Source organism: Neopsephotus bourkii, unplaced genomic scaffold (assembly GCF_033783945.1).
Source record: "Neopsephotus bourkii isolate Nb327-2 ecotype Australia unplaced genomic scaffold, CSIRO-AGI_Nbou_v1 NB_659, whole genome shotgun sequence".
Classification (NCBI taxonomy): Eukaryota; Metazoa; Chordata; class Aves; order Psittaciformes; family Psittacidae; genus Neopsephotus; species Neopsephotus bourkii.
In genome coordinates this window covers 998,191-1,135,524 of record NW_026901158.1, presented here as the reverse complement: position 1 = coordinate 1,135,524, position 137,334 = coordinate 998,191, and the positions used below count along the sequence as shown (strand labels likewise).

General features: G+C 56.0%; 6 protein-coding genes, 1 long non-coding RNA gene and 2 other non-coding genes across 14 annotated transcripts; 3 read left to right on the top strand and 6 right to left on the bottom strand.

Moving 5' to 3' along the window:
• Positions 1-17,701: 17,701 nt before the first annotated feature.
• Positions 17,702-32,347, top strand: EGFL7 (EGF like domain multiple 7). 3 transcript variants are annotated; one of them, XM_061352401.1, is made up of 8 exons: positions 17,703-17,870; positions 21,898-21,966; positions 28,183-28,302; positions 28,407-28,519; positions 29,354-29,449; positions 30,637-30,801; positions 31,737-31,801; positions 32,081-32,347. In XM_061352401.1, the coding sequence occupies exons 1-8, from the start codon at positions 17,737-17,739 to the stop codon at positions 32,330-32,332; spliced, it is 1,014 nt and encodes a 337-aa protein (XP_061208385.1). In that variant the 5' UTR covers positions 17,703-17,736; the 3' UTR covers positions 32,333-32,347. The 3 variants fall into 3 exon arrangements, with proteins under 3 accessions (XP_061208386.1, XP_061208385.1, XP_061208387.1); XM_061352402.1 differs by lacking the exon at positions 29,354-29,449 and having other exon boundaries at positions 17,702-17,870; XM_061352403.1 differs by lacking the exons at positions 17,703-17,870; positions 21,898-21,966 and adding an exon at positions 26,582-26,673.
• Positions 32,348-36,421: 4,074 nt separating this feature from the next.
• On the bottom strand, positions 36,422-78,040 carry AGPAT2 (1-acylglycerol-3-phosphate O-acyltransferase 2). Of its 2 annotated transcripts, XM_061352399.1 has the most exons (7): positions 77,874-78,040; positions 43,244-43,460; positions 39,611-39,744; positions 38,917-39,092; positions 38,637-38,732; positions 37,052-37,124; positions 36,422-36,775 (listed from the first exon to the last, which is right to left on the bottom strand). In XM_061352399.1, exons 2-7 carry the CDS (start codon positions 43,429-43,431, stop codon positions 36,618-36,620), a joined length of 825 nt encoding a protein of 274 aa, XP_061208383.1. In that variant the 5' UTR covers positions 43,432-43,460; positions 77,874-78,040; the 3' UTR covers positions 36,422-36,617. The 2 variants fall into 2 exon arrangements, with proteins under 2 accessions (XP_061208383.1, XP_061208384.1); XM_061352400.1 differs by lacking the exon at positions 77,874-78,040 and having other exon boundaries at positions 38,917-39,057; positions 39,666-39,744; positions 43,244-43,481.
• Positions 52,728-58,463, top strand: DIPK1B (divergent protein kinase domain 1B). The gene is made up of 5 exons (XM_061352398.1): positions 52,728-52,898; positions 54,938-55,072; positions 56,095-56,202; positions 56,375-56,551; positions 57,228-58,463. Exons 1-5 carry the CDS (start codon positions 52,836-52,838, stop codon positions 58,038-58,040), a joined length of 1,296 nt encoding a protein of 431 aa, XP_061208382.1. The 5' UTR covers positions 52,728-52,835; the 3' UTR covers positions 58,041-58,463.
• On the bottom strand, positions 60,228-64,293 carry LOC133211787 (uncharacterized). 2 transcript variants are annotated; one of them, XR_009725284.1, is made up of 4 exons: positions 64,240-64,293; positions 63,549-63,598; positions 62,444-62,493; positions 60,228-60,632 (listed from the first exon to the last, which is right to left on the bottom strand). It is a non-coding gene; the product is annotated as an uncharacterized LOC133211787 (long non-coding RNA). The 2 variants fall into 2 exon arrangements; XR_009725285.1 differs by lacking the exons at positions 63,549-63,598; positions 64,240-64,293 and adding an exon at positions 62,702-63,183.
• On the bottom strand, positions 63,376-63,508 carry LOC133212044 (small nucleolar RNA SNORA17). Its single transcript, XR_009725364.1, has one exon. It is a non-coding gene; the product is annotated as a small nucleolar RNA SNORA17 (small nucleolar RNA).
• LOC133212043 (small nucleolar RNA SNORA17) lies at positions 63,944-64,079 on the bottom strand. The gene has a single exon (XR_009725363.1). It is a non-coding gene; the product is annotated as a small nucleolar RNA SNORA17 (small nucleolar RNA).
• On the bottom strand, positions 65,641-66,948 carry MRPS2 (mitochondrial ribosomal protein S2). 2 transcript variants are annotated; one of them, XM_061352395.1, is made up of 4 exons: positions 66,906-66,948; positions 66,739-66,810; positions 66,483-66,612; positions 65,641-66,201 (listed from the first exon to the last, which is right to left on the bottom strand). In XM_061352395.1, the coding sequence occupies exons 1-4, from the start codon at positions 66,931-66,933 to the stop codon at positions 65,658-65,660; spliced, it is 774 nt and encodes a 257-aa protein (XP_061208379.1). In that variant the 5' UTR covers positions 66,934-66,948; the 3' UTR covers positions 65,641-65,657. The 2 variants fall into 2 exon arrangements, with proteins under 2 accessions (XP_061208379.1, XP_061208380.1); XM_061352396.1 differs by lacking the exon at positions 66,739-66,810.
• PIERCE1 (piercer of microtubule wall 1) lies at positions 67,143-67,874 on the top strand. The gene is made up of 3 exons (XM_061352306.1): positions 67,143-67,246; positions 67,322-67,400; positions 67,539-67,874. Exons 1-3 carry the CDS (start codon positions 67,143-67,145, stop codon positions 67,722-67,724), a joined length of 369 nt encoding a protein of 122 aa, XP_061208290.1. The 3' UTR covers positions 67,725-67,874.
• PPP1R26 (protein phosphatase 1 regulatory subunit 26) lies at positions 69,917-76,149 on the bottom strand. Its single transcript, XM_061352394.1, has one exon. The coding sequence runs from the start codon at positions 76,086-76,088 to the stop codon at positions 72,081-72,083; it is 4,008 nt and encodes a 1,335-aa protein (XP_061208378.1). The 5' UTR covers positions 76,089-76,149; the 3' UTR covers positions 69,917-72,080.
• Positions 78,041-137,334: the final 59,294 nt, after the last annotated feature.

The following is a 137,334-nucleotide window of genomic DNA, read 5'->3' as shown; positions in this document are numbered from 1 at the left end:
GTGCAAAGGATTTCGGTGTTTTCATTGCACCCATCCTCCTTCCCCTTTCCCTGTGAAGCCGCTGCTTCAATCCGACCCTCTCAAGCCGAGAGAATCACTTCCGAGCTCTGAACCTCTTCGTAAAGCCGAGGAAAGCTCAGCTCTCGCTAGCGTGGCTCTCCCACTCCACCTTCCTGCCGCCCGCAGGTGCTGCTCCTCCTTCCTTGCTGTATTTTCTGCTCTAGTTTCCTCAGGTTTAAAACAGTGTTGAAAAGAGCCTCTGCCCCCCAGTGCGCTCCCTGCTGCCTTGTGCAGCCCCGGTGCTGCGGTGTGTGGCACCGAGGACCCCAATGTGCAGCGGTGGCAGGAGTCAAGCTGCCCCACGGCAGCTCAGGGTATTCCCTGGAGAGCCATGTCCTGCCTGCCAGGGGGGCAATGGGATATACTGAGTTTTCTGCACCAAAGCACACCCCATTTCCAGACTATCACCCTTCCAAAATCGCCCTGCCAGCAGCCATGACCTTTCCTCCCTCCTCTCCCTTTGGAAAGTGATGGCATATGAAGGGCAGCTCCCGGCCCCTATATTCCCTCACTCAGGGTTTTCCGGCTGCAATGTCCCATTGTTTCCGTGGTGGATGGCATCGAGAGTTGAGATGGGTGCTTTTCCAAAGGGGAGATACATCTTGGATGCGAACCGCCCTGCCGAGTGCGCGAGCAGCCACGGTGGGGTGTGCTTTTCCTTCCGAAGCGTGCTGGGAGAGCGCAGTGCAGGCAGACACGGGCAGCACGTACGGGCGGCTCCTGCTCCGCCCAAGGGGCTGCGTGTGGCGTTCTCCTGCCCGGCTCTTGGTCGTGCTCCCTCCTCCTCCTCCTCCTCCTCCTCCTCACATCATGGCTATATTTAGTCCCAGACGCTGCAAACCCTTTTGCACAACTCCCCCGGAGCGCCTGGCAGGATCAGGGCTGGGATTTCTTATGGTAATTCTTTGGGCTGGGAACACCCCGTCCAGTATTAATAACAAACAATGAGGGCAGTTCCCGGAGCACAGCATCATTATCCCTACCGCGCTGGGGGCTTCGTTAAAGGGCTGCCTCCACGTGAACGAGCAGGCTTTAGCTGGCACAGCCGATGGGAATGATCCAAGGGAAACCTCCCACGGACACCAGAGGAGGGCAGGAAGAGGCAGGCGGATCAGGGCCCCACCGAGCCGCTCGGTCTCCTCTGATCAGCCTGTGTGTCCCAGAGCTGTGCCGGAGCTCCTGCGTGCCCCTGGGGATGCTGCAGTCCTGGTGTGACACACAGTGTGTCCCCATGCACAGCTTGCAGAGGGATTGGGCTGCAACCACTGCTCCTCACCCTTTGGCTTTGAGGTACCAGCCCTCTGCCCCTGCCAGGGATGCCGTTTGGAAAGTGTTTTCCCACACGGCTCGTTCACACCAGGGACAGAAGAGAAGGCAGATAAGGGGTTGCATGGGATGGCTCCCATTCCCCTCCACATCAAAGCTGTGCGTTTATCACCAGCTGCTCGCTGGCTCCTTTGAGACAGGCTGGGAGGGGAAGGGGTCAGGGTCTGTCTCGCTCGGTGGCTTGGTTGAGGTCTGCGGTTTAACCACTGAGCAGTGCTGCCTGCAGCCCACTCCTAACTGCTCTGCCCCCACGTCCAGAGGAGGGTGAGGTCCAGGCACTGTTGTGTTTGTAAGCAGAGCTCTTTTGTTCTCATTTTAAGATGGGCTCATGGGGGGGCCTGGGGGACCTCCAGCTCCAGGGGCAGGAGATGGATGGATTCGGTGTAGGAAGGAGGTAGGAGGGGGCATTCAGGAGGAGGATGAAGCACAGCACGGAGGTAAAAGTCGACCTCTTTCCCCCTCCAGCTCCTCCAGGTCAGAGGGAGCTTCCCAAGGTTATCAGCTGGGGTCAGCTGCTGATACAAGAGGAAGATGACGAGAGGCAGGGGCCTGGGGTGCTGGGGCTCTCTGGGATCCTCTGTGCAGTCTGTGCTGCTGGTGAGCTCCGAGCACGGTCGGTGGGGAGCTGGCCCCGTTGTCCACGGTGCTGCACAGATGCCATCAGTGACAGCTCACACCTTGAGTCCTTTGCATCCTGCCCAAGTTCCTGCCCTGCCGCCCATCAGCCCAGCTCCAGGGGAGGCTCCACGGGTGTGAGATGGGGCCCCGACTCTGCTGCAGTTGCCCTGTGTTGATGTTGTTAATGTGACAAGTTGAATTAATGAAGTGCTTTTGGAGAAGGCTCTGGCGTTCCTTCCTTTCCGAGGCTTCTCGCTTCAAAGGAAGGCAAACAACGAGAGCAGCTCCTTCCCCGAAGGGCCTCGGTGTGTCACATCAAGGCAGCCCCTCTCTGCTGACCCCAGGCCTGGGACACATCCTCCCCTCCCATGGCCAGAGATGAGCAGCCACATCGGAGCCATGAGCTCTCCCCCAGCTCACAGCCCAGGGAAGATGCTCCAGGATTTTGAGGAGCATCAGAACTGTTTCTATGCAGACGGGTACCAAACCTGGGACCCAGCCCTCAACAGCCAGGTCAGAAACCTGCCTGGAGCTTGTCTGCTTGCTGCTGGGATGCTTCCGATGGCCCCTGGCCCTGTTGGCCCCCAACTCTGCCCTAGCTAGAGAGGATGGCAGCTGCGAGAGGAGCATTCACCTGCACTGGCAAAGAGCAAAAGGCTGTAAGAGCTGGGGGAAGCACTACTCTTTATATCAAACAGTCCATGAGAGCATTGCCCCATGGCCATGGAGAGAGCTCTGCCCCAAGAAGCCCCTGGCCAAAGGCAGATCATGGTTCAGCCAGAGACACAGAGGCACACAGCAGGGACCAGTGTCCTTGCTGGCCTCATGCAGCCTCTTGCACTGATTCCCTGGGGTGGACAATGCATATCTTATCCATGATAGTCAATAGCAACCGGTTGATGTGTGTTTTCAGGTCACTTAAACCTGCCTAAAGCAGAGCAGGTTACGGGTGGAGGCTTCCTGGGCTGCAGTGGGGTGTCTGTTCAGCAGGGGTGCACAGGGGCACCATTGCATGGAATGTTTGATGTTAAAGGTACAGAGAAGTAAAAAGCAAAAGCAGGAACAAGGAGTACACAGCTCTCCCCTCCCTTCCCCGGGGAGTTCACTCCTTATCTTAGCCCCACTCCCATTTCCTTCTGGGATAAACCAGGAACGGGTGGATTTGCTTTCCTTCTCTTTGCAATTGATGTGGCCAGCACAGACCGCCCCGCAGCGCCGCCACCATGGCCTGATGGGGAAGAGCCTACAGCCCTTTTGGGCAGGGTGGTTTGGGAAGGAGCTGTGCTCACTTCCCGGGGCCTCTTCATTGAGAGAAAAGGGATGGAACAGGGGTCCCGTTACAGCGAATTCCACATGGCTGAGCTGGGTAGTGCCATCGGCCGGCACTGCGCCCGCTATCAAACCGGCTGGAGGATGGAGTGGACTGGAACTGGAGCCCTGAGCCTGGAGTGCGCCAAGGGGGAGGCTTTCATCTGCTGTGCTTGCGGATCACAGAGAGCTCCCCCAAGCCCAGCGCTCGGCCGTGTGTGCCCGTTGGGCTGTCCTCACACCGCTGCTTTGGGGAGCTGAGCCCTTCCACGGCTGCGGGTGCTGCTGGGCCTCTGCCCCAGCTCTGTGCTTGCAAAGCCCCAGAATAAAGGTTGTCACAGTCCCCCCTTGCAAGAAGCGTTGGGTCTGCCTGAAGGCTGGTGCCCACGGCCCTTGTGCTCCCCCCTTGCAGAGCCCCGCTCATGTTTCTTGCTCTCCAGCTTGTTGTCATTGCACTGATGTGTGGGGGGAGCTTCCTGTTGTGAAGGCGGCTGGGGCAGACCTGGGCTTGAATTGTCTGTGGAGGGATTTCTGACTCCTGAGACTCCCGTAACAGATGGAAAATGAAACAAAACGAGAGCTCAAATGTATGTCAACCCGAGAAAAAGAGAGTGGAACCCCCATCGGTTTGGGCTGATCAGCAGTTAACTTTACACTTTGAAACCCTGGAAAGTTAGAGCAGCATCACTTCCTAGCAGGGACAGGAGGTGGTGCCTCTCCAGAGGAGGTGAAAGGCAGCGACCTGCCCTGCCTGGGACGTTTCCTCGAGCCTGTGCATCCATGAGGGTCTGCACAGGAGCCGGGGCAGAGCTGCCTTCCTCTGCTGGCACAGAAATCTCACCTTCCTCTGCTCAGCATTTTGGGAAGCCTGTGTCTGAGCAACGGGGGGATAGGAGCTAGGAAGGGAGTCTGGAGCCAGTAGTGGAGAAAGCCCCTCCATGTGTGCAGGGAAAGCAACAAGCCCTGAGCTTTGGTCAGCCTGGTGCGTTAGAGCCAAGCAGGAGATGTAGCTGCAGCCATGGGGAAGCGCAGGGGAGCAGACAGCGCTCTTGTCTTGCTCAGAGAGGGCCTGAATCAAAGGCTCAGCTTTGCTTTCCTCTGCTGGGCTTTGCTTTGTTGTGTGGCTCTGCTGTCCCTGCTGGGCTATCAGATCCTCTCCCCAGAGGAAGCCGGCAGCTGCGTGCTCTGGAGGCACGGGGCAGCTATTGTGTCTGCACGGATGGACAGAACCAGGGGTGTGCGGGGCACCCCGGCCCGGCCCTGCCCTGCGCGCCGCGGGATGAGGGGATGCTGCATCCTTTCGAGCATGGTCCCCGGGTCAAGGACTGAGGGAAGTGTGAGCCTTTGGAGCAGGAAAACAGGAAACAGCGCTGGTGGCAGGAATTTGTTTCATTTAGTGTTTCACGTCCCGGGAGGTGTGGGGCTGGGTCATCGCATCAAGCTGCTGGAGGCTGGATCTCGAGCAGCCACACATGGGGCTTCCATACATAAGGTATGGGACTGGGTACCACAGGGTCTGCCATCACCCTCAGCATACCCGTGTCCAACTGCACTGGGGTTGGGGCGCCAGGAATGGGTTAGGATGTATCCAAGTGGAGAGTGATGCCCATTGAACATGGTGCTCCTCCAGCTCCTATATAAATGTGTCCTGCTGGTGCTGACTCCAGGGTGGGAGCACAGTGTGGGCCCTTGCCCCGTGCTGTGCCCCCATCTGCCTTATCACAGGGGTGAGGGGCTGCAAACCAGACCTTTGCTGGCGCAGCCCCCCTGCCCAGTGCGGAGTGGCTCCCTGTGGTGTGTGCCAGAGGAGAAAGGGACAGGGATCGGGATCATTCATGTGGCCACTGTGTCATGATGGGGAGCAGTGTGGTGGTGGTCCAGTGGGACACCCCATGTTATCAGAGCTCAAGCGTCTGCTCTGCACCGTTACACCAGTGCTTACTCTGCAAAGATGCTGCAGCAGCCACAGGGCTTGCTCCAGGGTGCCTTCAAATCCCCACTGCTGCTGGGACACTGCGGTGGGAAGGGCCAGGGCTGGAGTCTGGATCCTGGCTCTACCTGCGGATGAATGAGCCTGTCCAGTGGCTGCTCGGGTCCTAATCTGGGATCATGGTGCCCACTGCGGAACTGCCCAGGCCCTTGGGCAGGGTGTAGGGCAGCCACCGCCCTCACCCGCTGATAACCTGCCAAGTGGCCCTTGTGTAAACTGCGCTTGTGCTCCTGGGGAAACAATGCTACTCGCATTGTTTAGGGATGAAGTCGTGTCCTGGAGAGCCCTTGGAAAGCTCTGCCTTGCTCTAAATATAGAGAGGCAGCTGGGAAGGGGGAACGGAGCTTGCGACACTTGGTAGGAGGAAGGTATCTGCCCATCTCCAGCTTGTGTCACACGTGCTTGTGGCCCTGAGTCATGGAGCCACGGCCATGGGGCTGGCTTAGCATCCTCTGGACGTGACCAGGCAGACCTGGGTGAGCTGAGCAAGGGCTCTGCCTGCCCAGGACCCTTGTGGGGCTCCTGGTGCTGACCCGCACCCTCCCCATGCACACAGAGCGCGGGCACACGCGCCCCGCTCCCGGCCCCGCTCGCACCAGCTCCCGTTTCCTGCCGGGGCGGCCGCAGCAGGCGGGACCAGTGATTTATTAAGGAGCGGAGGGCCGGGGCCGCTGGGCCGTGCCAGCGGATGTGTCTGCTGGGGCAGATTGGATAACCCCCGGGCCTGCTTCCTTCGCAGCCTTCAAACGGCCGCGGCGCCCAGCAGCACCATATCCTCTTCCTCCTGCTGCCAGCGCCCTCCCTCCCTGGGGCACAGGGGGGATGCAGGGACATCCTCGCTCGGCGCAGAGGGGTTATCCTGCACCAGGAGGAAGGGGCACTCACTTAGGTCTCCACTGAAGCAAAACGGAGGTGGTTGTAGGCTGAGCTACATCCAAAGAGCCAAACCCAGGAGCCTGTGGGAAAGTAGAGCCTCATGTAAGGGGTGGAAGTGCTCCCTGCTTTCAGATCAGAGAGGTCCCTCCTGGGTTTATGCAGGGGATGTGTCCCCTGACAAGGACAGCAGTCCCTGGGCTGGTGAAACACCCTGTGAGCACCCTGCAGCCATGGGCTGGGGCATTGGCTGAGGCTGGCAGAGCCCCTGGATGGGTAAGGCACCTGTAGGACAGTACTCAGCACCGGGGCTGCTTCCTGGGGCTCTGGGACTGCTCTGGGTTGCTGAGTGGTGCTCTCTATGTGAGCCCCGACTGCCTTTCATCTCCTGCACTGAGGAGGTCAGGAAGCAGGGGACATGGCCCGTTCCCATCACATCAGGATGCCTCGCGTGGCCTCTTCAGGCTCCACGGCAGGTTCCAGCACAGGGAATGTTGGCTGCTCCCCACCGCAGGGTGCCCGTGGTACCCATGGTCCGGCTGAGCCCGCAGCGAGCCCCTCGGTGTGTCGTGGGCGGCCGGTGGCAATGACATTCCTTCGGAGATGGGACGTTTCTGCTCAGGAAGGCCTGACAAAAGCCCGGGACAAAGGGGGGAAGTGCTGGCGGCTGTGCCTGCAGTTATCTCGCCGCTGCACTTGCAGGGGCCGCCGAGTGACAGCGCTTTGCTGTTTCGCTCCCGAGAGCCAGGAAACACTCATCTCCGCCGGCTCCCTTCCTGCCCTGCCTCGCCCCGCACTGCGGTTCAGCAGCCCCGGGCAGCGACAGAGCCTGCTGTTGGGGGGCACTGCTGAGGGAGCCCCGGGGGTCCCTAAATCCGGGCTTCTCATACAGGAGGCACCTCATCAGGCAGGGTGGGAATGGTAAGAACACCTTTTACCCAGGCTGGCTTGCTCCAGCAAGAGAGAAAGGGGTCAAACAGCTCCAGGCAGCTTGAAGAGCTCCAAACCAGCTGCTTTCCCCTGTTTCCTCACTGTTTAGTTCATTTAAATCAGATCATGTCTCTGACTTGGCTTCTCAACAGAGCCCAAGTAAAGCCGGTAGCAGCACTGCTGGCAGCTCACAGAGCAGGGTAGAAAAGGGCAGGCATTGCCCCAGAGCCAGGACCCCAGCCTGGGATCGGGAATGAACCAACCCGGCCGTGCCACTGAGCTCAGGAAGCTGGCACATGGCAGGGATGTGGGAGAGGAATGCAGCTGAGCCAGCCCTGGGGACCAGGGATGACTGCACAGGGAAGGGATCCCCCTTAGCGCAGGGTGCAGGACCATTGTATCATCGTCCCTCAAATGGGAAGTGAAAGAGCAGCAGTAAAAGGATGTTTGGCTTAACCCTGTCTGCTTTGGAGTATCCAGTGCTGAAGCGCTGCATTGCAGCCTCTTCCAGAGCCCTGGATGCCAGCGATGCACCTGGGAGCTCCACAGGAATCTGTTTTCTCTCCCATTAGGAGTGGAAGAATCACAATAATATTTTCAATTGGAAGGGCTGTTTTTCCACCGAGGGAAAAAAAAAAGTGTTTTCATTTTGCTAATAATATTTAGCACTTCTCGAGCCAAAACCAGGCCCAGAGCTGCTGGACCGAGCTCTGCCTTCCCCTGCTCTTGTGTGCTGCTGTTTCAGTGGAGCACAACCTGCCTGGCCTGGTATCGTGGGGCCCTCAGTGCCAGTGGTGGGATGGGAAGGGAGGATTTCTCCTGCCCGTGTGCTCAGAGCCAGCACACAACCCCCAGGTCCTGCGTGAGACCCGAGGGAAGGAATTGACACAGTACAACAAGATGGGGTGGGAATCAGGTTTATCACTAGCAGGGGTTGAAACAGGCACCCAGGCTGTCCTGGTGGTGAAGGTGCATTTCAGCATCTCCTGACCCTGGTTGCTCATAGCTCACTTGTCAGCCAGGGTCTTTGCCCCGGCCCAGAGCTGTGTTTTCATCCCACTTCGAGTTCTTTTTCAACCCTCCTTGGTCTTGTTTCTGCTGCAAGCAGCAGGTTTGACAAAGCACCATCCATAGCAGCTTCTCCAGCACATGGGATTGATGGGGAGCCCTGTGAGAGCTGAGCTGAAGAGCCTGAGCCGAGGGGAAGGGCGGCGGTTAGGAAGCCAGCAGGAAAGCAAGGGATTTCTGTCCCTGCTGCTCTGTGTCCCAGCATGAAATACAGCAGCCACAGAGGCCAGGGAGCCGCAGGAAGCTGTGGCAGTGCCCCTGGATGGGGGACTTCAGATCCAGAATGGAGGTGTTTTCTTGTGCATGGGATGGGGTGCACAGCCTATGGCTAATCCCACCACATCTAGAGATGGGGTTCGGTCTCCTCCACTGCTCCTGCATCCTGGATGGAGCCACCTCACTCTGAGCTGCTGTTGCTCCCTGTGATGGAAACACCACAGCGACCGGCTGCAGACTTGCTGCAGTCTCCGGGCTGAGCAGCTCTCCACTAATAACAGATCCTTCCAGGGCCAAGCTCCTAAAGTCCCGCAAAAACAGGGCTTTGTCATGGAAATGCTGAGACGACATTAATGGCAGTGTCCTGATCGCAGCTCTAATTAAAGAGAGGAAGGAGAACTGAAGCAGGATGTCCTGTTTGGCTGCCCAGGATGGAAAGCTTGTCACAAATAAAGTGCATTCTCGTACTTTGTCTCCGTCCCTCTGCACAAGGCTTTCCCAGATCGGCAAACATTCCCTTTCTTATCTCTCCTGGATTCTTCCTTCTTTTCTTTTGACAGAGCTCCTCAGCAGAATGGTTTCTCCCCGCTGTATTCCCCACCGAGCTCTCAAACACACCAATCAAACAAGTGTCACCTCCCTGCACACAAAGTGGATGTGCTTTTCATCCCTTGAACGAAACCACTTGGGCACAATAACTGGTTGGCTCCATGCAAAGAAACTTTCCCATTAAAGTGTCCGAGTAAGCTCTGGCAAGTGAATGGGGACGGGCAAATCAAAGCTGGGAGCAAGATGGGAAATATTTCCTTTTGAAAACAGGCTTTCCATGGAACTAGCCCAGGGGATGGCACAACCAATCTCGGGGCCGCTTCCTACGATCGCAGAGAAATCCATCAAAATCAAGACAAAGCCAAAGAAAAGGAACTGGGAAGCAACAGAGCAGTAATTTCGTTCACTGTGTGCCACAGGAATCCTGAGCCAGCCAATTTGTGTGCTGAGTGTGGGTGGCTTTGTATCTAGGACTGGTTTCAGCAAAGCTCGTGTTTGGGGCTGATGCTTGAGCTCAAAGCTCCGTCCAGCACCAGCAGCGCTCTCCTGCAAAGCCAGGATGCAAAATCTGGTATGTTTGTGGAAAACAAGATGCTTGATCCAAGTGTTCATTTGTGCAGCAGGAGGCACGGGGCACGTGACGGTTCCTGCTCCAATGACTTGATTTCCCTGCTACCAACTGGCTGCTGTGGATGCTATCGCTCCCGCTGTGACATCGGCCACGGTGCCTTTGCTGGAGCACCCACCCTCTCCTTGCTGGTGCCGGGGAGGCAGCAGCTCCAGGGCTGGTCTGCAGGGTGGGTTTGTATGAATAAAGCAGCTGAGGGCTCCCTGCAGTGTGTGGGGCTGGCACGGCCCCACTGAGCCCCAGGAGCAGAGGGGAGTGCCCTTGGGCTGCTCAGTGCCCAGCATCTCTGCTGGACAAGGTGTGACAATGTGTGTCCTCTCTGCTGGGGCACTTGGGTCACACTCATGGGGAGAAATCCTGACGTCTGCTGGTGGGATGGGCAAAGCAAGGGCTGGAGGAATGAGCTTTGCTTCACAGGAGACTTGGAAGCCCTGTGGGTGATGTGGAGCTCACGGGTCCTCTTATTGCACTTCCATCTCTGCTCTTCAAATACCCCCTTCCAAACAGTGGTGCCTCCATGTCATCACCCTGAGTGCTGCACAGCACCTTCTCTTGGGTGATGGGGATTGCCCCACAGGGGAAGCCAGCAGGAATGAGGAGGATGAACTGAGATTTGCATTGTCCTTTCCCTGACCATGCCCTGGGGATGCCCTCTGGGACTTCACATTCCTGTGGAGCTGAGCACAGCTCCCCTGCAGCTCTGGCGCTGCTCCGGTCCCTGATGGGTCCCCATGGTTGAGCTGCTGCCGTCCCAGTGACTGGGGGAAAGTTGAGGCCTCCTCGTTGTGGCAGGTTAATGAGTTACCTTCATGCACCACGGAGCTGGCTGGGTCTTCAAGGGGGACAGGGTGAGAATAGAAAACCATGGGGCTGGCGCATTCCTGTGTGCGTGCTGTGCCATAACCCTTGCAGGGCTCAAGCACCACTCACCCCGCTCTTGACATCCCGGCTGGACAAGGGGGTCACCCAGCTCGGCTCCCTTGGTGTCAACAGACCCATAAGTAGAACCTGAAGTTACACTCAGGCTGGGGGGAGCTGGTCCAACACTTTTGGTAGTAAATTGAAACGTGTGTTGGAGATGACAGACGTGCTCAGAGCGGGAGGTGACACCATTTCCTCCCAGTGAGTCATCACGGCCACAGCGCTTCCAGATGCACCTTCACCCGGCAGCAGGCTCTGCACACAGATGACCTTAGCAGAGATGATGCCCGACCCACTCCAAGCCATTGTGTTTGTCCCCTGGCTCTCTATGGGCTGCAGGTTTCCCCCTGCGCGCTGCTGGGGCATCCCTCCAGCTGCACACACTGAGGATGCACAGCTTTGGAGAAGCCCAGTGGAAACCTGCCAGAATACATCTGCAGAACCTCAGCTTTGCTATCAAGGGGTGATTTAACTCCAGCTCAGCTGTGAGGTGTCCGTGATGGGCTGTCAGGGGCTCCCTGCTCAGGATGCTTTGCCCTGGGTTAAGTCACCAGAGGTAGGTGGGGCTGCCTGCCTGGATAAAGCCAGGATAGAGGCAAGGAGCGAGCACAGACTGATGTGTTTAACCATGAGGCCACGTTCACCCTTCCTGCAGCGGTCGCAGAGCAGCTCCCCCCGGAGCAGTTTAGCCCATTTGATCAGTAGTTCCTCTCCCGCTGACATTTGCTGCTGACATTGCCCAGCCACGGCTTCACCTTCTGAGCAAATATTTTGCTTGGATGGGAAGAAGACTGCTCTGAGGATGTGGGAACCCAGACTGGAGCTGGATCCCCTGTGCTCCCTCCGGCCCCTCTTTATTACCTGCGGCCCTGGAGGAAAGCAGGCCTGGGAAAGCGATGCTCTCACTGCAGCGTGCATGAGATGAGCTGTTAGCCTGAGCAATGCTTTGAGGGCAGAAACCCCTTGTGCAGCCTGTGCTGGGGCTCAGCACAGCTCTGACTGATGCTGTGAAAGGAGGGAAGGATGATGAGTCCCTCAGCTGCAGCAGGTTATAAGATAATTCTTCGCCCACTTTGCTCTGGTAAAGCACTGGGTACCATGGGAGGTCCCAGGCTGCTGCACTCGCCTCTGAGGCTGATGGCCTCAAGAGTCCTAAAGTACTTACTGCCTTTGAGATAGGATGCTTAAGCACCCTCTTAAGGTCCCGATTGCTGTATTCCCCAGCTTTGGAGCTTTCCTGGGAATCTGGCTTGCATGGGGGTAGAAAGAAACACAGAGAAAAACACTCTGCGGATATTCAGGGCCACTAAAATGGAGATGAGTGGCGAGGACTCACAGAGGAGACCACACAGATGATGCTGCTTTGATTTACTCAAGCCTCTGAGGCCTCAGTTCATATCCTCATCCCAGGGAAGCCTGGAGAGAGGATTTTGTGGTTGACTGAAAAGGGACCTCAGACGGTGTGGTCAGGGTGAAGTCCTGGCCCCAGCTTGAGCTGATGCCCTGCCTGCTCGTAGGACCTCTGGGCAGAAACCACTGAAGCCCATGCACCCAATCTCATCCACCCTGCTATCCTGGCAGCACTGAGGAGGGACAAAGAGAAGAAGGGTGCCCAGTTTGCACCCCCCAGGACTGTCCCTGGTAGCCAGGCACTGCTGGCAGCATTGGTGACGTCCTTCACCCAGGACAAGTAAGAGGGGAGCACACGGGGCAGTGCCTGCAGTCGGGCCCCGGTGCTGACGGATGGCGCGCGCGGCTGCGGGAGCCCTTGGTCAGACAAAGCCTTTATGAGTGTGTTTGTGCAGGCACCCTGAACGCGCACCTTTATTCTTTCAGGATTTAAACTAAAGGTCATTTTCTGTTCCCGTCCAGAAAGAAAAAAAAAAAGAGAGAGCAAAAAAAAAAAAGTGAATTCCTCTTGACGCAGATCCCCTTCCCCTCTGGATGGGAGCTCAATTGTTCTCGCAAGCAAGCTCCAAATCTGCCCCTCGCATTCACTTCCTTTTTCCTGCCCGAAAGGAAACAGAGATTTCTGACTGTGTGAACTGCTCCTTTATTTAAGGATACAAGCAAATAGCTAACTGCTAATTCAGAGCCGGGCTCTCTGCGCTTCGGCATGCTGCATGCAAAACAAAGCAAGAGAAACACCTCCCCGCCCTTCCCCGCTCCATGGCAAACGGCACACTGCCGGCAGGATAATGGGTATTTATGAAAGCTGGGCTCAAACGTTCACTCAAGTCCAAGGCAAACCCAAACCCTTCAGCCAGGAAGTTTTCAGCTACCAAAAATAATCACCAGGCCCTGGCTAATATTTGTGGGGATCGTGTGTTCTTGGGAATTTCCTCTTCCCTGCGTGGAGATAAGTGATAAACGCAATGAAGGCAGGGGCCGCTCTGATGCCCTGCGACGTGTCGGAGGAGAGACACAGCAACACTTCCTTTTTGGTAGCTTTTTCCTAAGCCCTGACTTCTGCATTCACTGTCTGGCTTTCAGGCTCAATCCCACTTCTCTATTACGCTGCTGAAACCCAGTGAAGTCAGCAGAAAAGCCGAGGAAGTTTCCTGGGTAGGACTTTGAAGCCAGGGTATCAGATCCACGAATGGGGAGGCAGATTGCTACTCCATGCCGCCTTAGCTTTGTTACACATGCACCGAGCTCGGGTCAGCTGCATATTATTTGTCTGAATCATTTCTGTAGAGCACCATTAGTGTAACATCCTGCCCATTCTTCTGGTCTTCTCCACGGAGACCTCCTCTGGAGCTAGTCCCATGCAGTGGGATCAGAACTGGCCCTTTGAGTGCGTTTTCCAGAACACCAAGTACTGCAGAAGGATTTCATGGAAATAAACAGTCAGTGAAGGTTTTCCAAACCCCTTGCAGGGGAGGGCAGAGAACAAAGAGAGGAGCTGAACTCTCAGATAGTGATAAATCATCCCGGAGAAATCCAGCTCATCCATTTCAAACACTCACGTATGCCAGGGATATTAAAGTATGTGGCTTGTTGCAGTAGGAGACGGTTCTCACCGACTAAAACAAACGTTAGCCTTGATTAGCTCTCAAGATGCTCCTGTAGCACCAAAGCAGCACCCATTAAGCTTTGAAGCAGGGAGAAGCTGTTTTCGCATCCTCAGCATGAAGGCAGGTCTGTGGTGGTCCATACTCAATCATTCAGTGCTACTTTGCGGGGAGGACTCAAAATGCCTACCTTGGATCTTTGCTGGAAGGAAAGTTCTGCATTTAGGGTTTGACCTCTGCTTGAAGGATAGTAAACAGAGCAGAATGATTGTAAATGTGTCCATCTGTATTGATGCTCCCAGTGCAGGAGAGAGGCAGCTGGATTGACTGGGTGACATTTTGGCAGTGGAAGATGTTTTCCCATCTCTCTGTGCTGGAAGGGAGGAACCAGGGATGTGCTGGGACCCCATCTCCTCACACCTTGCAATGGGGGGACCATAAGGAGCCCAGGCACTCAGGTCCCTGTTCAGCCTGTGATAATGCATTGCAATGAGAGAGGCCCTCACAGCTCAGTCCTGCAAGCAGAGGAGATGTGCTTTGTCCTTGCATGGCCAAGGAGGCCCCGAGCCCCCCGCAGTGTGGCTCTGGCCCTCTCTGTGTCTCTTTCCATTGCACACAGCTTTCAGAAAGATATGGTCTTGCTCAAATATTTTCTGAGTGCCTGATACCTTTCTGCAGCAGGAGGTATCTGTGAGGGAAACAAAGCTGCTCCGACAGGACAACACTGGAGCCTTATCTCACCGCACAGGGGAGATAAAGCAGCCCTTTACCAAGCTGGCTTAGCAGAAGAGAGGCTCTGGGCTTTCTCCCATCCCTGTCCCCGATGCTATCACATCAGCCTTGGCTGCACAGGGTCCCAGTGGTACCCCAGGCTGCAGAGCAGGGCAGCTCGTCCGCCAGCCCAGGTTTGCTGCCTGTGTGCAAGGCTCCAGCCTGCACAATGGTTAGTGCCTGCTCCCTGTCTCCCTCACGTTCTCCCCCTTTCTTATCAGCTTTGCTTGAACCCTTGGTCAAGAGCAAGAGTGAGAGGTTCCCTGCACCACGGCCACAGCACAGGAGCACGCGCCGGGCTTCGAGCACGCACTCAGGCATTGCCCACAATAGAAGCACTTCCCCGGTTGGGCTGTGTCCCGCACGTAGCCTTTGCTTTGGCCTATTTCCATGTTAAAGACGGCCTGGAAGAACCTGCCAACCTTCTGTAGGAAGCACTACTCAAAGTCAGCACTATAGAGGTCAGCCTCCAGCCGTCGGTCATCACAACCCCAGCTCCTTGTGCAACAGGATGATGAGCATCTCATTAACTGGTAGCAACCAGCCTTTGGTGCTAATGAGCAGCTTCTTGTACCAATGGGAGGGAGGAGAGGCCCTGTGGGGTCAGGACACCCTGAAAGGAGGGTTTATTGCAAAAGTGGAGACACCTGAGAAACAAGAGACCTGAGCAAAGAGGAGGTCTTTGCCCAAAGTGGGCCCAAGCTGACTTCTCTCCAGTGGTGTTGGCAGCCTCCACTCCTGGCAGTGTCAATGGCACATCCAGCCATCCCTGGATGCCGTTCATGGTGCCTCCCAAGTGTTGAAAGTCAGGAGTCTCTCTGACTCTTACTGTCAGAGATAAAACAAGCACTTAACCATGAGATAAATCTGGAGACACAAAACTCCTTGGGCAAGCTGAAACACAGGGAAAGACCTTGGAAGAGGCAGCTATCCCAAAGCCCCTTCCCAAACTAGCCATCGTGTGCCACAGGTACTTCAGTGGTGAGGGTTTGTTTTAACAATAATGCTTTTTTGAATCCTCATGGAAATCAGGGGGAAAAAGGATCATAAAATAGACCTGGCCTCAAAGGGACCCGTGTGGGCAGGGGGGATACAGCAGCAGCCACATCAGCTGACAGGAGGGCAGGATGCCACACTAATTGGCTGGTGCTAATGAGGTGCTAAAGCCCCCTGGCTGCCATCCCCCTCCTCAATTCACGCCTGACCGGCCTGGAATGCTGCAGTGATGGAGCAGGGGGTTGGGGACCACAGGGAGGTGCAGGCAGAGGCAGGGCTGTGTGGCCTGCATGGCGAGGTGTGTGGCACCAAGCCTGGGGTCCCTCCCTCGCACACACCATAACTGAGCCTTGGCTGGTACCCAAGTGCTCCCAACACCGAGGATCATGCAGCGGCTCTGCAGGATGAAGTGTCATGATTTCAGATGTAAAACTATCCATTCATCCAGACCGCTTCCCGCTCGGCAGCCACTGCTGAAGGTACTAAACACTGGGTAAACAGGAAGCATTGTCCACACATCCCATTTCACTCCTGCGGCTCCGCTGCTGAGGCCACAGCAGTCCTGCTCTGTGCTCAGCATCACGTTGCTGGTGGCCGATGTCCCAGTCATTCACCATGACCTGTGCTCATCCTGGGCAGAGGACGTGGGAGAGATAGCAAAAGGGCCAAGTGGTGGTTGCTGCAACTGATAAACTGGGTCTGGAGTCTTCCTCAAAGTCCCCAGGCTCCAGGCTTGGGGGTGGATGTTAGGAGCCTTCGTGCAGGCTCTGTGCATTGCAGGACTGAGCCTGTGTGTCTGCTGATGATGGTGCAAGCTCCCAGCTCTGCACCTCAGTTTCCAGTGTCCAGCACCTCTGATCTGAAAGGAGCACCCATTGCTGCCTCTTCGCCGCGTGCAAGCCCTGTAACTTTCCATAGGGAGCTGCTGCTTCCAACAAGCTGAAAACCAGATAGAGATGGATAGGCTCTCCCTAGAGGTTAACGTAGCCTGTGCCCACAGACACCCAGTGTTTCACGCACAGCGGAGCACAAACACACCCTTGCCTGGAAGAGCCTCCCCTGGACAGTCCCACTCCCAGGGAGCCCATCCGCCAGCAGCGCTCACAGTACACGGTCACCTATTGCTGGGAAGAGCCATGGGCAGCAGAAAGCAGCCGTTAAACCCCGTCTGCCAAGGAAAACACGGGGGGGCTTGCTTTAGCCATGCATTTATATAAATAAACACAGGAATATTCTGCAGCTCCCAGGGGATGGCCCCGTGTGATATTTTGCTGAATAAGGGTGGGAGTAATCCTCTGCTCACCGTAAGCCTGCGCACAACCGCCCGGGAGCGCGTGCTATGGGGTGGGGATGCAGCTGTGCTGCAGGGGAGCCCTGCATGACGTGTCCCAGCCCCACACCATGCACACTGCCTGGGCAGGGATGCTGTGGGGTCTCAATGCCCGCAGCAGCAGGCGGTGACAGCCTGGCAGCCATAGGGCTGCTTGTTTGTCAGCCTGAGGACATGGGTTAGTGCTGGTCTTGGCAGTGCTGGGAAATGGCTGCACTTGATCCTAAAGGTCTTTTCCAACTTAGATGATTCCATGATTCTGTGATTGCATCCTCTGAGAGAACAGAGAATTAATTGTGGGCGCCGCAGCCCTCCTGTTCCAAAATGTCCCCTTTCCTAGCATGGTTGGATCAAAGTTTCACGTTCCCATTCAGAAGTGTACCATTCCCCCTCTGGCCAACCAGAACCAAGGGCACACATGCACATGTATTAACTCTGGAATCACCACCAGCTTTGCAGCAGAACAGCCTTCAAAATCAGGGCACTGGGGCAGTTGTCTCCCCATCTCCCTGCTGCCCAGTGCTGGGTGATGTCCTGCCACCTCTGCTCGGTGATGTTCTGCAGGTTTAGTGGCCCAAACTTCATGTTCCTTGTTCTTTCCCAATGCAGGGACAGAGATGGGGGTGAGAAGCCACCCAGCAAGCTGTGGGTGTGACCCAAACTTCAGGGGGTCACAAATACCCCAGATCTGGTGCCTAACATCAACACGGCCCCTCTTGAGAAGATACCTGCAGCCCTACCATGCTTGGCCCTGGCACACTGGGGGTCCCCAATGGCCCCCATCCACCCCTTGATATGGAAGGAGAAGCCCCTGGGGTGGGGCTGTGGAATGTGCCCCATGGCAGTGGGGCAGGCGGGCAGGGGGCCTGCAGGGAGATGTCCCCATGTCCCAGGGCCACGCGGCTGCCTCCTCTCCATGCCGTGGCCGTCCCCATGGGCACGGTGCGGGGGAGCCGCCCCGCGGCCCCTCTCCCCCTCCGGCCGTGTTTGTTCTCCTCGCGGCGCCCGTTATCAGAGCACAACACACACAGGAAGTCCTGTCTGGGATTGTCCATCCCCGGCCTGATTTATACAGGAAGAAAAGCATAAAAAGCCGCCCTTTCCCACCTCGGCAGCCACCTCCTGCCTGTGCGGGGCCATGGCACGAAGCGGCTGCTCAGGCCCGCCGGACCGGGGGCAGCCGGGCAGGGATAGGCGCCGGGAGGCACCGGGAAGCGCAGCGCTGGCAGCGGGGCTCATCCCGGCACCGCGGGCGATGGCGGCGCCCCGCAGGTACCCAGCGAGCTGCGGCCATCACCGCAGCGGGGACGGGGTGGATGGGATGGGATGGGGTGGGATGGGAAGGGATGGGGGCAGTGGGAGGGTGTCCTCTAGGGCTCTGGGTGGGATTTTGCCCCTGCTCAGGCAGATACAACTTTAGGAGCACACAGCACTGGCAAAGGGCTGCTGAAGCAAAAGGGGTTTTCAAGCATCCTTCAGCTGAGGCTGTGTGAGCCGCGCACGTGCTGAGCCGAGGAGCGTCTCCAGGGGTGGTTTGCTCACAGCAGAGCCCAACCTGCGGCACTGTTGGGTCTAATTCAGGCCCCTGGCACTCAGGCTGCTTTCCAGGGGTGGACAACCTGGAGGGTCGATTTCACCTCTGTGCATGTAGAGGAAAGCAGCAAACACTTGCAGAATACCTGTGAGATAGCTGGAAATCCTGAGCAAATCCCTTTTCTTTCCATAACTCATTCTCTTTTTCCATCTGTCTGCTCTCTGAACATCTCTGGTGCAACACCACGTTCTTCATCCTCCTGCCTGCACTCCCCTGCCTGTGCTCTCCCCTCCGCACAGCAGGACCCCAAGCCGCGATGCTGCTGATTTCAGGTTGCTCTGCAACAGAGCTCAGCTCCTGGATGCGGGCAGGATGCGGGCAGGATGCGGTGCTGCGGGCAGGGACCATCCCTGCCGTCACATAGACCTGTGCTCACCCTGGCTAACGGCCAAGCTCAGAGCGTGCAGGTGCGTGCCAGGAGTTGGGCAAAGCCTCTCAGGTTTACAGCCATGGCGCTGGGTGTTTGCCTGCTCTCTGCTTTCAGCTGCCTGTGGGTCCTGCCCTCCTGGTCTGTGTCACTGCACAGTGCAGGCAGGAGGATTTCAGTCCAGGATCTGGGGTTTTGAGGGATAAAAGGCTGGCCATGGGTAGCAGCAGCTGGGATGCCCAGGCACTGTCAGGCTGCACAGAGTAGGACACAGCGGTGTATGGCTCTCGGTAGAAATAACCCAGCCTAATTCCCAGGGTCTAACATCCACCGAATCAATTCCCTGGGCAGAGAATCAAACATAAGAAATAACACGGCTTTGTCAGTGGTAAAAGTGATTTATGAACAGATTGGGAAGCTCTGACACCGCCTGGGAAGCTGGGAGAGACAGATGCCCCCATGCAGTGGCTGGACCCTGCTCTGGGTAACAGCAGCAATCACAGAGCCTGCCCTGGCACGTTCTGAGTGCTGTTCCCTGTGACCCAGCATCCATTCTGCCCATGGAGTCAGTCCCCTCCGTGCTGTGAGGCCACCAGCTCAGCACAGGCTTCCCGAGAGGTAAGGAAGAGAAATGGAATCCGGGCCGCAGGCTCGCCTGAGCCCTTTCCCAGGCTCTGCTGCTGCAGATGGGGCTGCTCAGGGGAGACAGATTTACAGACTGCAGCAAATGGGAGCACACGACCCCGACTCGGGCCCAGCGGCAGCAGAAGGGAGGAACGCAGGGGGAGGTTGAGCTTTTAACTAAGGAAAGGGTCTCTGCAGCAGGAGAGGGAGTCACAAGTGTTGTTTCACTCTGTCCTCGCTTGGGTTCCTCTCCTGGCCATAGCCAGGGAGGTGGCTGCAGAGCAGCTCCAGTTAGTGCAGGTTCCAGGAGCTTTCTCCTGATAGAGAAGGAAAATCAGAGCAAAACCCAGCCCTGTGTGGAACGCTCTCCTGAGCTGCTCGCTGCGATGGCTGCGCTGAAGGGATGGAGCCGTGCATGCAGCCCACTGCAATCCCCACCACGCTCCTCAGGGAGGGACACAGGGAGCAGCAGTGGGGACCGTTCCCTGGGACTAACACCACTTTTGCCAGGGAGATTTCACAGAAAGCACCAAAATTCAGTTTATTCCTGGGTGGGATGAATCATTTCCCAGCTTTCACTCCCAGCCATCGCTGCCTCCTCTACATGCAGATAAGAACTCATCTGTGTGCACAGGAGGGAGAATAAACGTGGCTACAGGACATTGCCCTGTTCACACATTCCGTGTTGCACAGCTGCAGCTCTGTGTCTCCGTGTCTCTAAGTCATGATGTCCCCAAGACACTTAATGCTTGCAAAGTTCTTACTCAGGCAAAAAGAGTCCCTTTGTGGGAATCGAATCTCGGTCACAATATGCATATCTCTGGGCAAGTGGTGACGACAGAGCGAGCCCTATGGGCCAAGTACTCCTCTTGGTTTGACCTGCTTTGATCCCACTGCATCAATGGGCTCCTCTAGATTTCCACTGAGATGACTGGTCTGCAGCTGACGCAACCCAGAACAATATGGGGCATAATGGAGTAGTGGGAGGTCATTTTCCTCATGGAGCTCTGCAGAGCGGGCTGCTCCAAAGCCTACGCTTAAGCATCAAGTTTACAAAGAGCCTTATGAAGAGCAGGAGTTTGTCCTAGCCCAGGAAAAGCCGTTCCCCCTCTCTTCAGAAGCACCACAGATTCCTATTGCTTTAGCAAGTGCTTCCAGCTCTGTGCAAGCCTCCTGCGGAGGCCAGCGAGAGCCCATTGTACACAGCAGGGATGGGGGCAGCCGTGGCTGGGAGCAGCGGCACAGCTTTGCATCTGTATGTGTGTCACTCTTCTGTCTGTCCCCATCCGTCTGTCTCCATGTGCCACCGCTGCAGACACGGCCCCAGCTTGGGGAAGCGCTCGTGTGCTCGGGCACGTCCCGTTTGCTGCCATGGGCTGTGAGCTCTCCTCCCTGAAGAGAGGGCTCCTGAGGCGGGACCTGAGCGCTCATCTCCCATTAATTCTCCTCTGTTAATCATTCCTTTCTCATGCCTACAGAACCAGAGCAAAGTTGAGTTCCAGCCCCCCATGGGCTCTAGGGAATGGGGAGGTGGGTGAAACCCTCACCCAGAGCCAGCCCCGTGCTTTGGCCAGCTCACACTGGTGGCAAAAGCAGTGGGACACAAGGAGCTTTTGAGCTTGCTAAATCAAAGAGGGAGGATGGGCAGAAATATTTCCCTCTTGGCTTGGAGACAAGCATTAATATGAGATACCGTGGGAGCACGCTGCTGGTGTGCAAGGGGGAGCGCTGCAGGAAGCAGGGGAAGGCTCCAGCCCAGCCAGGACTTCGCATTCAGACACTGGCTGGCAGGAGCCAAAGCCTGTGACTGACAGCGCTGTCAGACACTCATCACACCGGTACTGACAGAGCCAACAGGCCTGAGCCTGCCCCCTGCACTGCTGCAACCCCTCTGCTTCCAGGGGAGCTGTGTCCTGTGGGACCTCCTCCCACCACCATGAATATTAGCATATAGGACACTGAACCCTCCTTAAGAGAGGAGGAGTAAATGCTCTTTTAACAGGCTATATGCCGTCCTTAAGCAGCTGGCACGGGCACTTGCTTGAGCAAAGGCTTCACCCAGTAAATGGAACTGAAAAGCAAACATTTAGTGATTAAAGTACTTGCAGAATGTGCAGATGCTGCAGGGCACTTGGGAACGATTGCCTGATGGCTGAGGAGGCTCTCATGGGGACCTCAAAGGCGATGTGCTTAGGCCTGTGATGGGTGTCAGTGTCCTGCAAGGAGCTGAAAGATGAGCGCATGAGGGTGCTGGGTGTCAGTGAATCCATCCCCTTCTCACCATTGAACTGACACTCGTGCAAGGGAACTTGTATACACCCAGGACAGTGCCAGCAGGAATGGGGCATCCTGTTTCCTTGGGCTCCTGGAAAATCCCAGCCTTGGTGTAACCTCCATTGCAAGCTCGTGCGAGCGAGGGGAGGATGCTCCTATACACCCGCTGTGCATCCTGCCCTGTGCAGCAGGGAAGGGACGGGCATCCCCGGGCCCTACCACCAGCACCACGGTGCCTCTGCATGCACCAGTGAGCGTTCGTGGAGTGGGCTCAGTGCCAAACACAAGTACCCTGTGGCCATGATCCTGCTTTCGTCCTCCACCCCACCCCACAAGGACATTGGGGAGCATCCAGGGAACCCCTCATTGTGGGCAGGGGTTGGTCACTGATCTCTGCCTGCATGAGCAGGGGAGTGTAACAGCATTTTCTGTTCTCACAGCAAGAAACCAAGATGTTCCGTAAGGAAAGGACCCGTGCCCAGGACAAATGATGGAGCACGGCGGATAAGGTGAGTGCCTTGGCTGTGAGATCTAATCCTGTGCTTTCAGTGGGTCAAAGCTTTCCATTGGTTTCCAAGTGCACTTTGCAGTTATTAGGCGAGTTGAGCATCATCCCCCCGTACAGCACAGAACACAATCACACTCTGTGCAATGAGGTAATTACCAACCTCTCAAGGCTCTCGGGAAAAGGTGCCTGGGCTTTGTGCTCGTGAGATTGAGCTGAAAACACTCCCCAGAGGTGGGCTGGATCCAGAGAGGGAGCAATCCCGCTTGTGCCCTCTGAGATGCTGTGGGACGTGGAGCTGCACTTCCACCCGCACCAGAAGCCTTTCCTGTGCTGCTGGGGATCCCATCTCCATGTGCTGCTGGAGCTCCACCTTCCCCAGCACACCCCAGAGCTGATCCCGCTCCCTTCCCCAGGGAAGCAGTTTATGCTCTGTGTACACGGGTCCATCCAGGACCCCACAGCACATCGAGCACCCATCAGCTTCCCTGGAGGGTGCAGCTCCAGCTCAATCAACAGCCTCATCGTATCCATGAGGAAATAGGAGGGACGGGCCACATCTCAGTTGCTCTTTTGGAGCCATTATTGTGTAACCGGTAAATATTTCCTTTACGTGCCTACATGCTTTCAAAATGTAATTGCAAAGCTTAATGGGAACAAATATTCCCCTGGGCTGTATCTTGCCATTCATCTGCTCAGCAGCCCCCTGCCATCCCCGAGGCTGGGTCTGTGCATGGGCAGGCGCCTGAGCCACTTGCAGAAACAATAACCCTCGGGCTCCCATTTCCCAGCGCAAACTGCAGACAAAACAAGTGGCAGCTTGGCACAGCCCGAGCTGCACAGTTTGCTTTGATAAATAACGCCCAAGGAATCCTTTCAGCATCCTTGGGGGCTTGCTGGGAACCAGCCTCCCCGTCCTGGTGCTTCATCGCCTGCTCCCGGAGGACTTTGCTGGTGTAATGAGCTCAGGGGGATTAACGGGGCACAGGGGGCTGTGTGTGGACCAGGGCGGTGTTAGGTCTCTAACCTAGGGAAGGGTGATGCCTCCTCTTGGAATTATCTGTCCCCCTTGGGGTGCAGAAGCAGCTATAGGGGTTTTTAGCAAAGAGAAATGAATTCACTCTGGCCACTGGTGAGGGACCACTTCCCCCTGGGCCAGGGGCTGTGCTGGCATCTCCCTCTCTTGCCATTAATCCCCAGCCCACCCAAGCGAGCTGCTCTGGGGGGGAGGAACCTCGGTGTCCCCACAGTGTGGGGCAGGCAGAGGCTGTGGGGCTCAGCCTGCTCTAAGGACACCGCAGGTGAGGCTCCGGATCAGTGCAGGGACCGGGATCGCCCATAAACCCCGTTTCCACCGGGCTCCGCTCCGCAGCGGCAGCACACGGGGCACAGCACCAGGATGTCCCCACCAGTGCCAGGCTCCCCCGGGGGATCCCGCTTTGTCCCTGCATGTTCCCCCCCTCCCCAAGGACCAAGCTTCCCGGGGGTCCCCGGGGCCGGGTCCCCCGCCGGGGGCAGGTGGCGGCTGTCGGGGCCGGCGGGGCGGGGGCAGGCGGAGGCTCCCCGGGCCCCGGCGCTTCCCCCCGGCTGGAGGCTCCGTTTTCCTCCCGCCTGAGCTCATTGGGCCGGGGCGGAGGGACCGGCTCGGGCCGGGGGAGGAAACGCGCGGGGGCCGCGGCGCGGCGGCGACTCCGGCTCTGGTACCGGTACCGGTGAGTCCCGGCGGCCGCATCCTCGGCGGGGAGGGACGGGACGGGACTGGCGCGGGGCGGCGTTTGGCGGAGCGGGACCGGGACCGGGACTCGCTGCGGCAGCGCGGGAGGGGAGGGGTGGCTGCGGCGGGGCTGCGGGAAGAGCCCGGCGGGGGGGGGGGTGGTGGCAGCGCCCGGAGACCGAGCTCGGGCCGGGGGGAGCAGCCCCGAGACGGGGCCGCGGTATCCGGGGTAACCCCATCCCTGCATCCACCCCCGGGCACCCGCGTCCTGCACTCTCCACCCCCCGGCGTACCCTGATCCCTGCAGCCCCCCCCGGGGTACCCTGATCCCTGCAGCCCCCCCCCGGGGTACCCTGATCCCTGCAGCCCCCCCAGGGTACCCGTGTCCTGCGCCCCGCTGCAGCGTCCCCGTCCTCGCTCCATCCTGCCCCCGCATCCCAGCCAGCACAGAGAGCTGCGGGAGGCGTGCAGCAGGGAAAATCCCTCTCCAGGAGGGTTTGGCTCCCAGGGCAGGTCCCCACGCAGTTGGTTTCACCTGCAGAACCAGGCTGGGAGGCTTGGAAAGGTGCAGCTGTGGCGTTCCCATAGGGATGATTCCATCCTCCTGAGGGACTGGGCTCTCTTGCTCCACTCTGCAGGCAGACCCTGACTCCTGCTGCTGCATCAGCTGGGGTTTAGCCTTGGTTTCATGGGCAGAGCTGGACAAACCCACTCTCTGGGCTGGATTTTCCCGTGCTTGCTGTGGCAAGAGCAGGCTTGGGAGAGTTATGGGAATGTTTCTGGCTGTGAGGGACTCCGGACTCACGGGGGGAGCGCCCCTGAAACAGCAGAAGCTCAGATGCACCCACACTGCTTCACTTGCACGGGGCTTCAGCTCTTCATTCGAGAGACTTAGAAAGGCAGTGACAAAACGACAAAACCCTCTCTTACTTTTATCCTTCTTGAGCATGAAAAGCTTTTCCTTTTGTGCTTTGAAAGAGGAGGATTAGAATAGGGGTGGCAAGAGGCTGGAGCCTCCCCAGCCGCTTTAAAGAGGCTGATTTTCATCAGCTCGTTACAAATCAAGTGGAGAGGATCAGACTTTCCGCTTTTGGAACAAGTTCTGCTATGAGGCAGCCCTCGCCGTGGGACCTGGAGGGATGCTCTGACCGCTTCAGGGAAACAACAAACTCTGTTTTAGGCTGGGGATGTGGGGCTGTGAGGGACAGCCCTGGGAGCAGAGGCTGAGCGAGCGGTGAGGAGCACACCGGTGCCCTGGGGTCTCTTGGGGAAGACTGGGGAGAAAGGAGCTTTCTCCACCGTGTTCCCTGCAGGTCAGCCAAGGTTTGATCTCCCGATGGAGGGGGTACCATAGATCAGCCACTACAGACTGAATTTATTGCTGTGTTTGGAGGGGAATGGAGGCTTTGGATCACCAAAATCCTGCTCACAGCCTCAGAGCTGGGCTTGAGGTTAAGATGGTTACTGTGGGTCTGGGCATCAGCAGTTCCCTGCTGGGCTGTGCTCCATGGGAATAGCTCACAGGGCTGTAGGATGGGGTGGGGATGTGGTTGAGCCTCCTGTCCTGGAGCCAGAGCCTCGGCTTCTGCAGTGCTGCTGAATTCAGGGTGTGGATAAGGGGGCCCAATGGTGTTTTCCAGCAAACCAGTGGAGCTGCTGTGACACGAAGCCTGTTGCTCAGGCAGGCAGAGCCGTGTGCTCCCCTCAGGGATGGAGCAGGGAGAGGAGGGGCAGCTCAGGCAGTGTCCCCCTTGCTCAGCACCATCATCATGGACACGTGCTCAAAGCATGTGGTGTTAGGGGGCAGGCAGGCTGCTTTCTCTCCATGCCTCAGTTTCTCCACCTGCATGAAGGAAAAGGTGATTCTGAGCACCCTGGAGAAGGGCTTTGGGAACTTCTGGGTCAGCGGGTTTGGGAAGGTTATCCCTAACAACATGCTTTGGAGATAGGAATTGTCCAGATGAGTTTGGGAATGAGCCTGCAGCTCTCCAGTCTAATCCCCCTCATATCATCGAGGGATTTCATACAGCTTATGTGCAGCTCTCTGCATTTCCAGTTGCAGAGGATGCGTCTTGTGTGGCCTCCCTGTAAAGCTGCTCCTTCCTCAAGGGTTAATCAGAAAGATTGATTCTGTCTTTAACTGGGGTATATTTAAGGTGGGTTCTTCCGTTCTTCCTCCTGTAGCTGCTGCCATCCGGAGGCCAAGTGGTTTGTTTAAGTTAGATACTGTTTAAATTGGGTATTGTTTAAACTGGGTACTGTTTAAATTGGATATTGTCTGGGACCTTCTTCAGCCTTGTTTCGTGTGTCCTCTGCTAGAGAATCAAAGCCTCTCTATGTGTGACTCCCTCAGTACTGGCTCTGCAGACAGCACATTCGCCCCTCACAGCACTTTTCTTTGGCCAGAGCTTGTATTTTAAAGAGAAGATCAGATTTCAGCGTTATGTGGTGGGAAAATGCAGCTCTACAATGCTCTATGGATTAAGAAATTAAGGGCCATTGTTTTGCCCTCACTGCCTGGAGTTGGCAGCGTGGTTTATGTGGCACAGGTCCCCTCCCTGCCACCCGACAAGCAGCAGTGTGGCCTCTGGTGCTGTGAGAGCATCCCCTGTGTGCTGAGCCTGGTGTGCCCAAGGGTGAAGCACCGCCATGGCTTAAACGCGTGGGGCAAAGCGGGTTTGTCCTGGGGGAGCACTGGGGTTCAACTCAGCAATGGCCCTGTGCTTGGGCACATGACACCAGCTTCTGCCCCAGCCCTCCTGTGTCCGCCCAGCGCCACCCCTCTGACCCCGAGGCTCCCGTCGGATGTCCCCAGTGGGACGGATGCTGCGCGCTCACCTTGCTCTTGTCTCCCCGCAGGGATCCCCGCTGAAGGATGCGGTAGGAGCCAGCGCTTCCCCCGGAGCCGGCCTGGGACATGCCCCGCGGCGCCTGCCTCCTCCTCGGACTCCTGCTGGCCCTCGGCGTGAGCGGCGCGGCCGGGCTGGCCCGGGCAGGGTAAGCCCCACGCTGCCGGCGCCTCCCGTGTGTGCCCATCTCCGTGTCCTCGGGGACTGGAGCCCCGCTGAGCCCGCGGCAGCTCCGGCCTGGAGTGGGGCTGGGAGAGGGCTCTGAGGTTCCTCCCGGGGCAGCCGCGGCTCCGCAGCCCCTCTCTCCTTGTCTGCTTTGTGCTGGAGGGGAAAAGCCTCTCAGAGGAAATGCTCTGACTCTGGCTGCTCGCAGCAGGCACAGACGCTAGGGTTCATCAGGCCCCGAGCTGCCCATGAGCTGTTATTGCCTCTTTCAAGCACATCTTGCACAAATACCCCTGCAATCTCGTTGTCACACCAGTCGCCTTGCAAACAGACCATCAGAGGAGGATGCAGCATCCAAGCCATCAGAGGAGGATGCAGCATCCAAGCCATCAGAGGAGGATGCAGCATCCAAGCCATCAGAGGAGGATGCAGCATCCAAGCCATCAGAGGAGGATGCAGCATCCCAGCTCTCAGGGGATGCCCGGTCCAGGCACAGAAAGCCCCCGTGGGTTGTTGCTGACTGTGGTCCATGGTTCTGGGAGCCTGGTGCTGGCAGCTCCGGTGATTCCCCTTCGTGGGCCAGTTCAGTGCTCTGGATCCCAGCACAGTCTGCGCAGGCCCAGCTCCATTCCCACCGAGTCAGAAGGAGCCCAGAGCTTGGTTTCATCCCAGGCCAAAAGGAGCAGGAGCTCAACACCCACCCCAGACAGAGCTCATTGTCTGCAGAGCTTGGGTTTGCACTGAAACCCTCTCCTCGTGTTAAACCTTTTCCATTCTGGTGGTGGCTGAAGCACAGCCTGAGCTGGAGCTTTATCCTCCATCTGCAAACAAACAATTGCCATTTAAAACCTGCATCTTCTACAGCATCAACAGCGAGGCTGAGGGGAGCTTCTGGAGTTAATAGAAGCCATCTGATGGCCATGCTAATTCCCAGGCTTTTATTTCAGTCTCTAATTGGGCTGGGAGGCTGGGGTGAGCTCATCAGGGCTGAGTTGTTGGGGCTGGAAAATGCTGGAAAACAGGGATCTATAACCGAGACCCCTTTGGCTGTGAACCTGGGGGCAGTTTTGGGCAGATCACCGTTACCTCAGGGAGGCTGCAGGGAGACTTCCCCCTGGCCTCCACTTTTCCTCGTTGGGCCTGACCCTCCCTGTGAAATCTTCACCTCCTGGTGAGCACATTTGTGGAATGCAGAAGTCTCAGAAAGGAAAAGCCCTCCCCTGAAGTGAGTGATTTCAGGGGCAGGGAGGCGATGGATGGAAGAACTGCTCTGGGTAAATCCCCCCTAGGTCCCGGCTCCAGCGGCTCCCCTGGGATGGGTCCGAGGGGAGGAAGAGCCTGAGCATCCCCAAGGGTTGAAGCTTGAGGTCCCCTCCCTGTCCCTGGGGGATTGGGCCCTGCCATGCCCATGGTGCTCAGAGGGGAGGGGATGCTGTGAGCGCAGGAGGGGTGCGCTGGGCCCAGCAGGGCCTGACCCATCCGCTCTGCTCAGCCGCAGGGTCTGTGCCACGGGGCCGCGGAGCCGCGCCGTTGCCTCCAGCGAGTCCCATGTGCAGCCCGTGTACCAGCCCTACCTCACCACCTGCCAGGGCCACCTCTGCAGCACGTACAGGTGAGGATGCTGCCCGCACCACGGACCCCATCCTGCCTCGGTCCATGGGCTCCCATGGGAATGGGTGCCTGGGGGAGATGCTCAGCCCCATCCTTGCCTTGCAGGACCATCTACAGGGTTGCCTACCGGCAGGTGTACAGAGAGCTACCCCAGCCCGTGGCCTCGTGCTGTCCCGGCTGGAGCAGGGCTGATGGACACCCACTCAGCTGCAATAGAGGTAAGATGCTGCTGTGCCACCCTGGGGCCTGTGCTCATCCTTACCCCAGGCCCCATGGACCAGGCAGCTCATGGCCCTGGATGCAGCCCTCACCCCGTTACCAGCACTGCCCCGCAGGCAGAGCCTCCCTGTAGGGAAGCATTTACATTTCTGGCATCACAACCAGGTGCTGTTCAATGTCTGATTAACTCCCAGCCTTCCCCTGCTGCCTCGCAGGCAGTTTTCCTTTGGGATCACTTATTACCTTTCTAGTTACCAGAGGATAAATAAAATGAGTAAGTCCTTTCAATAGAAATCAGCAGTAATGGAACAGAAATGCTTTCAGGAGGCACAAAACAGATGCAGAACGCACCAGCAGATAGTCCATCCCCAGCCCATGCCCATCAGCCATCCTCCCTCCTGCTGTGCTGCCTGCAGGGGCTTTGGCCCCTCTCCAGGCTCCATCCCAAGGTCCTGTTCATTCTGTTCTGTTTATTCTGCTCTGCTCCGGAGCCAGGCTGAGAGAGCTGGGCTGGGGCAGCCTGGAGAAGAGAAGGCTCCTGAAGGGGAGACCTGAGAGCAGCTCCAGTGCCTAAAGGGGCTGCAGGAAACCTGGAGAGGGGCTTGGGACAAGGGCCTGTAGGGACAGGCCAAGGGGAATGGCTTGAACCTGCCCGAGGGGAGACTGAGCTGAGCTCTTAGGCAGAAGCTCTTCCCTGTGAGGGTGCTGAGGCGCTGGCACAGGGTGCCCAGAGAAGCTGTGGCTGCCCCATCCCTGGCAGTGCTCAAGGCCAGGTTGGACACAGGGGCTGGTGGGCGCTGTCAGTGATGCTGTGGTTGTTTTCTGTCCCTCAGCTCTGTGCTCGGGGCCCTGCCAGCACGGTGGCACCTGCGCCCTGCCCAACAGATGCCTCTGCCCCCCCGGCTGGACCGGACGAGCCTGCCAGACAGGTACGGACTGGGCTGGGCTGGGCTGGGGGCACCAGGGTGGCCGCGGGGCTCCAGAGCTCCTCAGCCCCCAGCCCTTGGTGCGGGACAGGGACCAGCACGTGCCTGGTGCTCAGAGCACAGTGGAACCAGGGAGCTGCCCTCCGCACACCACATCCTGTCCTGGGCAGTGGTGCCGGGTGCTCTGGACAGGAAAGGATGGGAAGCTGAGCCCCCAGGGGAGCTCCCAGCCCTCCTGTGTCCCCCCGGCACCCAGCGCTGCTCTGTGCGGGGTCAGTGCAAGCACAGGCTCTGCCGTGGTTCTGCAGGGCAGCCCTCGCATTGCGGGGAGGCTGAGATCGAGTGTTTGTCACGATCCATCTCCCAGCCTTTGTAACCTCTCACTTCAGTGCAGAGACCAAACCCGTGAACTGAAAACCCCCCGGGAGGGAGGGGAAGGGAGGCTGATGGGCGGCAGGCACCCAGCTCCAGAGCACCCCTGCTCCCCGCCAGCAGACAGGGAAAGGGGCAGCGCGGTGCGAACTGCACCACGGCCTCCCTAAGGCAGAGCAGGGGCGGGTGGCATCGACCCCGCTGGGCTGAGCTCTGCGCTGACAGCCCCGGCTCCAGCGCAGGGGGGGGAGCGATTCCCCAGTGCCTAAAACAGCTTCTCCGGGCGTGGGAAGCGGCTCCGCTCCTCTGGCGCTGTGGGAACAGCTTCAGGAACTGCCCCGTGCAAGGAGCGGTGATGGGCTCTGTGTGCACAGCTCCAGGAGCGGTGATGGGCTCTGTGTGCACAGCTCCAGGAGCGGTGATGGGCTCTGTGTGCACAGCTCCAGGAGCGGTGATGGGCTCTGTGTGCACAGCAGCTGGAGCCAAAACCCCATCCGTAAATCTGGATGGGAGCCGAGCGCTGCCAGTGCAGGGCTGGGACCTCGGGTACAGCTCCTTGGTTGGGCTCTTTTGAGGCCAGAGGACAGGGTCCCACTGGGATTAGTGCAGGTTTACCCCAGCCTGGGGCAGGGGCAAAGGCTGCCCCCGGTGCTGGGGGGGGTCTTGTGCTCAGACCCTACAGTGCTGAGAGCACCCAGAGCTGCACCCAGCACCAGCACCAGCTCAGTCCGGTCCCACTGCGTACCCAGCCCTGTGCATGGCTGAGCCATGGCACCCCTCGCACCCAGCAGCACCCTGAGCTGCACCTCTGGTTTCAGACGTGGATGAATGCGCCGGGCAGAGCCATGGGTGCAGCCAGCTCTGCCTCAACACAGCCGGGAGCTTCCAGTGCGCCTGCCGGGACGGCTTCAGCCTCGCTGCCGACCGCAGGAGCTGCCAGCCCCTGGTGCCGGCGCCGGAGCCAGGAGCCTTCAGCCACGCAGGTAACGTCCCCCTTCATTGGGAGCTGGGGTTAGCAGCCAGCACCCCAGGGCGGCTGGAGCAGGAGAGGGGATGGCGGCCAGAGCCCCTCAGCTTTATTCTTGGTGACCTCTGCCACCCACCCAACCTCCCTGCACACCCATCCAGCCTCTGCCTCTCTGCACGGCTGAGGGAGCCTGGCCGTGGTGGCCCGGATGTGGCCGTTCCTTCATCACCATCACCATCACCATCACCATCACCATCACCATCACCATCATCATCACCATCACCATCATCATCATCATCACCATCATCATCACCATCACCATCACCATCACCATCACCATCATCATCACCATCACCATCACCATCATCATCATCACCATCATCATCATCATTATCGTCACCATCCCTCCCGCAGGGTGCCTGCAGCGCGAGGAGCAGCGGCGCCGCTGGTCACGGCCCATTATTACTTTTGGTACGCGCTGTGACACTTCAAACTCGTACCGTGAGTAATAATGCGCCGGGGCCAGCCCAGGCAGCGCACGCCGGGAGAGCAGGGCACGACTGCACGGGTACCACGAGCCGCCCGCCCGCATCCCCTGCCCAGGGGCAGACCCTGGTGCTCACCGCTCTGACACGGGCACGGGGGGCCGGGCTTCACCACGTCCCGTCCCATAAGCATCACCCCATTGCCTGGAAACTTCCTGCTCTGTTGCAGGTACCCAGCAGCAAGCAGAGGCTTGTGCCTGGGAGCAGCAGGCCTGGATCAGTGCTTGGAGCAGGCGTTGGATCCAAATGATGCTCCAGGGACTGATGCCAGGGGCTCATTATGGGGGGGAGTGGAAGGCACCAGATCCTGGCCTGAGCCCTGCAGCACGCTCTCTGCCCAGCACCTTCCCCTTCACTGCAGGCAATGGGCATTCACTCACTGAGTTTCTCCTGGTCCCTTCCTCAGGTCCCCCCAGTGAAGTGAAGGAAGAAGTGGAAGAGCTGAGGAGCAGAGTGGAAGCACTGGAGCAGGTAAAACCTGCAGCACAAACCCTCCCTGCCGCATCCTCCCCACCCCAGAGCAGCTCGAGGCCGCACTCATCCTGCTCCCTCCTGTGCTGCTGCAGCCGGGGTTTCCTCCATCCTGGCTGTATTTATAACTTCCCCCTGGGCTCAGATGCTGCAGGATCCCCCCTGGGCTCCAGGGGTTCCAGCCCCACAGCCCTTTGAACACAACCGAAGCCCCTGAGTGGGTCAGTGTGGGTGCTGCACCCCACGGGGACACGCTCAGGGCTCCCCTTGTCCCTGCAGAAGCTGGAGTTGGTGCTGGCCCCCTTCCACAACCTCATGCCCTCCGTGCCCGAGGACGTCGGCGCAGACCCCATCAGCCGCTTGTCCCACTCCCTGCAGCAGCTGGACAGGATCGAGTCCCTGAGCGAGCAGATCTCCTTCCTTGAGGAGCGCCTGGAGACCTGTGAGTGCCTGGAGCATCTCCCTGCTCCCACCCTGGCCCCGGGGAGCAGATGTGGGCCAGCGCCATCAGGAACACATGTGCCACCTTAATCCCTGTCTCCCTAAACTCAGCAGCCTGTAATTAACAGCAGATGAACACAAGCAGCCCATTAGCTCCATTGCAGAGCTGGTTCTGTGCCTGCACCATCTGACTGCCCCCAGAGCAGGCAGCAGCCCCAAGGCTGGCACATGGGAACGCACCTCTGGGGCAGAGGCAGTGATTGCATCCTGCATGGGGTGGCCATCCCCTTCCTGTGCTGCTCTAACTCAGCCCTTAGGAGAGGAGCCCCAGCCCCCCAGGTCCATCAGGAAGGGGCAGGGAGCGCAGATGGAGGCAGATTTACGAGCCTGGGAAGGTTCAGATGTTTCCCTTTGAAGCCCATGGAGCAGGGAGGGTCCCCAGGTCGCAGCCTCTGACGATGACCCTGGTGAGAGCTGTTATGGGTGAAGGGGCTGAGGACAGGGGTCCTGCCCATCCCCGCTTGGCCCCGAGGTGTGTGCAGAGCTCCCTGCAGCTTTGCTCTGGCCACTGTTTCAACAGGCAGCTCCTTGCAGCTCCTCTGCACATTCACTGCAGTCAAACAAGCCCAGAAACCAGGCCCCGTGCTCCAAAGACTTGAGGGGAACCTGAGGGCAGAGCCGTCCCAGGTCACTGCCTGCGGTAATGCCTTAGCTAGAAAAGCCTTCAAAGAACCTGTTTGAAGAGCAAGTGGCAGCAAACAGCCACTTAACAACCACCGCAGCAAGGGGCAAGCATCGGAACCAGTGAGTGCTCCAGCACACCCAGCTTCCCGGTACTGCCCGGTACATACCATTGGTGACAGCCAGGGAATGCGAGCACTGTCACAGGGTGACAGGGATTTATTCCAAGGGATGACTCCCAGGTCCTGGAATTAACTTCTGCCGAGCCTGACCCAGCAGGCAAAACTTGGTTTTGTCCCTCTCCTGGTCTTGGCAGTCCCTGGAGGACACAGGACTGTCCTTTAGTGCTCCACTGGGGCCTGCAGGGCATCCCATGGAGCTCAGGACCACGCTCTCTGTGCCTTGTGAAGCTGAGGCACCACTGCACACTCCCATTATGTGCCCAGTGGGGATGCGTGTAAGGAATAAAACCCATTTCCTCCTTTAAACTAGCAGCAAAGGCACGAGGTCAGGCCTCCTCCGAGGCTGAATGACCCCCGCGCAGCAGTGGGGAAGGGACCAACCCGGCCCAGCTGACACCAGTGCTGCTTGTCTTCCCTCTTCCCAGGTTCCTGCAAGAACGAGCTCTAGCGAGCAGCCAGGAACTGGAGGGAGCCGAGTGCAGCCCCAGGCTGGGGCGAAGCCGCATCACCTGCGGGAAGGCACAGGGTGGCAGGAGAGGGCTGGTTCCCCATTGCCATCTCCAGTCTCTCTCCCAGCTCACCTTAGCAGAGGTCATGAAGTTACTTCCAAACCGGACTCTGCACCCTCAGCATCTCACCCCTTCCTGTGCAAGAGCGGAAAATAAACCCCTTCCCGTGTGCCACGAGCCAGAGGCTGCACCGTGCCCTGCTTCACCCTTCACTCAGCACCACGCTGGGCACAGAGCTGCTCCTGCCTGCACACCTGGGGACAGGTCCTGTGGTTGGGGGACAGTGGCCACAAAGGGTTGTGCAGAGGGGCAGCCCCAAGCCAGGCACCACGGCAGGGGATGAGTGCAGCCAATCACTGGTGGGGTACAGGGAGTAGGAGCCCATCCCCGTGGCCTCTGTTCTGCTCTCTGGGACCAGCCTCAAGCACTGGAGGTGGCCTGGTCACTGCTTCTTGGTGCAGTATCTGCAGCAGCTTGCCCTCAGCTTACCTGCTCCTGCTCGCTGTCCTCTGCACCTTCCCTTGTGCCCTAAAGGGACACAAGGGCAATGCTCCTACCTGGGCCTGAAGGCACAGGGGCTGGTTTTACCCGTTTTAATAGGAAGCCTTTCCCTGTGTCACTCCCACTGCCAGCACAGAGCAGACAGGGCCAAGGCTGTGCCACTGCTGGTGAGGACAGGCAGGGAGGGACAGATCCCTGCAGGCCTGGGCAGGGAGGGAGGTGTTTACACTGGCACAAGCACAGGCTGCTGATGGAGCCGGCCTCTCCCAGACCCAACAGCGGCTGTCAGCCCCACGGCACACACAAACACACACACACACAGCTCCCCAGCACTGTTTGCTCAAGCCCAGGCACACTGGTACAGCAGAGCAGACGTCACCGACCTGGTACCACCCTCCCCTACCTGCCTGGAGCAGAGCTGCAGGGATTGCACCCAAACACAGGCTCCTGTGCCTGCACGGAGGCTGCGGGATCCTGGCTGGCAGGGAAGGTGCCTGCAGCAGGGCCTGGGTGGGAGGAGAGCTCCATCCACACAGCCCCACCTTCCTCTTCCTCAGGAGAGGTCGCTCCTGGTCCATGGCTTGGTGTGGGGCTGGGGCGCAGCAGCTCAGCCCTTCTGCCCACTGGGACAGGGCCCTGCCACCACCCCTCGGTCACCGAACCCCCCCTGCCCAAAGCAGCAGGTCAGCACCCTGCCACCCCACAGCAGCCCTCCTCCCGCAGCTCCCACACACGACCAGGACTCTCCTTTATTTAAATAACCAAAGGTGTACTTTGTTATGTTTTTCTCTTTAAAGCACAGAACATCTTTGTCACCCCAATTAAAAGTGAACAGCAGAAACTGCACACAGAGGCACTGCTCCCTCCTGCTGGGGACGAGGCCGCAGGTCCCTCGCTGGACACCGTTCCCCTCAGGACCCTCCGTGACAGCCCCTTATCTGCCACTTACAAAGTGCTGGTTCAGTTCCCATCCTCCCACCCCGACCCGGCTGCAGCGGGTCTCACCCCTGAGTCCGTACTTGTTAAGGCCCCTCTGATAAAGCCCCCCCAGTCCCAGTTCCCTGTTACAGGAATTCCCTGCCTTTCCCAGTGGAGGCTTTAGCCCCCAGATGCCGCATGGCACCAATTCCACCAGTGCAGGCTGCAGAAGGCATCTGCACTGGTTACCTGAGCAGCCCCAGGCACCTTGTCTCAAAGTTCTACACCCTGCACCACGAACAGGAGAGCGAAAGCCTCCCTGAACCCAAGTTAGAGGTGAAGGTACCCCAGAACCACAGGCCTGACCCAGCATTGCTCTTTGCAGAGGGCATCACCACTTGTGCCGCTCCCAGCAAGGGATGCGGCCTCCATCACCCCAAAGCACAGGGAAAACCCCTTTATGTGAACTGGAAAGGATCCGTTTCCCCCAGAGGGAGAGCTGAAGCCTTCAGCACCCGCTCACAGCTCCAGCTCCCCCTCCCCGTGGCCCTGCAGGAGCGTTGCAAGCCTCGCAGAGCCGCAGCTCCACTGAGATCAGCACAGACATGGGACAGGCACCATCTTTCGGCCAGTGCTGACCATGACAAGTGGCAAAGCGAGCAGAACAGAGCCCTTTGCATCTGCAGCAGGTCCCACAGCCCCAGGACACCCGCTGGGAGCAGGCCGAGCCACCAGCACGGCACAAACAAGTCACCATGAGGACAGGTTTGCCCAGGGCTGACACAGTTGTAGGTTTTAAATACAAGCTGGTGGCTCTGCATGGTAGAAACAAGCATAGGGCTTTGCTCAGAAGAGGCCTAAACCAGCAAGGCTGTACCACACCATACATGTGGCTTGGTCAGGTCCCCAACTGGTGCACAAGGGCACTTGGTTCAGACAAGGCAATCAAGCCTGAAGACACACTGTGAGACCGAGCAGCCCCACACGTTCCCCTCTGCAGCCCCAGCTGAGGATATCAGCCCTGGTGCTTCCTTTGGAAACAAAGGACTCTGCTCAGGAGTAGCACAGAGCCCCAGCACTAAACACTGCTGTGGCACAAGGACAGCCCTCAGGGAGACAGGCCCTGTCCCAGGGACACCCTGTGAGCTCCCCCGTGCTGGCTGCCCAGGGAGGACACCCACTCCCTGCGCTGCTGAGAGCCAAAGTCTGCATCTTCACCCGATTCCCAGCCTTGGTTGAGCAGCATCAAGGTCGTGCAGATACAAACTGCTGCCTGTGGGACAGCCAGGCTCTCCTTGCCAGCCCACAGGAGCTGGGGAACTCACCTCTCCGGTCACTGAGCCCTTTGGTAGCACAGGTTTGATGCCTGAGAAATTCAGAGAAAGAAGTTTCATTGGGAGACAAGGAACTCGTAAGAGAAATCCACTCAACGGGGACCTCAGCGCCCGCTGGACACCCGTGTGTGCTGGTCCATGGTGCTCCCAGCGTGACAAGTCACTGCAGAGGAAGAGAAGTCCCTTTGGGATTTGGCAACGGACAGGTCCCTTCAGCCACCACCACACGGTGACGCCACTGGAGAAGCAGCTAAGATGAGTCCTTTGCCTCGCTTGGACTTGGACGGCCCGACAGCAGGAAGAAGGTCTCCCTCATGGTGTGGTAACATCTGTCAGTGAGGTCAGAGACATCATCTGATGTCAGGCCTTTGGTCTCGATTGGAGGCAGAACCTCAACCTTGATTTTGCCTGGGAACAAGAGAAGAGCCTATGAGAAGACACACCAGTTACGAGGAGAGGTGGTGCCCCATTTGAAATCAAACCACCCCCCCAGTGGTTAATTACAGTTGGAGTTAGCCCAGCCCAGGTTCTGGTGCCAAGAGCTTTGAACTGGCTCCACACATGTCCCACAGGGACTCCTCCTGCTCACCCCAGCTCTGCTTCCCTCCCACACCCAGAGGTCTCCTCTGGGCATGGCTTCACCCCTGTCTCCGAGTGACTGTAGAGACCCTCAGGCTCTGGTACCTGATGTAAATAGTTTCTTCTTTGGGTTATAGAAGCTGGTGAAGGAGGAATAAACCACAGGGATCACTGGGACCTTGGGGAAGAGGAAAAACAGGAGTTACTTGCACTGCAGCAGCCCAGAGATTAGCAGCAGAGCTGACCTGGCCCAGCTCCCAGACACTGAGGGCACCACACAGTCCCACAGGCAAGACTCGCTTCCAAAGGCTGGGACAGTCAGGAATCAAATGGGATTCAAACCACTCCCAGCAACCCAAGGCACGGGGATATCTGGGCACTAGGACCAAGTTACACTTCAGCCCCATCAGCACTGGCTCTCTAGGCAAACAGTCCCAAGCCAGGCTTCAAAGCCAGGTATTTTCTGACCCACAGACTTTGGAAGGTGCCCGTTCTGACCAGCACATGAGTGGGGCCGGCAGCTTGTGTGCCTTCAGCTTTTGAGCAAAGAGTTCTCTCAGGGAAGGTTCAGAGAGCCAGAGACACAGCAGGAAGGCACAGTCACTGAGTGCTGATAACAGACACAATCCACAGCCCATGACTCAGGGGGAGTGTCAGAGGTGGGTGCTTTTTCCACTGTCTCTTTCATGCCAGCCCCTGCCCCGGTTGCATCACCCCAGCAGGAATGGCACGATGCAGGCTACACCCTGGGCTGGGCCAACCGAACCCAGCACATCTGGCACCTACTCCCCTTCTCCAGGATCCTGCCATAACCCCTCTTAGAGAAAGCACTTTCCCCTCAGGCCTGGGGTCATCCCAGCCCCAAGAAACGAGGCCATGGGAAGGTAAAGCATCCATCCCCTCCATCTCCCCGCTGGGAACTGAGCAGGGTGGCCCAGGCAGCACTGCCAGGCCTTCTGCATCCCTGGCACAGTGCCCCGGAGCTCTGCCCAGGCAAGCACCACCTCGAGGAGCACCCACAGCTCCAGCAGCCAAGGAGCAATTTGCCTACTCCCAGATCTTGTCATCGTAGAGAAGGCATTTAAAACATAACAAAGAAGTACCATCAGGCTGTCTGGAAGGGAGCAGCTATTTGCACACAGAACAAGCCCAGGTGTTGCTCTAAACCACCAGCATTAACAATCCTGGATCAACAAACACCACACCATTGCATCCTGGGGGATTGGGAAATGCATCAACAGCCCTGGGGTTCCCCAAGAGCTCGCTGGGCTCCTGCCCAGAAGGGAGCTCTGTGCTGTGCTCCCAGGAGCAGGGCATGGACACTGCACCCCACGCTGCCAGGCAGCTGCGTGTAAAGCCTACAGCTAGGGAGACAAGTGTGCCTGTCCCCACCTCTGCCCTCCACATGGGACACCAGGGCTGCAGTGCTCAGTGGTCCCCAGAGCGGACAAGGCACCTTCTCCTCTGTCTGCAGCCACCCATCCACAGGGGCCAAGTCACTCCTGCAGGAGATGGAAAAGGCTCCCAGCTTCTGCTGGGCAGTGCTTATGACACCTAAAGGTGGTTTAAGTAAAGAGCTCAGCTGTGAAACAACTCACTAGAGAGCAAACGAACCACATCACTGCACGCCCAGTGTGCAACACCCACTGTGGAAGAACTGGGGTCCCCAGCAGGGGCACAGCACCGTTACCTGTGCCTGGATAGCGAGGTGAAACGCTCCTTTCTTGAAGGGCAGGAAGTCCCCGGTGCAGTTCCTCGTGCCCTCTGGGTACACCCACACCTTCACCTGCACATGGAGAGATAAGGCTCTGCTCCAGCAATCCGCTTGCAGAGCTCCCTCCTGCCGGCCCAGCCACCAGCCAGCCCTGCCAAGAGCTGCAGCTGAGCCAGCCCCAGGAGCACCACATCCCCCCATGCCGCCTGGGATGCCCAGTACATGCCACCCCTCCCAGCACCACGGTCACACTCACGTTCTCAGCCACCATAGTCTTGGCCACCTCTGACATCACCATCTTGGCACTGGTGGTGCTCTTCCTGTTGATGAAGATGACGCCACCGAGGTACATGATGAGCCCCACGATGCCCGTGTACAACAGCTCCTTCTTGCCCACCTGGACACAGTTGTCAGGCAGCACCTCCATCAGCCCTAACATGATGGCAGAGGATGAGACCCAGCAGTCACCCCTCTGCCTGCATCCAGACGGAACGAGAGACACGATCTGAGGTGTGGAAGGGAGCAAGAGGGACAGGGCAGTGCCTTGTTTCTCTACTTGCTTCTTTCTGCTGCCATCAACAGAGCAGAAGGAGACTCAGCACGCAGCAGAATCACAGGGGCAGGGTGGCTGCAGGTCATAGCAAGACCCTCAAGAGGCAGGGTTCCTCCAGCACACTGACACACATGCCTGGCTAGCCAGGCTGTCATGGGGCAGGGGTGTAAGAGGGAGCTGAGAAGCACCCAAAGCTGAGGAGTACCTGGGGTGCTGCACGGGGTGTGACAGCTCAGGGTGAGGAGAGACCCTTCCTGCATCAGCACTGATGGGGAGAGCTGGACCAGTGGGCTCAGAAGCCCAGAGTGGCTGGTCAGGGGCTGCTTGGCCAGGGTATGTGAATAGGATTTCCAATGGTGAGCAAGACATCTGCTCCCTCCCTCCCACCACTCCTCACCCATCATGTCGAGGATGCTCTGGTGGTTGGACACAACGATAGCAGGGCCCTCTACCTCGAAGTTTTCCAGTCCCTTCACCTCAAACCTCAGGCCGAAGAAATACTTGAAGGTCTTGACCACATTTTTGATGATTCTGCAGAAGAGAAGAGCAGTCAGCAGCAGGGCAGGGGCGACAGGGTGTGCTACACACAGGGTGGCTGGAAGGAGACAAGAGTACCTCCAGTCCTGTCTGCCCTGTGGTCCACCCAGGTGTGTCCTGCACTACTCCGTGTGCTCACGGTGCTTCAGCTGCATTTTAAGCCCTGTCCCCTCTCAGTGCAGGAATTTTACTGGAAGCCTGGGGGAAGCCGATTGTAACTGAGGCTGGTACAGCCAAGCCCACATCTCCTTCAAGCTGACAGCATCAGCTCACAACCAGGCTCACTGTGGGCTCTTTGGTACAGGCAAGTCCAGCCCAGCGCAGCTGCAAGAGCCCTACACACAGGGCAAGCTGGAAGCCCTCCAAAGTCCAGGAGGGAGGGATGCTGGTTTCCACACTGCATCACAGACAGCTCCTCCTGCTGCCAGTCCTACCCATTTGTGCTGTTTGTTTCCCCTGGGCCATGACTGGTGCCTGCTCTGATGCCACCCGTGTTTTCCTCCTGCCATCAGCAGAGCCCCACACACTGTCCCAGCAGTTCCCCTCGGAGCTGCCACTCCCAGCACATGGCCATTAACCTGCACACCCATCACCCAAGGAAGGCTCTGCCAGTTCTGCTCCTCACAGTGCTGGAAGATGCTGCTTAATCACACAAACATGAGGTACCCTCGTGCCATGGAAGCCCAAGAAGGGAAGAGAGTGAAAGTAAGAACTGCTTGCCTGTACAACACAAGGATGAAAGCAACAAAGCTCCCACACAGCTTGGCACAGGCAAGGTGCCCCCGGCAAACCCATCTGCAAGCAAACACCTTCTGCCTGTCAGTTCACCTCCCCAGTGGATCTACAGGTCTGCCCACAGAGCTCCCAGCTTTCTTCTGTGCCCAAGGGCTGGCAGGAGGCACCAGCCATGCCCTTGCTGAGCACACCCAGCACTGGTCACCAGCGCATGGAGCAGGGCCCATCCACACCACCCGGACAGGTGGGAGCTGGAGAGCATCCAAGTCGGCCAAAGGACACAGCCAGGCGCTGGCAGCACACAGGGGCTATTTTGGGCAGGGAACAGCCATTTGCCAGGGCTGGAAGCAGAGGAGCTTGCACGTGAACCCCCTGCCACCACCTTGCTTCAGCTCTCCCCTAGGGCAGACTCAGGTGCTGACCCTGCCCTCCAGCAAGCATCTGGATGCCCTGCCTTAGGGCCCTCCTTCCCCCTGGCAAACAGGGGGGGAAGCTCTCCTCCTTGCAGGACAAGGCAGAGGGACCAGTGCCAGCTTCTCCACCACCACAGGGCCCAGCCTGGGAAGCATCCCTGTCAGCCAGCGCCTCCCCATGGCCTGGCAGCAGCTCCCAGCATCTGCTCTCCACAAGTACCCCCACCTGAGAGTCTCCACATCTTCAACCGCACACCTCTGCCAGCACGACCTTCCCCCAGCTTGCTCCTACCCTCACTGGGGTCCACATCCCCATGGGGCACCCTGCCCATAGACCATGCCTGTGCCAGCTTTGACACAGGAGTTCAGGCCAGGCCAGCACCTGCAGGTGACACAGCTCAGTAACAGCACTGTCACTCCCTGTCATTAAGAGGTGCCCAAAGCTTAGAGCCACACCAAGGGAAGGGACAGAGGAGGTGGCCAGGACCTGCAGCGAGGTTACACAGTGCAGCCCAGGTGAGGAGAGGCAGGGTGACAGGGATGCTGTGACACCAGACTGACCTAAATCCCACTTCTCCTGGTTCCTGCCTGCCAACCCAAAACGAGGTCACTGCTCTGGAAGTCACAGAGCTCAGGAGCTGCCGGCAGAGGCTGGTTACACATTACTCAAGAGCAAGCATCCAACTTCCTCCTGGCAGTGCAGAGCCGGCCTTGCCTTCCTTGCACAAGATGTGGCGTGAGCTGAAAGAGGGAAAGGGGCAGAGCTCAGGGCAAGCAGAGATCCACCAGCGGCCCTGCTGCGGGGCCACGTCACCCACGGGTTAAGCAGATGGGCTCCACTCCCCTCCAACACTGCAAGCAGCTTCTCTGCTGGTATGAACCATCCTGGCTTGGGGCAGTCACAGCTGCAGAGAGCTCTAAGGCTGATGCACTTAAGAGTAGAAGAGCAGGAGGGAATGTGCCTTTTCAGTGCATCCAAACCACCTGAGTCCATGTGCTTTGCTTCACAGCCTGCGACAGAGGCCTGGTCAGGATCCTCTGATTTTCCAGGACTAGTGAAGTGTGCCTACCAGATAGGAAGCTCTTACAAGAGGTTTCACCTCTAGATAAACGCTCTATCTCTGTCAGACATGTGGGCAACCTCTTCCAAGTCACAACAGCTTGGCACTGGAGCCAGGAGCACAGCAAGGACGGGGTGTTCTGCACCTGGCAGCCATGCTGTGATCACTGCCCACCCACCAGCACATGCTCTGCTCCAACCCCTTCCCTGACCTGGGATAAACAGACTGGGATGCTGCAGGAATGAAGATCACCGCTGCCACAGACCTCCCGGCAGCTGGCATACCCAGCCAGCATCATCAGCCTGTGCCAGCACATGGAAATGACAGGCTTAAGTTACAGGAAAAGGGCGGTTCTGGCCTAAATTCAGCCCCAAGTTTCAACACGAGGAGCTGCTCAGTGCAAAGAGCTCTTGTTTCCAAAGAGTTCCTTTAAGTTGACACAAATTTTACAAGCTTTAAGGGCGGGGAAGGAGGGGGGGTGCCTCTAACTGCCATCACAGAACCTCGCAAAGCTGGGGGTGCACTGGAAAGCTGCTCCTGAGCAAGCCAAGGCAACCAAGGCTGCAGATGCACCTAGGCTGGAGCTCCTAGGGCACATTGTTGCTGCCAGCACCTGGGCAGATCAGAGCCCATAGAGCAGCACATCATGCACTGCCATGCTCACCCCACCCCGAGCCCTGCCTGCCGGAGCCACACTGCGAAGCAAAGTCCACCTGCACCAGCTGAAACGCTGCCCAACCTTTGGTCCAAAGGATGTATTAAGGCAATGGGGCTCCCCTTCCCTCAGCACTCGTAGAACTGGAGCTGGGCTTGGACGGTCAGAGCAGGTACCAACCTGCCTGGGGAGAGCAGAGCAAGGAGCCCAAGGTCTCCGGTGCCAGCTCTGCCCTTACAGCGCTGCCGCGAGCAGCCCATAGAGGACACGCACAGAGCGGGGCCTGCCAGCAGCCAGCGCAGCCTCCACGTCCCCGGGCCGAGGGCAGCGCAGTGACCACCACCTGCGGCCGGCACAGCTCTGCCCGGGAGCAGGCAGGGAACCAGCCCCCCACACACACAGAGCGCCCCATGGAGCTCACCACGGCGCTGGCCCCCATCCTCACAGCCCCCGATCACACCCAGCCCCGACGGGGCTCTCCGCACAGCCCAGAGGGCACCGCCGAGGCCTCCATCCTCACACCGAGGGGCCGGAGGCCACCACCGCCGCCCTCCGCGTCCCCGCACATAGCGGCCGGGCCTGAAGCCGGGCCGGGCTCCACCGCCGCCGGTACGGCCGCGCTCACCCACCTCATGTTGCGGACGGTGCGGCCGCCGTTGAGCAGCAGGCAGGCGGGCGCGGCCAGCAGCGAGCCCAGCACACACAGCACGCAGTACCAGCCCAGCCGCAGCGCGAAGCCCACGGCGGGGCTCAGCTCGGCCAGGACATGGAGCAGCAGCAGCACCGCGGCTCCCCACAGCAGCCACCCCAGCTCCATGCCGCCGCTCCCCGCCCCAGCAGCCGCCGCTGCCGCCTCCGCCGCCGAGACGAGCGTTGGGCGTTGACCCCGCCTTATGTGGGCGGCCCGGGCCCGGCTGCTCCGCCCCGCCCCGCCCCGCCCCGGCCCGGCCCGCCCCGGCCCTCCCCGCCGCTCCCCTCAGCCGGGGCCCGCCCCGTTGCGGGTTGGGGTCCGCTCCCGGTGCGGGGTGGGTCCGGCTGCCCCCGTGGCTCGGTGAGGGGCGGGTTTGGTTCCCTCATGGAGCCCGGGGGGGGGCTTTGGGTTCCCTCATGTCGCCATGTCAGGGCTTGCACTCCCTCTGTGGTGCCATGGAAGGTCTTTGGGACCGCCTCACACTGCCATGAGGGGGAGTCAGTCCATGGTGCCATGGAAGGTGTTTGGGATCCCCTCATGGCGCCATGACGGGGTTTTCAGTCCCTTCATGGTGCTGTGGAAGATTTTTGGGATCCCCTCGTGGTGCCATGAGGGGGTTTTCAGTCCATGGTGCCGTGGAAGGTGTTTGGGACCGCCTCACAATGACATGAGGTGGATTCAGTCCATGGTGTTACGGAAGGTGTTTAGGATCCCCTCATGGTGCCATGATGGGGTTTCCAGTCCCTCCATGGTGCCGTGGAAGGTCTTTGGGGTCCCCTCACGGTGCCATGAGGGCGTTCTGGGTCCCTCCTGTGCAGTACCCAGGTCTCCCATGACGGTTCTCCCTAGCAGAGCTCAGCGTGGCCCCGCTGTGGCACATCACCATCACCCCATCTCCCTGCCCGCGCCTCGCCCGGCCTCTCCATGGCGCCCGATGCTGGCACCAACAGCGCTGAGTGGGCCGGGGCCGCCGCGCTGGCGCTGGGGTTAGGGCAGGATCAGGCCCAGCAGCTCTGTGGGCAGATCAAGCACATGAGCTGGCACTCACACGGGGTTTGCAACACCGCTTGGAGCCAAACCCCGCTCCCATCGGCGGCGGTGACCCCCTCGGGGTACGGCTGCAGCCCCAGCACCCAGAAAACTCAAGGCAAAGGGGTTGTCCTGTTCCAAAGGACACTTGTTCCCTCGGCTTCCCTTAGAGGCAGCGGGCTGCTCCCAACCGAGCTGTCACCGCAGCAGAGGGCACCTCACTGCGTTTCCCTGCTCCCCGGCAGCTTGAAGGCTTGAAGCAGAGGACAGGCTCCTTCCCTGCGCTGTGCTGCCAGGCAATGACATCTCAGCGCTGGTCTCATGACTCCTGCTCATGCCACAGAGAGCCCTGATTGTATTAGCATCTCCACGCAGCATTAGGTTAATCCTCCGGCCTGCGTGCTGCAGGCTGCTCCGAGCACCGCACCAGCCACCATATGCCTGGGGAGTCACCCAGAGCTGGGCCCGGAGCGATCCTGCGGGGTCCTCGTGCCTTTCCCCTCTGCTGACAGCACAAGAAAGGGTGCTGTGTCCCCGCTGTGTCCGCCCCGCTCGCAGCTGCCGGCTGTCATTGGGAGCCTGAAATGGGACCGGCAGCGTGGCCATGGCACCCGTGGCAAACAGGGGCAGATACGGCTCCACACGTGGGCTCCGAAAGGAGCTTGGCTGCAGTTCCCTTCTCCCCAGCAGCTTATCTGGAGTGATGCAAATGAAACCTTTAATATCAGCCTGCAGCCCAAGGAAAGGTGGGGATTTCTGATGCCAGATTAGAAGGCAGACATGGGCCTGCCTGCTTGCAGCACTGCTGTCACGCTGCCTGGTTTCATAAGGCAGAGCGGTTCTGCTGCCAGATGACGGCAGCCATCGATGTGCATCAACAAATAGGCTGATGGGAGCAGGCCGTGAGCCTCTGCGGGCTGTGTAACACAACAGGGACCGTGGCAACCCTGAAATGGGGCTGGGTTTGGGCCGAGGCAAAGGCAACCGCCTCCTGCCCTCCCAAGCTCCAGCAGCCAGAAGGAAGCAGTTCCAAATCCCTTTGACCCCCCCATCCCACCAGGTTGCAGGGTGTGGTTTGTGTATTTACCCCAGTGACTGAGTTACCTCGATGCAGGGCAAGGCAGTCTGTGTGAGCGGGGTCCAGGGACACAGGCAGGAGCTGAGCAGTCAATTCTCCATGTCAGGCGCTGCCTGTTGAGGGTGTTTGTGGCACCCAGGGCCCCCCAGCACCCATAGAGACCTCAGGAAGCTACACCAGGCACGAGCACTAATAGCAAAGCATGGAGAGCTGGAGGGCCCATGGAGCATTGCTGAGGCCAGGCCCATGAAAAGTCAATAAAGCTTTACCACCCTTGGCCCTAGCTTTATGGTGTCTTATAACAATCCATCTCTGGGTTTTATCTTTTATTTGTCTTAATGTATTGTTTCCCTTGGAAACACTGTGTGACCTCCCTTTGGGTGACTGGCTTCTGACTGGAACAAAAAGGGAGCCAGGGAGAGCATCTTCTACAAAGGGAGAAGGTGTGTGGGGAAGGGAAAGCACTCTGGGGTGGGCAGAAGGAGGGATGTGCCCATCACCCAGCACCACCACTCAGGGCTGTGAAGCAGTCGGAGGCTTGGCGCTGAAGTGCTCAGCCTCTGTCTGCAGAGCGGTCTCTTGCTCCCCGCTGCCTCCCCGTGTCTCTGCCCTTGACGTCCAGCAGTGTCTTTGGCATCTCCACCCGGCAGCCTGCTTCCCTCTGCCTCCTGCCAAGGGACGTGTGTTGAAAGCAGCAGCTGGCTTTGGTGACATTAAAAACGGGGGGAGGAGGAAACACCAGCCAAGCCTCCTCACTCTTGGCCATGTCAAGGCATGTGGGTGGCTGTGAGCCCTCCCAGGGAGGGCAGCACAAAGCCATGGCTTGCTCAAGCTCCTAGACAGCAACCCCTGCTGCTGGGTGCTGCAAAGCAGCCTCCACGTCAGGGACTTGGGGACACTAAGACCTACGCACCTCACTTATTGCAGACCTCTGTCAGTCCGCCCATCCATCCATCCATCCATCCACCCACCCATCCATCCATCCATCCATCCATCCATCCATCCATCCATCCACCCATCCTCTTCCCTCTTTACCTGTCTCCACCAGCAGCTGGCTTTGGGAGACATCTCAGAGCCTGGAGTCACTGAGTCCACCTCTGTGTAGCTCGGGGTACATACAACAGCCCAGCATCATGACACAGATGCAGTTACGCTGCTGCAGCTTGCTCCAGGTTGGCAGATTGGTAACCTGGGCCAGCGTTCCATCAGTGAGCAAGGCTGTGCTAAGGGCTGGCACCACTAGGATGGCATCACTGGAACCTCCTGGAAGTGTTGCCCTGGCAAACACAGCTGGACTGTGCTGTATCTACAGCTGCAGGCTGCTTGGTGAGGCAAGGATGGGGGCCAAGAGCAGTTTGGATAAAGGCTGTGGGTGAATCCCATTGCTTCAGCCTAAAAGGGCACCAGTGCATGGAGGTGAAGTCCTGCTGCTGCTCCTCGTGTTGGTGCTGTGGAAGCCCAGGGCTGAGCCATCACACGCACAGGCAGAGCCCAGCTGCTGTGTTGGCTCCAGGGGCCCGTGGTCACACTTCCTTTCGTGGCTGCGCTTGTCATTACTGGCACGTCAGTGCTCTTGGGACAGCAGAGTACACACTTGGGGAGGAACTGGGCTCTTGACTGAGTGTGGTTTGAAGTGAGCGCTGCAGTTACCCACAGGGCTGGGTAGCAACAGGGCTCTGCAATAACAGCATGAGATTGCTAAACTGCTGTGGTGAGGATGCTGCGAGGGCTGGATCATCCCTGCTCTGGAGCCAGGCTGAGAGAGCCGGGCTGGGGCAGCCTGGAGAAGAGAAGGCTCCGGAAGGGGAGACCTGAGAGCAGCTCCAGTGCCTAAAGGGGCTGCAGGAAACCTGGAGAGGGGCTTGGGACAAGGGCCTGTAGGGACAGGCCAAGGGGAATGGCTTGAACCTGCCAGAGGGGAGACTGAGCTGAGCTCTGAGGCAGAAGCTCTTCCCTGTGAGGGTGCTGAGGCGCTGGCACAGGGTGCCCAGAGAAGCTGTGGCTGCCCCATCCCTGGCAGTGCTCAAGGCCAGGTTGGACACAGGGGCTTGGAGCAAGCTGCTCCAGTGGAAGGGGTCCCTGCCTGTGGCAGGGGTTGGAGCTGGAGGAGCTTTAAGGTCCCTTCAACCCAAACCAGGGTGGGATTCTCTGATGTGGTTCTGCAGACATGGCCTCCGGTGGTCACTGGAAAGAGAAAGAGCCTGAGGGAGTCTGACTCTGCAAACACACTGTTAGAGAATTGCAAAAGCTATATTGCAAAAGTGTATTAGATAGTCAGAGCCTTCCTTCCTGTAACCTTTGCTCACCTACAGAGAGCTCTATTGAGAAGGAAACGGTGTTATCTGCTCAGATGTTTGCTCCAGCCAGCTGGGGGTTATGGTCCTGTTTGCCAGAGCACTTGGTGGCTCTCAGGCCCCACAAAACCTGTGCTGTGTCTTACTTCTGCCTTAAACAACAACTGATTTAAACCCATGGAAGACACGAGGCTGATTTGGCACCATGTGTGGTTGCATGAGGAACCCCACACAAGCTGGCTGTCAGGGGGGCTGGAGATGCGTTTGCACCATCAGGCGTGGATCCTGCTCAGATCCCTACACCCCCAGCACCGGGTTTAGCTTCTCCTGGCAGACGTTGCCAGAACGGGGAGGCAGCAGGATCTCACTGCTGCTTCCCATTCACACGCCCAGGGTGGAGATCCCCCTGCACCCGCGCTCTGTGCAAGGCATCACCCCACCCGCACAGGCAAGGCTGGGGTGAAAGGGAGTGAGCCCAGCACAGGACACAGCCTTGGATGTGACATCTGGATGTGCTGTGACAGCAGTGTCCCCGTCGCTCCTCTCCTGCTGCCTCACATCCCTTTGCTGCCGACTCGTAGCTGTAATTACAGGGAAGAGGAAGATCCCATTTCCCCCCAGGAGCTGCTGTAATTACCACAGTGCAGTGGCCCATGAGAGTAGCAGGAGCCTGGGCTTTGGGAGTTGAGTGTGATGTGCCCCAGGGAGGAAAGGGAAGCTCAGATCCACTGGGATCCCTGTCCCTGCCTCCAAACAGGCATTTCCTTACTCAAGCATCACTTGGTACCTGCTGGGTTCAGGCCCTGTTCGCTCTCCCCATGCTCCCTCCAGCACACAGCAGTGTGATGGTCCTGGTTTACCAGCAGAGCTAGAGGGCCTTTGGGCTAAGTCTGCAAGTGCAACTAAACATGAGCTCAGCTCCTGTGTGCTGGGGCTGTTCCTCGAGCTGAGCTCATCCGTGGTCCCACTGCCTGCAGCAGCATATGGGGCTCACATTGTCCCATCACCTCCCTTCGCAGTCACCTTCGAAGGCGATCCCATCCTCCTGCTCCTGAGCACGTCTCCAGCCTCCCGCTCCAGCTCCCCAGGGGAAATGGGCTCCAGCACCTCACGGACACTCCCTGGGGCTCAGCACAGGAGCTGCTCGGGGAAGTGACCTGGGTGTTGCTGCGGTGGAGCGATGAGAATGTACTGACACCGCTGGGCAGGGTGGGAGGGAGTGGGGCAGCCTCGGGGGCTCCCAGCACAGGGACGGTTTCTCTTGCAAACAGCTCCAGTCTTGCCACAGGAATGAGCTCCCGGTCTTGCCGATGGCAGCAGCACTGCAGGCTGAGCTGTGGGACAGGGCTGCACCCCTGAGGGAGCTGCTGGCACCCATCACACCGCTGCCAGGCAGCAACTGTGTACGGCAGAGGCAGGGCATGAAACCGGTACCGAGCATACCGAGGGCATATTGGCTCCTCCTGGGGTCCTTGTGTGAGAACAGAGGGTCAGGGCGGTTTGGGGTGCTGGGATACCTGGAATCAGGTGCCACGTGCTCCCTGGGTGATCCCTTCTCTTTGCCAGCTTGTTGCTGGCTCAGGATCTACTCGAGGTGCCAGAGTCCAGCACGAGGTGGATTCGTTCCTGGCAGGCCTCCCTGGCTGCTGGAAGCCAACCACACTGGCGAGCATCCACAACAGGAATATGTCTCCATGGAACAGTTTCTCTCTCTGTTTCCCTGTTATTGATTAATGCCTCTTAATGACTCCAGCTAAAAAAACCTCTTGTAGTTGCCGCCTGTCACAGATCAATGGAGCAGCATTAGCAAGAGATACAGAGGCAAAGGGTCCTGGGCAGCTCGTGCACAGCCAGCCCTGGGAGCAGCGCTGCTGCTGCTCCATCAATAGTTCAGCATGACCTCTCCCTCTGCTTGCTTTCCCCCCTGAGCTCGCTGGGCAGCAAAGCCCGCTCCGAGCTTTCACAAGGACTTGATTACAACTATCCCGATTGATCTGGGATGTAAAGAATAGAGGGGCCTCCTAAGCCAGCTGTCTGCATTGGGAAAGCTCAAGTGGCTGCACAGACAGGGTCAGACCCTCATTAACTCCTGGGTGCTCAGGACCCTGCTCATGTCGTTGTGGAGCCTACACCGGGCGTTGGAAGGAGTCAGTTCCTCATGACAAATGCAGTCCTGCTTGTCCCCAGGCTTCCCCTGTGCTGCTGGGGCCTTTTGGGAGTCCATCACCACTGGAACCACCAAGCTCAGTCCCTCCCAGCTCCCTTTCTGTGATATCCCAATGGAGAAATCCATGTCCTGGATCATGGAGCAACAGGAGGGGGTCCTGTGGAGGGGCTGGGGGCTACAAGGGCTGTCTGCAGGCACCGCCGAGGGAGGATTCCCCTGGGTTGCAGCTCCTAATGCAATCCCTGGGGTGAATAACTCCATAACCAGCTAGGCCAGTGCAGGGATCTGCTTGCTCAGCCTCCTTGTCCATGCTCCTTTGCAAATTCCTTTTCTCCCTCGGCTGGGAAGAGCCCATGGCTGGCACATGACAGAAATCCTAATGAGTACGGTTCCCCTTGCAGAGCCACCACGTTCTGCCTTGACCCCCGGTGCTGCCCCTCTTCTACCCTGTGGTCTGGTGCTGGGCTCTTAGCAAGGGGCAAGGACATCCCTGGGGTGTTCGCAGCCCAGGGGAATGAATGGTGATGAACAGAGGGTGAGACGCCCAGAGCATCCCCAGCAAGCTCTGCAGTGCTGCATCCCTGGCCCGAAGCACACGAGGAGCCTCAGCAGACCCCCCTGAATTCCATAGTGCTGAATCCCAAGGAGCAGGGCTCTGGAGAGGAAGCGGAGGGGGCGAGCGCAGGCCAGATTGGAGGGAAGCTGGTGCTGGGGGTGGCTGTGCTGTCAAGCCAGAAGCACAGGAGCTGATTAGCATTTCTAATTATAACTGCAGCGCTCAGCCCCATCCGGGCCTGGCGGGCAGAGCCAGCTGTGGTGCTGTGCAGGAAGCGCAGCCCGTCAGCCTCAGATCCTTAAAGGATGCACAGGAAAGAGCACTGGAGCCCGGATCCATCAGCTCCTCATGGAACATCGGGTGCCATCACAGCCCCTGGGGCAGAAATCCCACTGGTTCCTGGCCTTGGGGCTGATCCCAATGGCATCACTTGGGCAGGAGTAAGCAGAGCCCCTGTTTTGGTTCTGGGTCCTGCACCCCCAGCCAGGCAGCAGCAATGGGCACTGTGGGCGATGGCATCGGGCTGGTGTCACCCACCACTGACATCCCACCTGGGGGAAGGCAAAGAGTGCTCCGGAGGGGATGAGGGGACAGTGGAGGTCCTTGCTCAGTGCTCAGCACTGCTCTGTACTTTGCTGTTAGCACTAGAGCTGGCAAGATAAATTATTCACTATTGAATAACATTATCATGTAACTGGGTAAATATTACAGGTCAGCAAGTGACTGTTCCAGGGCAGTGGGTGACCCATGAGGTCCCGTGTCCTCAGGGCACAGTGCTCTTGGCACAGCTGGGATGTGATCAGAGGAGAGTGTGACAGTGGAGATCAGTGTGGGGCTCTCGTGGGCTGAGTGACCCAGGAGAAACTGAAGTGACTTAATCCAGGTAAAGATTCCCAGCTTGGGGATCAGCATCGACTGCTTCCAGCATCTCCTGGATGGTGACAGCTCCTGCGGGACCACATTCCCCACCTCCGTGCAACCTGGAGGTGCTCAGGATGCTGGGATCCCATCAAGCAGTGCTGGGGATTTTGGGGAGGGGAGAGACCCCTGTCACAGCCCAGGCTGTGGGGTGGCAACACCAACATCTCTGGTTCCAGGCTCCCCCCGTGTCTGGAATACAAAGCACCGTGGGGAGAGGTCTGCCTGTCCCTGCACATGGGATGCGATAATCCCACCTGCAGAATTTGTATTAGTTCTGTCTGGATTGATTAATCATTCAGTGATAAGTGCTCATTAGGCATTCCAGCGATCAATACTGATCACTTCATTACTTGGCATATTACAGCTGGGGAAGGTCTGCTCAGTCCTAATTAGATTCCCTGGACAATCCACCCCGGAATGTGGCAGAGCCCCGCAGACAGCTCCGTGGCACTTCCAGCCTCTCTCTGCTCTCATATCCAGTGAGGGCTTCATTCTGTGCCCTGTGCTCAGCCCCCAGGCACAGGAGGGTGAGCTGGGGAGCCTGGGATGCTGCTGAGCCCCAGGGCCACGGGCACGGAGAGGGCACCCCAAAAGGCACATTTTTGTCTCTTTTCCACCTTTCTCTCCCTTCCCTGGATGCTGCACTCCCCTGGGATGAGAGGCTGCTCCTGCCTGTCTGCTCCGTGCTGACACAAAGCAGCCGCTGTCTTGCCTTGAGGTTTCCCTGCCCAGACACAACGCAAACGGGGAGGAGGGCCCGGGCTGGTGCTGCTGCTGCTGCTGGGCTTTAACGCTGCGAGGGGGACAGCGAGGAGGTGATGGAGCGGGGGATGCCCGGCTCGGCCCTGCAGGGTGCTGGGGCTGGCTCAGCACCTCCAGGGTCATCAACCGGCCTTGAGGAGGCTGGGTGAGACCCAGGCTGATGGCGTGAGCCTGGGATGGGACCCGGAGCAGAGCCGAGCTGAGCCCAGCTCAGCCGAGCCAAGCCGGGCCAAACTGAGCTGAGCCCGTGCCAAGCCGGGCCGAGCCTGGCCGGGCCGAGCCTGGCCGGGCCGAGCCGAGCCGGGCCGGGCCGAGCCGACCTGAGCCGAGCCGTGCCGAGCCGTGCCGTGCCGTGCCGAGCCGTGCCGAGCCGAGCCGTGCCGTGCCGTGCCGAGCCGTGCCGAGCCGTGCCAAGCCGTGCCGTGCCGAGCCGTGCCGAGCCGTGCCGTGCCGAGCCGTGCCGAGCCGTGCCGAGCCGGGCCGAGCCGGGCCGGGCCGGGCCGGGCCGCGCCGCGCCGAGCCCGCAGCAGCCCCCCCGCCTCCCGCGCTGCGTGCACCGCCCCTCGCCGCGCCGAGCCGGGCGGAGCCGCGCTGAGCCGCGCCGGGCCGGGCTGCGGCGGTCGGTGCGAGCCCCCCCGGCTCCCCGGCGGCGAGGCGGGGGCTGCGGCCGCCCCGGCCATGCCCCCCGGAGCCTGAGGCCCGCGGCCGCGGCGCGCCCGCAGCATGCGGAGGATCCGGCGGCTGGTGCATCTGGTGCTGTTCTGCCCCAGCTCCAACGGCCTGCAGGTACCGCGGGGGATGCGCAGGGCCGGGGCGGGGGACGCGGTGCCCGTCTCCGCATCCTGGCAGCGGCCGCGCACAAAGGGAGGCTCCGCCGCGGGCTGGTGCGAGGGGCTACGGGGACCGGCACCGGGGGCCGCGGGCGTTGCACAGCCGGGGCCAGCCGCAGCCCCGCCGCGCTGGGGGAGCCGCACCGGCCGTGGAGCACCGGCCAGCCCATCCGGCCGGCAGCCTGCAGCGCTGGATGGAGGAGCCGGGGCAGCCGCCACTCCTGCCCTCTCCTTCATCCCAGCCCCGAGCTGCCGGGCGATGGGACCCGGTTCAGCGCCGCCGGGGATGCGGGGATGGGGCTTGGGGATGCGGGGCCGGGGATGCAGGGCCGGGATGCTGGCTTGGGCGTTTTCCCCTGCAGCCATGGGATGAGAAATCCTGGCTCTGGCGAGCGCGCTGGACCAGAGCGGTTTTCCCGGTGGATGGGAGGTTATCCCGGTGGTGGGGAAAAGCAGGGGTGGGGTAGCGGGTAGGTGGTGAGCAGATGGGGCAGAGCCCTGGGCTCACCAGGTGCAGGGAGGGCTGCATGGGGAGGGCAGTGTTTAGAGGAGGCTCTGCGGGTCCCCAGCACAGTGGATTGCTGGATGAGTGCTGCAGCTCTGCTCCCAGGGCCCTGGGGTGCTCATCAACCCCTGCACCCTGTGCTCTTCCCAGCCAAAAGGGCTGTGGAGCAGTTGTGTGGGGCCACTTTCATGGGCAGGGGCTGGGTTTGGCTGTGGCTGGGAGGGCAGAGCCGGGTGCAGAGTGAGGGTGCTGGGACCTGGGGACAGCCTTTGTGCCGGGGTCACCCGTGTGGGTCCCCATGGGAGGGGGTGGCAGCCCCACCGTGGGACCCACCATGAAGCAGCCCCCAGTTCCCAGAGCAGGGGGTCACGTACCCACCACTGGGCAGGTTTAGGGGGGCTGCTGTGCTGGGGGGTCTCGTGGGTCACAGTGGTCTATGTCCGACTTCAAGGACTTCTGGAAAACCGCATGGGCTGGGAGCAGCACCCATCCTTTGCCAAGTCCTCGCCATCGTCAGCTTCTCTTTACCAGGCTTTGTTACCAGTGCAGTGGCTCGATGGCAAACTGGGCATCGGGGCCTGCTTCACACTAACATGCAACTAACATGTATAATGTCAGCACCCCGAGCAGACCTGCCTGCTTTCACCCCCAGCTGGTGTGGCAGGAGAGCAGGAGGCTCCACCACCACCGGGTACTGCTGCTGCAGAGCCCTTCAGCACTTGGCAAGAGACAGGGATGAGGCATTTTGGAGGTGGGAGCAGTTTTGGGCTGCAAGACCAAGCAGGGATCCCTGGCACGTTGTAACCGCATTGGATCCAGCCTTATCCCAGCAGCAGGTCGTGGTCTCACCACTGATGCAGTGCAAGAAGAGCGGAGATTTGGAGGTGGTCGCAGGCCAAGGGCTCTGTTGAAGCAGCAATTAGCCATGGAAACCAGAGGGAATGGGGTGCTTGATGCAAGGATTCATTCCCTGCCTTTAGGAAGTGCCAGGGCTCTGTGCCGTGCTGCACAGGTCAGGTGAACACCCTGTGCTGCAGGAGGGCAGACGGCAGCACCCGGACCCCGCTGGGAGCCTCACATTGGTGGCACACCAGGGGCTGGATGTTCCTCACCCCTCGCACCCACACTGCTGGTGGCTGCCTCCTGTGTCCATGGGAAGGGTCCCTGGGCAGAAGCAGAGCCCCCATACCCGAGGATGCAGAGGCAGCAGGCTCTGCTGTCACACCAGCAGCGGAGCAGCAGCACACGGCCACAGCTCCCTGCCATGGGGATGCAGAGCATCCAGCTCCCCGCAGCCCACCGCTGTAATCTCCCTGCTTTCAGGGAACTGTAAGTGACCTACTTGCAGCAGGAGTTGCATAAGAGACTGGTGCATCTGTACAAAACGGGCTGCAGGTTTCACCGGAGCTCAGGTCGGGTTGTGCAGCAGTTGCTGTCCTTGTCTGGCTGACAACGACCCGGCCTTCACCAGCGTCTCCTTGTCCTTGCAGAGCCGCCTCCCGGGCATCAAGGTGAAGTACCTGCTGGTGCTGTGGCTGGGCATCTTCGTGGGCAGCTGGGTGGCCTACATGCACTACGCGTCCTACTCGGAGCTGTGCCGCGGGCACGTCTGCCGCGTGATCATCGTGAGTGATGGGGCAGTGCCCGTGGGTACCGGGGCCGGTGCGGGCTGTGCGGTGCTCCGGGAGCCTGTATCCTGCCCCCTCCAAGCCCCATGTGGTGCCTTGCAGCATCCATCAGGAATGCCGTGCCAAGGAGCTGCTTCCCTGGCATCCCACATTGCTCAGAGTGGGAAGGTGACCTTATCCTGCCAGGCCGACGGGGAGAGCATCTAATGCGCTGTCGGAGGGAAGCCGGCCAAGCAGCATGGGCAGATTAATGCCTGTGGAGATGAAGCTGCAACGTGAGGGCAGCGAGTAGATCCCCATTCAGGGAGAGCATCGTGCTGCACCCCCGAGCAGAGCCAGGAGGAAAGGGAGCAGCCAGTCTGTGGGTACCCCTGGCACTGTTGTGCCCTAAGGAAAGCAGGAGCTGCACAAAGAGCAGAGAGCTTGGCTTGGTGCTTTTTGCCCCTGCCTGGGGTATGTTGTGGGGTGCAGGAGCGGGGTGCTGAGTGTGCCCCATGGCAGGGAGGTCACACAGCCAGCCAGGCCCATGGCTCTGTGTGAAAATGCCTGGCTCATCCATCCTTCCGCAGGGGAGGGAGGCAGGAATTGCCATAACAACAGCCACGATCGTTTGATTTGATTTCCTGCATGACTCTGACCACGGGGTCTCCAGCACTAATTCCTGCTCTGGGCTCGGGGTTGCAGACGCCGCGTCCCCTGTGAGCAGGTCCGAGGGTTAATTCCCATCATGTCAGGGATACACGGAAGGGGAAGATGCAGCTTCCAGCCCTGAGGCTGTTGGAAAGCTGCAGAGCTGCAGCCTCTCCTGCCCAGGGCTGCCTCCAGCACCCCTCCAGAGCCACTGAGGGGTGTGGGCACAGCAGGCAATGGGCACGGGGCTGGTAACAGGATGGGGGGGTTCATGTGCCCCCGGTTCATATGCTTGGGGTGCTGCACATCACCAGCTGTGCGGATGGGCCTGGATCCATCAGGTGAACAGGGATCTGCCCCTGCTGAGCTCTTTGCCTTCCTCTCCACAGTGTGACCAGTACAAGAAAGGAATCATTTCTGGCTCCACGTGCAAGGACCTGTGTGAGGAGCGCAGCCTCCTCTTCCAGCATTGCCTCTCCTCCTCTCCCACCCAGCAGGTAGGTGCCTGCCCTGCCTAGAAACCCACCACAGGGCTGGGGATGGAAGCAAGCTTCAGACTGGGGAATGCCCTCACCCAGTCCCTGGACCAGTCCCAGACTGGACCAGAACCAAGTTCTCTGCGCTCGCTGTTTCCTCCCATCTCAGTGTGTCCCTTTGCCATTGCTGCAGGTTTACAGCGGGCTCTGGAGGGAGACGGAGGTGATCATCAAATGCGGCATCGAGGAAGCCTTGAAGGCAGACGGGCACCCGGACTCTGTGCCCAGGAGGGACGTGGTCCTCTTCGACAAGCCGACACGAGGGACGTCGATGGATGAGTTCAAGGAAATGCTGCTCAACTTCCTAAAGGTCAGTGCCCGTGTCCCTCCGGATGCCACTGGGAAAGGCTCATAGTGTCTTGTTCCTACTGAATGAGAGCTCCTCGGGCCCATGCTTCCCCACTGGTGCTGGGAGCCAGGCAGGGCTCCTCTTTGTGTCCTGCAGCTATGGGGCTCCCTGAGGAATGGGCTGGCCCCAGTGCAGGCAGTGGTGGGGACAGGGATAGACAGTGCTTCTGATTCACAGCTTCTCTGGGCACCCTGTGCCAGCGCCTCAGCACCCTCACAGGGAAGAGCTTCTGCCTAAGAGCTCAGCTCAGTCTCCCCTCGGGCAGGTTCAAGCCATTCCCCTTGGCCTGTCCCTACAGGCCCTTGTCCCAAGCCCCTCTCCAGGTTTCCTGCAGCCCCTTTAGGCACTGGAGCTGCTCTGAGGGCTCCCCTTCAGGAGCCTTCTCCAGGCAGAACCAGCCCAGCTCTCAGCCTGGAAGCTTCTTCCCACCTGGGTCTAGTGCAGCCCTGATGCTGGAGGCGAATTGGTCCAACCCTACCCAGGGGTGCGGTACTGAGGCTGTATGAGCATGGTGGCTGTTCCTTCCTCTCCCAAGCTCGGTTCTTTGCCTCCCCAGTTCAGTTTAGTGAGGTGAAGCCTGAACATGCAGAGCTGCAGGGGTCTGATGCCACTTGTTCTGTTCTGGTTCTGTTCACAGTCCAAGCTGGGAGACCAGCCTTCTCTTGCAGCCCTGGTGAGCCGCATCATTGGCATGGCAGACGTGAACCGGGACGGGAAAGTGTCTTTAGCAGAGGCCAAATCCATCTGGGCTCTACTTCAGCTCAATGAGTTCCTGCTCATGTTCTCCTTGCATGAGAAAGAGCACACTTCCAAACTGCTGGGGCACTGCGGGGACCTCTACGTCACCGAGAAGATCCCCCACACCTCCCTCTATGGGGTGGACGTTCCCCCCTTCCTCCAGCCGCTGCTGCCTTCGGTCGTGCACCAGCTCATCCACCAGTGGTTCGCGCCAGCATGGCCCCGGCGGGCCAAGATCTCCATCGGCCTCCTGGAGTTCGTGGAGGAGATCTTCCACGGCACCTACGGGAGCTTCTACATCTGCGAGGCCAGCGCCAGGAACGTGGGCTACAACGACAAGTACGACTTCAAGATGGTCAACCTGCGGAAGGTGGCGACGGAGACGACGATCCGAGGCTTCCTCAAGGGCCGGCACTGCGAGCACAACGTGGACTGCACCTACGGGGAGGACTGCACGGCCACGTGCGACAAGCTCATGAAGCAGTGCAAGAGCGACGTGGTGCAGCCCAACCTGGCCAAGGTGTGCGGGCTGCTGCAGGACTATTTGCTGTATGGGGCACCGCTGGAGCTGAAGGAGGAGCTGCAGAAGCAGCTCCGAACGTGCATGACCCTCAGCGGGCTGGCCAGCCAGATGGAGGTGCACCACTCCCTCGTGCTCAACAACCTCAAGACCTTGCTCTGGAAGAGGATTTCCAACACCAAATACTCCTAACGGGGGGAGCACGGCCCTGGAGTTTAGAACCCATGATCTCAGAGCTGAGTGCAAGGGCTGAAGGCCTGGTTCTCCATCCTCTCTCCCACAGGCAAATACCCCCTGCGCAGGGAGTTCAGCATAGCTGCAGCCCCTTCTCCCTCATGGAAAACCAAGCGTCATGACTTCCACCGCCAGCAGGACCATCGGGATCATCCATCGAGCCGGCAGGAGCGTCCTGTGAGCCGGGACAGCGGGGCCGGGCTGAGCCTGGGGGAAGATGAGGCGGAAAGCGAGGAGGAAGCGGAGCCCAGCTGGAGGCATCAAACTGGTCCTTGATTAACAGGAAAGCAGCGCCGAGATGAGAGTGAATCATTCGTGCTGTTCTTGTCACATCATCTTTTGATGAATGTCTCTGATGTAAATAAATGGCTTTTACGTGAACCGCACCAGCACATCAGTAGCGACGCAGCAGCCTCAGCACCGGCCTGCCCGCGAGCTGGAAGGGAGGGGAAGGTAGGTTTCCCCATCCAAAAGCATCTCCTAGAGTGTCTGAGTCATCTGCCTCCAGATCCAGCTGTGGCTTAGGGAACAGATCAGCAGAGGGGCCTGACCCCAGCCAGGGATGGGGTGGCTTGTGCCAGGCTCCCACCAGCTCCTGCCCACAGCCTGGACCTGGCAGCACGGCCCATTCCCTCTCACATGGTCTGGCTTTGGAAGCATCTAAAGCCACGAATAGCTTACAGCATTAGAATGAATCTGCAGGCAAGGCTGCAGCAGGCTCCCAGGCACTTGGGTTGCCTGTGCAGGTGCTACCAGGGCTCTCTAGTCTGTTCCTTTAAACACTCAATTACAGCAACCTTTGAAACCGGGTAGAGAGGAGGAATTTGTGTGACCTACCCCAAGCTCACTCAGTCATATTCCTGCTGACAGGGATATGCCATATACCACATGGCAGTGCTCTCACCAACTGCTTAGTGAAGTAGGGAGAGTATCTGAAGTACAGTCCCAAAGGAAGTGCATCTGACAGCACCTCCCCTGTGCAGGCAAGTGCTGGTGTCACAGCTGCAGATTCATGGGCCCTTTGGAGGAGATACACCAGTTTTCCCTTCCATGTGTTCCATAGGGTGATCCTTCCCTCTCACTGTTACTTATGGAGGCAATGTTTCAGTGTCAGCCACACTCAGTGCTGGGGCAGCTTCCCAGAGGGGCTGCCTGGGCAGCATCACTCACCTGTGGTCAGGATGAGCTCTTGTGGGGCTTGTCTGAAGGGTGGCGAGTTCCTCACCTCCTCAGTTAATTCAGCACTGACACAAACATGAGCAAGGCCCCTCCTCCAGGCATTAGGGCACCCAGTGCCACCTGTGGAGTGGGAGCACTGGGTGGAAAGTGGAGGGAACTAGAATTGGGTGATGCAGCTCTATGGAGCCACCCCAGCTCCTCATTTCTGGTCCTGCACTCCCATAGCAACCAGCTCTGGAGAAATCATTTCCTTCTATTAGAAAAGGAACCTAACACCCACTCCAAATCCTCTCCTCAGGTGTTCAGGAAAGCAATTGCTCTGTTTGCACTTTACCACTGCCTGCCCCAAAAGCAGGGGTAGATAAAGCACGAGCACCTAGAAAAGTAGAGGCAAACCACCCTGATCCTCATTTACCTACATGACCCTAGGTTCCAGAATGAAGTTTGAGGAGAAAGGCAGCCCCTGTGCTTGGAGAACTCACCAAGGCAGCTTACTCAGACACGTCCAATGGGAGCTGCCACATTCCTGTGTGATTAATCCATACAGCAGTGGACACGCTCCCAGGAATCCCTCATAACTCACACCCCAGAACAGAGGGTTTAGTTCATCACTAATACAAAGCAGGAGTGTTTTCACACATGTGCTCATAGTTTACAAGCTACACCACAATATGGGTGAGAAATGACTAAAGGCAAAGCTATTTCACACTCAGGCCTGCTCCAGCTTTCCCACATTAGCTGGAAAAAGAGGAAAAGCAGAACACTGGAAGAGTGGCAATCCCATCTCAGCTGCTTTAGCAGCATAGATTTGAGCCACAAGGGGCTGGAGGTCAGCAGCAAGGCTTCCATCTATCACTGTTTAAAGAAGCCATCCCAGTTCTCACAGCCACAAGTAAGTCTTCTATCCTAGAATGGTTAAAAAGAAGGTATTACTTGAGGTGCTACAAACACAAACACATTCCAGGCTCACTGGAGGTGGCATCTTTATTTAGTTGTTTGGGGTTTTTTATAACCCTTCTTAGCATGCAGGGAAAACACCGACTGAAAGCAGAGTGCTTCAGAATGTGAAAACAGCTCAGGAGGGAGATGAGTGGGAGAAGGGCAAGGTTACAGCTCTGGGAGGTATTCAGCAGCAGCACAGCAAAGGCAAGAAAGGGCACTGGGAACAGAACAATCATTTCTCTTCAACATCCAAGCACACAGGTTGCAGGAAGCACTCGGAACCAGCAGCATCACCACACACTTTGGCTACTGTGAGCTTGAACCCACGTTGAGAAGATGAAGTTTCAGCACCCTACAGACCCTCACTGCAGACACCACAGCCTGTTTCTCCTGCTGGGTCTGCTGGAGCTCCAAACCTCAAGGCATGATCTGCAAACAAGAGAAGGTGCAGGGTGTGAGACAGCTCCAACTGCAACAGAAGTCAACAGCAAGCAGTTAATGCATCCAGGCTCCTGCTGGTCACTGCAGCTCCTCAGGACACAGAACTGCTTTAATGCAGCTGACTGAAGCATTACATCAGGTTTGTCTTGACACTACCCAAAGACCTGCACATCCCAGAGGAAACAATAAAAGCTTCATGAAATGAAACCAAGTCTGAGGGCAGTCATCAGCTGGCCTGGGTTGTCACGATTCACAGGGAAGCTTTAGCAAGCACCAAACACCCTAACACTGCAGTCAGTGGAAGCCAAGTGCCCGCAAACCTGAGTGCATCAGGACCTGAAGCAGTGACAGGCGGCAGATAATAAACTGGGCTCATTTAGGACAGGTTCTTTGCCACTAGGAACAAAGGACTGGAAAAGCATCTCCTGGCTTGGCAGTGCACTCTGGTGAGTCCAGGAAGGGGGGAATCAGCACAGCCAGAGCCTGCTCATGGTTCTTCTTTCCCTTATGGACTCTCTAAAACTCAAAGGGGAGTTTGCCAACCTCACTGCAGAGGCAACATTCATAGTGCAGAGAGAGAAAAGCTGGGCTTATTCCAGCCTTCAAAGCCAGGGCATAAACCAGTTCTAATGATGCAGGGCTAAGTTAATGTGTGCAAAGACTTTTCATTCCTCTCAATACCACTTTAATACAAAATACTCATCTTTTCCACAGCTGAGAGCCAGATAGCTCTTTCAGTACAGCAATATTCATAGCCTGGGATTGCTGCTCAGGCTGGGGAAGATATTCACAGCAAATGCTGTTAGGAGCATTTTAACAGCTCTTCTATGCCTCACACAGTAAAGCTCTGGAGAGACACTCATTAGGCACTCACTACTGCTACAGGACCCTTGATGCAAGCAAAGCCTGAGCAGAAATAACCCAAATGTGTGTTTCAGGGTTAGAAGCCAGGGTATTTAAATAGAAGAGCCCCATCCTGGGGCATGGCTCCTTGCAGAACATATCCCCAACTACCCTATTAGCCCTCTTCCCAAAGCCATTGCTGGTAGGCACTGCCTTGTCCCAATTAAATGGCTCATTTTGCAGCCAGCAGCAGCCCACTTGGTTAATGGCACCTCTGGCCCTCTAATGCCCATTTAATGAGGACATTTTCCACCACCCAGCACTGCCAGGTTTTGTCAAGCCATTAGTCACTGCAAAGCCTCAGTCTTACAGCACCGCACGTGGCCAGAGCTGTTCTCACCACTTAAAGGGCTTCAGGTGTTGACAATTTGTTGCTTTATTACTAAAATCAAGCTTTTCCTTTCATTATGCCTAAGACACAATCTCTCATTACCTTGCATACAAGAGATGAGCATGTTTTCAGCAGCGTTTCGTGTCAGACTACAATAGCACCAGAGCCCATCTTCATTATCTCAGGCGCTTCAACAGCACAAAACAGGAAGCTTTTAACAGAAGTGTCTTGCTCCACTGACAGCTGCCTTTAAAAGGATGATCCTGGGGAGCTGAGGAAGCAGTTTAAGTGAAATGAAAAGGTGAAGAATATTAAAGATTGCTTACAAAAACTGCTGCATTAGCAAAGCAGAGGAACCTGAGCGCGCTCCACCTCAAGCAGAAGTTTTCCAACAGAAAAAGATGCAAAACTACTGAATTGAAGCTCTTTCTCCAAGTCTACACTGGGAGTGTTATTTTACTTGGTTTCATTTGTCCCTGTCCCGTTCAGGACAGGAGGTATCAACCCAAGGATCCTACCAGACACCCACTGAGGCCCAGTGTGTTCCAAGTGATGCCACACCTACCGGCAGCAGTTGAAGCAAGCTCCAGAACTCAGCCCTGCTCTCAGCCGTAACTGTGAGGAGGAAAAACACCTTTAGTTTGGGTTTTGGGGAAGGAGTGAGGAGCTGGTGGGTTAACATTAGGAGCAGGGCACCGTTTCCAGCACCCGCTAAATCCACACCAAACTGGTTTTCCATCTACCTCAATACTTTGAAAACAACAACCTCAAAAGCCTGTTTCTCCCATTCCCTCCATGCCCAGGTGTGATTCTTGGTAGCTACATAACACTGAACCCTGCAGAACTCCAGGTGTCATTTCACCATCAGAACAGGCAGCAAGCACAGGCATCCTGCAGGCCATAAGGGATGCTGAAGGCAAAAACAGAATTCAAGACAAGAGCTGTCACTTCTGCTTGTCCTTGCAAAACCTAAAAGGACCTTCCCCTGGTGCAGTTAAAATTGGCATCATTTTAAGTGCTTTTCTAAGGAGTTTTGTTCCATATTCTGCTGGTTCTCTGGAGAAAGAGGTAAATGCAGCAGCAGTGTCAAGCTGCTGAGCTCTAAGTAGTTACAAGCTTCTGGCACAGGAAAGCTCTTCACCTCTGACTCCCAGTGATGCCAACACATCAGGAAAGCAAATCTCCAAGGACTCAGGGCTATCAGAATAGAGAATACTGGAGTCTGCTATTCCTCTGTAACAGTAAATGATATACAACAAACCTGAATTAGATTTTAACACAGCATGTTAGTAAAACGGGCTCACTTCTAAAGCATAGAATATGACAGCATAAAAAGGTACCCTTATCTGTCATGTAAAATTATGTGACATTAAGTCATGAAGAGAATTACTGTCACAGTGGAGGGCAGGGCTTCTGCACCCTGTCCCTCCAGAGCTCTCCATTATTCACCATTTAAACTTAACATTCATGGAAAAGCCCCAGGAAAGGCAGGAACCGAGTGTCAGGCTGCTCATCATTCCCGAGTGCTCACATTGCCAGAGCACCAGCACAGACACAGCCTTTTCCTCTCTGCCACCTAATGACACAAACAGGGCACTACAGCCGCGTCTGCAACACGAGCTGGGGCATGGGGCTGCTCAACAGCGTTAACTGCACCCACTGCTGCTCACCTCGGGTCCTGCAGGAGACCTCCTCCATCGGCCAGCTCCTGCAGCTTCCTCTGGAAAAGGAAATGCACATTGCTCACTGTGGACCCAGACACGGCTCAGAGCCTGGTTCCATGGGCTCTGCTGCACCGATAGCACAAGCTTGAAAGGTACAGCAGGAAGGGAAGCTAAAGAAACAACGCACAGCACAGGCAGGGTTTAGGCACATTACATCGACTCGTTATTTCATAACACAACGGGATTCTACCCATTTTCAGGCTAAACAAAAGCCACATGCAGTGTGCCTTCTGCCGCAGACCCACTACAGGTCACACAAAGCAGCTTTCTATCCTGTTGACCCAGCTCTCACATTTAAGGCAATTACTCGCATTTCAGGTAACTAAACCCCGTTTCTAAAGCATGTCAGGCCATCAATCACTCTGAATGCCCACGGGTCTGGGAGCAAACGAGCGTAGAACACAGCCTGTCGCTCTCTGCCACCTCCTGACACAAAGGTGCCACCGCAGCCACCTTCGCAACGCCTCTGGTGGCAGGTCGGAAAGCCACAGGGACTGACAGGGGATAAATACACGTTTATAACAGCATCACCTACTCGGTAGCGTTACAGCGGGATTTGGTGCACGTGGGGACACTAAATGCAATAGATCAGAGCATTAACAGATAGGTGCAGGTCTTCGCGATAAGTACCACTTACCTTTGGCTTTTCAGGACGTCCAGATCGTTCTCACTTCACCCTTTGTCTTCTGCCAGGCTGAGGAAAGACAAGAGAAGGGAAGTTAAAAATGGCTCAATTTATACCAGCTCATCACAGTCTAGCAGTTAATAACACCTTAGCTGAGTGCGTAACAACCTCGCGACCTGCCCCCCTAACACAAGGCAGGATCAAACCGCAGCACCAACAGCCTCGCTTCCTGCGGAGGCTCCCTCCATCCCCCAGCTCCGAGAGCCGCGGACAGCGGCAGCGCCGGTGCTCGCCTCCCTCCATGGGAGCCCGGCTGCACCCAGCCCCGGCCCAGCGCTGCCCGCGCAGCCGCGGCTCTCCCCGGCCACGTTGTGTCCCCTCCGATCCCTGCACCCCGGGCGGGCAGGGACCAAGCCCCGGCTCCCCGCGGGCAGCCCCGGGGGCACACAGGAACCCCCCGGTACCTCCGGCGCGCCTTCCTTACCATCACCATCATCATCATCATCCCCTGCGCCGCAGCCTCCCGCTGCCCTCCGGCCGGGAGCGGCTCCCGGGCGGGCAGCGCGGAACGGAACGGGCCCGGAGGGGCCCAGCCCTGCCGAACGGAAGCGCAGCCCCCGCGGCCGCTCCGCTCTACCCCCGCCGCCATCGCGGTCCCACGGCGAAAAGGCCGCAGCGCTCCCGCCTTCCGCTTATATAGGGCGAGGGCGGAAGGGCCGCGGGAACAGCCCGCCCACCGAGCGGGCTCCCGTGAGCGCCCTCTGCTGGCCGGGATGACGCGGAGCAGGGAGCGGCCGATCCGAGGACCCGGATGAAGAAACGGGACCGGGATGGGGACCCGGGGCTGCGATGGGGGTACGGGACCGGGACCCCCGGCCCATTGCTCGCCCCCAGGGCTGCCCTAGGACCTCCCACCGGTGTGTCAGGGGCTGGAGCTCCCTTTCCCAGCCGCACTCTGGAGCCCCTCCATTCCCCATGGCTGTGGTGAAGGTTGGACCCCGAGATGCCCTGGGATAAAGCAGGGATCCTCCAGCCCTGCGATGTGCCACCTCCCTCCCTGCTCCCCCTGTGTGCTCCCAGGGTGGGAACAACCTTCACCCCCCTTCCTTGGCCATAAACACTGGCCAGAGTTCCCCATTTCACAAGAAGAGAGAAGAAAGATCGTGGAGCCCTTTATTCACCAGGATGGAGCATGAAATCCGAGTGATCACAAGCTCAGGGATGGGGAGGCCACAGCACAGAGGTGCCTCCGTGCAATGGGGACACACACAAGGACAGGAGCTGGCTCTGGTCTGGCTCCCATCCCCTCACATTGCTCTGGACCATTTCTGTTTGAGCCAGGACCACTGTGCGTCCTCTGCACAGCACCAGAGCCCTGCCAAAAGCCAGTGCTCTGGGTGCAGGACGCCCCTCACCACCCCCCACGGGCTCTAATTGCCCTCTGCTTTGCTCCGCAGCTCACGCACGGCCTCGTTGTGCCGCCTCTTGTCCTTGGCGCGGATGATGGTCATCCTGAAGAGCTTGCAGTACAGCTCCATGGCGCTGGGGCTGTCGTCATTGCCCGGGATGGGGTACGTGATCAAGCAGGGGTTGCAGTTCGTGTCCACCACCCCCACCGTGGGGATGTTCATCTTGGCCGCGTCCCGGATGGCCACGTGCGGCTCGAAGACGTTGTTGAGGCTGCTGAGGAAGATGATGAGGTCGGGCAGGCGCACGCCGGTGCCGAACTGGATGTGCGCGTTGGTGAGCAGCCCGCCCTGCCAGTACCGCGTGTGCGCGTACTCCCCGCAGCCCCGCGCCGTGCTCTCCACCAAGTGGCAGAACTGGCGCTTGCGGCTGACGAAGAGGATGATGCCCTTGCGGTAGGCGATGTGCGCGGTGAAGTTGAGGGCGAGCTGCAGGTGCTCCATCGTCTGGTCCAGGTCGATGATGTCCTGGTCCAGGCGGCAGCCGAAGATGTAGGGCTCCATGAACCTGGGGGGCAGAGGGAGGGCACAAGGGGGTGCGGGGATGGGGCGATGCAGGCACTGAGCAGCCTGGATGTGGTGCGGCCTCACCGTGGAACCCTTCCCACCCTCCAACCCCAGTGACACCCCCCAGAGGAGCCCTCTGCAGAGGTGCACACAGCATGTCCCTGCAGGGCTCACACTGGGCAGGGTCCCTGTACATGCCCATGTGGATATGAGGGTCTCCATGGGCAGTTCCAGACCCCTCCAGTGCAGACACAGCCAGGGGCAGCCTCCTGCTTCACTCACCGATGCCGACATCCCTTTTTGTGCCCCAGGTGCACCCGCGCATCGAAGAGGTCTTTCAGGGAGAAGAGCTCCTTCACGTTGAAGTAGTCGGGGTGTGCGAGGGGCTCGGAGAGCAGCTTCTCATCCGCGGCTGAGAGAGAGGGAACCGCGGTAAGGACCCGGTCCCGCGTTGTGCTTGCAGGGGATGCGAAGGGCGCTGATGCACCCCGAGCCCCAGGGGCCTGGCGGTACCGGCGAGGGGCGCGGCATCACTCACCGAGGGGCTGGGCCGGGCTGGGCGCCGGGGCCAGGGCCGGGGCCGCGATGCTGCTGTAGAGGCGCGGGGCTGCTGCGGGGAGAGAACGCGGGGTGAGGCGGGCGGGCGGGGCGGGGCGGGAGCGCGGCGGGAGGGGGCGGGGGGGGAGCCGGGCGGGAGCCGCTCACCTGCCCGCAGGAGCCGCGGCACCGCCATGCTCCGAGCCCGCAGCGCCGGGAGCGGCGGCAGCGGCAGGAGCAGGAGGAGGAGCGAGGATGATGAAGGTCAAGCGGCGCCTTCCGCTTCCCGGGCCGCGCCGGGGCGGGGCGATCCCTGGGGCGGGGGGCGGAGCGATCGCGGCCCCGCCCACAGCGTCCCGTCTCCTGGCAACGCTCGGCTCCGCGGCCCTGCGCCGTCCCTGCGCCATGTCCGTGCCGGCGGGCGCCGAGCCCCGCACCAGCGGCTGTTCCCGCAGCAGCGCCAGCCCCCCCGGCCCCCTCCAGCAGCCGGACCGCTTCTGCGGCTACGGGTGAGCCCCCGCGCCCGGCCCCGCGCGGCCCCGGCCCCGCTCCAACCCCGCTCCAACCCCGCTCTGTGCCCGCAGGAAGCCGGAGCCTCACCCGCGGTACCGCACCACGAACCAGACGTACGGCAGCAGGGCCCCCACGGTGCACGAGGTGCCGGTAGGTTGGGGACCGCCGGGGGTTGGGGCAGCCCCGAGGAGGAGGCCGTGGGGGTCAGCAGGACCCGTCAGTGTGCGCTTGAGCCCAGGCGCTGCTGATGGTGGCATCGAGCACATCTCCCCTCTGTTTGCTCCCCAGACCTCCTTCCACGTCACCTCCCACAGCTTTACGAGGATCCAAGGCATGGGGGGCCCATACAGGAACAGCGGGCTCAACACGGCCCTGGAGAAGAGCCACGTCACAGGCCCGGGCAACTTCATCACCACCCATGAGCACCTCGACTTCCACCCCAGCTACAAGCCCAATGGCCCATCCCACTGTTAGAGCTGCAGTGGGAGCAACAGGGTCACTGCTGGCTAAATACCCCCCCCAAAGCCCCCTGAGCAAACAGCACTGACCTGCCCCTCAACCTCTTGCTAAGCCTCTTTGCAAGCCTGACAAGAAGCGCTGCACTGCAGAGTAATTCACATGCTCACTACTGGGTCCTACAAGACAGTGACCACCTCGGTCAGGCCTGGTTAAGGCCTGCATAGGCTTTGGGGAAACCAGTTTAAAAGTGTTATTAAAACAGAGTCCAGGAATTTGTTGGGAGAAACACGAGTCTCTTTGGTACCAGAGGGAAATCACCACAGAATGACTGTTATTAGGAACAACAATTGAAGATTTAAGGTTACTAAATGCTAAATAGCGCATGTGAACCATTTACTTAGTTTATAGGCAGCATAAATACTAGAACAATATACATTACATACCTATATTCCCCTAACCTTTTCTCTGCTACTAATGATGCTTTAAGCTCTTGGCTCATGTACCATGCATCATTAAAATTTAAGACCTTAAATCAGTTTTTGTACTATTTAATGAATAACCAAAGGGCAGGTTTTCCAAGAGCCTTTGGGTCTCTTGTAGAGAGCTCCTTCACCTTCCTCACCTCTCAAAGCTACAGGGGTTTCAGGAACGACTCAAGTAACAACACCTAATCCAAGGGAACACGTCTTCCTCAAGGTTTATTGTAACAACGGGGGTTACACAGCGAGTGGAACCCCATCATCTGCACAGGAACTGCACTGGAACGGACAACCTGGCACGTGTGGCTTATGAACTGGTCTTGAACAGAAAGTGTGCGGCCTGTGTCTGATGAGGAACGGTCCTGCCTCACAGGGGGAACAGCAGACATTAAACATAACACTGTTCTTGCTGCTTGCTAAAGAACTAAAAAGGAAACAAGGGGTGTAATAGGGTGTCCAAGCACCACTGCGAATGATACTCTTCATGGGAGGGATATTCCCTGTTTGGGTTATTTTTATGTAGCCTTGCAAACGGTGCAGGATGCATTTAAGCATCTTTGGAAGGCAGAGGAATCCTCTTTAATTATTGCCACTAAGCACAAATCTGAGGTCCAAAACTGAACAGAAAACCAGGCCCTTACTTGTCCCTTTTCAACCACCGAAACCCCAGTGTGGGCCCATGCTCCCATCACCAAGGTTTCAACGCCACCTCCCAAATGATTCCAGTTTTCACTGCAGTTTATATGGTTACCTCAAACAGAAGGGCTGCTAAAGAACCTCTGCTGAGAACAAGATAACACACTGGAACCAGCACATGGACTGAGCAGAAACACTTCTCAAAACACTTAACTTCTTAAAACCTTTAACTTCTGGAAATGAATAAGCAGCCCTCAGCCATTCACTGCTATTCTATCAGAGCCGACAATGCCTTGAGCTTCTTACTTTCCCTTTCTTCTCCTGAAATGAAAAACAACACAAAGTGCTGAATTAATACAGATGGTTGTGACAGTTTACACGTATCTTTAGCCACAGATTCTTCTGCAGCCTGAACAGTTTAGGGATGAGACCGCCTCTTGCAAAGGGATTCGGTGGCTTTTGTCACCTATTTCCCCCCTAGTCTTCATCTCATCCAGAACCCCCCATCTCCTCCCTCCCTTGTCTCAACTCTCACTCTCTTCTATTCTGGAGCGAGCCGGGTGCAGCTCACCTCACCTCACATTAACTGTCCCCAGGGATACGCTGCGTTAAGGTTACCCAGCTCTCTTCCACTGAGGTTTGCTGGGAAGGGAGCAACACACAAGGTGCAGCCAGCCCCAAGAGATGTGCCTGTATGCATCAGTTTGCTCAAGGCTTCACTTACCACGTGCCAAACACTGGTTTAAGTTTACTTTCCTCCATTCCCCTGCTTTAGTGGCCTCAGACACAGTGACCTGTTTGTTCAGATGTTACACACTTCTTTCGTAAGGAATACCTGCACCAATCCAAACTGCCACCCTCAAGAGGACACATTTCACTGCAGGGGATTTCCCAAAACAGCCTCTTGCTACTCTGCATTTTGAAAGCAAAATCTTCATGTTTACAGATAAAATAAGGTGAGGCTTTACCATCAAACCAAGATGAACTGCAGCTCCGGGCACCAGTCAATCACACCTTCAGACTGCAGGCAGGGGGGAAAGGTAACGCAAACCCACTGCTCACTCGAGACGATGACACAAACCATAGGAGCACTCTGGTTTCTCGGGCCATGGTCAGAACCCCATTTATTCACCATTATAAACGTATCCATGTACACCATTTCCTATATACAAATCAAGTTTCTCGATTTAAAAAAGTGCTGCTTGAAATCAGGTTTTATTTAAAGCACAAGCTCACGGGAACTGCTTCTGACCCGGATCTGGTAGTGAGGAGTACCGAGAACACAGACACATCAGTGGGGCACCAGACACCACCTTGTGAGGCTCAGTGATTTACTGACAGCTCTGAGGAGGAGCATTCAGCTCAATTCACACAAACAGTACAGAATGTGTCCACCCCCCCGTTAATGCAGTTTAACCCTTTGAAAGCAAGGTACTCTGAAAACTTCTATTTTAAAATACCTATTTACCTATTGCAAACAAAGGCCCAAATCCTGCAACTGCACCAAGGCAGCCAAACCACGCCTGTGCAGAGGGGCTGCAGGCACAGGAGCCGAGGGAGAAACCACTTTTCCAAGGTATCCTACCCCAAAATGAGATCCTGGTGCTTTAAACAAACGGGTCACCAAGGCAAAGGCTACAAAAGGGTGGCCGGACAGTAGGAAATGTCAAATGACCACTAGAAACAGGTTTAAAACACGACTGCACAACAGGATAAACACACAAAGGCTGCTGTTCACTTCTCCACATGCCACGGTTACTTGTTCTACTCTACGCTACGCTGCAGTCTGCCACTGTTGTGCAAACGTGACCACACCAGGGGGGATCCTGGGTGGCTCTGGATCCCTTCCCGGCTGCTTTCGCTCCATTTTCCAACACCAAGGCCAGCCTCCAGGAAGACACAGACAGCAAGGGACAGTACGTTTGGCTGAGAGAACACCGGACAAAGAGAGCATCGGATCAGTTCACAGGGACAAGATGTGAGAACAAACTACTCAAAGGACTCCATGACACGCAAATGAGAAGAACCAGCCAAAGGCTCGAATTCCCACTTCTGGGATCTTTCAGTGAAGGCAGAGTGGGGGCACTTTTGTTTGGTGATGTGAACGTGCTACTTTAGTCCCGTATCAAGTCAGTACAAATAGAGAGTAGTGAAAAATTGCTTTATTCCTGCTGCTGGAAACGGAGGCAGAGAAAGAGCTACTGGTATGAAGGAACAGTGCTGGAAATATCCTTGGCGCTTACATCAGGGATGTCCTAGAGCAAACCCAGCTTTGTTCTATTGCACAAAAACTGTAAGTGAAAATCAGAGTCCACGGAGATGTAACAGTTCAGAAACCCCTTTGAACAAGGCAAGTAAGGGCACTCGATTCCAGAAGTTCACACAGGAAACCAAAATCCATCCCTGGGTAACTGCAGGGCAGCAAAGTGAGACTTGAGAACAAGGAGGAATTGTTTCAGCCTCACAGGCCCCACAGGGCATCAATGTAGTGAAATGCACTGAGATCCTGGTGTCAGCACAGACATGCTCCTCAGGCTGCATGGAATCATCCCCCGCTGACGGGAGACTGGGGGGGTTCAGAAGGTTCCTGCCTTCACCCAGGATGTGCAGACAGACCCATCCCCATCATTTACCTGAATCTGCGTTTGGATCTTCAAGGCTGGAGCCCCACACCTACATCTGCACTGGCTCTGCTGGAGCTGGGCTGAGGGAACTCACCCAACAGCCCCCGGGGCAGGGGAGAACCGGGACCCCGGCACAGGCCCGTGGCATGGGGGTGTCCTAAGGCAGCTCAAACGGGAATGGTGTCAGACAATGGGCTTCAGAGGCAGAGCACCAGGATCAAATGCTGTGTCCTCCTCCTCTGAGCAGATTGCCAAATGGAATCCGTGCACAGACAGGTTTCCTATTTATACATATGATTAGAGGCCTCATCATTTAAAGCGTGATGAGCCAATATCTTATCTACAGTGACTACAGCATCCTGCAGCAACGGCAGCCCTAAAAATCCTTATAAAAAATATTTCCTTAGAGCACTTTAAATAATTTACAAAATTCTACAAAAACGATGGATGTCTGTCCATGAGATCCCTGTTAACAGAAGCACTTTCACATTAGTGTGTGTAGGATATACAGGTGATACAGGTGTCTGTGATATACAGGTACCAGCCTCCCCCACTGTTTGCCAAGTCTCAAGTTTGAGCAAGGTAATTACCTCTGTTCTCTAGAAAGACTGTTACTGTAAAAAGAAGTGTACTTACAGATGTGAAACCTTTCCTTTAGTGAGGGAATCGGGCTGGATCCCTGCAGGGAGCTCAGGACCTTTTGCACCGGGTTTGTCTACACCTTCCTGCCCTTGGTCTGCTTCACAAGTGGTTTCCCTATTCTCCAGGACAGGTATTTTTCCTTCCAAACTGGAGCTGGATACCTGCATTTCTTCCTGCCTGTCGCTGTCCTGGCAGACAGCTTTTCCCTTCTCACTGCACATCTGTGTGCTGTTATTTGTACATGCTCCTCCACCGGTTTTATCCACTGCTACCACTGTCACATTTAGCTCCTGTGGTGGGCAACCTAAGCTTGGAGCTGGGCTCTTGTCCTGCTGGTTGTTCCCTCCCTTGCTGCACACATGTATACCCTGCTGAGATGCATCTCTACTGACTTTATCCGCTTGTACCACTGCCACGCTGTGCTCAGGGCATGGAGCATCTACATTTGGATCAGCCCAGCTGTCTTTGTGCATATCTCCTGCCTTGATCCACATCTGTGCGCTCCCAGCTTTGGATGCTCCTCTGCAACCCTTATCTACCTTCACTGCTGCCACGTTCTGCTCCTGCAAAGGGAGATTGGAATGTGAATCTGACTGCTCTGCTGAAGCACCAGCCCGCTCCGAGCCCCCTGCTTCCTCCCTGACAGGCACAGGAGCTGCCTCCAGTCTTCCACAGGTTTCTGCTACATGGGGACTTGACCCTTCCCCAGCGAGCTTCTGAGAACTGGATTCTTTCATTGCTGTTGGACTCTCCCCATTAAGCTCATCTTTGGGCGAGGGGGCTCCTCTTCCCTGGTTAAGCACATCTGCATCCTGGGAAGCTGCCTCTGTTCCTAATGCACTGCTCTGGGCGAGCAAGCTCTCTGCTTTCTGCCTTTTGCTCAGAAGCATGGATTTCTTCCTGTCCCGAGCACCCTTTAGCCCTGCAATAAATTTACTTGAGATTTTGAGGTGAAAGGTATTCTTTCTCTTGGACCTGGGCTTTGCAGTAACTACTTTTTGTACTTTACCACCTCTGTTTTTGCTGGTTTTAGGTGGAAGCGTTTTCTGCACGGGCTCTGGATTAGGGACATCCTTTTTACCTGCTGTGCTTCCAGATACCTCACCAGCAGCAGCACCTTTAACCCCCCCCAGTCCTTGCTTAGCTTTTGACTGACCAGTAGTATGAACATTCTGTGCTGAGGAAGCACATTTCCCACTGCCATGTAACATTGCACCTTTCCCTTCTGTCCCAAGAGAGTTCTTCAACTCCTCAGGGTGCTGAGACACCTCAGGCTTGTCACTCCGACCCAGCACAAGGTCAAGCTCACTTTCCACCAGCTGTGGCTTTGCTTTTCCTTTAGGAGCAGTTTGTTTGGTCACTCTCAATAGGTCCAGAGCTGCATCATCCTTCTGGAGCTCCGAGCTGCTTGCAGAGTCTTTAGCCTTTTCTGCCAAAAACTTCCTAATTTCTTGCTCAATGCTGTCATCGCTGTCCACTGAACTGCTGTCGTCAGCGCCCGACGGGGCTGTGAAAGTACACTGCCTATTTTTAGCTGCCTGCAGGTTATTCTGGCTTGTGACTGGTCTGGGCTTGGATCCTTTTCTAAGCTGTAGGTTAAAGTCCGAGTTCTTCCCGGTCTCTGGTTTTTCACTGGGAGGTTTGACACCTGTGTTGTCTTTCGTGGCTTTCCTGGGTTTGGAGAGGCAGCTCTTCAGCAGCACGGGATTTCTGCCCTGCTGGAGGCTGCTGAATCCATCGAGCAGCTGAGCTTCTGTCTCGCTGAACCTCACCCTCTTCTTGCACTGAGACTTCTGCTCCTTGGACTTCTTCTTTAACTTTCTTTTAGAGCGCAGAAGGTCCTTGATGGCACTGTCCAGGTCCTCATCACTATCCAGAGAACTGCTCTCATCATCCGAACCGTCCCTCTCGGGAGTCTGGATGGAGTTTTTCACAGGCTTTCTTGTGCTGCTCTGAACCTGCAGAAAAGGGTTTACAGAGTCCAAGGCCACACATTTGCCATCTGATCCAGACAGTTTGGGAGCCATCAGCTGCTGCTGCCTCGGCTCTTTGCTGCCAAGCCTTTGAGCATCACAGAGCTCTGTGGGGCTGCTCGGGGCACGTTCCTCTTGCAGCACAGCAAGTCTTGGATAGTTGCCTGGCTGGAAAAGTCCTGTCTCCACCTGCTCAGGTGGTTTTGATGCACCTTGTTTTGCTATTCTGCTTTCCCTTTTGAGTCTCTTTTTACGATTCAGCGATAGCTTCAGCGATTTGGGAAGAGGAGGCTCTAGGGTGCTGGCGAGGCTGTTCTGATCCGAAGGCAAAGGCATCTGGAGTGAGTGTGACAGGCTGGGAGGCTTCGTTCCAAGGTTTTCTGACTGTGCTTTCAGAGCCAAAAAAGCCCTGATCTCTTGCTCGATGCTATCATCACTGTCCACCAGGCTGCTGTCGCTGTCACAGCGCGAGGATGAGAGGAGCTGGGGAGAGAAGAAGGAGTCTGCAGCGAGTGATTTGCTGTCACTTCCCATTTGGGATGGCATGATTGTTTTGGAAATATCGAGGATAGCTTCCGCACACATGAGCTCTGCAGATGTGTCTGCTCTGCAAGAGGCCTGCAGCGTGAGCTCACAAGCAGCAATCTTGTTTTCTGGGAGTGCAAAATGTCTGGCTTTTTTCAGTGGTTTAAACAGCTTGTTAAAGTCATTGCTGGTGCTTTCGAGTTCTGCTGACTTGGAATCAGTTTCTTTTCTCTTCTTGCTTATAGGGCTTTTATGGATTTCTGGTGAGGCACTTGTTGTTGAGCTAATTGTTAGGCTTGCAGAGATGTCTGCCAGACCCTTTGTAGGAAGTTCCTCCCTCTGCAAAGGGACACAGTCTGTTGTGTGACCTGCCTCTCTCCTGATTTTCTCCAGCTGATAAAGCTGAATGGCTTCTTCGATGCCATCATCGCTGCTCGAGTCAGATGTGTGCACGCTCTCGCTGACAAGTGCTCCCCTGGTGTCCCAGTAATTAGCTCCACTCTCATCTTGCTCCACTGCCCAGGGCTGGCTGGCAGTGGCCATTTCCAGACAGGCTGGGTTCACCTGGCTGAAGTCACTTGGCTCTGGTTGGGTTTTAGACTGCAAACCCTTGGCCTGCATGCTGGGTGTCTGCAGCTTGGCACGGTGTCTCAAGAGCAGCGCGCTACAACCTTGCTTTATAGCACCACAGTTCGGTTTGTTTGTCGCTTCTTTGCTGCATTTTAGGGTAGATCTCACGTGGGAATCTTTCTTCTCCTCCCCAGGTACACATTTACTTATTTCTTGCTGCTTCTTCTCATTCAAGAACTGCACTATTTCAGCTTGTATGCTCTGTTCAAAGGAGTCGTCGCTACTGATGCTCTGAGGGGAAGCAGGCTGCAGCCTTTTCCCAATGCCCAGGTGGTCAGACAGGTACTCTTCAGAGAGCATCTCAGCTTTGAATTTCACAGGGAGAAGGTTACTCGCCACCTTGTTCTGTGAGAACTCTCTCTTAAACCTTTTGTCTCTGCTTATGTTTTCAGAACACTCTGCACCCCTCTGCAAGGACTGGTCACTCTGGCTTTTTGCTTTCAAGTACTCCTGAATGGCTTCCTCTATACCTCGGTCCACTGAGTCGTCGCTATCAGACTCAAGCAGGAGTCTTCCAAACCCCACACAGTCTTCCTCCTCGGTGTCATCAGAGTCAGCCGGGCTCCCCCACTGGGTGCACTGAGGATGCTTCTGCAGCAACACAGGGCTAGACGTGACTCTGTTACTGCTGCCCTTTTCTCCCTGTTGTTTCTTCTGCATAACACAATCATACTCATTGTTCATACCCAGGGCAGACTCTTGACTTTGCAGGTTGTTTATGATCATCTGAACTTTTGCACTTACAGAGGTTCTACTGACGTCTTCTTCAGGTTCAGGGTAGCAAACAGGGTATCTACAATTCCTCGCTGGGCCAAAGGACTCCCATTTTGTCTGAAGAGCTACCAAAGGAGAAGCATTCATCAGGAACATTCTAGCAGACAACAGCAGGTCCACGACAGAACAGTTTTTCAGACTTTCTCTTCCATCCTACAAAAAAAAAAAAAGAGGAAAATGGCTTTTATTACACATTTACCTTCTAAAAGTTCCATGTCATAATACTGGTAACATAAATCACCAGTTATTACCACTGCGGCTTATTGTGCCAGGTAATCATGGCATTTACTCAGCATCACTTCAGTGGGTAAATCAGTCACTGCTGCCATTGAAGGTAAGACAGAGCCCTCATCCTTTGTGGTTCTCAGTATCTTCTGGTGCAAGCAGGTGATTATCTTCACCTCCAGAAGCCTCCCTGTGCTTCCATGGAAGGTTGTGCTCTCTTTTCTGTACGTTCCTAAACAATCATCTGTTGCCAAGCTCCACACAGAACTGCTCTGATGGCACCTCAGTGTGATCCCCTCCTTCACTCACGGTTGTCTGAGTATTTTTGCAGTAAACTCCATGCAAGAAAGCACAAATTTAAGGGGATCTTTCCTTTGGAAGTGGGATTGGTGTGCGCGGAGTACCCTGCAAAACATTCCGCTCCTGTTTCCTTCGGCAAAACTGCCCTTCCCAAAGCACTCCCTCTGTGCAGAGCTCAGTGTTTCAGCTCTAAAGCAAAAGCAATGCTGCCCATACAGCTCAACAGGTTGGTATGAGGTGGGCTCGCTGGCAATCCAAGGTGGTGGGACACAAACCAGCTCTCACTCAAAGAGCAGAGCAACCACGTTAGCATCACGCCTGGACTCACACACAAGCCCCACGCAGCTTTTACCAGTTCTGGTGTGGCATCAAACACACACAGCTCAGGAACCTGGGGCAGTGCAAAGAGAAGGGAGCTCGTTTCCTCCTGAAACCCACTATACAGCAATGACTCTAAGCCACCAACCACTCCAGCCTCACTGCAGGATGAAAGCTTTTGGTAAGCACAAAGCTTTAGGAGTTTTTAAGAGCAGGATGAGGATCATGAGCACCTGTAAGCATCATGATCACAAACACCCCTCCTCACTGGCGGGTACCTGCAGCAACCCAGCACTGTCCTAACTTCCACCTTTCAGGCAGCTGAAGGTAGCTCAGACCGACTTCTGCTCTAGGATCCAGCACAGTGCTCCTGGTATCCATCCCTGGGTGAACCGGGAGGCACCTCCCGACACAGTGTGGCTCAGGCCTTACAAACACACACCGTTTTTAAAGGCCCCTCCAACACACTCACTGGGGCACGCATAAATTAGGGACATTTTTCATTGTAATAAGCACTGAGGATCAAAACGGCAGGAATGAGAACTGTGATGATACCGTACGTGAGCTCTCAGCTCCACTGAAAACCTCAAGACCCCTGCTCCTATTAACCTATTTGCACAGGGAAGGGGCAGGCGCCTTCGCTCCCCTGCACATGGGCTGCGGCTGCCCGGGGAGGATCACACGGAGCTGGGATGAGATCCCCCCCCCCCAAGCACCGCTTCAGGCCGGGGCCGAGGGGCACCCACCGCGGGGACCCGGAGGCACAGGCACGGGGGGGGCACCCACGGGGAGCGCACCCACAGCGGGGGCGCGGGGACACGCGGGGACGCGCACCCGGGGGTGTCCGAGGGGGCTCCCGGTCGCGGTGTACGCGAGGCCGCTGCCCGCGGCCAGCCGGGCCCTGCCCGCGCCGCCATGGCTGCCCCTTCCCGCCTTCCACCGCCCTCGGCCGGCCTCGCCGGGCCCGGACCTGGGCCTCGGCCTCACCGGAGCCCCTCCGTGCGGCTCCGCTCCGCTCCGCCCGCCCCCGGCGCTCACCTGCTGCTGCCGCTGCCGCCGCGGGGGGAGGCCGAGGGGCGGATCGCGGTGGTGGTGGCGGTGCCCGGGCCGGGCTCCCCGCTCCACCGAGCTCCGGCTCCGGCGCGGCCGCTGCCCGCCGCTCTGGTGCAGGGGCGGGCGGCGCTTCCTTCCCTGCCCCCGGGGAGCGGGAGGCATGCGCCGCAGGGCGCCGCCGGGGAGGCGGGAGCGACCGCCCGGGCCTCGGCGGCCGCCGGCTCTGCCCGCGGGAGCGGCGGGGCGGGGAGGGGCCGGGCCGGGGCACAAAGGCAGGCGCGGCCGCAGCGCCGCAGGCCGGGAGCCGGCGCGGAGGGGAGGGAGGCCGGGCCCCGGTTAACGGCGGACAGTGGGAGGTCCGGCGGGGGCAAGGAGCGGCTGCGGCCATTGGCAGCCCTGGGGCCGGGGTTGGGGCCCAAAGGCGGCTTTGTCCGGGCAGCGGCTGGGCCAGCTCCCAACCGAGCGCTCGCACCGCTTGCTTCGGAGACAGGAGCCGAGTACAGGACGCGGGAGGAGCGGAGTGGATGCAGTGGGGCTGCCAGAGAGGAAAGCACCGCAGAACGCAGCACAAACTGCTCCAAACTCAGAGTGTGGGGATGCAAAACTAGAAGTGAGGTTGAGAGTGCCGGTTCCTCTGGTTTGGTGCTTTGGCTGCTGGAGTTAACGGTGTTTGAGCTTTCGTGTGCAGAAGCAGCACGGTTTTAGCGCTCTGTTTCTAAGCTGTGTTGCTGGTGAGCAGGCTTTCCCCACGGATGCCCTGCCCGCCCTGTCCTGTGCTCCCAGCGCTGAGCCAAGCTCCGGAATCCTTCCAGGACACCCGTTCCAAGCTGCTTGTTCATGAAAACAGAGCGAGCCCAGCTCCCCCTTTGGGAATCCGCACAAGCTTTGCCATCCCGAACCGAGGAGGTGTCTCCCAAGGAACAAGGGATGGGATGGGAGGAACCGGCCTCAAACTGCACCAGGGCAGGTTTAGATGGAGCTGAGGAACAATTCCTGCCCCAGAGGGTGCTCAGGCATTGGAACAGGCTGCCCAGGGCTGGGCTGCAGGCACCGGCCCTGCAAGGGTTCACACAGCGTGGGGACGAGACCTCAGTGCCATGGGTAGTGGTGGCCGTGGCAGTGCTGGGAACGGTTGGACTGGATGAGCTTAAAGGGCTTTTCCAACCCGGCTGATTCTGTTATACCAGTGTCCAGCAAACACGAACCTGATGCTTTAACCCGAAGTGCTGCCTGTTTCCCCTTTCCCAGTGCATTTTTCCCCCCATTGTGCTTAAACACCTGTGATGCTGCAGAGGAAACCACATCTTTTGGCTGTTTGTTTCCAAAATCACAGGGGAAATGCTTGGGCTAGGAGATACCACGAGAACAGCAGTTGGGAACAGTGAGTTTAATGGGTTCCAGGCTGAAAACAGGGTGACAGCTCGTGGCAGTGCAGACATGGGACAGTGCACGAGAATGCTGGGGATGTCAGAATCAGGCCCATTTGCCTTAATAGCCGTTCTCACATCCAATTACTCATCCTTGCTGTCACTTTGCATTCACAGCTCCAGACACTTGACCGATGCTGCTGGTTCCGCCGCAGCTTTGGCAGCGCATCCCAGCACCACAGACACTGGGGTTAACTCAGGACTCGGAGGGCAGTGTCCTGGTGCAGGGTTGGACGCTGGTGAGAATTTAGCCAGGCTCTGGGGTGGATCTGTTCTGTCCTTACGCAAAGGGAAGGTGCTGCTGGAAGGGCTGGACTGAACCTGCCCTGTCCCTGCTGTTGATGCCAGACGCCAAGGGCTGAGGTTTTGTGCTCATGCTGTGGCAGCGCATTGCACAATGTGGGGCTGACACATGCTGAGTGCTGCAGAACGGATTTCATAGAATCATAGAATCATAGAATAGTTAGGGTTGGACAGGACCTTAAGATCATCCAGTTCCAACCCCCCTGCCATGGGCAGGGACACCTCGCTCTAAACCATGCCACCCAAGGCCTCGTCCAACCTGGCCTTGAACACTGCCAGGGATGGAGCACTCACAACCTCCCTGGGCAACCCATTCCACTGCCTCACCACCCTAACAGCAAAGATTTTCCTCCTTATATTTCCACTTGATTTTACCCCGGAGATGCTTGTTTTGGGGAGCACCTGTATTTTCATACCCTTTGTGCCCTTTCCCTGTTTCCAGCCTCATCTTCTAAAGTGTTCTTCCCCCTCAGGAGTCCTTCACCTACCAAACCAGGTCTGGTCCTGGGAATGGGCCAGGACCATGTCTCAAACCACCAGACACAGTTACAGACTCATATTTATCTCCTGCTCTTACAATAGATAAAACGGAGCCGATAAGACACTGGCCTGTGTGTTCTTGTGCCTGGGATATGTAACAGGCGTTTATGTTCTGAAGTGGCTCCCTTGAACAAGGCTGCTGAAAACAGCACAGCCAGCACCCGTGTGCAGAAGGAAACAATGAACTTGCTTTTCCTTAGCTGCAGAGCTGCAGCCCTGAGGTGAGGCAACTTTGCTCCTGTCACCCTATTGCTCCTCTGCCATGCCAGAGGAAAGAAAGGGCTCTTGTGTTCATGTATCCTCTTGGGCCAAGTCGATTTCCATGTGAAAGTGCTTGTAAAATCGAAGTCAAAGCTGTGGCCAGAAGCCTGATAAATGCTTTTGTGCCCATGGAATTGCTTGGGAGGAGGGGCTGGCTGCTGCTGGGTTGCTCTGTGCTTGCCCAGGGCATTGCTTGGCATGTTCTGGCTCTGCAGAGCAAGTTACCTCCCTGCGCACCCTTTAGCTTGAAAGAAGAGCAGAGCCTCTCCTCGAGGTCCCATTAGGGAGGATTTGTCTTCCTGATCCATGATCTTTGTGGAAATGAGAGCAGTGGTCCCTGTGTCCCCGCTGGATGGATGACACAGTCAGGAGCACTAATTGGACCCCTTGTTAGGATGACCGGAATGGCAGGGAGACATTCATGTGCTTGGGATGAAACATCTTCCTCGACCTCAGGATCTGCTCATCCTATTTGCAGCTTATTGCAGGGGGTAGGAGCAGGCGCTCATTAGAGGTGGCTCTGGGTACATCAGAGGCAGAAGCTGCTCTGGGTTATCAGAGGCTGGAAGCAGAGCTCAGGTGATGGCTCTTTTATTGGACAAGATTAAAACCAAATAGTAAGAACAAAAAGGCTCACCTCTCAGATCTTGTTGTCAGGTAACCTGCGGCTTCGTGACCAATTAGTTCCTACATGGAGCTGTGTTACAGCACCAGGCATCCCTGCTGCACTGCCGTTCCATTGGGAATATGAATCATACCTGGCACTGGGTGAGGGTGCAGATGGGTCTAGAACACAAGGGAAGTTAATAGCCCCAGGTCCTGCAAGCCCTTTCCTCTGCTGGTGGCAGTTCTGCATTCCCCAAGCACATCTTTGAGTTTTGGGGCAAAACCAGTCCACAGAAGTGAAATCCTGCTGTGGCCATTGAGGTTTTGAGGAAAAAGCAGTGGAGAAAGGGGGTGGATGGGATCCAGTCTGAACCTGGAGCTCAGTCAGTATCTGGCGTCCATATAAAGAAGTGGTGTCAGCATTGGCTTTGAAAGAAACAAAGTGCATTTCTTAGCTCTGGTTCAGAACAGGGCTTAGGGGAGGCTTGAGCACTTGGTTCCCTCTTGCTCGTGCTATGAGCTGCAGCAGGGCTCTGTGAGCTCCAGGTCACAGCAGTGGCCCTGCTCCATGTCCTCCTGCCCCTTCGGCTCCTCCAGCCTGTTCGCAGGCGGCAGTTAGATGGAGTACAAGTGGATCGTGCAGTAACATGGTAAATTGAAGAGCTTAGTTGTTATTTAATAAATGCCAAGGAGACTCATGAGGCCTCGAAGTTGTAATAGAAAAATCTAATTTAGAAAACTAGAAAGAGGGATGGCTGTGAAAGCTGCCAGCAAACAGGGCTGGGCGCTGAATGGTTCTGTTATCCCTCGGCGTGGAGCAGAGATGGTGTGAGCTTCCCTGCAGTGCATGGATGCTCCCTGGGGAAGCAGCATCTGGGGCAGGGAGCCCCAAGGGCAGCTCTTAGTGGAGCTCGGTGCTGGGAAGCTCTGCTGTGTCTTGCCTTAGAAGACTCTGTTGTAAATCACCTTTGGAAGCTGGATTTGCTTAAGAAAAGAGACCCACCGGCTCCGTGAAGCACATCAAGTGAAAGGTACAGCCCAGAGCATGGATACAGAACACATTTGACTGCTTTGACTCAAATCTGACGCACTTCCCATTCCTTATTGACCGTTAAGCAAAACTGAAGGTCTCTGGGGCACAACGGATGGCTTTTGGATGCCCCTTTTCGGTAGGAAATCCCATTGTATCTGGCATAAGAATACAACTGGAGAAATACAATTTAGAGCCAGCAGGTTTCATTGCAGCCCCGACCTTTCCTTGCTACATATGGCAGAGACCTCCAAAATTTCCAAGGAAATGATGGCACCTCTCCCATATTCTGTACCTAGAACCTCGTTAAAATGTACATAAATTGTATGAAAACTTCAGTCGTTTCATACAGCTCATTCCTTTCTGTGCTCAATTAGATTTGTTTTTCATGTTTTCATGTGCTGTATGGGATCTTAAAGGTTTCCTTCCCTCAACTCTCCCTTCCCGTCCACCTCCATGGGCTCTGCTTCGAAGCAATTCCCACCAGGACATTTCCAGCTGGATTCCGTTCTTGTCACAATTCTGCTTGTGCCCATTAGGTGTCAGGCTCTTATCGGCACAGTCTGCAGTGTCTGGGGCTTCGAAGAGAAGCGAGGAGTACGAGAAGGCAGGAGCTGGTGTGGCTTGTCAAGGATGCTCACCTATGGGCAGGCTATGACTACCCAGGAAGGGAGACTGGGTGATGTGATGTCCACTCGGCCACCCAATGGGGACTTTCTGGTGGCCTTGGGCAGGCTTTTCCAGCTGTGGTTCCTGAAGAGACATTGCCAGCTCGTCCTGGGGATGCAGCACTCACAGGCTCCTTCATTGCTGCTCCCCCGGCTCCTCTGCTGAGCAGTCCCAGCACAGCCATGGGCTTGTCCATCTGCAGCCATCACATCCTGCATTTACAGAGAACCTTTCCTGACCGGCTCCTTGCTCAGGAGCATCCATCCCTGCAGTCACCCATGAGGCAGAGGACCACTGGGTGACTTCTATGGAGCAGTTCCTGACTCCCAGCAGGCCCTTCCCGAGCGCTGTCCCAGCCCCTGTTAGCTGTAAGCTCGTGTTTCAAAAGGCATCTTCAGATGGAGGAGGGCTTTCCAGATCCCCTTCATGGAGTTCTCTGTTTTTAGCATCCCGTCGAGTCTGTTGGCTGCAAAGAAGTGAAACCTCTGTGGGAAGCTCACAGCAGGGCAGCTGGCGATGCTCAGGGTCTGACTGGAGCGTGGCATGAAGGGAACCACTTGTCCACAAGAGGGTTGAGTCCCCATTGCCACCCCAGGGCACTGCCTGCCCGGTCACCCTGGTGGGCAATGGGGAGGGCAGGGACCAGAGCGCACAGCAAGGATCAGTCATCGGTGCCTTTGCAATTGCAGGGTGCACTCTGCATAAACAGGCTCAGATTAAGGATCTGTAACAACCGTAGTTTGGTTCCGTGGTCAAAATGCTCCCTGAAATGAGTTCTGGATCAAACCAAAGATCGCCACTGTTCTGAATTTCACCAGGCTGAAAGGAGATGCTGGGCCAGAGCCCCTTTGACTTGGGTTCTCCAGCAGATCACCATCAGCAGGGCAGCCATTGAGAACAATAGCCTCCCTGGGTGCAGGGACCTGCCAGGGGGGTTCCAGGCTGATTGAAGCTGCATTTGGCAAACATGCTGATTGTTACTTGGAGCATTTCCTTACCCTCATCCTCATCTCACTCTCCCTGCATCCCAAAGCCACCTCCCTGTGCTCCAGCCAAGAGATGGAGGGCAGGAGCCCCAACCACCTTTGCTTTGTGCTGGCTGCACACACTCCATGGTCACTCTTAGCTTTACCTGGGGCTTTTAAAGCCATGGCATATGTCCAGTGGTGGTAATTCTGGACTAGGTGCAATGTCAGATTCACCCTCCTGTGGTGCAGAGCTGTCACGGATGGAGGAGCATTGACTGGGCTCCACAAATGTCTTCAGTGCAACAGATCCATAAATCAGCTTTGGAAACAGAGGAGGAGATCAAATCCCATCCTTCTGTTAAGCGAGCAGGAAAACATGGCATTTAGAGAGGCACTTTCTCCTGGATGCAGCTTGTGCTGCTGGCATTAATGGAAAGCCCTTCTGAAGTGTTTCCTCATCCTGATCTTGAGGATTTGACCCTCGGCCAGGCATCCCTGCCTGCATCCAGCTTGGCTGTGGCTCAGGAGCCCCATGGGCATGGAAGGGAAGGAGCGGAGGCAGCATGGGGCTGTGCATGCAGCGTGGGATGGGGAAGCCGGAGCAGCTTGCAGACTACATGCTGCAGACCAGGAGGAAGGAACGGGCTGCGAGGAGCTCGTGGGAGGAGGAGGAGAAAACTGGGATGTCAGCAAAGGAAGCAGATTGGGAGCTGGGATGTGTTAGTGGTTGTGTTTGGGATGTGACCAACGTTGCCTTGTGACTTGCACCATCTGCAGGGGCCCGAGGGGTACAAAAAACCCCAACAAATCCATGGGAATGGGGCTCCTACACCCCCCTGTGCTGTAGGCAAAGCCCTCCCTGTGTGCAAGGTCCTGGGAGGGTGCACGTGTGTCTTGTGGGGTGTTTCCAGCACAGCCAGCCCCATGGCATGCAGCCCCCTTCCCTCCGGATACCTGTGGGTATGGTTCTGATGGCTTGGTCCCTGAATCCCTCCAGCACAAGGGAAGAGCTGTTGTCAGCAGGAACCTGCTGCACTTGGAGCCCTGGGCAGCAGCTTGGCCTCAGTGCCCTGCGGGAATGGAGCTGGGAGCACAGCAGGGAGCCGGGCTGGAGGAAGGGGGGCTCTTCATCACCTTCCTCACCCCCTCACATCTCCACCGTGCTCATTCGGGAGTGTCACTGGCACATCTGTTCAGAGACACAAGTAATCCGGGTCCAGCTGAGCAGCGAAATTGCTGTCAGAGCTGTTGATTCCGGGCTCGGGGATGTGCGGTCAGCCTGGCTGCAGGCCGGGCAGTTCGTATTTCTGCCCTCCCCTCTCCCTTGCCCTGGTCCTTGCAGCCAGCAGCGATCATTCACATGTAAAGCAGGCAGGGCCGGCATCTTTGAATTCCATTCCCCCTGTTCCCATTCTGTGGGAAAGATGGGCCATTTGGGCTTCTTCCTGAGGCCCTGGTACCGCTCACAGGTGTCTCAGTGAAGGATTTGCATCTCGCTCATGACCAGGCTCCTCATCCTTTTTTCTACAGCCCCTCTGCCTGCCTGCATTTGGGCTCTGCTCGTTTCTCCTCTAGATGGTGCAGCTGCCATTGGACACTAACGAGGCACCAAGATGCCACCAGACCCCGGCCCCTGCAGCAGAACGTGGGGTGCAGCCACCCCTGGGGCTGCCCCAGCTCCCCACAACCCCTTCCAGGTCTGTCTCACCGTCAGGACGGGTGCTGTGGGGAGCAGCCCTGCACACATCACCCACCTGAAGGGCTGTGCCAGGTACCTGTGGAGCATCATCACCCTGCCAGGCACGGGGCTGCGTGGAACCGAGGGGATGACACATCCATCTCCTGCTATTCCTGGCATCCCTTCCTTGGCAGAGCACAGCGGAAGGTGGAGGAGAGGGAACAGATCATGGGGGTGATCCCGTGCCTTGTGGCAACGGGGGTGTTTCCGTTCATGCTGGGTACGGAGGAGCTGCAATTCCATCATAGCCTTTTGTTGGAAACCCTGCTCTGGTGCCATCCCCTGACTCACCTCCGGGCCGGGAGGGATGCGGCTGCCAGACCCGCAGGGCTGGGCAGGAGAATGGCTCCTGTGAGGGCAGCTCCAGCCTGGTACAGGTGGAACAGCACCGGCCCAACAGCAGCTTCAGCCTCTGCACCCATCCGATGGCAGCAAGAGGGACACACACACACACACAGATGCTCTTCTCCTCCAGGGCCACCACTGCATCACCTGGCTGCAGCAGGGCATTTATGGCTTAGGGGTGGCATCAGGGCAGCAGGAGCTCAGCTGGGTTGGCTGGTCCTGCAGAGCAGGTTGGGTTTGGGACAGTTCTCCCCGCGAACCTCCCCGTTTGTTTAGGCTAAACCCAACTAAACCCAAATGATTCAAGTGCAACAACAGGAGAGTTTTCAGCATAAAGGAAGATTCCTGCTATTGAGCTCTGCTGGCAAGCTTTAGAGCCTGTATTTTAAATAAATGTTATGGGTGCATTTAAAACCACACCATATGTTCTCCTGTGGATCTCTCTGCAGCGTGGCTCCTGGCTCAATCCCCTCATCCCTATGCCGGGAGTGCTTCGCCATGCTGCCCATGCTGCTGGAGCAGAGCCCCAGCTCCTCACACACGTGAGGGACCCCCAGTGCCTGCAGCATGGGCACCGGTGTGCTGTGCTATGAACACGGGCTTCAAGTTAACCTCTCTTTAAAGGCCGGGAGTGTTCTTTGACGAGGAGCTGGTGAACTTGCCATGGACCTGCCCTGCATCCCTGCCACCATTCCCGCTGCTCTGCCAGCTGCAGCATCCCCTTGGCCTTGCATTTGCTGCCTGCAGCGCGGTCAGGGCTCGTGCTTCCAGCGGGAGGGATGAGCAGAGGGAATGCAAAGCCTGGAGCTGCAGCAGGATTTGGGATCTCTTAGTTCCCCCCGGCCGCTGTAGGTGGCACTCGGGCCCCGCCGCCCGCCCGGCTGCCAGCGAGCTGTGCTGTGTGTGGTTAGAGGAGGGGATGAGCGCTGGCTTTACAGCTCCTTCTCCCTTCCTAGACCCCGCTCGGGCTGAAAGGGAACTTCTCATTACGAACATTTCTGACACCTTGTTGAGGAGGGGCAGGAATAAACCCCTCGGGATGCTGAGGCCGGAGCGGGGCTCAGTCCTCGCTGGCGGCTGGGCTTGGGGCTTGGTTTTCTGGTTCACTTTGGCACCAAGGTCCCTTCTCATAACTATTCATCTCCAAGCACAACTGCTGCGGGTGGGAGGCTTGGTTGCACTGGAGCCAGCTGCAAAGCCGGGGGCTTTGGGGCGGAGGAGCGGCAGCTCCCTGCTCCGGCAGCGCTGGGGTTTCGGTGCTAATCCGATCACGTTTGATTAAAGTGTGTTTTCAGGGCAAATTCAAATCTACCGGCTGTCATCATCGCTGTGTCAGGCTTTGGCTGTGCTCAGGGTTGGCCATCACAAGGCATGAAGTCCGTCTGGCTCTGCCGGAGACCAGTGGGTGCATGTTGGGGACCTGGGACTTCCCCTCTGGGGACCCCGTTTCCCTTGTGCGAAGCTTCCTTTGCAAACTATCCAGATTGTTAGGCCAGAGCAAAGACTCCTTGTAGTGTTAATGGTGCGGATCAGCCTTGGGGGAAGCTCTGGAGGGGGGTTATTGCGGCTTCTTTCCAGGGTGGGGAATAGCCCTTTTGGAAAACCCTTCCTCTTACACAACCACGATCCTCCCTTCCCCTCGGGTTTGTTTCAGGTGGGAAAAGTGCTGAGCAAGGCTGTTACCATAAGCTCCTAGGACGTTTTCATTGATCCAGATCATACTTTCAGAGAAAGCACCTATCAAAAGCACCGGGTGATGCCGTGGATGTGTTTTAATTACGACAAGTGTTGGAGGCAGCTTCAAGAAAGCGGGAGCTTCACCAGGAAAGCCCATTTCACTTCTTACCTCTCACAAACACCTTTTCTCATTGCGGAAGCTGCTGAAGCCGTCAGCTCCTCAGGGGCAGGGGCTGTGCTGGCCTTTCCCAGCTCACAGCACCAGCACCAACAGCAAAATTGCATTGAAGTGCCCTGAGATTTTCCTCTCCTTTGCAGCACGGCCTCTTCCCCCCTGCCCCCGTGCAAACACAGGTACAAATCACCCTGCTGGTGATGCTCTGTGCAGCCCAAGTGAAAGGAGCCTGCCCTGGGGTGCCCAGTGCTCCCTGCCCGCACTTCCCAGCTGGGACAAGCCCTCAGCCGGGGACGGTTCAAACCCATCCTCAGTGGTGGCAGGGGCTGGCAGGGGTTGCAGAGCAGCCTGATGTGGTGATGGGCTCCGGGCTCAGCTCGCCTCCAGTCTGGTGCTGCCAGGTTTAGGGCTCCCCTTGTGCAGAGGCTGCTCAGCAAAGCTGATCCCATCTTTCTGCCCTGGTGAATGATATGCTTCTGCCCAAGAAAATCACATTCCAGTGATTTTATCTGCAACAGCTTGAAGTGCTGCTGCTTACTTGTGTTAGGGAAGGAGTCTGGCAGATGGAGACCATCCTGCTGGTATTTTACCCTGGAAAACATTACGTTAGAGCTGAGTGCTAAGGACACGTGTGAGAAGGTGCTGTAAGCCACAGACCCCATCACCTCCTCACCCACAGGACCACCACTGCAGCCCCAAAGGGCATCTGCAAGGGGGACCCAAAGGAACCGCTTATCCCCATGGGGCTGGAGTGCAGCTCAGTTACACCCCGAGACAGGCTGAGTGGGCTTGGGAAGGGATGCAGGGCTCCTGCAGCGAGGGAGGAAGCGGCTCCGCAGATGGTTCTCCCGTCCCCCTGCGCTCCGTGGGGTGGTGGGAGAAGGTATTATGAAAGCCTGCCGTGACATTCACAGCACAGATCTGCCAACTGGTGTCTGAGATGGAGGGAGCACGTTGCGATGCTGCACAAACTGGTGCAGAGATGGATCGGAGGCTGTGTTTCATAGCGAGGTGGGAAGGAGCCTTTGGTTGACGGTGGACACGGTGTGTTCAGGCAGTGCCCTGCTCAAGGCTGGCACCGAGCCCTCAGGAGCAGAGCATTTGTGCTCCTCTTGATGCCATTTGCATTCAGGACGTTCATAGTTGCTAAAAGCTGGTCCTTCTGTGACAGTGCCCAACCTGCTCAGGTGAATGTGAATGGAGTGTCCCTATCAGTGTTCCCCTCAGTGTCCCACTCAGTGTCCCTATCAGTGTCCCCCTCAGTGTCCCACTCAGTATCCTCCTAAGTGTCCCCATCAGTGTCCCACTCAGTGTCCCCTCCAGTGTCCCCCTCAGTGTCCCCTCCAGTGTCACCCCAGCTTCAGCTGCACAGACCCTCACCGATGCCCTGTCACAGCCACAGCTGAAGGCCCCATGGAGACTCTCTCCATCCCATGGGCCCATCCAGGGGAATCAAGGGCTGCCCATCTGGGCCATCATCCCTCACTCCATGCACTGAAAGCCTGGGTGGGAAGAGGGCCATGCTGTTGTTTTCTCTATTGTGTGAAGACAATTTCTCCCGTAGTTCTCATTTCTGCTTTTTTGGCCAGAAATCAGGATTCAGAACATCCCATCCCCAGCGAGAAGATGTTCCCACTCAGATTTAGGTGGGATTCACATCCCTGCTTTTTCCATTGCTTTGCCTTGATGGTCAGTTCCCTTTCCCAGCTTGCCCACCCTGAGCAGTGGAGCAGAAGCACCACATCCATCCCCCTCTTTCAGTTTTGCTCCTTGTTAATTATTCCATCAGTTTCCTCTGAGGGGTTTTATTTTGCCATGGCAACTGCATCCCACCACAGCCCCACGCTGAGCAGGACCATGCTGTGCCCAGCTCAGCTCCAAGCAGGACCCACTCCCTGCTGTGGCCCCTGCGCTGCCAATGCGAGTGGTTGAGCATCAGGGGGGGACTCCTGCAGGAGGGCCCATCCCTGGGATGTGGAGCTGAGACGTTCCCAGCTGGATGCGTGCCTTCGCTGTGGTGTCTCGGCAGCTGGGAAGCATCACCCCGGGAGTGGAAACTCCCCCGTTCCCATAATGAGTGGATGAAAGTGAACACCCCCGAGGCTGCCGTTCCTACCTGCAAATGGAGCTGCGATGAAAGGAGCCTCCTGCAGCAGCGGTGCGATGAGAGCCCTGCACAGCTCCCACCCTGCGCTGCCCCTCTTGTCCCTGTCCCAGCTCCCCCTGCCCTCATTCCCTGCTCCTCCTTGCCCGGGGCAGGATGGGTGCTGCTGACCCCTCTGAGCATTGCCAGGGCTTGCACAGGGGCTGGACCTGCTTCATAGCGCTGCGTGGGGTGATTTTGATTCCCATGGGGGTTTTCCAAGGGTGATTGGGAAGGAATCCCTCTTGCAGGTTGCGATTCCCTGGATCTACAGCTACAAAAGTAAGATGTAAAAGGGCCTGATCCTGCCCTGACAGCACGAGGGGAGGGAGACAGGGAAAACATCCCTGCACGTGGGGCTGGGGCTGGTTTTTAACCCATTTTGTCCATCCCAGCGGGAAATTCCCCATTTCTGATCATTTGCTGTCACCCAGCAAACACCTACGGACACCTCCCAAGCTGTAGCACCCACTGTGCCAGCCCAGGGTACCCAGAATGGCTCTACATGGAAACCACAGAGGGTGAGACGGGGATGCGGGTCTCAGCAGAGCACATGGCAGTAGGGGGCTGCGGGAGATCCAGGGAACCTGGGGTGCCATGGAGTGGGATTTGAGCCTGGATCCTTTTCTCCCCTCTCAGATCGCTGGTGGTGGTGGGGGACCCAAAGCCAGCTTGGTCGGATGCTGCAGTGGGGATGAGCCCTCCTGGGGCACGGAGGAGAAGGGGGATTTTGGTCCAAAATCCAACATTTGCTCATTGCAGGCTTTTTGGGAATGATAATTAGCTCTCTGTTTTCCAGCAGGAGCCTCTCCCCCTCCATGCCCTCTTGTGCTAGAATGCGGTGGCATCACAGGAAGCAGTGGGATCATTTCCATAAGATAGAAAAGTGAAATAGCTCCTGTTCATCCGCAGGCTCTGTGCTATCAGCCCCTGCTCTTTAAAGAGGGAGCATGGCCAGGGCTGTTCCTGCTTCCATCTTGCGGGATAAAGGGTCTCTTTGCACTCCTGTAATAACCTCTTTCATCTGGTGCCCTCAAAGTGCTTTTGGACATAAATTAATTAAGCCTCACAACACCCCGTTGAGTTCAAGCTCACTCGAGGGTTTTCATCCTGTGTTCAAACCATTCACTCCATCTCTGTGCTGCCAGTTCTCGGCAGCCCCAGGGTCAGGTCCAGCCGGGGGCGGGGAATGGGGCCCTGCAATCAGTGCTGTCAAGTGTCCCCTGCTCCTGCTGCCCTCGGGGTCAACGCTCAGCCCTTAGAGCCTCATCAAAAGGCATCTCAAAGCCACAAGGGCTGAACCCACAGCAGCTCCCTGAGGCTGTGCAGCATCACGGGAACTTCTCAGCCAGCTCCCAGGGAGCCCCACATCACAGAATCGCAGCATGGTTTGGGTTGGAGAGTACCTTAAAGCAGTTCCAACCCCTGCCACGGGCAGGGACACCTTCCTCTGGACCAGCTTGCTCCAAGCCCCATCCGACCATGTCTGTCCTTTCCATCTGCAGCACTTTGGGACTTAGGAGCCACACGGTGCCCCACTGGCATCACCCAGGCTGGCTCCAGAGGTCTCTTATCCCATGGGATCACACCCTGCCCATGGAGTTGAGCTGGGCCCTGCTCTGCTGCAGCTGAGTGTGGGTTGGTAGCAAACACATCAAGGAAGAGCTCCTGCTGCCTGTGCCTGCCCTGGCTGAGACATCCCCGTGCCTGCTGGTGGCATCGCATTGCACAAAGCAAAGCGCTGATGGGGCAGTGCCCCCCGGTGCTGGCTGCCTGCTGACCATTCAGGTTTGCTCCTCATTTCTTATCACCTCCGATGAGGCTTGTGCAGGATCCTGTGGCTGGGTCTGCCCTGTGCCTCATTCCCACAGAGAGAAGGGTCCTGGGAGAGGGAAGTGAGGAGCGGGAGCTGCCTGCGCAGAGACTGCGGTGCTGGGCTGTGGGGTGCCTCATCATTGGCTTCAGAATCCTAATTACATCCCTTTAATGAGCACCCACTCTGTTATCCGGGGCTCCTCTGGGGCTAAGCTCTGATCCAGGCTCTTCTAATTACTTCTGACTCTTCATTTTCATGTCTGTGCTAACCCTTTGTCGTTCCCCTTGCTCGCTCGATGCAAAGGACTCATTACCACAAATGCATCCTCCTCCTCTCCACTTCTTGCACAAGCTCTTTTCCACTCCTCAGATCTTACAGGAGACAGAGCAGGTGGAAGCTGCCCATCTGCAGGGCACAAAGACAGGGAGACAGGTTGGAGGGGTTTGGCTCCCTGGAGGAAGCACAGGGAGGTGGTCAGGATGGAGAATCCATCTTCCACTGCTGCAGAGACTGGAGCTGAGAATGAGCCGAGCCCCAAGCTGGGAACCGCAGTGGTTTGGGGTCCCGGTGGTCTCCAAGCCCTGGCTTTGCTGCAGCACCCCCTGATGCTGGAACATCTGGGTACCCACCACTGGGGAGCAGAAGGGCTCCCCCAGATGTGCCATGGGGCTGCTTTCCCCATCCCTCCCCATGTCTTGAGGGCCAGGCAGCCTTTGGGCAGCTCTGGCCGGGGCCAGGGCTTGGCTCAGGAGCTCAAGGACTCTCAGGGGAGCTGAGACCCCTCAGAGAGGTTTCAGCTCCGATTTCGGCTTTTTGCGGCCAGCTCCGGCGGCGCAGGGAGGGGGCACTGCAGGGGCTTGAAAGCCGGGGGTGATTCGGGAGGATGGAGAAGAGGAGGGCGCTTGCTGGGAGAGAAAGCCCAGGCTCTTAGCGCTGCCCGGCCGCCTTCGAGAGCAGATCGGGAGGCGTTTGACCTCCAGCCAAGCCCTCGATGTTTCCGTGATCGTGGTGAGACCTCTCCTGCCTGGGGCGCTTGTGAAGCTGAAACTGAGCTCCAGGAGGAACCCGTCACTGCTGGCTTTAAAGTCCCCTCTGGCAGAGCTGCCCTTGACTGCGGGCTCCTGGGGAGCACCCGGAGGGGGAAAAGAAGCCTTTGGGGATGTGTCTGCTGCTGGCACTGGGGCGGGAGGGCAGTGATGGCTGCCACTGCCTTCAGTGCTGCTGGGGGCAGGAGGGTCCAGCGAGGGCTCTGTGGTCAGGGGAGCTGAGGCACGGAGATGCTCTGAGCCTTGCACAGCACTCCAGTGCCTAAGCACATGCTTAAGTTAAGCTGGTGCCCGGGGGATTCGGAGCCATTCTGGCCTTTCCTGGCCTTCTGATGCTTGCCACGGTTTTTCCCTTGTCTGAAGCAAAAGTGGGACTTGGGCCTTGCAGTGACAAATGGTTGAAGGCAGTAAATAAGGGCAGACCCCAGCTCTGAGGGAAAGAATGGACAATAAAGGGAAAGCGCCAGTTGCAATTTTACCGTGCAATTGGGTTTGGTTCCTCTCATAGGGGAGCATGGGGTGACCCAACCAGGGGGAGGTGTCCCGGTGCTCTCCCAGGGTAACCACACGCCTCTGCCACACGTTCAAAGGCAGGGGTTAGCAAAAGGCCCTTTTGGATAAGTAAAAACACCAACTGTCAGTGTGGAAATGCCCTGTGCTGAAGTCCTACACTGAGATAGCTCTGGCTGGCAATAGCTGATACTTGTCTAATGAGGGAGCTCTGGTCGGTGGCTTTGGCAGCACTGGGAGATGGAAACTGGAAACCACCAACATGAGGGCAGGGCAGCAGGGACCGTGTGCAGGGTCCTGGGTCAGAGCTGGGGTTGATGCCAACCTCTCCAAGGGACCCTGGGCTGACGGCTTGGCTTCTGTGGGTCCTGGGGGCAAGCAGAGCACCTCCGATGGCCGCAGCTTGGCACTGGAGAATCGTCCCTTGTGTAAATGATATAAATCATGTCCCCGGACAAGGAGCGTGCACATCAACATGCAGATTCGGGCTCCAGCCCTCATGACTTATTCACCAGCAGCATCAGATTGTTTCTAACTTTGGAGCCGTTCCTGGAAGCTGCTCCTTCTTCAAATTAGAACAAGACAGATGGGTGCTGCTGGAGCGGGTGCTGTGAGGGCAATGGGAGCGTGGGGAAGGGCTCAGCACCAGGGCCCCTCCTGCCCAGGGGCCTGCACAGATACCAGGGGTGAGAAGGGAAGGGAAGAGAGAAAGGAAAGGGGAAAGGGAGAGAGGAAGCAAAAGGGAAGGGGAAAAGGAAGGAAAGGCAAGGGAAGAGGGAAGGGAAAAGGGAAGGGAAAGGGGGAACTGGTTGGCTGCAGAGCAGAGGTTTGCAGGATCCTTCCCTAGCTCCATTCCCCACTTTCACACAGCAGCAGCTCTCCTGCTGTGCAGTCAAACCCTGTCCTAAATAAATGGGTGGAAAGCTTCACTTTTGCAGCAGCCTCGGTTCTCCTCCACCTGGAGCACCCTTGGTGGTGGGCCCAGGGTGACCCATGGGCTTTTTCCACATCATCCTGCCTGCCCAATGCTCGTGGTGCTGTGAGGTCCCAGCCATGCTCATTGCACCTCCTCCCTCGCCAGCTCCCATCCGCTGCTCAGCACTGAATTGAGCTCCCACTGTTTTATATCCTGAGGTCAGGACAGGAGGATGCAGCGGGAGCAGCATCCAGCTGGCAAGAGAGGTGGTTTCACCTGAGATGGATGGTGACATCCTCTCCTCCCAGTGTGCGGGGCCGCTGCCCGGGAAATGAGCAGCCCCGAGAAGGTTTAATGCCAGCAATGGTTGTACATCCCAGAATATCCCACTTAATAGACTCCATCAAGTAAGTATTGTCCTAAATGGTTCGGAGCAAGGAGCGGTGGAGGTAGTAACAATGCGGACATGCCATTTGCAGGGAAATTATGCCTTGCTGAGATTTATGGGAGAGCTCCAATTGCTGTTAATAAAACCCGCTTTTGCTGGCACAAGGGAAATTGGTTTTCACAGAGGCTGAAGGGATCCAAGTAGAATATTCCAGGTACCATCTCGAGGGCAGCAGGAAAATGAGCTCTCCGCTTTCCTCACCTAATGTGGGCACAAGGCCGGATCCTTCCCCCCCTTTGCCCTCCCTGGGCAATATATAGGGGTTTCTCCTGGCCTCCTGCTCGTTCCCAGACACCTCTTAACTCCTTCATGCTCCATTTTCCCAGCCCTTAGAGCTTGAATTGTGTGTTTCCAATGTATTTTAAGTTTCTCTTCATTCCTAAAAGCTCCCTGAGAAGATTCCCCATCTGCAGCCTCTCCAATCCCGCCTGCTTTCCCCCCACATTTCTTTCCCTCATAGCACTGTGTGCGGGGAGAGCCCAGCCCCTTGGTTTCCAGCAGAGATGAAGGAGCCATCCTGCAGTTCCTCCTCTGTGACTGTGCTGTTTTCCTCCCCTAACCCTGTGCCTTGTGCATTCAGGGGAGCGGGTGCTGTAGAAAATGCCGCAATTTGATTTGGGAATTGCTCTGCTCAGAGAAACCGCAGAGGAGGAGAGTGGAGATCTCTGGCATCAATAAATCATGGCAAGATGGGAATTTCACAGCTCTGCTAGCACTCTATGGCATGGGATGGATGCGGGCATCCCTCGCCCCCGGCCTGTCCACAGCGGGACCCTTGCACAGAGAGGCGTGAAATGAGGGATTAATGTTGATTTAGCTTGTTTACTTAAGAGGGAAATGTTTGCTGATGTGTTCCTGGCAGATACAGGACATCAGTGATGGGGAACCCGAGCGCTGGAGTGCCTGTAATCCACTCCACACCTCCTCAAGTCCCTGCTCTCGTATCAGCTAATCCAGTACTTGGAGGCCAGCCCGCACAGAGAGCATCACAAGTGGAGACAGAGGTTGAGTTTCAGGACAGGCTGTAGGGAAGCCTCATGGGCTCCACCACCATCTCCAGCCCTTCACCAGGGCCTTCTGCTGCCCCAGACCCCTGTGGTGCTTTGGGAAACCCTTTGTGGGCTTTTCTGCTCCTCTGCAAAGTGGGATCTTTCCCTGGGGAGGGACAGGGGTGGGCTCAGTCCTGGGAACAGGCACTGAATAGGGGCTGGGGACCCGCAGGATCTGTTGCCACGTCCCCTCATGGGGGTGCCGGAGGCACTGAGCAGCCAGCAGCAGTGACTGGGAGATGCTGGAGAATTTAAAGCAGAGGAAAAGCCACTTTTAGAAGCCTTTGCCCTCCTCGTAGAGATGAAAACTGAGATTGAGCTGCGCTGGTGAGCTGAGCCCCCCCACGCCTGCGGAATAGCGATGGCTGGAGAGGGGAGCAGCTGAGCTCCTGCAGCCCTGGTAATGAATGGAGCCCATCCTATCCCCATCATTAACTGAGCCCTTCCAACCCTGCTCATGGCTGGCTGCCCCTGCAGCTCCTTCTCAGGGGGGATGCTGGGGGGCACAGAGGGTCCCAGAGGGCCACTGGTCAGTTCCCCTGGCTCTGCCACCCCAAACCCCCTGCAGCATCTGGGGCTGAGCCCCTTCCTGATGGTCCTCAGTACCATGAGGAGCTGCAGCTTCCTCCCTGTGCTGGCTCCTCGGCCGGAGGAGAGGTAACGAAGTGCTCAGGGGATGGGGGGATGTTGCTCCCTGATTATTCCTGTCTAACACGAACTGGCAGATCTTTACTTTCTGCTTTTCCAGCCACCAGTCCCCCCTGTGCCCTGTGAGAGCTTTCAGCAGGTTCCTGAAGTTTTATTGCTTTGATCCCATAATGTGCCATTACGCAATGAGACAAGCTCTTTCCCGTCACTTCCCGCGCTTCAGCCAGGTCTTCTGCTGGAACGGGCACAGCACTGGCTTGAAATATTAACGAGTTTTACCTTAATTACCTCCCAGGCTTCTCAGGGCTTTCTTCATTTCCTTTCTCACTTGCTCTTAATATCAGCCGAGAGCAGAGCCAGCTGATGGGTGATGTCGGGATTTATCCCTCTCCTGTCCTCACCCTGTGCAGTTGCTGCACCCTGGGTACCACACTGGTGAGGTGATGGGGGTACTTTTATCTTACAGTAAAACATCTCCCCTTTGACATTCGGTTGATAAATGAAGAGAGCACTTTACTTTTTCCCTGCAATTCATATAAATCACCCTCTTAACAAACCAGGAGCATGGGATGCTCTGATCCGCACTACCCATCGCAGCCCCTCCATCCCCGTTTCACAGGAGATCTTTTCCCTTTCCCCGCAGCCCCGTGCCCATCCCGTGGTGATGACAGTGCAAGCCTTGGCTCAGCATCCCCGGGGCTCTGGACGTGTCTGTGCTGAAGGAGCCCTGAGCCAACAGGAGCTGGATGGTTTCCTCCTCCGCGTTTTAAGGCTCCATCCAGGACATCCCAGCCTGTGGCGGCTGCCAGGAGGTGTCACCAGCCCGGCTCCCTGGTGCTGCCCGGGCAGCCAGCCCAGGGCTGTGCCGCGTCCCTGCCTGCCAAGGCTGAGCTGGCCCCGCACCCCACTGTGGTCCCTGCTGCTGGGAGCTCCAATGAGCTGAGGCTCCGCTCCCAGCCCCAGTGCAGGCACCAGGTGCCCTGCAGAGGAGGAAAGGTTTTCATATCCTGAGCTCAGATCCTCTCCATCGGTCACAACTCAGTATTATTCCTCACAGATGCTCCTGCCCCAGATGTGGCTGCGCCAAGCTGGGAAAAGCAAACTTTTCCTGCTCATCCAAGGATGAGGGGAATGGCTTGAACCTGCCCGAGGGGAGACTGAGCTGAGCTCTTAGGCAGAAGCTCTTCCCTGTGAGGGTGCTGAGGCGCTGGCACAGGGTGCCCAGAGAAGCTGTGGCTGCCCCATCCCTGGCAGTGCTCAAGGCCAGGTTGGACACAGGGGCTTGGAGCAAGCTGCTCCAGTGGAAGGGGTCCCTGCCTGTGGCAGGGGTTGGAGCTGGAGGAGCTTTAAGCTCTCTTCAGCCCAAACCAGGCTGTGGTTCCTTGATGTGACCCACCCAGTGCAGCCAGGCAGCGGGAGCCGCGCTGCGATGATGTTGTTAACGCCACCGGCAGCTGTGAACCGAAAGCAGCCACTTCTAAAACGCTTTATTTTCTCCCCAATACAGCTTGATCTGCTCAAATCTGCTCAGATCTGCGCCTGCTTTAATGAGCTGTCTCACACGGCTGGGCGGGCAGGGGAGGAACTGGGGGAGCACATAACCAGTGTGTAGTACTGCAGAGAGCATCACACCGGCAGCTCCAGCCCCACAGCCAATCCCTGCCCCACAGCGGGAGCCCTCTGAGCCGCCCCCCCCAGACCTTTCCCTTTTGGGCCTTTCTTGCTCTAATAGATGTTATTCTAAGCAGCAAAGTGATGGGTGAAATCCCTTGTCTCTGTCATCGCACGGGACTGCCACATCAGTACAAAATAAGGGGTAAATCCCCCTGTGAGGAGTCAGTTTCTAATGGACTATCCACCTTTCCTGATGCCATATTTCCTTGACCCTTCATTTTTGGAGTGATGGGGGTGTGTGTGTGAAGGTGACCTCAGGTTATCATTGAAGCCACTGGGCTAAGGGGCTGCCCAGGGTGCGATGGACCCATTGGACCCTCTGGGATGCTTTGTAGATCATGGATGGGGAAGAGGACAGGGATGGGAACACAGAGCCCCACTGCTCCAGGGATTGCTGCCTCAGGGCTCTGTGCAGGATTCTGGCAGATGGGGCTCCTGTGCTGCATTCCTGCATTCCGGCCCCCATTGCAGGCTGGAGCCTCTCTCCCTCCTGCTCCTGGCCGCATCACCTCACGTCCCCTCAACAGAAGGCACAGATCAATACGTTCAGCAATAGATTTCCCTTCGCTCTGTTCCTTACATGATTTCCTGGGTAAGAGCTTCTGCTGGGGCAATGTAAACCAGCTCGGGAACAAGCGGCATCGAGAGCAGCAAACAGCAGCAGTCGCAGTGGCTGAGGCTGGAGAAGGAGAGGCCGGAACAGAACCTCAAGTTTCCCCCCAAATCTCAGCCTGTACCAACCGTGATGCAACCAGAAACTGGGACATGGGCATGAATTAAACATCCCATGATAATTCCCTGAAGTCCAGATCCATGGGTTTTAAAACCAGGAGGGACGACTGTCATCATTTAATGCCACCTCGGTCACTTGTGTGGGGCTCACAGCCAGGGATGCTCCAGCATGAGGTGTGGGGACATGGAGCTGCTGGGGCAGCAGCATGAAGGGCAACAGGATGGAGTGTGGAGTGAGACCCCCCAAGGTGAAATGGGGCCACCCCTGGGCCAGTAAGTAGTGGGGAGAGGGGTTAACACCCCCATTTGCAGCTGGAGCATCACCTGCAGGGGTGCTGTCTGGCACCCAGCTCTGCTCCTCCAAGGGGTGGGATAGCAACAGCCCCTGCTGGATCTTTCCTGGACCTCTCCTGGTTTGGAGCATCCTTTCCAGCACCAAGTTCTGCTGTGAATGAATGGGCAGCGCCTGCATTGCTCATTAATTACCAACTTACAGACTACATTTACAGCCAAGAAATTGCATTATTAAAAAGAAATCTTTGCAGACGCTTCACATGCGTCAACCGATTCAACAGCTGACACCGGGTCATCATTAAACGTAAAAAGTATGGGCCAGAAGGGGACAAAAATGGCAGATTTCCTGACTCTGGCTAATGGAAACATTATTAACATTAGGAAATTGCATATGAGAAATCACTGGCTCCTGGCCCAGCTTAAATATGCATGAGGCCCCTGACGTGTGCTGGGGTGATTAATAGCATTAACAGACAAAATTAAATACATCGAGCTGCTCTTAATGGCTGTGTCTGCCTGTGACTGCTTTGTTCCCCTCACTGCAGCAGGCAGGCAGTGAGCGGACCGGTCCCTCCTCTGATCCTGGGATGCTCATGGCCAGGGATGCTCGTGCCCGGGGATGCTCATGCCCAGGGATGCTCATGCCTGGCAGTGCAGGTGCCCAGCAGGCTTCTTGCTCCTTGGCATCTTTTGAAGCCGAACCAAGGAGAACCCCAAGGCCAGGACTGGTCCTATGGAAGAAGACTGGGGCTGCCCCTTGTAGAAAGGATGAGGATGGTGGAAAACCCCTGATTTGCTCCCAGCCAGGCTTTGCTGCTGCCTGTTTCTGTCCCTGGGGATCTGAAGCTCCTCCATGTGAACACAAGCCTCTGCTCAGGTCCCTTTTGTGCCTCACAACAGTTCAGGGGAGGATCTTGCTCCTTTTCCTTGGCTCAGAACTTCTGGTCCGGTTGGTGCTTTGCTTCCCTCTCAGGTGTTTGCTTTGTGTTACAGTTCCCTGTGCCTGTCAATGTGGATCAACCCAGTGCTGGGCCTATTCGCTGCCTAATAGCTCAATAATGTATTACCAGTGGGTTAGACCTCCCGGGAGCTGCCTCCCCTCTACAGCCTGTTACTCAGTCAGCTCATGCCCCGCACTGCAGCCCTCTGATTTGTTTGTGCTCTGTGTTTTTGTTGGGAGAGCACTGAATGATACAAATCCCCCCCCCCTCCAGGTTAATTTATCATCTCTCTTGCTTCCTTCATTCTCTCCAATTGAACCCCAGCCTTCGGGGTGCTCCCATCTCCCTCGCCAGCAGCCCTGCTCCATACGGATGCTTTGGGTTGCAGAGGGATGTAAACACAGAGCAGAAAGCAGCCCCATGGTGCTGTGGCATCCTCACGCCCCTGCATGTCCTGCTCCCCCTTACAGTCCATGGGAGAGCAGCGGGTTGTTGAACCTCCTGGGCTGGTTTGCTTGGGTGAAGCTGGTTGAAACCCTCACTGCTTCCAACCAAACCCCAAATCTGGGCTCAGAAAGCAAAACAAAGGGGTGAGGAGCCCAGAGGCTGCCTGAGCAGGGGTTGGGGGTGAGGGTCTCCATCCCGCTTCTCCTCCTGCAGTTTGATGGGAGTCAGGGCAGCTCATCACCCACCGGTAATGAGTTACACGGGGCCGCTGCCAAGTGTGTCTGCGAGGGCTGATTAAAACCATTCATGGAGAATAATATTCATCAACACTATTACCCTCTCCCTAGGAGAAATCAGGTTGCACAGGCTCCTCTGGCTTGTTCATGGAACACGTTTAATCCCACATTCAAATCAGTGCACGGATGCTCCTGTGGCTGTGGGCAGGGGGAATGTCAGTGCTGGCATGGTGCAGGCAGTGGGGCTGCAGCCCCTGTGAGCCCCACAGATGCCACTATTTCAGCATCCCCCAATCCAGCACCAATCCCAGGTGTGTTTTCCATACAAAGCAAATCCTTGCAGGTGTTTCAGTGCAGAAAAAGACAAAACCTGTCCTCCACTCCCTGCACTCACACTGAGGGGAGGGGGTTTAGATGAGCTCTGAGGCAGAAGCTCTTCCCTGTGAGGGTGCTGAGGCGCTGGCACAGGGTGCCCAGAGAAGCTGTGGCTGCCCCATCCCTGGCAGTGCTCAAGGCCAGGTTGGACACAGGGGCTTGGAGCAAGCTGCTCCAGTGGAAGGGGTCCCTGCCTGTGGCAGGGGTTGGAGCTGGAGGAGCTTTAAGGTCCCTTAACCCAAACCAGTCTGGGATTTCGTCAGCTCCAGAAGGAGTTTCTTCATCCAAAATCCAAAGCACAGGGGGGTTGCTGCCAGGTAAAACCTGGTTAACTCCAGGCTTGGCTGCCTGCAGCCATTGTGGCTGTCACAGGGGCAGTGGCTCATGGATGAGCTGCAGCACAGGACGGGGATGGTGGCACTGGCAGGGGACCTGGCTCCATCCCGGCTTCGGGACACGCTCTGTCACACTGCTGACGGGCCGGGCTGCTGGAGGCACCGAGGGGAGGGAGGGAGAGACCCCAAAGCATCTGGAAACCTCAGGAAGCTGCCTTGGAGCACAGAGGAGCTGCAGCTGCTGTGTCCTAGCGCAGAGCAAGCGGCTGGGAGCAGAAACAGGGGCAGAGAGCTGGAGATTGCCACATAAAATATTGAGATCCCCAGCCCATCCGAGCAGAAGGCAGGGCCGAGGTGGCTGCTGAATAAATCATGGGAGCTAACACGTGTGCTCCTCGCAGGGACGCCTCGGAGCGAAGAGCATGGGGCTGGGAAAAGGGGAGACTAAAAGGCAATAAGCCAAAATACAGGGCACTTTTCCCCATAGGAGCTTTTGTTAGCAAGCAGGGGTCTGCTGGGGGAAACACTGTGGTCCAGGGACCACGGTGCCTCCCTGGAGCTGGCAGGGGCTGTGGGCACAGGCAATGCCCAGGGAACACCTCATGCTGAAAACATGGTCCAAGAGATGCTCTAAACCACAAAGAGCTGCCAAGTGAACCTCAAACCCCCTCCCATTAAGTGTTTGGTTGCTTTCCAGTGCATCTGAGGGGTAGAAGTGAATATTTAATTGCAAATTAAACCACACTGCTTGGTTTGCTAACGTGCATCGACATTTTGCATGAGTGAAAACCAGTAACACACCAGCCTGGAGGGATCTGGTTTTATTTCCCTCCTGATTGGCATGACCAATGCACTCCCCATGGGCTTCAGGTAGAGCAATTGCAGGGGATTTAGGAACAACTCTCATCACCACAGGTTGTCCCTGAGCCTCATATTCAGAAACAGGGAGGGGAGGAAGCAGACCTGTGAAGCTCAGGTGATGCTAATCCCAGTGAGCTGGAGATGTGCCCTTGTTAGGAATCAGATCTTTCCCAGGGTGTTAATTGTTGCCTAATTAAAAGCCTCAGAGACCCACAGAGGATGGTTCAGCAGCTCTCAGCCCTCCCTGGGAATGATGTTTCCCAGCATCTCCAGCAGCAGCATCCTCCGAAGATGTCTCTGGAGTTAAAGCCTTCAGACAGACGTGGGGGTTTTAAAAAATGCATTGGGAGAGCATCACCAGCAGCACCATCACATGAGCAGGAAAGTAGGACAGGCGTGATGCGTGCCATGTGTGTTCCTGCCCCCATGCGTGCCGGGTACCTGCTGCGGCGTGGGGAGCCTGAGCCGTCCCGTGCCATCAATGCCACCCCTCAAATCCAGCCCCAGCAAGGCTCCAGGGCTGTTTCTCCTGCAGAAGGCCTGGGAGCCATCACAGTGAGTTCATTTCTCTTCTAATGTGAAAAGTGGGAGCAAAGGAAACCCTGTGGCTGGTCCAGGCCCCCAGCAAACGCACCATCAACACCATGCCTGGGTGGAGAGTGCTGGGGCTGGGCACACGGTGAGGGCTTGAGCTGGGCCATGCAATTTAATGTGATTATTGAGAAGTTTTGTTGTGCTGTTGAAGTTAAATGATGCGGGTTTGCATGCTAAATAGGGGAAAAAAACACTGCAGAATTGATGCTGGGAACGCAGCTTTCCCCCTGCTCCATCCTTTTGCTGTGCTCCTTTCTGTGATGAGCCCCCACTGCTATGTCCATGAGGGCCCCTGCTCTGCCATAGGATGTGGACTTGGGTAGAGCTCCTCCAGCCCCCGAGAACACGTCTGCTGCACCCTGCTGCTGCTGGGGCTGATTGCTGTAATTAAGGTGGCGCTGGGTGATGGTGTTGTGATAGGAAGCAATTATATGCAAATAAGAGACTGTGTAAGTGTGAGTAAACATTGGGGGTTGTTTTCTTCCTGTTGAACCTCTGTGATTTAAGAGCCATTAAAAGCCCAGCGCTGCTCCGGTGTCAGCAGTTTCCCAGGGCTGCTACTGGCTCTGAAAGCCGCTTCCTCCCGGCTGTATGGATCCAGTAGCGGGGGATCCATCCCCTCCCGCAGCCCTGCAGGGCAGGGTGGGCATCGGCTGCCTCTTACCCCATCAGCGCTGCCTCTGGTCTGTTCAGAAGAGGCAGCCATGCAGGGGACAGCCTGATCCTCTGCATCCTGGGGCAGGCTCATCCCCAGCCTTGCTGCTGATGCTGGGGCAGCCGGGGCTTGGCTCTCGCAACAGGAGCAGGTACTTTTCCACTTCCACTCCTGGGGAGAGCATGAATAAGGCTTGTGAAGAGCTTTACAGAACCAAATGAAGACTCTGCCCCTCGGTTTCTCTGCTAATCAAGTGGCAATAAACCCAGCAGCTGCTCTTACTGGCAGGATGGATGTGTGGGGGCCGATTATGGCCTGTGTCTGTCTGGAGCTTCCTGCTGATGCTGCAGACCTGGAGCCCTGCTCCCTCCTGTGAGGACTGGGCATGGCAAACCCGCTCCATGGCCAAGGTAGCTCAAACGGGAGCAGCGCTGGTGCAGCGCCTGCGGCTGCAATCCCTGAAATTGCTGCCGGGAAGGGATTTTCCAATGGGTTTTTTTGGGATGAGGCGCAGCGGGTCCTGTGGGTGGTCTGGGGGAGCAGCTCTGTTCAGGGCACGGGAACGGGCCCTGCTCCCCAGGGCAGCTCAGCCCCACTGGAGAGCATGTCCTCGGGTACCGAGAGCTGGTCCTTGTCCATGGGGCCTTTTGCTGGTGCCTGCATGGGTGTTTCCCCTTGGTGTTATTAGGGATGGTTTCAATTTCATCTCCCCACAATTTCATCACCCAGAGGTGATGCAAGATTGATCCTCGTGTCCTGTCCTAAGCTGTTGGTCAAACATTTATCTCTCCGGTAACTGGGGACGTGTGTTAGTAAAACTGCAATTTAGACCAGAGAAAACAAATACAGAGCCTCCATCCAGCCATTTGTAACCCATCACCTCCTGCCAGTCCCAGCAAATAGAGAGAAAAGCTTCAGCCTTGGAATTCCTCTCGTGTGAAGATAAATGAAGGAGATCCACGTCTCTGTTGGTGCTACACTGTTTTGCTCAGGTGGCTGCAGAGCAAATGCGCTGCGGTGCCGCATTGATTTGTAGTCTGAGAGCTGTCCTGGCAAATAGATGGGCTCAGAGAAAGCTTCATTTGTGACTTGGAATGGAGAATGCAGGGAGTGTGGGGAGGGGATCCCCTTGCCCTGCTGCTCCTCCTCCCTGGGGACACACGGCACAAAGCTGTGCCCTCTCTCGTATGGGATGTTTTTCCCTATGGTTCCACTGGGTCTTCCTCTGTGCCCTGCTCTGCACTCGCTGTCCTGTGGCTTGGACTCAATGCCCAGAGCAATAGAAACAAACCAGCTATTTCATAGCATCACAGCTTGGTTTGGGGAAATGAAATCTCCTCCAGCTCCAACCCCTGTCCTGGGCAGGGACCCCTTCCACTGGAGCAGCTTGCTCCAAGCCCCTGTGTCCAACCTGGCCTTGAGCACTGCCAGTGATGGGGCAGCCACAGCTCCTCTGGGCACCCTGTGCCAGTGTCTGCTCCAGTGGGACTGGCAAGGGAACCAGCACAGCCCTTTCTCTCCGTGTGCCTCATCAGCCCTGGGCTCACCCAAGGAAGGGGGTGCCAAGAGAGGGGCTGACCCCACACAGAACCGGGCTGCGAGTGCATCACCAGGGGCTGTGCCTGGGGCGGCTGAAGGGAGCAGGAAGAAGGAGGAAGCTGCTCCCATCCCTTCCCCATCAGCCCTGGTGCATCTGATGCAACCATTGCTTAAGAACCTCCCCCAGTGCTCTCATGAGACAGGAGGCAGTTTTAAAGCCCAAATGGAAGCGGTGCTGGCTGTGTCCTGATGGAGAGACAGGCAGCTTTATAGCAGCATGCAAATGAAAAGGTATAAATAAACAATCACAAATAAGTGCTCGCCTTTGATGAATATTTCATATACATAAGAAGTCATTGACATTTTGCTGGATTGCTTCAATTAGCTCTTGAGCCTCGTGTTCATGCAAATAATAAGCTTGCTTTTCATAATGCTTTGTTAATCTGCTCCATAGTGTGAATTTATACAGTAATGTATCACGCAGACCTCCTGCTGCAGCCTTTATTGGATATAAATGACTTAGTAATTGCTATTGATCATTAAAGAAGTGTGATGTTATTTTGGAATTGCAATGGGGGGGATCTTTGCAAGGCGGAGGGAGCTGGGTGCTTTGCTCAGTGCAGCCTGGTTGATATTCAGAGTGACTAATGGGTCCTTGGCAGGAAAAGCCAAAGCGTGCCAAGATTGAGGCTGGGGAAAAACACTGCTAACAGTCGCTGCTGGCTTCCCATCACGAAATGCTCCCGGCTGTGTATTCGGAATGCATCACTTCGCACATCGATCCTGCTCCAGCGCCGGCTTTGCTGGGATCAGCCAGGAAGGTGCTGGGGATCCGGGGTGGGTGCAGCAGTGGGACAGGTCCCTGTGCCTGGTGCTCCCGTTGGGGTGGCAAAGTCACTGTGGCCCTGCCCAGGGCTCCCAGCAGCAGGGAGCCTTCATCCATGGTGGCTCTTCACCTGTGCCATGACAGCATCGAAAGCCAGTGCTTGATGATCACCTGCTCGCAGTGCTGGGGGTATTGATCACAGCCCCTGGAGTCCATGAGGAGCACGAAGGTCTCCGCATTCCCAACAGGGATATTCAGGCTGAACCTCCTCTCCATCACTTGCTGGTTCTCTTCCAGCTTCCAACATTAAAACCTCATTGCTTTGAAATGGAAAAAGCCAGGGTTTTAAATTTAAATGTTTCATTTAGAACACATTTCCCCCCTCTTTTTGGTCTGTGTTTTTGCTTTCCTTCCCAACTGTTTTCCCTCTGATGCTGTTTCCTTCCCCTGGATAAGCCACGCTCCTGTGAGAGCTGCATTCAGCGCTGGTGCTTGGCTTGCTCCGAGCGGAATCTCTGCTTCTGCAGCACCCCAGGAGGGCACCCAAATGCTCCCCCCTTCCCGGGGGTGCTTCAGCAGGCTTTGCCTGCACATCCACCTGGAAAATGGCTGGGGCATTAACTCTTCCCCGCTCCCAAGGGCTGCGGTGGGACTCGGTTCATTGACATCCTGAAAGCAATGGGACATTCCTCCACCACGCGGTTTTCATTAAAAGCCGATGTGCACGTTCTCCCCCTTCCAATTTACCACCTTTCTCCCCCCTGGAATGCGCTTTGATTTTTAAGCAATTTATAAGTCCTCAGGCTTTGCCTGGAAGGTAATTTATATTAGTTCGTGGGGTTTTATGCGTGTGTACACGTGCTGCAGCGCGTTGGGAAGGAGCACAAAAAGCAATTGACTGCACTGAGGCTGGTGTTGATGGAACAGTGGTGCAGGAGTGATTTCCAGGAGCTGGAACCTGCCCAGGCGGATGATGTGATGCTGAAATGCGAATCAGACCCAGCCTGGGGGGACCTGAGGGATGTTTCCTAGGAAAGGGCTGTCCCTACTCCATGCAGGGTCTGAGATGCTGCTTGGAGGGGTCACCAAAGCCAAGGGGGGTCCTCCTGCAGCCTCACAAGTCCTAAAGCAGGCATCCAGCCATTGCCCTGCATCCCTTTCCTCCCCACTGTGAGCATGCTGTGAGGTTATTCTCAGTCCCATCAGCATGACTCTGCTCCTGCCTCATCACCAGGAAAACCAGAGCGTGATGCTGACGGCATTAAGTGATGCTGAAGCGTTCCCAAAGTCACCCCAGTGCCCCATGAGCTGTTCCCAGGTGAACTTTTGCACCATGAATGTCATTTGCTTCAGGGAGTTTTATTTATGCAGATCCCTGGCAGTGTTTCATGGCATTCACCTCTCCCCAGGCAGGGCTCTAATAGAGGCTGGGAGGTGAGAGCATGGCCAGGAGGCAAGCGGGTCAGTGCTGCGGGAGGGCGGGTTTAATGGCACCACATCGGCTGCTGTCTGCTGGGGCTGTGACCCTCCAGCCACCACTGGAGCCGGCTGCACTTGTAAGGATGCTCTTCAGAGCAACCTTGCTCTTTCTGTTAGTGTTTCAGATCAGGACCGCTGCCGGACCCCTTCCTGTTCATGTATATACATATACATGTGTATGTATAACACCCATATCCTTGCCTGGCTTTTCTCTCACCTATTGATGGGAAGCAAACTTCCAGGCACTTTCACACCCAAAGTGGCCCTTTTCCCCCTCTGGGAACCCACTGTCTCTCTCTCACCTTGCTCCAGATCTTGGCATGTCTCATACATCATCATCAGCTCAGATACCTGGACCAAAGCACAGGGATGTTGCAATGCCCTGCTATGGGAAAAGCATGGGCAGAAGGAAGGACCCTCTGCTCCCCAATAACAGATTGAATTGGGAAAGTGCATTTGCCACCTTCCCAAAACAGGGAGAGGGTGAAGGAGGAGTGCAGGGGCTGATCTGCATTTAAAAGAGGGGAGTCAGTAGAAGGAAGAGGAGAGGAGAGGAGAGAGGGAGATAAAAGGGAGAGGGGCCTGGATTTGCATGTTGTTTTTCCTTATGGCAAAAATCATTTCAAAGTTGATGTACTGCCAAGAGGAACAAAAAGAGACCCCTTGGCATTGCCCCAGGCTCCTCATTTACTCCTTTACAGCAAGGAATACTTACAAAAACTGAATAAAACATGTAATAAGGCTGTTTAGGATTCCTTGAAAGATGTCTTCATCAAAGCACCTGGGGTCAGCCCTGCTGCCCCTGCCTTCCCTTGCTGATGCTCCTGAGCCCCTGGTACCAGCACGTCCCTTTCCAGTGTCAGGGCAGCACACGGTCCCAATGGGACACTCTGGGGGGAACTGAGCCCTTCCTGGCTGCCTCCTGCCTGTGCTGGGGGAACACGGGGTTTGCAGAGGCCACGCAGGACAGACCTGTAGGGTGAGTGAAGCTCTTGTTGAGCCAGGCTGAGAGCTGGGCTGGGGCAGCCTGGAGAAGAGAAGGCTCCTGAAGGGGAGACCTTAGAGCAGCTCCAGTGCCTAAAGGGGCTGCAGGGAACCTGGAAACATCCTCCAGAAGCAATAACCCGGCTGTTAATGGCTTCACTGCTCGTGAAGGATCCCGCACAAACAGCACTGTCCTGCTCCAGGGCATCGCAGGCACCTCGGGGGCTGCCGGCAGGGATCGCGGCAGCAGAAAGTGAGCGCATCGTTATCATTTCCTTTGTGCTTCCCCAAATGAACCTGTCAAATCCCATTCCACACCTCCCAGAGGAACCCAACCCGTGGCAGTTTGCAACCTCCAGGAATTCTTTTCCTGCCTAAATGAAAAGGGAAAGAAACCTATTTCAGGTCAAAAGGGGATGGGGTAGGATTGCTCACCAGGAGCTATCTGTGACCCTCTGGCATAAGCCGATGGTTTCAGTTTCCTGCTGGACCAGCCTGCCTCAGCAGCACAGGGCACCTGAATGCCTGACTCCACATCCCAGTAATCAAGTGGTGCCTCTGGAGAGAAGATTAAGTGGATAGAATCGGCCAGGGTTGACCTCAGTGGATCTCTCTCGATTTACAGGGGCTGGGGAGCTGGTCCGGAGTGCTGGGGCTGGCATTACACAATCCCTTGTCCTCAGAAACCTGAGGCATTGCTTCCATGGACAGCTTTCCCATACGGAGCAGAGCAGTAGGCAGCCCCATACCAGGCACATGGTGTCAATGCAGATCATGATAAGGCAAAAATTCAGCCTAGAAATGATTCACACCCCTTGCTTCCCTGAGGCCAGAGGGGAAGCGTGTCTGTCAGACTCATCTCTGCAACCAGCTCAGCTTCACCCTGCGGCTTCCTCATGGGAAAAGCACACCCAAAGCTCCTGATCATTCCTGGCTTTCCAGGCTCAGCTCAGGGCTGGTGGTTCAATGTCATCCATGTGGGCAGCAAGGGGGGAAAGAGGAGGGTGAGCAGAGCCGAGCTCACTGCTGGCAGCCTGGTGCTAGGGGAGTTAACACCAACACTGGGGGGGCCCATTTGCTCAGTGGGGTGAGGATTGAAAACTGTGTTTAATCCAAACCCAGGTGTTTCAGTGTCAGAAAGCAAAGACACGGTGGGACAAAGATGGGCCCAGCTGGACCGGTGGGTACCGCAGGAGCATCTGCATCTTCTCTAAGAAGATGTGTCACCTCCAGCATGGAGCTGGTGTCTGGAGCAGAGCAGGGCACCAGCAGGGAGCAGATGAGCCTGTGCCATCATGTGGTGGTTATAATTAGACTGTTTGGCAGCCCAATGTACATTACTGGCCTCTTTGCTAATAGACTTCTCTAATAAAAGTGCCCTTAAGTGACTTTGGTGAACATTCATCTGCTTCTAACTGGATTTATGATGCTGATTGAGCTGCAAGGTGCTGAAGCGTTGCTTGGCTTGCTCCATGTCTGTTCAGTCACAGGTAACTTGTTTCCTTCGACCCAGGCTTCAGGGCTAGTATTTCCTTTGAACAGCTCCCAGCAACGCATCTCTTGCTTGCAGGCAAGACCCTTGAACCTGGAGCTGATGGTGGTTCCTCATGTCTGTCCAGGACACAGCATGGCTCTTCAGTTTGGCCGATAACCAGGCACATCCTCCTGGAGCACAAATCAGCCCTGCACGGATGAGACCTGGGAAAGCTTTAGGTGCTGCTTTGACCTGGTCTTTTCTGCACAGCTCAGGTTGGTGGTTGCCCTCCCAAAGCTCGACAGCGATGAGCCAAAGCTTGTCAGAGAATCATGGTTTGGGTTGGAAGGGATCTTAAAGCTCAGTGCAGCCCCTTTGCAGGCAGCAGCATCCAGAGCAGGCAACTGGGTGTGATAGAACTCTCCCTGCTCCCATGGCAGTGATCCAGAAGGAAAACTGTGGCCTTTCCTCACAAAAAGAGCAGGTTGATTCATCCCAAAGTTGTCTCCTCCACTGTGGAGCAACGGCAGCAAGGGCTGAGCCATTGGGCCCAGCATTGCTGAGGAGCATCTGCATCCCCCCTGAGCCGAGGTGCTGATGGATCCCAGACCTTCAGAGGCCTTTTATCCTTCCCAAGCTGATTGAGTGCCATTTGCCACTGGTGATCCCTTCTCTGCCTCCCTCTCCTGTCGTGATAAAAGAGTAAATCCAAGGAGGATTTTGGGTCCGCTCCTGCCCCATTCCCTGCCTCTGTAACTGCATGTTTAAAAGGGCTGGGGTTTGCTTCTGGGATTTTTAATTTTATGCCAAAACCAAGCCCGGAGGAGTATTTGTATTTTTGGAGCATTGGCTATTTGGTCAATACCCTTCTCGGCTGAGAAGTCAGTGCAGCCTCACTGCTTAGTGCTAGTGATTTTCCATTAGCCTTTGAAACTGAACTGGCTCCTGAGCTGGCTGGGAATTCTTTATGGACTGTGCTGCTAGATGAATCTGCATCCTGGAGCAATAAGCTAAGCTCTTCGTGAAAGATTGGTTCCTTTACTCACTACTTCCCTTCTATGGGAAGGGGAAGGAGGATGAAGGGAGGAGAAAGAGGAAGGAGGGGGATAACATTGGGAAGATAATCTGGAGTTCTCAGAACTTCCCTGTGGATCTGCTTTGCAGATATAGAGCTTGGTTTCTGTTGAACCAACCTTGTTTCTGAACGTTGGGAACTGCATCTGCCCTGAGGCCTGGGGTTTGCAAGTCAACCCTAAGCAAAGGATTGTCCCAGTGACCTCCAGATCCCTCAGTGGGAGATACGGGGGAATCTCTTGGTCTTGCATGAGGAAGACAAAGGTTCTCCTCAGATGCTCCAGCCTCTATGGAGCATTTACCTCCAGCTCAGCACATCCCCAGTGCAAAAATGGGTTTCTGTCACATGAAAATCTGTGCTAGCTGCTGCAGATAAACCCAGATGGAGCGAATTCACTGAGCAGTGTTATTAGCCCAAATGGTCTGGCTTGCTTGCTTGCTTTCTTGCTTTCTTGCTTGCTTGCTTTCTTGCTTTCTGTTTCTTTATTCATGCTGTCGGCAAGCAAACGCAGCCAGCTCCATTATGTATAATTTATTCTGGATTAGATCAAAGGAGCAGTTTACAGGCGAGGCTGGGCATTATTATTTTTATTTTTTCTTTAGCTTTCCCCATTTTTTATAAATATATATTTATTCTGCCCCCTTCTCTTCGCTCCCCGTTGCCTTCCCTCGTAAGCAAACTATAAATTATTCACCAGCCCACACAAGACAAGTGCTCCTCCGGACTGGAAATCAAACCCCAGCAGTGACATGGGGTGGGAGCCTGGTGTCTGGGGGAGCAGAGGCAGATGTGGGTGCAGCAAGCAAGGACCAGGCTGTCCCCATGGGCTCTCAGGGCTCTGTGCTCTGCCCCTCACCCTGCAGTTGGCTGGGACCAAAATGTCCCTTTTATCGCTGTCTTTACATCAGAAGGTTGGGGCTTTTGGGGAGCAGGGTCCCTGGGCAGCATCATGGGCATGTGGCAGAGGTGCAACTTCCATCAGTCACCCCCGTCCCAGTAATGCCACCTTCGTAGGGACATCCCAGAGCAGGGACTGTCAATCCTACATTGGCTTTTGGGAAAAGCAAGGATTTACATCTTACCCTGGCCATGCTTTGCTGGGGGGCTTGGGAAGGCTCTGCACATTGGGGTCTGCCTCCCCTCATTCCCTTCAAAACATGGGTTCAGACAGAGGAGGGAGGGTGAATCCACCCCCATGCCCAGGCTCTGCCTTGCTGAGCATCACCCAGGCAGGGTGGGAAGCACTTTGCCCTCCACAGCCAACCTCCCTCGCTTAGAATAAAGCACAGCACCTCTGGGGGCTTGAAACACGAAACATTTGTTCTCGTGGCTGATGCAGGCCATTTATTACCCTGCAAAGTCGGTTTTAAAGCCCAGCAGAAGAGCGTGCTCTGGGAACGGGGCGTGTGGTGCTGTAAAAGCTAATGCTAATTTAGCAGGAGGCTGATCTCGGGAGGCAGCCGCTTGCCTAAACTCTCATCATCGCCCAGGCACCGCAGTGCGAGGCTTAAGAGTTACTCACCCAGACAAGGCTCCTGCATGGGGTGAGGTGGGGACCAGCATCAGTGGGGTGAGCACAGTCTGGGGCAGGATCTGTGTTGTGCTCCATCACTGAGCAGCCAAAGGGGTGAGCACAGTCCGGGGCAGGATCTGTGTTGTGCTCCATCACTGAGCAGCCAAAGGGGTGAGCACAGTCTGGGCAGGATCTGTGTTGTGCTCCATCACTGAGCAGCCAAAGGGGTGAGCACAGTCCGGGGCAGGATCTGTGTTGTGCTCCATCACTGAGCAGCCAAAGGTACCAGCGGATCCCACCTCAGCTGCTCCTCCCACTAATGCTTTCATTGATCTTTAAGGCCCCTTCCAACCCAAACCATTCCAGGGTCAGTGACTGTAAATCTCTCCTCTGGCAGCCGGGGGAGATGGGCTCTGACACTCCTGAGCTGGAGGGAGATTTAAAGAGCATCCAAACGGGACAGAGCCTGGAAGCTTTTAAAAACTGCCCATGAAGTTCTGCTTCCCCGGGGGGGGTAAAGCTGTTGGGGGCAGCTCCTCTCCATTCCTCCAGCCCACCCCAGACCTTGCCTCCCCTCCCATGGGAAGGACCAGCCCCTTTCCCTGCCCCTGAGATGTGTGTGATGTGTATGGATCCTTTTCCATCACTCAGGCATCCCCTGGACATCACGGCTCCACCATGATGGCTGCAATCAGAGATTTAAAGCCAGCCAGAGCCCTTATTTAAAGGCTGAGCCACAGTGAAACCAGAAAGACCTCCCCAGTACAGATGTGAAATAGCTCTGGATTAGTTATAATCAGTAAAATGAACTGGTGCCTTTCTTCTACATCAGGTCAAGACACAGACCTGCCAGCTTGGAGCGGGCTGAGAGTGTTTCCCATTGTGGGAAGGCTGGGATGGGGTTTCCCACAGCCCCATCCCTGTTGCTGGAGGGAGACAGAATTCCCTCTGGCCACCTTCCCAATGAGCCCATCAGCCTGGATCAGCGCCTGCAGTTCCACCACAGTCCCAGTGTCCCTAAGATCAGTGAATGGCTCCTGACTCATCCAGAGCTGCAAACATGAGCAGAGAGGGATGGATCCCAGGCTGGCTTTGCAGGCTCTATACAGGCCAGGCAGCCCCAACACACACTCCCTTTCCGAATCAAAAATGGGTCAGGATCCAGCAGAAACATCTGCCTTGATCTGTGCATCACGATAAATAATTGTCTCTTTGAAAACCCATTATCACCTCCACCCTCTTTTTAGCTAGAAGCTTTCAGAGCTGACAGGGGCTGTGCTTTGAGTGTGGATGGTAAATACAACACCATATGGCAGAGGTATTATTGGACTCCTAATGAAATGCCATTTTTATGCATATGCATTAATAACTCCCGCATCTTCGGTGGGTACATTGTGTATGTGCAGGGCTTGTTTGTTTAGCATCCTCCTCTGCCAGGATGCTCTGCCCTGGGTGCAGAATGAGCGGTTGGGGCCATACATTTTAGCTAAAGGGTTTCCAGGGAGTTTTAAAGGGACAATCAAGTGTCTGAGACCTGTAGGAGATGCCTGGTTTGTGCGGAGCCCCGCACTGGGATGCTCATAGCAAACTGCTGCAGGGCTCGGTGGCTCCGGAGGCAGCGCCATCGCTGAGCCAGCCCCAGGCACACAGAGAGAACTCTTTAATTCCCTTTAATCCCTGCTCCTCTGTGCTTTCCCTCTTCAAACACAGGTTGTTTTGCCAAGGCGACTGCTGCCTGCCTGGGCTGATCCTCCCTCGGGAAGAGGCGGGTTGGAAGCACATGAAGAAAGCAAGGAGGTGTTGGGGACACAGCGGTCCCCGAGGCAGCATCACAGGGGACATCATGAGATCGCTCCTCTCCAGACCCACCGTTTCCCCCCCACCTTCCCTCTTCTGCAACACCATTTTCTGTTGCAAACCCTGCTTTCTTCTCTCTGAAATATGGGAGAGCCCTTCCAGGGGGCAGGGGGAGCAAGGCTCTTATGGGGGAGACTGGACACATCCTGCTTGACTTCCCAGGATCCCATTGTCCACCCAAGGCACCGCTGGCTCACCCTGGGCTCATCACCAGCTTCTGCTCCCCCTGCGCCCCTGAAAATCCCATTGATTGAAGCAGCCTAAAACCCTCATTGAAAGGTGAAAATTGTCTCATTTTCAGGTGCTGTGCAAATTACCCTGATTTATTGCCACAGCGGAGAAGGCTTTAGAGTGATGCCGGAACGGTTCTGACACATAGGGTTTAATGTGATTGGATTGACAATGACTTTTGGATCACTTGCTCTCAAACTCTTTGCCGTAGTCCCCTGCAGAGCCCCTGGACCACTGGCCCATCTCCAAAGGAGCAGGCAGGACCTGCCTGGGCTCTGCAGCACACAGAGCTGCTGTATTTATTAGCATCATCTCGAGAGCACTCACTGGGTGGCATTTGGCGTTGGAGCTGTGTGGCTGCCCAGCAGTAATTAATGGGGCCCCTTCTCCCCCTGAGCTCTGCATTAGTGGACTATCAATTATTGAAGCCAAGTTGTACGTTTCTGAGCTCGTGAGCAACCAAAGGGCTGCTGACAGTCCAGAAGTGGCTGTCATCCTTTCATTAGGTATTTATTAAATGTAATTTAGTGGCTGTGCCTGCGTGTTAATGGAATCACAGCAACACAACGCATCCGAGCAGTGATGGAGCCCGAGCTGCCCAGCAGTGAGCAGGATCAGGCCCTCCAGGAGGGCTGATGGCTTTAACCTGCCTGAGGGGAGACTGAGCTGAGCTCTTAGGCAGAAGCTCTTCCCTGTGAGGGTGCTGAGGCGCTGGCACAGGGTGCCCAGAGAAGCTGTGGCTGCCCCATCCCTGGCAGTGCTCAAGGCCAGGTTGGACACAGGGGCTTGGAGCAAGCTGCTCTATGGAAGGGGTCCCTGCCTGTGGTGCGGGTTGGAGCTGGAGGAGCTTTAAGGTCCCTTCCAGCCTAAACCATGCTGTGATTCTGTGAGACAAGCACTGGTAGGAGGCATCCAGAGGTTCTCAGCTCTGCACCCCTGTCCTATGTGGGACACCCCAAAGCTGCCCCCATCATCTGGGCTCCCTCAGTCCCCATCAGTGGCTCAGCCTTCCCCTCCAGCAAGCAAACCCTTGGGCAAATTCCTCACCTACAGACAGTGATCATTATTGCTGCTACTCTCTCACTTCCCATCTCCCTGTCTTCCCTCCAACGCATTATTCCTTGTTATGCTCCTCTGAATAATTCCTCTCTTTTGATGGCTGCAGTTCCTTGGAGAGGGTTGTATCGAGACCAACCACCGAGGGCAGATTCACCATAAACTGTCTGAGCTTTTGAGTGAATGTGACAAAGTTGGAAGAGCAGCGGAGCAGGGAAGGGGCTGCAGGGGAGCCCGACAGCCTCGGGGAGCACCTACAGGGATGCTGCTGGTGCCAGGCTGGGAGCAGGGCCTCAGGACAACAGGTCCCACCAGCACCATGGTTTCCTTTTGGTGCCCAAACCTGCAGGGATGGAATCTGAAATCACTGCATCCTCCCGCTGTGAAGCCGTGAAGCTCAAGGGGGGTCTGCAGCTGAGAGCAAGACTTTGTGAGTCCAGAAAAGGGCTGATGCTCAGGGCACTGAGGGCCTCCCAGCAGGGTTTGCTTCACTTGCTCCCCTCTGCTCCATGTAAACCTCTGCAGTGACACAGGAAAACGGGGATCCTCTTGGGGCAAACCCACCGTCCTGCTGGGATGCTGCAGGCCAGGGAGCTCTTTGAGCACAGAAACACTTTGTCTGCACCGGGCTCTGCCCATTGCATCTCCCTTCCACCCAGCCCCTGCATCTGGTTCCATGGCTGATGAAATCAGCCCAGCCAAGTGCCGAGTGTCTGCAGGAACGTGTGCGGGCTTGAGCAGAGCAGGGACTGAAAACTACACAGAACACATCTTGTTTCAGGCAGGCTTCTGTGGGAAATGTCGGGTTTCTAATAATTAGTGGGGGGAAAAAGTGTTTTTCTTTCTTTCTGCAAGGCGAAGCTGCTGCGCTGCTGCTGCTGCCCATGGCTGGAGTCAGCTGCCAAAGTGGGGGATGCTTGCAGCTGCGGCTTTGGGCAAAACCCAACAAATTCCTTTAAAACAAACAAACACACACAAACAATGGCTTTATGCATGTGTAGCAATACATCCCCGGGCTGGAGGAGGTTTGGGAGAGGCTTTGCTCCTCCTGTTGCACATGCTGGCGTCTTTATCTCGCTGTGGCTGCCTGGAGGGGTTGGATCTCAGCTGGGAGCCTGAAAGCCGCCTGTAATCTAGTAATATTCATAAATGTGCATGTTCCAGAGCCTTTGTCCAATCCCTTTTTATCCTGGCCCTTAGGCATTAGCAGTGGAGCTGTAAATCATCCCTGGCTCTGTCCCCAGTGGGCTGGTCGCTGGCTTGTGGGGATAGCTCACAGGCAGGCACTGCAGGCAGCGGGTACCTAACACAGCAATGTTGGACCATTATCCCACTCCTTGCAGCCAGGGCTCAGGGCTTCTAATTCCCCCCATAATGCCAGGAACAAGCAGATGGGACCATTCTGGGTGGCTCTTCCGAGGCTTGGTTGCTTTGCAAAGCAAACCCCCCCTGTGGCAGGAGGCTGGAGCAAGGCTGGGTGAGACCCAGCAGCGCGTTCTCCCTCCAGCATCCTTGACAGCCTGCACCACTCTGCCCTGGCAACTTGAAGACAGCAGCGTTCCTTGGGGTTGCAGAGCCCATCTATATCCCTAATCCCACCCAAGCCAGGGAACCCCAGGGCCTGGATGGTGCTTCCCTGGAGCTCAGCTCCAGCAAAGAGGCAACAGCGCTGTAATTGCAAATCATTTCTGTAATGCTCTCCCTGTAAACGCTACTGAAGATATCATCGGTGATTGATACCGTTGTTAATTGTGACTTGCGCTCGGGCTGATAGCCAGAGCACTTCCATTGTGGTGGTGTTTGATGTTGGTTCATGACTGACAGATTTGCTCAGCACTTCTTTCATCTTCATTAAGGAAGAGCCCCAGGGAGACGTGGTGGCACACATTGGGAGGGTTTCAGGACAGGGACACAATGGCCTGTGGGGGACAGATGGGAATGGGCTGCTCTGTGCTGCTCTTGCTGCATGGGGAGGGAAGGTCCTGCCCCTGCCTCAGTTTCCCTCCTGATAAAAAGCAACTCAACTATTCAGTGCAAAGGGGGACTGGGAGCTAATGGTGACTGCAGCATTGCGGGAAAGCAAAACCCTGCAAAGGCCAGAATCGGGAAGGAGAGAAATAGTTCCTCCTTTTTTCATCCTTTTTCCCTGCGGTGGGTTGTCTGGTCGAACATCCCATGAAATAAAGAACGTCAGGAACACCCGGGTGGAATAAGGGGGGAAGCTGCTGCCTCCATCAGGTCTCAGCTCCCAGCAGCCCAATCAGCCCATGGATGGAAAGCACAGATTTGGTTTGTAGGTTCCTATAGGAGCGTGGTGCTGTGTCCCTGCACCTAGACCTGCCCTGCGCCCTGCAGTGGTGCCACCTCACGTGCTGATGCACGGCAAACCAGCTCGTTTCGGGCAGTGCTTTGCTTGCTCCAACACCTTCGTTCAGAACCGCACACTTGTGCCGGGAGGCAGCGAGGCTCTGAGCTCACTCACACCAGCAATTCAATACTGATAATCCCTTGAACAGCGTCCAGGCTCGCACTCCTCTTCCACTCGCTGCCTTCAACACTGCCCCTCTTGGAGGAGCACCAAGAGCCGGCAGCAGCAGCATCTGCGCTCCCTGCCCACGAGAGCTCATGGAGCCTGCAGGAAATCCAGCCCGTGCCGGGCCCTCAGGGCTGCCAGAGGAGCAGGGGACACCCTGCATCCCTTTACCTAAATGAGTATTGGGATCCAGCTTTATTAACACGGAGTTCAGGGGCTCGGCATGCCAGAGGGCCAGGGCACAGCATAAGGGTCCATCTGGTGATGGAGCTGCTGCCTCTCTGCTTCCAGAGCAAGGGAATGGCTTTGCAAATACGAGGGCATACAAGAAAGAAGTGAATAAAGCGTGGCTGCCTGAGCTGGGAAGCAAAACCAATTTTCTCTGGGTACAAGCCCATCTGCTGCTCTTCCTGAGCATCATCTGCAGGAAAGAGAGATGAGGCAATACAGTGGCACGTTTGCTCTGCGGGGTGATGGCCCCACAGGGTGCATTCCTGCATCCCCCTCTGGGACTGTGTGTGCCGCAGGGCTCATAAGCAGCCCATGTCATCCTTAGAGCTTCAGAGGGCCTTTCCTTGAGCAAGAGGTGGGTTATTAAGGAGCAAGGGGAAAGTGAATGAGGTAGCAGGCAAACTGTCTGAGGATAAACCCACAGAGCACATCAGGCACACCAGGGCTTGGCAAAGCAATGGGAATGGTCCTGCTTCCCAAACCCACACAGCCACCAATGGGAGAGCAGGCCATGGAGCAACCTGCATCCCAGACAGCCTGAGGGAGGATGCACCTTGCTCTGAAGTACAACCTCTCTTCATGAGCATCCAACACTTGTACCACATAGTGATGCCAACTGTCATTGCCTGATCCAATGTGACCGATAAACAGGGAATGGGGACTGTAAGCAGCACCAGGGAAGAGCAGGTTGCCATGGTGATGCCAGGGGTCTTTTTTTCCCTGTTTGTTTTTTTTCCTCCTCCCTTTCCCCCTCTTTGGGGTTGAACAGGAGGAGGCTCCCAAGCTGCTGGGGGGATTTATTAGCTCCAAAATAGGCCATGGTTCAGGAAAGGGGGAGAAATACTGCTGCAGAGAGCAGCAAGAGCTGGGCCCTAATATACGAGATGTGCTCTCCAAAAGGGCTGTAGTAAATCAGCGCTGGGCAAACATCGGGGCAGCACGAAAGCAGCTCACTTCGCCTTGCCTCATCCTCAGAGGGGGTCTGTAGAAAACTCCTAAAGGATTTAATGGCACTGCTGATGAACAAGGAATAATAAAGAGGGGAAGAGGAGGTTTTAAAGGCAGTTGTACAGCCCTGGGCTGGTTGTGGCTCTCTGGAGCTGGGCATCACCCTTGGTGCCAGCCCATGGCCCTTTCATTTCTGGCTGGGCTTTGGGCAGTCCTGGTGTCATCCTCCTTGGATGCACAGCTGAGCCCGTTGTGAGCAGGTGACACTGGCTGGACCCTCCTAACCCTGGAGCAAAGGGAGGGCTCAGGACAGCCTGAGCTCCCTGTAGACCCCTTCAGCCTGCTCTCTTTGGCAATCCTGACAGGAGCTGCCTGTGTGCGCAGCCTGGGGTACATGAACAACCACTGCCTTTTCCACGGGGACAATCAGCTCTGCTGCAGGTCTGAGCAGGAAACAAGGAGAAGGCAGCAGGTAAATGAGTCCAGCCGAGTGCCCCCAAATTCCTGTTCTCTTGCTTCAAGTGCTGGGAAGAGAAATCTCTGTTCAGTCATGAAAGGATGAAATAAAGGAGGGGTGATTATGGAGAGGATGCTTGAGGATTCACAGCCATGAGCTGGCATAGACACACGTAGCACATTACGTCGAATCCAGACCTCTTCCTAATCACCAGCCTCGGGAATACACTTGTTTCAGGCTCCCGGATCGGCTCCTGTTTCTCAGCCCTGCGGATGCGCAGCGACAGGGTCGTGTTTAACTGAAGCACCTCGGCTGGGCTGGAGCAGCGGCGCTGACCCCGGGGGCTGCGGGATGCTGCTGTGGCTGTGGTGGGCAGCATCTCCGCAGCAGCAGCCCCGCTGTGCCCGCAGGAGGTGGGCAGGAGGGACCGGCCCCGGCAGCCTGGGGATGCTGCGCTGCTCCTCAAGGGCTGATTGGCACGGGTTCCCATGCTCTCCCCCTCTGCATCTGCTGGTGGGGATGGCAGCCCATCTGCTCCCGGGAACAATCACCCACTGTCCATCTATCGCTGCCTGCCCTCTCCTCTCCGCACTGGGGCACTTGCTGGGCAGCTGTCTGCAGGGCACCATTCCTTCTGTACATCCCTGCTCCTTCTCCTTATTCCAGAGTCGCCGTCACCTTCCCATTTAGGCTCTGCGAGCATCCCAAAGCAAACTGATCTTGCACATAAGCCATGGGCCAGCACTGTGGGCATCTCACAGGCTGCAGCACCATAGTGCCTGTGCTGTGCAGAGCTGGCACTGGCCTGCTCAGCCGGACTGTGTACCTCAGTGTGAGCAGCATTAACATCCCAGCAATTAGTGGAGCTGTTTTGATTTGCATCAAGCTTGGAGCATACAGAGTACCAAGGCCAGATGGTAAATTGTGTGTGTTCCTGAAAACAACAGCAATATAGACTGGGCTTTGATGGGGCTTTGGTGATGTGAATGGATGGCTGAGATGACCCTGCCTTCATGAGCTCAGAGTAAGCTGTGGCTGGGTGACAGCACAACCTCTGGCTCATCCCTACAACCACCTGCGTGGGGGAGAAGGAGGAGTAACCCCTTAGCGAGGCGAAGCCAGCACACATCAGGCCTAGTCCTTCAGGTACTTATGTCCTTGAGTAAGTTACTGCTCTTCTGTGTACTACCATTTCTCTATATGGGAGTCAGCAGCAGCAGGGCTGGGTCTGGCTCCCCAATACCCCTGGTGTGTAGGTGCTGGATCTCATGGGCACCTCCCATCTGCCCAGCCAGCACCAGCTCCCTGCAAAACCCTTCCTCTTGCAGTGCTTTGCCACGATGACCCCATGGCTGTCAGTGCCCCATCACAGGTTCACACATTCAGGATGCCCTTCTCCATTGCGGACTTTCTCCAGACCTTTGTCCAAATGCGCTGGCTTGGAGCCACCACTGATATCTGCAGCTCTGCTCTGAAATACAAATCAAGCTGGTAAAGAGACTGGCTCCAAAGCGTGCTCACTGACATTGCTTCAGTGCTGTCAGGCAGTTCCCAGTGAAACCACTTGCAAGGACACACTGGAGCTGGTGGGGAACGGCCAGTGTAGGCCCATCCCTTGTGCTTCCTTACATGTTCCTGCGACACCCATCCTTCCCAGCATGGGAAGAGCAAAGTCCCAGCCCAGTACAAGCAAGAAAACATTATTCAGGTGTGCAGAAAGGATGCTGCTTTAGGAGCTTGCACTGGTTTAGGAACATCACTGAAATCCCTTGGATTGCTATTCCCAGCAAACACCGCTTCCCATGTCCCAGCCCCGGCTGTGGGGTGATACAGGAAGGTTGTGGTAAACACATGGACACAAGCAACCGGCCAGGCTGTGTTATTCATTGCTGCTCCTATTCCCTCCCTGGTGGGGCAGGCAGAGCCACCTCTCATTGGTGCCATGTGCATTCCGTTTGCTTTGGTTTTTATTTGTTTCCTCCCTTATAAAGCTCCTGTGAATAGGCCAGATGCGGTTTCCATAGCAACCCTCTCTCTTCAAGCAGCAGAGGCTGGAAAAGGGGTTTTCAGTTTAATCCTCCTGGAAATCTCCCCAGCAGAGGTTGCTGGTAGAAGATGACACTAAGAGATGCACAGCAGCAGTGGCTGGCATATTTTAAATCCCATGTGCTTCTTTTTGCATGAAGAACCTGCCCTTTCACCCTTTGGAAATGGCACATATCACAGTAAGAGCAGCAAACGTGTCCTAATGCCTCATCTTACATTTAAGAGGAGTCTTTCCCTGCACAGGTCCCAAAGCATTCCATGGTGATTAAGACGGCAGTGCAGCATCCTGCATCCCTGCACTCCCTGAATGGGGCAGAGACCGGGGCAGCTGCCTCCATAACACCTACCCCAGCCCATCTCAAGCTGCCACCAGCATTCAACATACAGCTTTGGCTGTATAAATGAGCCTCCTTCATTGAAAAGAAAGAAAGAAAGAAAAGTCCTTTGCACTTGGCAGGAGCAGCTTCCCATTTCACATCCATGGACCAGTCACTTGTGACTGACACGGTCACAGTGGAGAAGACACTAAGTGCTTTTTGCAAGCAAACCTGACCTGCTCTGGATCCACACTGATGCCCACATCCCCCTTCCTGCTGTGGAAGTGGGGTCCCCCAGCTTCCATCATGCTCCATCTCACCCTCTGGGTTGTGTTGATGCAGCGGCATCAATCAAACTCCTTCAGAGGGCGGCTGGAGGAGGCAGGAGCGTGGCCCTGCTCGTTTAACCAAGACACAGTCATTTGGAATGAAAAGCTTCCAAGTGGAAGCTGGAATTTCACTGGTGCAGAATGAGCTGCTCAGCCTCTCTCTTAAAATAAGGGAACCCTGTAGAACTTGACAGAAAGTAATAGCCATTGTATTTGGGATTTTTCATTTAGCAGATTTCGTGTAGGCAGAGCAGGAAAGTTCCCTCCGATGGATTTTAACTCAGTTTAATTAAACTAGATGAAATTGAGTCAATTCCCTGCCTTCTAGTGCAGGAAAGCAAAGTGCCTATTCCAGACAAGCTACTGTAGCAATGCATCTTCTGAGGGAGCATTTTGCTTGTGTCACGCAGTCTCAGCCTCCTTAACCCTGGATCTAAGCACTGGCATCAGGTTTTCCCAGGGAAAACATGTTATGTTCGATGTTTTACTACACCAGGACTAGGGCATCGTCCTCAAGGGGCAGTTGGTTTTAGGATGCCAGGGAGCAGCAGTGACACTATGTGAGAGGTCCAAGCTTGAGCCTGGATTATGAAGCTGGGTTTGTGGGTGCAGGGAAATCAGGGGGTCAGCCCCTGGGCAGGACCAGCACCTCTGGCAGCAGTTAAGGCAAACGCAGCTTAAGATACCTCAATGGAATGGGAGCTTCTCCCAGACCCTCATGATCAGTGCAGGGCAGCACCTTTGCTGCTCAGGTGAGCTTAATTCTGACTTCAGCTGGACCAAAATTAACTGGGAGAGAGCTGAGGCTTTAAAAGCAGCCTGGCAAGGAGTGAATGCAGGAGCTTTTGTGTGTGTTTCAATGAGGGTCTGGATGGTGATGGCAGTGGCAGCGGCAGCAGTACCCTCAAATCTATGTGTGCTCATGGCTGAACTGAGCTCCTGGCTTGAAGAGGGATGGAGGAGGCACCTGGAACCATGGCAGCAGGGATGAGGTGGGTTTTAAAAGTATTTGGCAGAGTCTCATGGGGTGCACAAGGGTGTGGAGATGGGACCCCAGAGGTGCTGAACACCCCAAGGTGCCTCATCAGATCCTACAGGGGCCCAGGGCACAGCATGGGATGGAGGTGGAGGGGAGCAAAGCTCGATGCTCTTTTGCCATCCAAGTAATACAAAACACACAGGGACCTGCCTGATCCACCTGATGTTTGTGTTTGAATCCTCTGGGGTGCACTCGGACCCGCAGCTCGGAGCAGTGGTTGAGGGATGTGACTGAAGGGCAGCTCCTCGGAACCTTGCAGAAGGGGGCAAATCTTCCAGCCTGCAGAACAGTGGCAAAAGCTGCTTCTTTCCACACCAAACCGTGCTCCATAACCCGTAGTATGCTTTGAGGGGGAGGAGGGAAAGGTGGTGGCAGGTTACGGGCAGGCTGGAGCACGCAGCAAGCTCCTGTTAGCATTATTTGCCATTGATGATCTGCAGGCTGGGCCACGATGCATAATTCATGTTCCTCTTGGAGGCTGCCTCCCTGTCTGGCACCTCCCGCTGCAGCCGGGCTGTGCTGGGGCTCCTCAGGAAAGCAACTTGGGCATCTCCGTGTGCACAGTCCCCGGTCTCCTCGTGCTCATGTGAGTGTGACAGCAGGGAGAGCCTGCTGCTAAGTTTATCCCCATGTGCCTGTCCTCCCTGCTCACCCCCGGAGCTGCGATGCTCGGTCCTTTTCCCAGCACTGCAGATCTGGGGTTGCGCATCTCCTGCTTCCCACAGGAGCAGAACCAGCTTCCACCAGCTCGGGAAACAGCCCAGAGCTTTTAACCATGAAGGAGAGGAGCTGTGTTCTGGTCCCAGGCTCTGCCTCCTGTCCCAACCCTGTCTGCCTTTGGGCTGGGGGTGATGGGGATGCAGCCAGTCCCTGCTGCACACACGGTAGAGGGAGGCTGGGAGAAGGGAGAGAGAAAGAGGAGCCGGCAGCCTTTTATCCTGTGTCCCACTTGCAAACACTTTCTAAAAGGCCAATAAATAATTAATAGCAGTTATAAGCATATTGCAGACGGGGAGTTTCTGCTGCAGATGGTCATAAGGGTTCTGTCGGCAAGCTATCGACTGGAGACTGCACAATCCGTCCTCATCGACTGGCTGTTCATTAACACATCTATTCATTAACTCTTTATGGACAGGGAGCAGACTTTAATGTAAAACAGAGGGACTGCAACTCCCCTTTGTCATTTGGAGGCAGTGTTGTGTCCTGAGCAGAGAAAGAGGCTGGAAGGATGGAGGGGGAGCTGAGCAAACCCCAGTGCAGAGCTGGGGTTTGAGCCTCTGGTTCTCTCCCTGTGGGACAGCAGGTAAAGCTGGTGTATCTTCACCCAATCAATTCTCCTTTACTTTGTCTTCATGGAGTCTCATTCCATCAGTAGTGATAAATATATCCTGCGCTGGGTAGCACCCAAATGTTTCCAGAGGCATTTCCATAGCTCTGCCCTCCCAGTGCACATACTGGCTGTTACTGGTTTCTCTTCCAGGCTCACTAATTGCCATTGTGGGTGCTCAAGGCTGGTGAAGGGAGCTAAAGGAGAGCTCAGACTGTTCTTTCCCTGAGAGCAAGAAGACACTGATGATTTATTTCACTCTCTCTCTAAGGTAATTATGTACCTAGGCAGTCTTAAAATGTGTGCTTCTTTTCTCTGGCAGAGCAGAACAGCCTCTTTGGTTCCAGTCTAGGAAATAAATATGTATTTACACACTATATTAAGATGGGTATGACTTCCCCAGAAGACTGGCATAACTCTTCTGCTCTGGTATTTCATCTAAACCTGTGTTTGCATGTGAGCTTGATGTATATAGGACAGGCTGGATGGACCACAGCAGCCTGTCAATGGCTGAGCACAGCTCGAGGAGCTATGTGTGAAGACACGTGTGTGAGTGTGGGTATAGATGATGCACGCAGGGTGTGTGGCACCCCCAGCTCTGCTGGAGGAGGAGCAGGAGATGTCCTTTCCTCGCTTTCAGCTGCTCTCAGCATGTTAAAACTCAGCATCCAAATGTCAGGCCGGCTCCAGAGCTGAGGGTGGGGGTGAGATTGAGGAGAGGCCACCAAATGTCTACTTAATGTGAAATTTGCCATTTGAGTCTTCTGGATCATTACACAAAGCCCCCTCCACAAGGCAGCAGGGCCACAGCATCACCACCCTCCATGGCAAGGATGCAGCTGTCAGCCGGGATGCTCGGACCCTCTCCATCCCCATGGAACCTGCTTTCCACCAAGGTTTTGCTCCTGACAGGGGTTGGACCTGAGTGAGCTCTAAGGTCCCTTCAACCCAACCCATTCTGTGATCTTATGAAGGGTGTGGGAGGTGGGAGCGGGCTCACCTACTGGATACTGGGTATCCATTCGGTCTCTCTGCTGAAGGAGCTGTAGCTTCAAGAAATGGGCTCTGCCTATGTTGCCGCCTTAACTTGAGATGCCTTGCTCTGGCTTTTAGCAGTGTTTGGAGGACACAAGCCCTACTGACATCCCTTCTCTTACTCTTTGAATTCCAGCCCAGGTTTGTCAGAGCTGGGTCTGCACAGCCCTGTCCTCATGGAGCCATCTCCATCCCCTCATCCCAGCACCACAGTGACTCTGCTCAGCAAAACCTTCCCATGTGTGCCCTGTATCAGGCAATGGCTGTTCCTGCTGGCTTTAAGGGAACTATCTAATCCCCTTTAAATTAAGCATATGATAGGGTTTTGGCTAGACTGGGACCTTGGGCCTTAATCTCTTTATGCCCCACTTTCTCAATCTGAAAAATAGTAATTATCTGCTTCATGGGGCTAAATTAATTTCCCATCTTTCATTGATGCTCCCTTTGGCAATGCGCAGGTTCCATTCTCCCAGATATTTGCATGCTGCTCAGCACATCGTGCTCTGTATCCACGCACATACACAAATCTAAACCTCAGGGACAAAAAACCTAAATGCTACCATGGCTGAGACAGGATGTAAGCCATAACAGGATGGATAACAGAAATGCAGTTCAGGGATTCAAAGGATTTGCTTCATGGAGAATAGGCTGAGTTGCATAAAAAGAAGGTAAGAAACTCAGCCGAGTTAAGAAGTAATGAAAAGAATAATGAATATCAAACAGGATGGAAGAGCTTAATGAGGAATTAACTTTTTCCAAGTGCAGCTTGGGAGAGCTGATGTGGTCAGAGCAGGGCATAGGGAGTGAAACAGAGAGATTGGTTTTAACCCCTTCATGAGTGTGGGGGGGGAAAGGAAGAGTAAATGAGCTTTGTAGGGGAAAAAGTGTGTCTATGGCACTGCTCTGCAGGACACGGAGGGGTTAGGGTTTGGGGGAAAGCTGTCCAATGTTGTATGCTTTTTGGGGGAACCATGATACAGAGAAGGGAAAAGAAAACCCTTTCTTGGAGTGGGGAATGGCCCTTTTCATCCTGATAGAATAAGCTGGTAGGTTTGGGTCCCCAGAGGTTGGAGCATGCAGGACCTGGACGAGGTTTGCTTCTGCACCTGCCACTGGCACATTGAACCCCATGAAGATCCCATCAGGGATGATGCAGTGGTGCAGAAACCTTGGGCAGATTACATCGTGTTTCTATCCCGGCGCGGCTCTGTCGAGCGACAGCGTTTGAAAGGCTGCGAGCTGGAGCTCTGCGTTCAGCAATGTTCATTAAGGTAAAATCAAAGCCAGGCCCCTGCTCTCTGCTGCCAACAAGGACTTGTTCCATGCAAAGGTAAATAAATAAAAGCCTTGCTGAGCCATCCTCATGGCTTTGACATCGGGGGTTTCATTCTCTCCTGCTGTGGCCTGCAGGGAAAAGGACAGCTCAGAGACCAGGAAGGACAAGAGAAAGCCAAGAAGTTCCTGAGCAGCATCAGGCTGATTCCAGGGCATTGACTCTGCTCAGCTCCTTGGGGAATGAGGGAATGAAAGGAAAGGAGTTAAAAAAGGCAAAAATAATTGAAAGGAGTAATTCAATTTAGGAGGAATTATTCTGCTAATGATTTATGGCTTCATTAATGACTGATTGAACAAATGGCTTCTAGGTTTTGAACTTACTGGGAGTTAAGGCTCCTGGCTGAGAGGTTATTGGGTGTCACAGCCACAGAGACTCGCTCATCTCTATTTAAATACTTAATGATCTCTGCCTTTCTCCCCTGCCATCAATAGGATCTAGAAGCAGCCGGTTTGTTGCAAACCTTCTTGGCTTCACAAACATATGATGTGGTGCTCCAAAGAATGAGTGGATGTTGGGTAATGAGAGGGCACGGATGCTTCAGAGAGATGCTGTGCAGTGCCCTGTCCCTGGGTACCATGTCCCTGACCTGCGCCTCTGCTTCACTTGTGTATCCAAGAGACCCAGGTCCTCTGCTCCTGGGAGGGTCTGGTTGGACAAAGCTGACCTATGCATATATGTATATTTTCCTGATTGAATGCACATCCCTATAATTCTTTGGTGTATCTGTTGGGAGCTAGGGCCACAATGCAAGAGGGATGTGGACCTGCTCAAGCAAGTCCAGAGGAGACCACAGAGATGCTCTGAGGGCTGGAGCAGCTCTGCTGTGGAGCCAGGCTGAGAGAGCTGGTCTGGTTCAGCCCAGGCTTGAAACTGGATGAGCTTTAAGGCCCTTTCCAGCCCAAACTGTGCTATGATGCTTCTGTTTTATGGATTAATACAAGAAACAAACACCCTAAACGCAGGCTCAGACCAGGGCACACATCAATATGGAAATCTCCTGATTGCAAACCCCTGTGGGCATGAGGCTCCCGAGTTAGCAAAGTGATTTAATATTCATCATCCATCATTCCGCACTCGGGTGCCTGCAGGCTCCACAGCACCGAGTGTCCTTCAGCTCCCTTCAATTAAACACCCTCCTCAAGTTCAGGCCCTGTTAATTGGCCTCAAAGCTGCTTAGTGCCATGATTGGGGTTCTCTGCCTGCTGTTGCTGGCAGCTGCGCCAGGCTGCAGCTGCACCGCAGTGACCTGGCTCCAGTGCGGACCAAAGCACAACTGAGACCAGGTCCTGGGAGAGGGCTGCAGGAGCAGCAGGGGGGCATTGAACCAGCCAGAGAGGCACTTCAAAACCTTGAATCCAGGCTGGAGCGTGCTGTGGGCAGGTTTGGGCTGCGATGTGCAGGGACAGGGGTGCGCAGGGGGTTTATCACCTACATTAATGAAGGTCAAACTGCCTGTCAGTCACAGCTCCTTTTCCCTTAGTTTAGTAGGGAGACTGGAGAGCTGAACCACAGCCTGACCCCCTTGCTGCGGGATATGAGCGCCATGCAGATGATTTGCAAACACATTTAAGGGGTTTTGTCTATTTGCAGGAGCAATATCAATTTGCAGGGATGAGCTTGATTGCCGTCTCTCATTACTTTTCCTCGTGTAACTTCTGTCAAATGAGCATCTCTTTTGAAGGGACTGTCAAGGGGAAAATTGCTTGGCCCGTGTGTGTGTGTATGCCTGTTGTCATGATAAAATAGCAAAGATATTTCCTTTCCTCCTATAAAAGGGGAGAATTCCCTTTTGGGAAGCAGAGGGAGCTGAATAAGGTGGCCTTGGCAAAGATCTTTTTTGCTTCTCCCACAGCCATCGCTGGCTCCCCAGCAGCTCCCCAGCCACACTGGTGGCTCCGAGAACAGCCCTTCAAGAATACCCTTGTCTTCCTCACGGTGCTGGTTCTGTGCCACTGGCCATGCTGGGGGTCAGCACTCGCCCCGGCCACCAGCCCAGCAGGAGCCGGTGACACCGACCTGGCCTTGCTCAAACCACAACAGCGCGCTTGGATGCGGGGATGCTTTTGCAATTCAAACCATCTCCCCCCTCCCTTTGCTCCTGCTCTCAGCGGAGCCTTGGAATTGTTTGTGCACTCAACACTGCGTGTAATTACGGGCTGGCTGTCTCGGGGAGCAGCCCTCGGTGCACTCACAGCATCACCTTCTGATTTCCACAGCAGCACTTACTAGGCAGACAGGAGGAGAGACAGGAATTATCCAAGTCTTATGGGAGCTGTACATCGTGCTCAATTGTTTCTATGCCCTCTGTTAAGCTGGGACACGGATGTGTGGGGTGATGCAGTGCTGGGTACCACAATGTGTCCCCTGAGACACAGTGTTTGGTGGCACAGCCATGGTCCAGCCAGCCCTCAATGGCCTTCTGGGCCTCTGGCCTCCCACAGGAGCCCCCTGCTCACTGCATACAGCCTGTGCTGCTAGCACCAGTGAGGAGGAATGCTGGCAAAGGGCGGCTTTGGGGGGGAAATTTCCCATTTTGATCCATGAGCCAAATCAAAAGATGATTTTTCCCCTCAATAAACAAATCCCCTCTTCCCCTTCCTGCTTCGCTGAGACATCTGCTCCACTGAAAAGAGCTTGCACCACAGAGAGACACCTCCTACCGTGTGTCCTACTGTCCTTTCTGCCTGTTTTCATTTGCATCTTTTATAGTTTCTTTGGATGATGCTAGTCAGGCTCCTTGCTCAGATGTGCTCAAAGTGCCAGGGGTTTTACATTATGAAATGCTGTTAACCTTTTGCTATTATTTGTCTTGTATGTCCCCATATAGCACATACAGCTCTTTTGTTATCAGAGAGGGAATCCTATAGGACTGCTATCAAAAACAGTGTCTGAATGGAGCTGATGGAGAGGGGGCTTGGTGGCTCTGTAGTGGTAATGAGCAGCTCGGTAGCTCTTCAGTCCTGGAGGTGAATGCCTTTACATGAGGGAAGAGCAGAAATGCCATGAGAGCCGGGTTTAACCTGTAACTGGGAGCCCAGCCTGAGGCTCAGAGGCAGGAAGGGAAGAGACAGACTGATTTATACTGCCATTGGTAGCCAGGATGGGCAAGGTCACCTCCAGCTGTCCGCACTGGTGTGTTCTGGTGCCACCAGGAGTGGTGCCATGCGAGGTCCCCACCAGCACCCATTGACCCCAGGCTGGGTGCTTCTCCATGGAAACCCCAAGGAACAGCCTCATCTCTGTTTTAAACTGCTGATTTTTGCCAAGGGAAAATGCAGTTCTGACCAATGGAAAATGCAGCTTTGTTTCAGTTCATGTTTCCAAATTCCCTAATTCCCCTGTTCTCCATTCCTGGGGTCTCCTTCCTCTTCCCAGACATGAAAACCAATAGAAACCAGCAGACCAGACCTACTGTGTGGAACCCATTGTGTTTTGGGGGAGCAATGAGTTGGTGCAGGGGGTTGTTCCCAAAGGATGCACAGGAGCAGGCCCTGCCCAGGCAGATGGAGGGCAGCAGCTTTGTCATTATTAAAATCAGTGCATCCTTGAAATCACGTTGCTTTTGGCTCCACGAATCGCTGTGAGAGGAGCAGCAATAACGTGGAACCAACCGGGAGGAATAAACAAGTGGCACAGATGTAAATATTATATAATCTGCATTTCCTAAAATACCCCTGCCTTGGCATGGGGAGTTGGATTCCGAGGAGAGCCAGAGCAAGGATGCTGATGGCAAACAAACAATCATAGCAGGCAAATAGTAATTAATCATTCTGTAGATGGGTGTTAATGCTGGCACGCAAGCTCCTTGCCAAGGTGCTCTGTGTCCCACCGGGCTCCCCGTGCTGCTTGTGGGGTCTCTGGGAGAAGTGGGGAAACTGAGGCACACGGGAAGTCTCTTTGGCTCTGATTCTTGTCCTGCTCCCACGAACCGGCTCTGAGGACTGGAGGAAGCTCTTCCCTGTGAGGGGGAAGCCTGAGGCGCTGGCACAGGGTGCCCAGAGAAGCTGTGGCTGCCCCAACCCTGGCAGTGCTCAAGGCCAGGTTGGACACAGGGGCTTGGAGCAAGCTGCTCCAGTGGAAGGGGTCCCTGCCCGTGGCAGGGGTTGGGATATCCCATCCTGCTTCCCTTTCCCATGTTGTATCATAGGAATCCCTCAGGAATCAAACCAGTGCCAGGTCAGGTCCCACACCTGAAGCCAGGGGTAACTGCAGAGCACCAGCCTGCTCTGCCCATGTATAAATGTGCCCATGTATCAGTGCATCGAGCTGTGACTGCCTCCCAGGACTGGTGGTGCAGCTCAGTGTGGGGCAAGGGGGGGTCTTTAGCTCCTGAGGGTTTGTTCCTATTCCTCTGTTTGGAATAACACAGAGGAGAGTTACAAGGAGCCTCAAAGACGAGCCACAAGTCACTGCAGGGTGACACCAGCAGGTTTTGGCTGCGGGGGCTCTCCTCGGAGCACCAGGCTTTCCAGAAAAGCCTGGAAACCCAGCGTGGAGTTGGTTGTAACGTGACAACCCCTCTTTAGTGTCCCATGTTTGAAGTCACATTGGAGAGACAGATCCCATGTGGTGAGTCAGAGCCTCCTCCTGTCAGCGGGTACCTGCAGGGCCGCCGCGGGAGGAGTGACGGCTGTCCCACGCAGTGACACATCGCAGGGAGATGTAAATATTGTCTTTGAGTTTTTGCCTTCTGAAGCCTCCAGAAGAGAATTATTTTTGTTTCAGTATGAAAACAGGAGCCAGGCTGGGAGCGCAGGAAGAGCATTGATGGATCAGCTGCCGCGGCCGCCAGAGCAGATGGATCAGCCCTTCCCGAGCAGGCGGCCATGGGGAGAAGCTGCTGCTGCTCCCCATCACTGCCCCCGCCCTCCCTCCTGCCCCTCATCCCACTGGAAAAGCTGTTTGCAGAGCAGCCGACCCCGCTCTGCGCCCGCAGCGCATCCTGCCTGAGCAGCGCCGGCATCGGCATCGCTGCGGGGCAGGGATCGATACCCCAGGAGATCAGCTCCGGCCCGTCTGCGTGATGGGGATTCACAGCGCTTCTGATCAAAGCCCTTCCTTAATCTGGAAGACAGCGGTCGATGGGAAATTAACTGTGCTTTAGAGCTGATGGCTCCAGCAGGAAAGGGCTGCGGCGGGGGGGGGGACTCATTCCCTGCTCTGCGGAGGTGTCAGGAGGGGTCTGGTCCCTGCTGGCTCCATCCTATTGCTTCTTTTGCTTTTTTTCTCCTGTCTGTCTTCTTTTCCACCATGCTGCCGACTGCTCCTGTTCCAGGAGGAGAGCGGGTGGGCACAGCCACACTGTGGTTGATGCTCTCCTCTCATGCTGGTGCTCCGCTGTCCTGGGGAATGTGGGGCAGGGAGGGGAGATGTGGGGAGGTCAGGACATGCAGTAGCACTGGGGGATGTGGCTCCAGTCCCTTCCCAGTGCTCCTTTCTCACCCACACCAGTTACAGGTTACAGCAATGCCAAGCCCACAAGCCCTTGCCAGCACACTGGTGATGCTGGGGCATCCGAGGTGGAACTCACTGGTATCACACCAAGGATGATCCTCATGGCAGCAGGGACAGGTTTCCCAAGTCTGTCTCAGGCTCTGGGTATCACTCACATCCCACAGGCTCTATTCAAAACCAGAACTGAATATGATGTCAATCTCATGTTAGACACATAATTGCTGCACATGAAATAGGCGACAGACCATGTTCCCCCAAGGCACGGCCTTTATCATACACAGCATTTAGCATCAGAGGGAAGGTGAAAACAAAAGAGTGAAAATAAGTACATGGTTATAGACAGCATAAAATGTTTTGCAAAATTGTTCCAATTGCCTTTGAAGTTTCAGGCAGAGAAGTGATTTCCTTTTGTGCTATTACTGGTTTGAAGGAAAAAATCAGCATTCTCCCCAAACCAGGTTGCTGCTGTACTTCAGAAACACCTGCCATCTCATCAGTGCCACATTAAACCAACATTTCAGATTCAAACCAGCTACACGAGTGGATAAAGGTGGTAGTGATGGCAGGAATTAGCAAGCAGGGTGTGGGACTGAGGCAGCAGTGATTTACGAGGCCCAGGCAGGAGCAATCAAAGGCATCAGATCACTTCTTTGCTGCCCTGCGTGAGCCTGTTTGCATTTTGTTCCTGACGGCTGGATCTTAAAGCTAAATTCTCATCCAACTGGTGAGTAGATGCTGCTCTTACTGTTCTTACATGAACAAAGCCATTAGGAAATGGGTGAGAAGACAGGAACTGCTGCCTCCATGGGCTGTCGGGGGGTTATGCTCATGTCTAGTGCCAGGAAGCAGCAAGATGTGCTGGGCACCTCCTGAACCTGCACAGAGAGATGCTGATCCCATTGAGCACCCCATACACCCTCCCTTAAACCATCACCTCTGTCCCATCCCAGGGGGCACCTACAGCCCCCCTGCTCCTTTCGCTGCCAAGCTGCTACCGTCACCCAGCTCTGTCCTTCCTCTCCTGTCCCCTCCTGCATTCTCCAAGGGGCTCCCATGCTGCTCATTTGGAATCTTCCACAGCCCATGAGATCCAGGGGTTCTCCTTGGGGACTTCTCTATGTTACTCTGTGAGTGTTTCAGGGGCAGCACATGGCGCTGGGCTGTGCCAGTGGGAAGGGGGAAAGCCAGCACCTTAATGCTTTATAAGCACCTTAATGCTTATAAAAGGCTGATGGCCAGTGGGTGTAAATCATCAGCACCACTGGCTCCTGGGGACTTTATGTGCTGCTGTGTATAAAACCTGATCAATAGACTCGTGGGAAGATACTAAACAGCCTCGTGTGACCCTGGTGGCCTCATGCTGGTGACGGTGGCTTTGGTGGCAAGATGTGCTCTCCTGCCATCGACTGCCGAAACGTGGCTCTGGAATGGGGATATGGGAGCTGCTTAAAGAGGGGAAGGATGTGAGGGGTGTCCAGTTAAAGAGAGCCTGGAGCCTGCTCTCTGTGGTCCCTCTGCAGCTCCACACTGTGGGCATCAGCATTTCAGAGCCTCTCAAGAGGCAAAGGCAAGTTTCATGTTGCCCTCTCTGCCATAACAGAAAACAGAAATCCTGGCCTGGGGCTGAGTCACAGGGGTTTTAGAGGGGTTCTCAGCTTCTCTTTCAGATCTGAGGGATCTGGGGTATCATGGCCTGGTTTTGCTGAGCCCTTGGTGATCAGTACCTTCAGCTTCAGCTGACAGCTGGGTTTTACATGAGCCTCGACTGAGCTCACCTCGCCACAAACCTCCCTGCTCCCTCAGTTCATCAGTAGGGGGAATATTGACAGCAAGCACCTGAACCTCCCTCCAACCTGCCCTTTGGCAGAAAAATGGCATACAGAATAAAATGGAATGGAATGAAGCCCAGCAAAGCTTCCCTTTGCCAGACTCCACCAGAGCTGAGTCCTGGCATGGTCCCACCGACACTGGATTGGTGATAAGGCTGTTTTTACTGGGTGCAGGTGGAGCTGATTTACTCTGTACCCCTGGGCCCCTCATGACCAGACCCTGTCCCTGTCCCTCCCTGTGAGGACTCCCTCCCAACAGTCGTTCTTGCTCTATGCATCCTCCCGACAGTCGTTCTTGCTCTATGCATCCTCCCGACAGTCGTTCTTGCTCTATGCATCCTCCCAACAGTCGTTCTTGCTCTATGCATCCTCCCAGCAGTTGTTCTTGCTCTATGCATCCTCCCAACAGTCATTCTCATTCTATGCATTCAACACAACTTTCTCCTCGCACAGGAGGGGACACTTTGGGCTTTTGAAATACGAGGCACGTCCTCTGCTCGGTTCAAAATGCCTTTCACCTTGTGAGATGCTTGGATAGCTGAAGTGAGCAGGAGGGATGGGGTTTGTTCTGCATCCATCCCCCCCCTCCACTGCTTCAAAGTTCTCTTTCATGCAGAGGCAGAAGCCAATATTTGTTCTTCAGGCTCCCTCATGCTCCTGCATGCATTTCAGACAGCTCTCCCTTTTGCCTGCAAACAAGAGGAAAGCGGCTGCTGTCCCTGTCCTTTCCCTCCCCTCTCATCTTCCTCCCCATGTCAACAGCCTCTAAGTTAAACAGAGAGGCAGGTTTTTTGCACTTGATCCTCCCATCGCTCCAGGGCTGGAATAATGCTGCAGGGACTGGCTTTGCTTCATCTGATGTTGCTGCAAGATGCAGAAAGCAAAGCAGGATAACCAAGTTAACTAGGCAGGCAGTTCTCTGTCAGCATCCCCTTCCCCAGTACTGGGGAGCAGAAAGGAGAGCTGAGATCCAGGAGGGGCTGTTTGCCCCTCACTGCTGCCCTTTGCAGCAGATGGGGTCTGCTGGGTGCCCATCTCTTCCCTGTATCACCTAACACACCTCCTTGGCCCGCCCCCCTCTTTCCACCTCCTAATGCTTGTCCCACCTCCACCACTCACACACAGGTACCAGGTCTGCAGCCTCACAGCATCACACACTACAGAAGGTCCCTGCATTTCAAAGGACCAGTGGGGAAGGACACAAAGTGCCCTCCCTGGAGTCAGTCTTTGAACTCTGAGGATCAGTGGTGAACCACCAAGGATGGGAACTCAGCCTTTGGCTCTGCCACCTGCTCCCTTTGAGCAGGAAGAGGGAAGTATTTAACTGTGGATATAGCTGAGCATCACACAGCCCTTGATGTTGCGTGCAGATGGGGGTATTTCAGTTCAGAGACGCTGACCTATCCACTCCTGCTGCCATGCACATAGAGAAAAGCTGTTACAGGATTTCTCCTCCAAAATGCCTCTGAACAAACGTTCTCATTTAGCCCAGCAGTGCCAACCCCCCCGACAGTGGGAGGACTTCTATTCTTTCCCCTAACAAACATACCCACCAGTGGAACCCACCCTCATCTGCAGACACAAGGAAATTCATCACACTGATTTATGGTGCTCAGCGGTCTTGCAGATAGAGACAGCAGTGGACACAAGAAGGGTGCTTAATCAGCTGCTGGAGCAGGCTTTGATCTCCCTCCCGGCTCTCACACACATAGGCAGGAGCTGTGAGAGACACAGGACCTTGAATACCAAAGCAGAACTTGAGACAGGTTATGTGGGCACTTATCCAGGAGTAAGGAGGATGAAGGTGCAGTCATGGGAGCCTTTGTGGGTAATAAAGGGAAATTTATTCAGAAGGCTCCTGGAAAGTCAGATGCAACCGAGTCGGCCTCAGCTACTTGTTTTCTGGTCTCAGTCTCTGCATGGAAAGCATTTACAGGGCAGCAAGGTGCTGCATCCCCCTGAAGCACCCCCAAAGGAGGGCCTGTTCTGCATCTCCTTTCCTAACCTCCCACCCGCTCCAATTCTTCATCCCTTAGCCTAGCGCAGTAGCTGTCATCCTGCACAGATGCTGGACAAAGCCTTATGATTTGTGCTGAATCGCAGATGCTCCAGCCAGGAGCGAGGGATTCAGTCATGCCTCTGGAAGCGGAGCAGGTCTAAGCTGATGTGACACCCTCCTGCCCGTTCAGCTCCCATAAGGAATTGAAGCATCCTTTCAGATGGGCAAGCGGCTTTTGCACTGGGTGATCTGTGCTCAAAGCATGACCCAGCACACTCCTGAAGATCAGCACATATCTATGTATTGTGGCTTTTTTGTGGGTGCTTTTAATGCAGTTTCACTGACGAGCTCTTGAATCAGGTTTTATTGCTGCTGAAGCGCTTCCTTAGCTTTTAAGGTAAACCCAGATGTGGCTGGGTTTCATGTTCCTTCTCTGTCCCCACTCCTGGCTCTGTTTGTGGAGCACCCCAACACCCACCAACGGTGTGTTGCTGGTGACACACTTAAATGCAGGTGAAATAAAACCTGTCAGGGGAAGGTGTCTGGCTCCAAGTGGCTTTTCACAGCAAATGGGAGGAAATAAAGGGCAGGCAGCTCTGTCAGAGGCATAAATGTTTAATCAATTCTTGCTGAACTCGGCAAGCCTTTCTTGGAGAGAAAGTTTGCAATTATTACCTGGATCAAGACAGCTTAATTAAGCCATTAGGATGGAGACTTAACAGCCCTTGCAGAGCGAGTTGCAGGGGTTTAATTTCAGAGTTGCTCATGCATGTAGGAATATAACAGCTTGGGAAAAGCAACTTTTTTCCTTCTTCTCCCTCCAGAACACCACGACCATCAGATGTAGAGGTTGGGCCACATCCCCAGCCACTGACAGGAGTTTTGCCTGGATTGGGATGCAGTAAATCACTGGGTAAATCCCTGTCCTCAGCCTAGCACCAGCTGGAGATGATGGCTCCATGGCGAGCTCATGAAGATGGGACATTTCTCAGACCATCCTGTGGCTTCCTGGCACCCACACAAGTGAACAAGCCGGTGTCTGGCTCCAGGGAGTCCTGCTCCAGCTCCAAAAT

Bases quoted from the DNA above. Each gene is read 5' to 3' on its own strand.
- AGPAT2 (XM_061352399.1), bottom strand. From the start codon at position 43,431: ATGGAGCTGGGGTGGCTGCTGTGGGGAGCCGCGGTGCTGCTGCTGCTC. The intron at 38,733-38,916 runs GTGAGTGTGACC...CTCCATGTGCAG, and splicing joins AGACTATGGTGGCTGAGAAC to GTGAAGGTGTGGGTGTACCC. The intron at 37,125-38,636 runs GTAACGGTGCTG...CTCTTCCCCAAG, and splicing joins ACCTCGCTATCCAGGCACAG to GTCCCAGTGATCCCTGTGGT.
- MRPS2 (XM_061352395.1), bottom strand. From the start codon at position 66,933: ATGGCGGTGCCGCGGCTCCTGCGGGCAG. The intron at 66,613-66,738 runs GTGAGTGATGCC...CCTCTCTCTCAG, and splicing joins CAGCCCGGCCCAGCCCCTCG to CCGCGGATGAGAAGCTGCTC. The intron at 66,202-66,482 runs GTGAGTGAAGCA...TCTGCCCCCCAG, and splicing joins AAAAAGGGATGTCGGCATCG to GTTCATGGAGCCCTACATCT.
- PIERCE1 (XM_061352306.1), top strand. From the start codon at position 67,143: ATGTCCGTGCCGGCGGGCGCCGAGCCCCGCACCAGCGGCTGTTCCCGC. The intron at 67,247-67,321 runs GTGAGCCCCCGC...CTGTGCCCGCAG, and splicing joins GACCGCTTCTGCGGCTACGG to GAAGCCGGAGCCTCACCCGC. The intron at 67,401-67,538 runs GTAGGTTGGGGA...TTTGCTCCCCAG, and splicing joins CCACGGTGCACGAGGTGCCG to ACCTCCTTCCACGTCACCTC.
- PPP1R26 (XM_061352394.1), bottom strand. From the start codon at position 76,088: ATGTTCCTGATGAATGCTTCTCCTTTGGTAGCTCTTCAGACAAAATGG.
- EGFL7 (XM_061352401.1), top strand. From the start codon at position 17,737: ATGGCACGAAGCGGCTGCTCAGGCCCGCCGGACCGGGGGCAGCCGGGC. The intron at 29,450-30,636 runs GTACGGACTGGG...CTCTGGTTTCAG, and splicing joins CGGACGAGCCTGCCAGACAG to ACGTGGATGAATGCGCCGGG. The intron at 30,802-31,736 runs GTAACGTCCCCC...TCCCTTCCTCAG, and splicing joins AGGAGCCTTCAGCCACGCAG to GTCCCCCCAGTGAAGTGAAG.
- DIPK1B (XM_061352398.1), top strand. From the start codon at position 52,836: ATGCGGAGGATCCGGCGGCTGGTGCATCTGGTGCTGTTCTGCCCCAGC. The intron at 52,899-54,937 runs GTACCGCGGGGG...TTGTCCTTGCAG, and splicing joins CCAGCTCCAACGGCCTGCAG to AGCCGCCTCCCGGGCATCAA. The intron at 56,203-56,374 runs GTAGGTGCCTGC...CCATTGCTGCAG, and splicing joins CCTCCTCTCCCACCCAGCAG to GTTTACAGCGGGCTCTGGAG.